Source organism: Phascolarctos cinereus, unplaced genomic scaffold (assembly GCF_003287225.1).
Source record: "Phascolarctos cinereus isolate Bilbo 61053 unplaced genomic scaffold, phaCin_HiC Scaffold_4;HRSCAF=312, whole genome shotgun sequence".
NCBI lineage: Eukaryota > Metazoa > Chordata > Mammalia > Diprotodontia > Phascolarctidae > Phascolarctos > Phascolarctos cinereus.
Genome location: NW_027555847.1, coordinates 721175995 through 721306318, shown reverse-complemented (window position 1 = coordinate 721306318; position 130324 = coordinate 721175995). Strand labels below are relative to the sequence as shown.

Here is a 130324-nt window from a genome sequence, read left to right as displayed (position 1 = left end):
CTCCGATCATAAGTGTCAGATTTGAGCCCTAGTCCTCAGACTCCACTGCTATTGAAGACGTGTCCTCCCTTGCCAAGGAGGTTATAAGAAACTGTAGAAAGGTGCCCCCTGCTCTCATCCCCCTCCCTTGCAGGCAGCTCTGCCAGCTTTCCCTTGGCTTTCTCCCCCTGGCCCCAGAGCCTGAGAGCAGATCTCAGTCTGAGAGAGCAGACTGGGGCTGCCTCGTCTGGTTTTTATTTCTGGTCCCAAGCACAGCCCAACCATTGATCAGCAAACCTGAGAGATGGATGTCCTGGTGATCACCTCCCTCACTCGAGAGATCTCAGGCTCCTAAGTGAGTTTCAGCTACCTGGCAGGAGGCGTTTCCTGCCAGGACATCTGAGGGGAGAAGGCTACCAGTGACAACATCATTCAGAACCTGAAGGAATGAAGAGCTGTCCCTGACTGACCAAGAGATCTGAATCTTATGAATTGTCGAGAAGGCACAGACCTGATGGGAAAGGGTGTGAAGTGCTGCAGGGCCGAATCTCCCCCCCAGGAGACTCTAATGGGTATGCATGATGGATACACTTGGGAGTCTTTGGGGGTTTAATTATGTCTTTTGTGGTCAAGGAAATATAGAGCCGGCTGTCCCCGATGCTTACTTGGTAGGTCCGTTGAATACCTGTTCTAGAGGAGACCCTGATAGTGCTTTCAGGAGAGACCCCATGTAGGAGTCATACCTAAACTGAGTTTAAGACAATTTCTCTGCTCAAGGTTAGGGGAAGAATAAGCCAGAGGGCATGAGAAAACCCCGACTCTCTTTGGGGTTCAAATATTCCCTTAGGACTGAATCCAGTCTATGCGAATCCATAGAGTTCACCCCCATGTCAAGGGTCACAACATGAACATGAACATGAACCTCGCCTGCAGGGATGGTCCCATCCTTGAGATGTGATGGAAAGAATGTTGGCGGGAGCCAGGATGTGGCTGTTCTGAGGAATGGGTGAAGGATGGAGCTGCTTCCATGGGGCAACTTGGAAGGAAGCTTGGAAGGACCCAGAGTCACTTAATGCCTGAGGCACAGGCTGAAAGACAAAGCTTTTCCATTTCTTGAGATAACACAAAGGAAAGAAAGCATACTATTTCTCTGGTACTTTGAAGTTGACCAATTATACTCCTTTCAACAACCCTACGTGGGAGATATTGAAGCTGTGACTCAGACATTCACAAGTAAAGGATGAGGGAGGTGTGACTAGGCAACAGTTTGGACGAAGAAGATTTGGGGGGGTTTAGTGGACCACAGAGTCGACGTGAATCAATAGTACAACCTGGCAGCCCAAAAAAGCTACATTAAGAATGATGGTGCCAAGGATGAAGAAACAGATGGTTCTGCTGTGCCATGCTGTGATGACCTGCATCTGGAGTGCATTCGGTTCTGGGTGCCAATGTTTAGGAAAGATGTGACTAAGCTGGTGAGTACACAGAGCAGGATGACCAGGATACGGGGAAGAGCCTGGAGTCTGTGCCACCAGAAAGAGCACTTGGAGGAGAGGGACATGTTTTGCCTGGAGGAGAGAAGACCCATGGAAGATTGGATAGAAGGTCTGCCATGAGTCAGCTTGGATCCCCGAGTGAGGGGCCAGGATCAGCAGGGGATAGTGGGGGGTTTCCAGCCTCAGAGTTCAGCTGTCTGCAAGGAAAGGCTTTATGAGAACAATGGACTGCCTTGGCAATCGATCCATTGACGTACACTTATTAAGCACCTTCTGTGTGCTAGGTGCTGAGGGCACAGAAGCAAAATGATGCCATCTCTCTCCTGAAGGAGATGACATTCAGTCTGTGGAGGGAGTACTGGGCTCTCTCTCGCTGGGAGGCTTTGAGGGGAACCTCAGGGGGGATGTATTAGGGAAGTTCTTGGGGAATGTGTGGTCACATATGGCTTGGAGTGGGGACACCAGCAATGCTGAGACTGTAGAACTAATAAGGATTGGTGCCAGGATTCATGGCCCAGCCTCCTGATTCCTTGTTTTGGGCTCTTTCCATGACACCAGCTCTTTCCTGCCAACCCGTCCACTTCCCATTACATAAAGGCAGCTGGGTGGCACCATAGTGTCTGCCAGAGTTCTGGGCCTGGAGTCTGGAGGTCCTGAGTTCAAATCTGGCCTCAGACACTTCCTAGGTGTATTCCCTAGACAAGTCACTTAAACTCTTGAGTTTTCTCATATGTAAAATGGGGAGAATAATAGTTTCTACCTCCCAGAGCTGTTGTGAAGAGGAAACGAGAGAAGATTTGTAAAGTGCTATGTACATGCCAGCTATAATTGTTATTATCATTCATGGGTGTGCATTGTTCTGGAGCAGCATAGATGGTTTCATTAGGTCAGCCCGTGGCTGAGAGGCCAGTGGTGACCCCTCTTCACACACCCACACACACCCACACCCACACACACATGCACACACACACCTCAGACCCCCTGGTCCCCAGAAGTCAGACACACAGCTGCATTGGCAGCACGCCTTCATGTAACTCCCTCTAGCTTCATAAGCCCTCCCAGTCCTGCTCTGTTTAAATAACCTGGCTTCAGTGGAAAGAGCTTTGAAGTCCAAGGACCTGGGTTCGAATCTCACCTCTGAGGCTTACTGCCAATCCTCTCTGGCCTTGGCCTCTGGATCCTTTCCATGTCTTCCGTATAATCCTCTGCGGGACATTGAGCAAGTCAGTTAATCTCATTGGTGTTTGTAAGTGAGGCTTTGGGCTGGAAGGCCTCTCAGGCCCCTTGCAGCCCCGGAGCTGTGAATTAGGAGCTAGAAAAGACCTTCCAGGTGTGTGAGTCCAACCCCCCATTTCACAGATGAGAAAGTGAAGGCTGAGGGAAGTTAGATCGCAGGATGACCCTGGAAGCCAGGCAGACCCAGTGATGGACCTGCAACACTCCTGACATGTTCCTGGGAGATGCCCCTGCAAGGCTGGGTCTGTGTCCCATAGCTCTTCGCTTCTCCAGGGCTGAGCACAGAACATGGCACACACCAGACACCCAACATATGTTGATGGAAGAGCAGACTGGGTATTCGTGCCCTCCTGCATCTGGCTGACTCTGTTCTAGGCTGGCAGGGGTGGCTTTTGGTATGGTAGGTGGCTTCCTCTTCCCCAGCCTGCCAAGGAACAGCCGGGAGCCCATGCTCATGTAGGAAGTAAGTGTCAGAGCCAGGATTTGAAGCTCTTGGGACTCCAAATCCAGTACTCTTTTAGTACAAAGCTGCCCCAAGAAAATAAGGAAGGACTCAGAAGCCCCCCCTGCCCTCTGTACCCAGGTAGCAGGTGGCCTCCTGGGTCTGAAGGGCAGAATCACATCCTTCACTGGGCTATCAGCCCCATCAGCCCCAAGGTCTGATGCTTATCAGAGATGATAGCCTCTCAGGGAAGGCTGGGTTTGAAAAATGAAGCAGAGGAAGGAAAAGCAAACAGAAGCCGGCTCGGTTGAGGGCTGAGAACATGAAAATAAACACGAGGAATGGGCCGGGCACACAGAGATGGAGAGCCTGGATTAAATTCAAAGAGGAGACCAGCGTTTATGCAATGAAAGCATCTGGCCTGAAACGAATGCTGCCTCGGGGGAGCAGATGTTGCCATTTGCATTGCTCACAGAACTGGGATGGGCTTGGCTTGTTCTGCTCTGGCTGGGACGTGCTGCAGCTGGCAGCAGGGTCATTACAGTAACCCAGCATGGCCCCAGGAACCCACGGCTCCCCCCCCCCCCGGAATGCTCCTCACTTCACAGGGGAGAGGAAGCTGCCTTCCGAGCCTGCAGCCATCCCTGCCAGCCTGGGACAGCAGGGGCACGGATGTTCAGGGCGGTTTTCTGTCAGTGTCTATCGTCGGCCTGGTATGTGCCACAGTCTGTGCTCAGTCCTGGGGGAGAAATGAAGAACTATGAAACACTGTCCCTGCCTTTCACAGGCGCCTCCCAGGGACATGTCAGGAGTGTCACTGGTCCATCACCAGGGTCATCCTCCAATCCAACAAACACAGCACTTAGATGGTCAGAACTGACTGCATCATAGATTATATTAGAAGGCCAAAGCTAGAGGTGACCTTAGAACATAAAACATTAATATGAGAAATGGATTGGGTTTAGAACATAGAACCTGGAATGTCAGAGCTGGAAGAGACCTTAGAATATAGACCATATCATATTAGAAGTGGGAGGACCTTAGCACATAAAATAATAGAATGTCAGAGCTGGGAGGGGCCTCAGGGCAGGGATGTCAGAACTGGGGAGGACCTTAGAACAGAGAAGTTGGAATGTCAGAGCTGTGAAGGGCCTTCAACATAGAACATCCACGCTGGAAGGAACTTAGAACACAGATCCTTGAATGTCAGAACTGGAGGGGAACATAGTAATAAATCTCATCAAATTTCTCATTTTCCAGAGGAGGGTGTGAGGAGGAGGAGGAGGGGAGCACCACCTTGCTTGGGATATTGCAGTGAGCTAATAATGGTAGAGTTGAGGCCAGGCCAGGGCTTGTTCACATCGAAGCCTGACACTCTAAGGGTCAAAGGAAGCCTGCGAGGTCCATGAGGGGCATGTCAGAGGACATGGATAAAAAGCATGCATTAATTGGCTGAGAAGTGTGTGTTTGCAGGGAAGTTTGGCCTCAAGGACACCCAAGGAAGAAATGAGCCTGGGCAAAGTGAACCTTGCCAGAGTAATCTAGCATTTGTGTAGATTTGAGCTATGTAAATATAAAATATAAATATATACAACAGATATTTACATAACTTTAGGATTTGCAAAACACTTCATGAACATCTCATTTGATCCCCACAGCAAACACTGGGAACTGTAGGTGCTATTATTATCCCTATTTTACAGATTAGGAAACTAAGGCAGGTGGCAAGTAAGGGACTTATCCAGGGTCACACAACTAGTAAGTGCCAAAGAAGGATCTGAACTCAGGTCTTCCCAACAGCAGGTCTAGTGCTCTATCCACTGCACTATCTGACTTCTTCTTTTTATTGTTCAGTCATTTCACTCATTTCTGATTCTTTGTGACCCCATTTGGGGTTTTCTTGGCAAAGAAACTGGAGTGATTTGCCATTTCCTTCTGCAGCCTAGCTACCAGTTAGGTTTGAAGGCATGAACCTAATCTTTAATGACCCCCATGTTGATTTGAAAGGAGGTCTTTAGTGGAGTACAGCAGGGATCCTGTCTTGGCTCTGTGCCATCCAACATTTTTATTTATGATTTGCATGTGGACACGGAAAGCGTGGTTGGCCCATTTGCATATGTCACAAAACTGGGGTGATAGCTAATACCCTGAATGGTATAACTAGAATTCAAAAAAGATTGTAGTAAGCTAGAACGTTAGGCTGGACAGAATAAGTATAAATGTAAACTAATGTACTCGGGCTCAAACAATCATCTTTACGAGTATGGTATTGGAGAAGTGTGGCTAAACAATGGTTGGATGGAAAGTATCTGAAGGTATGAGTGGGTTTAAGCTCCCTATGACTCAAACTCCAGTGCATCTAGACTTCATTAAGAGAGACGTAAGTTCTAGTCCTGCTCTCAACAGGCCACATCCTCAGCACTGTGTTCAGTTCCAAGTTTTAAGGAGGATTTTTTTCAAGTTGAAGAGCACCCAGAGGAGAACAATGAGGATGGTGAAGAGCCTCAAAGCCATATTATATGAGGGTCAGTTGAAAGGAACAGAGATGTTTCTCCAGAGAAGAGAAGGTTCAGGTCTTCAAGTATCTGAAGGGCTGCTATATAGAAAGGAGATTGGATTTGTTCTAGTGGGTTCTGCTGTCCTAGAGGGCAGATATGGGAGCAATGAATGGGGTAGCCAATGTAGGTTTGACCTAAGAAAAGGCATCCTACCAGTGTGAGCTATCCCAAAGTGGAATGAGCTGCTTTGGGAGGTGCCTTGGAGGTCTTCAAGCCGAGCTGGATGATGACACGTTGGCTATGATGAGGAATCATTGTCTGAGTGTGAGTTGGGTTAGATAGTGCCTGCCATCCCTTCCGACTCTCAGGTTCATGCTTTTGTGATTTCCATCCCCATCACATCTTTGGGTGATGCTTGACTCATGCCCAGAGGGACTGAGCTGGTGTTGGTGCTGGTGCTGGAGCCAGCCACCCAGAGTGGGGAACTGGAACAGCACCAAATGCTGACATCCCCAATTACTCAAGTGCCTGTGTCCCCAGGGCTTGGGGGAAGGGGCAACACTACTGGCAGGGAGTGGGCAAGTGGGAGGGAGGCAGGGGGCAGTATAGTCTTCTTTCTGGGCCTCCTCCAAAGTCACTCATCCCATCACCCACCATCAGCCACCACCCTCTACCCTCCAATCCAGATGGCAGAACTTGAGGCACAGCTCACATCAGCATAGGACAAGTTCTTAGGAGAAAGTTTTGCTCATTCCTTCCTCCAAACCAAGAGGACACACTGTTGGGGTCCTCTAGGAGCCAAAGGGGAGGACAGAACTTGGGGCACCATTTTCAGTTTCTTTTCCCCAGTTACACCATGGAAAGGTCCAGTGGGAAGAACACTGCATTCAGAGCCTGGGGTTAGACCGGCTTTAGAATTCCATTTCTGTCACTTGGTACCATGTGATTTGGGGTGTCACTTCAGTTCTTGGTGTTGATTTTCCCCCTCTGTAAAATGGAGAAGGGGTAGACTAACTAGATGGCCTCTCCCTACTCTGAACGAAAGGATCTCTTGTAAGGCAGTGAAGAGCCATACAATACAGGGATCTGGAGTCAAGTCCTGGCTCTGCTCCTTACCAACTAACATCTGTGGCCTTAGGCAAATCACTTTGCCTCTCTTGGATTGTTTCCCCCTCTGTAAACCAAGGGGGAGGAGTATTGAACCAGCTGGCCTCTGAGGCCCCTTGCAGATCTGGAACCAAGGTCCTATGAACTTTGTGACTTAAAAAACAGACCCTTGTCCATACTTCAACTATTAGGAATAGTCCACCCCTTTTCATTTTACAGAGGGGGAAACTGAGGCCCAGAGAGGGATCATAGATTTAGAATCTGAAGATGCCTTAGAGATCATATAGTCCAACTCTTCTATTTTATAGACAGGGGAACTGAGGCTCAAAGAGAGGCAGAAAGTGGAGGAGCAGGGTTTGGAACCCAGAGCCTCTGAGTTCAAATCCAGTGTTCTTTTCAGTGTGTTGGATTTTCTCTAAAGGACTTGCCCATGGTGACTGCTAAGACAGTAGAGAGCTGGGATTCAAACCTAGGTCCTCTGACCCCAAATCCAGGCTTTCATTGTGCCAGGCTGTTCTATGTCATGGGCGATGGTTTAATAATTGATGGATTGATTGTTTATTACAGTACTCAGGAAATCAATCACACATTAGCGAGCAAATACTGTCAGATGATAAGGGAATATAGGGGCAAAGAACCACACTAGCCAGTGAAAGTCAGCATGGGGCAGAGCTGCCGGTGGGGAAGGGGTGGGGGAAAGGAATAGGGCACCCTGATGGTTTTGATGAATGTTATTTTGGAACATTACCACTTGTGAAGTTTCCAGGAAGTGAAGAGTTAAATATTGACACTGGGGCAGAACCCAAGTGATCCTCTTCCGCAGCACCTTGACACCCACTCTCTACCCCCATCCCATTGAAGGTCAGGGTCTTAGACCAATGTAAGACACAGAGAGGGGTTAAAATTTCTCCTCTCCTCACCTCCCACCCTCCTCCTCTGATGTGACCCCCCCTCCCCCAAAGAAGATGGTGTAGGGACAAAGTTCTGGATTTGGAGGCAGGAAGACTTGGTTTTCAATCCCACCTCAGATCCTTTTTTTTTTTCAATTTAAAAAATTTAAAAAAAATTTTTTTATTCCACCTCAGATACTTACTAGCAATGTGACCCCTGGCAACTACAAAACCACTTGGAATTTCAGGTCCGCCATCTGCAAAATGGATATTATCAATACACGTACCTCTCAGAGATGTTGTAGGGAAAGACAGATCATTTATTTAAAACATCTTGTGAATCTCTATGTGCTGTACAAATGAGCCAGGATCCTTTTTTTTTTCCTAGATCTCAGGTTTCTGGGTGCTGGGGACCATTTTTGGTCTAAATTTCCTATCTCCCTTCACCCCAGCACAGGCCTCTACTCATGGCATCCAATAAAATTTGGTTCAATTCAGTGAGGATTAATTAAAAACCTATTATCTAGATGTGGTCAGAGCACCGTGTGTTTTATGGAGGCCAGCCTGCACTTTTCCAGGTGCATGGAGGCCATTTTGTTTCCTCATTGCAAGAGGCATGAAAGGCCCAGCCTGGGAGGCAGTGGGGTTGGAGCTTCCTTGCTTCAGGCTGCCCTCAGGAGAATATTTTTCTGGCCATTTACCACGCTGATTTTGCAGAAGTAGTTGAGTGCTTTTTTTTACACTTGTATCATTTTAAGTTGAATTTTTTAATTCTTAAATTAGTGGAATTATTTTTAATTGGCTCCTTTGCTCTACTTGTATTTCTTGCCTTTTACACCTGGAATCTCCTTTGGTCTCATTGTGCAATGTTTGGTGCAATGATCAGAGGTTTGTTTGGTTTGATTTTTCCAATGGTTTCATGATTCAATTCCTTTTGTAAGTGAAGGAAGGGGGTTGTGGAAGAAAGATAGCCCTGGGAGATGGGGTGGGTAGAAGAACATTCTTCTACCCCCAGTGGCAAATGATGTATTTAAAATATATGGGGAACCTTCCTTTTTTGAATAAAGTGAACATTTTTACTGGTCCCTTGGGATTAGTATGATGCATGTTTGAAGACAGCAGGAATACTCCCCTGGCTCTTGTTAATCTGTGGAAAAGTTGTATCATCAATATAAGGAAAGTAAGAATCAATTGTCCCTGTGTATACACAGGGAGAGACACTGAGTGACTTATCTTCAAAAAATGTGAAGGTAGAGGAATCTTTAGTGGATTTGTTGATGGCCCAGTTGAAAATGTCGGTGTTAATGGGTGCAGAGACTTAATAGCCTCTGGGTGGGAGGCTTATCCTCTGACCTTGAGCCTTAGGGTCATGGCCATTAGGGTCACAAGACAGAAGAAAAGACTTGAGCAAGACCTGATAGCTCTGCTGGAGCATCTTGGGGGCTGTCTCATGAAAGAAGAACTAACTTGTCATGCTGGGCTCTGGGAGGCAGAACCAGGATCAGTGGAGGGAATGTGAACTCTTTGAGGTCAAGGATTGCTTCATCTTCATCTTTGTTTGTGAGACATTTGCACATAGTAGTAGTAGGAATTTAAGAAATGCTTATTAAGTCAATGAATGGGAAGAGAGAAAATTTTGACTAAAATCATGAAAAGCTTTCTAATGTAGTGAGAGTCCCCCACCCCTGATAGCCTTCAAGCAGGAGCATGTAGTAGATGGGACTCCAGGACCAAGTAGGGGGTTGTACTCCACAAAGTCTGAGCCTCTGATTCCACCAAGCTAATAAGGACCTTGGTATTTTGTCCTGGGGGCAAGAAGAAGCCATAGAAGATGTTTTGAGCAGGAGAGTGACTTGGTTTCACTTTTGAATTAGGAGGAAAGATAGCTATTTATTGAATTGGATCAAGGCAGGAATCATCCCTTCCCTGAGGACATCACACCCAAAAAAAGAGGTGATGGAAACTTTAAACAAAATGGGTGAGGGTGATGACTTAGGGTGCCAGACTTACAGAACACCTGCTGGGACCTTGTATTTAAAAGCACCCAGTGAAATAGGTTTCTTTAGGGGAAGACTTCCTTTCATGCAGGCATACCCAGCAGCTGCCACATACTCTCTCTATAGTCAGGGTTCTGTGGCACTCTGTTTCTTCCTGTTATCTCTCACAAGGGCAACTTTGTGCATCCCTCCCTTTCCCTGACATCCCCTCTCCAATCTCTGGTGAGTTCATCGCTGGTAACTATAGACCGTGGACCCACAGAGGAGAGGACATGCATGGATGACCCACTCTGCATCGATTTATGTTAAAATAATGAAACTCTTTAGTTAATGGATTTGGTATAGTTAATGCATCGTGATGGTCAGATTTTTCCATACCTGCTCATTTGCAACAACTCACAGTTATATTAAGGGCTCACAACCCAATAACCCCGTGAGGCAGGTAGTATAGATGTTAGTGTCCCCATTTGACATGTGGATTATGAAACCTAGGAGGGGAAAGACTTGCCCAGGGTTGCAGGGCTGAAAAGGAGCAAAACCTGGACTTGGATCCAGGTCTCCTGACTCTTCGTCCAGGACCAGCTCTGGTCCTGATGTAGATGTAGAAATCTGGTCCTGATTTTTGATGTAGAAATACCACATCAGGCTGCTGTGTACTTAATGGAAGTGCTGACTGCTGATCTGACCTTCCCATCATTAGAAAAGGCTCAAATGGCCCTGGCTGTTACTTGTTTTCAGTGGGATTAAGCCCCATTTACCTGCAATGTGGGCTGGAAAAAAAACAACAGGTGACCGCTTCAGAACCATGGATAGCAACAGACTATCTTTTTGGCATGGTAGTACCAAAGGAAGAATCCTGGAATTTAAATGAGCAGGAACCTTAGTGGCCACTATTCTAATCCACACTTGATCAGGAATCTTCTCTACAACATGCACCGTGAGTGGTTGGTCAGTCTTTGTTTGCAGACTTTCAGCAAGGGAAGCCTGCCACTTACTGAGATAGCCCATTCACATTAAGCCATATCTGCCTCAAGACCACTCCCTCTGCCATTGTTCCTAGCTTTGCCCTTTGTGGCCCAAAGGATAATTCCTCTTCCATAGGAAAGCCTGACAGCCCTCCAGATACCCGAAAACAACCATCAAGTGTCCCATGTCTTATCTCATTTAAGTGAAACAGGCTTGTCTAGTGTGCTCCTGATACGACATGATCTGGACCCTCCCTGCTCCCATTCCCACAATTCTAATCACTCTCATCTGGACACTCCCCAAATCATCAATGTCCTTCTTAAAATGTGATACTCAGAAGTGAACACATTAATCTAGGCGTGGCATGACCAGGGAAGAACACAGCAGGATTATTGGGAATGCTATGCATCTCTCTTAATGCAGTGCAACCCAAGATTACATCTTTGCTCCGTGAGGGATCCAGAACATCTATCTTGGAGGATCCTTTTTTTTTTTTCCTTAGATGTGACAATGGCATTCTCAGTGGCTGGGGTTTGGTGATGATGTGACATCCTCTTGGGTCTGACATGAAGGTTATAATCAGCCTGTAAGCTATGATTACATTGGTGTGGACACTTCTTCCGCCAATGCAGGTAACAATCCCCTGTCTTCAGTAGATAACTTCATGTGATTCTGTAGCAAAAAAACCTCCCTGACCCCAGCTTGATGATGTGCATCTAACCTTGGCCAGGCCATTTCTCAGACCATAAATGTTACAAGGCTTGTACTCAAAGCCTTTCTGACTTGGTAGGACCTACAAGAGCTTAGGCTCTGCTGGCATAGCCTTCAAGCCACGGTTATATTTAGGCTTTGGTGAGCCATCAGGGTCAGAATGGAAATGAGGAGTGGCAAGAGAGAGCTAATGCTGGTATCTGGAGGCTGTCATGTGGAAGAGGGATTGGATTTGTTCTGCTTGGTCCCAAAGGGCAGAACCAGGCCTTGTGGGCAGAGGTTGCAAAGAGGCAAATTCAGGCTGCCTCAAAGTGAAATGGGCCACCTCTGGAGGTAGTGGTCTCTCCCTTGAAGGAAGTCCTCAGACAAACAGTGGAAGACCACTTGTTGAACCTGGTATAGGGCTTCATAGAATGATTAATAGAGCCTTGGAGCTAGAGTCAAGAAGACTTGAGTTCAAATCCTGTCTCAGACATTTACAAAGCTCTGTGACTCTGAAGTCCTTTAGAATCTCTCAGCCCGGGTTTCTTCACCTATAAAATGGAAGATAATAACTATATTACCTGTTTTTCAGGGTTGTTGGGAAGATTAAGTGGGATCATGAATGTAACACACCTTGCAAACCTCAGTGCACTCTGTAGATGTCAGTTATTATTAGAGGGGATTCTTGTTCACGTATGACTTGGACCAGATGATCTTTACTGTCCCTTCCTACACTGAGATCCTGTGATTCTATGACTTTAGTGGATAATTTTCTTTACATTTATTCTCTTTATGTTCTTTATATACTTCTAAATATACCTTGTTCTCCCCCCTCCCCCACCTATCATAATGCATTATATCCCCAGTGCTGAGAGCAGTGCCTGGCACGTGGTAGACCCTTAATAAATGTTTGCTCGGTGATTGATAAGACTAATGTAATGTGGATGGACTGGAATATAGGGGCCATGCCTTGGAGCATGTGGAGACAGATATTCTCTGTCTGATTCTAGTCCATCACATGGAAACTTTGGAGAGCCTACTTCTAGCCATTTGTGACTGAAAGGTTTGCCTCTATGATGGCAGAATCTCCTAATTGGCTCAATGAGTTGGAAGAGCTGATGACTAAGGGCTTACAATGAATATTCTGAAGAGTTCTTTAATTGACTACTGAGCTGGAACCCAGTGGCTATACAGCAGGTGTGGCCAGCCTCACTACCTCCCTTCTCTTTGGCCTCAAATCCCAAGGACTTCTTCCTCACTTGCATGCAGCCTATGGTGTAAGGCTACCACTGGCTGCAGACATGTTCCACTGTGGGATACTCATTTGCCTAAGATCAGGAAAAAAACACAGGCAAAGTCAGCCATCTGCTCATAGCTGCTTTGAGATATGTGGATGTCAGGGTAGCTACACCTTCACCCACCCAAGTCACAGGACCAGTGTGCTAAGCTGTTCTCACCCTTTAAGGCTGAAAGCAAGAGAGAGGAACAGAGAGGCTGGTAACCCCTTTGTACATCTTCTGAGCACCAGCTCAGCAAGAAACTGATCATCATCTCCCATTATAAGTCCACCCATCATTAGGATTTCCAGCTCGATAGCCAATTGGGAGACTTTTTCATCACACTGTGCAAGCTCCTCAGTCACACATGGCCAAGAGTCGTCTTTCCTCCACTGCTTAGAATTTCCTTGTGGTGAATTGGAATCCTAGAACATCTGCATGGGCTCTGAAAAATAGTCCCTGCAAGTCAGTCCATCAACATCATGCCCATAATTTCCATTTATCTTATGCTCTAGTATATGGTATGCTCTTCTCAACCCCCATGAGCTAGGTGATATAAGAGGTAGGTGCTTAATAAATGCCTGTCGAGCAGCGACAAAAAATGAAAACTGTGCACAATATAATTGTAAGGACCAAGTGTGCTCCAAAAAAGATACAGGAAAAAATGCCTCACTCCTTTCTTTGTGAGGAAGGGTATGTGTGTGTGTGTGTGTGTGTGTGTGTGTGTGTGAGACTTTGGAGGTGGAACACAGCTTTTGAAGAGTAGTTTATTTTCCCCACACAATTACGTATCAAGAAAATTTTTAGCATTCATTTTTACAAGATTTTGAATTCCAAATTTTTCTCTCTCTCTTCCTCCCTCTTCTCAAAATGGTAGGCATTTGATATAGTTTATACACATGCTATCATGTAAAACATATTTCCATATTCCTCATGATTGTGGAAGAAGAAACATCAAAAGGAAAAAAAAACCACAAGAAAGAATAAAAAGTGAAAAAAACATGCTTCAATCTGCATTCAGAGTCCACCAGTTCTGTATCTGCATGTGGACAGCACTTTCCTTCATGAGTATTTTGTACCTCTCTTGGATCATTGTGTTGCTGAGAAAAGCTGAATCACTCATAGTTGATTGTCTTTCCATTGCTGAAACTGTGTACGGTGTTTTCCTGGTTCCGCTCTTTTCACTTTGCATCAATTTGTACAAGTTTTTCCAGGTTTTTCTGAAATGTGCCTGTTCATCATTTTGTATTGCACAATAGCATTCCATTACATTGGAACACAGCTTTTGGATTTGATGAATTTAGTTTTGTTGAATGTTGTGAGAAATCAATATTTCTTTCTTGTATTTAATAACTGATTATTGAATCAGGACCAAGGTTTTCCCCCTTTTCTACTCCCTCATCCAGAAACCAACCAGTGTGGGAAATCTCTCTTAAAGGTTTACCCAAGCCAAAATCTAATCAGACAGTAAAAGAAATTCTAACTCCTTTGTCCTTGTTAGCATAGCCATTTACACTAAATAAAAGGAAACACTACCTTCTTTGTCAGTGAGCCAGTCAATAAACATTTCTTAAGTGTCTACTATGTGCTATCTGGGCAGCAGGATAAGATACTAGACACTGAGGTCTTCTCTTGAACTAAACGGCCAAGCATTCAAACTCTTCTTCAGAGAGTGCAACTATGATGGGCTGGCTATGTTGTTTGAATGCCAAACTTACACTTGCCTAAAAGACTCTTATGGAGAACTCATACAGGGCAAGTGTTCACATGGTAGTCAGAAGAAGTGATACAAGGACAATCTCAAGGTCTCTTAAGAACTTTGGAATTGATTGTGTGACATGGGAGACACTGGCACAGGACCGCCCAGCATGGCATGCCCTCATCAGAGGAGGTGCTGTGCTCTATGAGCAAAGCAGAATTGAAGTAGTTCAAAAGAAATGCAGGATGTGCAAATGTAGAGAAGCCGCTCCAAATGTTCACATGGACTATTTGTGCTCCATCTGTGGTAGAGCATTCTGAGCTCATACTGATCTGATTAGGCACAGCCTGATGCATTGTACCTTTTTTTTTTTTTAAGGCAATTGGGGTTAAGTGACTTGCCCAGGGTCACACTGCCGGTAAGTGTCAAGTGTTTGGTCTGAGGCCGGATTTGAACTCAGGTCCACCTGACTTCAGGGCTGGTGCTCTATCCACTGCGCCACCTAGCTGCCCCTTGATGCATTGTACCTTGACTCTAACAGAGTGATGATTTTTGGTCCTCTTCAAGAATGAAGGACAAGCAACCAATCTGGGCAGTGAGGTGCACAGTCCACAGAGCACTGGCCCTGGAGTCAGGAAGATTCATCTTCATGAGTTCAAGTCCAGCCTCAGACACTTACTGGACACTTACCCGTTTTCCTCAATTTTCTCATCATGTAAAATGAGCCAGAGAAGGAAATTACAAACCACTCCAGGATCTTTGCCAAGAAAACCCCAAATGGGGTCATGAAGAGTTGGACAAGATTGAACAACATGTACTTCATCAGATAGAATAAAGAGGACCACTTCTTTGAACCATTGAAGTGCTCTTTTCTTATTCTTTCTTTCCTTGTTTTCCTTTTGTAGTCATAAAGTGGGAGGAAAGGAGATATGGGAGGAGACAGATGCTTTAAGCTGTTGCTTCAGTAGCAATGCCTTATCGCAGAGTAAGAAACGGTAAATACAGGACAAAATGGGATCCATTATGTTGATTCTCAACACAATATTCTTAGCACTTAAAAAATCATGTTTCCATGGTCCTCTGAACATCCAGGAGAGGATCACCAGGTAAAAAAGATGTGGTCCATAAGGACCATTTGAGAAGCTTGGGACATCTGCTCAAGAAAGGAGAGGGATGGGGTCCCTGCTTCAAAGCATAGAGAATTGCTTTTTTTTTCCTGCTGAACCAAAGACTGAACAACAATTCTGTGGGTGGCAGGTTTGTACAATAGAGGCAGGAGGCAGGTACACCTGTGGGCTTCCCTTGGCTCTTTTGTTCTTGCCTTCGGGCTTATTTACATACCAACCAGAAGCATTATGGGAGTTGAGGGCAGATGGATAACCCCAACTTCCAAAGATCCTCCTGTGTTTTGATGAGTAGTCCTCACAAGGGTCTTTGGAGAAACAGACTGATAATCCGAAATTTGACAGGAGTAAGAAGGACTATCCCAACACCAAGAGAGATGATTGGCCTGGGCCTGGACTCTGAGTTAAAGCTGCATTGTCAGGAAAAAAAATAGACTTACTTTTAGCCTGAGGCTTCTGGCTTTTGTTGGCTGTCTGCCTCAATATGACCTTTGTGGCTTTAGAGGTCATGAGCACTGAAAAAGCTCTTAAAGAGTAGAGACTTCTTGGCACCTCTGTTCTAACAGGAAGCCTGGAAGGGGATGCATAGAGGGAGAACCAGCCTGTGATGGCAGAAAAGTGAATGTAGCAGCCCACAAACTCACCAGTAGAGACTGGAAATACAAGCTTAAGTAGCAGTTCAGCGATACCATGGAGAGGGCGTGTCCTCACCACTGCTGAGTGGTACCTTCTGACAGAGTTTATCTCATGTGTGTGTGTGAAAATAATAAGAGCTGACATTTATATAGCACTTACTACATGCCAGGCACCATGCTAAGTACTTCACTGACAGCTCTGTGAGGTAGGTACTGTCATCATCCCTGTTTTTACAGATGAGGAAACTGAGGCAAGCAGAGTTAAATGACTTGCCCAAGGTCACACAGATAGTGTTAGAGGCAGAGTTTGAACTCAGGTCTTCCTGACTCCATGTCTCCATTGTGCTGTTGCTGGCTATGCCTCATAGCAGGGCTGGGAATCCAGCCCAGGTCCTCTGAATATAAACTCAGGTACCATCCCCCTACACCACATTGCCTTACATCCAGTCCAACTCCATCATGCTTCCATTTTATAAATAGGAAAACTGAGGCCCAGAATGTACAGGCTGTAACTTTACCATGTAATGGTGGAGAGAGGGATGGAGGAGGTTCTTTCTGGCAGTTGGCCTTGGACAAGGGAGGGAGAAACTCGTGTATGGTGGAACAGACCTGGATTTGGAGTCTGAGGAGCTGTGTTCAAATCCTGGCCTTGTTTACTAGTTTCCTCATGTAAAATGAGGAGGTAGGGCTGGCTGACCTAAATCCTATGATCCCATAGACACATTCCTCAAGGCTCCGTCTTGGGCCTGCTTTTCCCTTGGTGAACTCGTGTGCACCCACTACCTCTACCATGGACAGCTCCAAAAGCCTGGCTTTGTTTGTGCTGACCTCTCTCTTGAGCCCCCATCCTTGTGTCTCAAACTGCCCCTAGGACATTACTACCTGAACATCTTATCTACCAACACCTCTACTTAACCAGGCCAAAATGTACCTCGCCCCAGCCCACATCCGCTCCTCCTCCTCTTCAGTGTTTTTTTTTTTTCTATCAATGTCAATGTTAATATCATCCTCTCAGGCCATCCAGGCTTTAAACCCCGATGCTATCTTTGAATAGATGAGCCGAGGGCAAATGTAGCACATATAGAATTAGAAGATCCAGATTCAAATTTTAGGTCTAACTCTCACTTCTACAATCTTGGAACAAATCCTTTGCCCTTTCTGACCCTCAGTCTCCTCCTCTGTAACAAAAAGATGTTAGCTGATCTCTGAGGTTCCTTTCAGTTATTGCTATTATGAGTTCTGTCACTTCCCCCATGTCCAGTCACATCTGCCACCACAACGTGTCTCATACTTGTTCCCTCTTCTCCATTTGCATCATCTCTGCCCTAGTTCAGAGCCGCATCACTCCTCCTCTGACCACTGCAATAGCCTCCTAAGTGGCTTCCCTGCTCCCAGATTAATTGTGAATGAAAAAAGCATTTATTAAGTGCTTACTGTGTGTCAGTACCTGTGCTAAGTACTGGGGGTACAAATGCAAAAGCCTGCCCTGGAGGAGCTTACTTTCTAATAGGGGGAGGGGAAGTTTGGGTCTGAGAAGTTGCAGAGGTGATGAGTGGAGCCAAAGGGTGATTGGCCCAGACTTTCCAGGGATGCATTCCAAATTCCCTAGGTAGGCATTCAAGATTCTCCACAATCTTTCCCACTCGAACTGACACTACCATCCTTTGTGGGCTCTCTGTTTCAGCCAGTCTGGGAGCCTTAGCATTTCATCGACCTGGCCTATGCTTCTCCATCTCTGTGCTGTCATTCAGGTTGTTTCTACCCTGAAAATGACACTCATCCTCTCCCCATAGCTGTATATTAAAACCCTTTCCTTCAAGGCCCATCAGAGGTGCTACCTCCTGAGATATCCTCTTCTCTTCATCTTCCCAGGTTTTGTTTACATCCCTTTTCCCTACAAGGAACCAATCTTGGTTTATTTTGCCTGTTATCTGTGTGCACGTCTTATCTTTCCTCCTAGGCAACCAGGCAGCTGGAGGGCAGGAAGTGGGCAGGGTAATGAATGCTCTGGTTAATATGGCACTTTGAGACTGACAACAGCAGCCTTGGGAGGCAGATGGTAAAAAGATTTGTTGTTCAGTCGTTCAGTCCTGGCTGGCTCTTTGTGACCCCATGGTCACATTAGCACTCTGATGCTCTCTATAGAGTTTTCCTGGCAAAGATACTGGAGTGGTTTGCCATTTCCTTCTCCAGTGGCAAAAAAGATTATCCCTCTTTAGAGGAGGTGGGTCCATCTTCCACCACCATGCCTTTGAACTGGCTGTGCCTCCCACCAGGCTGGTCCTTCTTCCTCCACTCTCCCTTCTGGCATATTCAGCTTCCTTTGTAGCACAGCTTGGGTGGCACCTTCCAAGTGGAGTCTTCCCTAACCACCCCCACTCCATTTGTTCTTGTTCTTCGTGTGTTTGTTGCCCATTTGCTGGAATGATGGCTGTATTCGCTACCCTCATTGAATGGAAGCTCCTTGAGGGTAGTGACTGTTTTTTGTTTTAATCTTTTTACCCACAGTGCCTGGTGGTTAATAAATGTGTGTTGTTGATCTAATTAAATTAGGAGGCAGCAAGGTCCCTCAGGAAGAGCGCTGAATTTGGAGTCAGGGAACTTGAGTCCTACTCTTGGTTCTGTTATTTATTAGTTCTGTGACTTTGGGCAAGTCATGTGATTTGAGACTCAGTTTCCTTATCTGTAAAGTGAGACTAATGGTCCTTGCAGTGTCTATCCCACAAGATATTGTGGGCAAAGAGCCAACAAGGAAATGGCTGTCAAAAGCATTGTTATTCTAAAGGGCTATAAGAAAGAGAATTATTTCTGCAAAAAAACCTCCCTTTCTCTTCTCTCTTTTGTACACAAGAGGGTGTCAGTGACCTTCTTTCCTGATGAGCAATGCTGGGCCTCAGCTTCCTGCTTCTTGAACTTCTTGCAAAATTTGGAAAGAAAGGAAGAGAGGGAAGGAGCTACTAGAGGCAGGCAGACAACATAATTAACTGAGGCTGGGTGATGGAGCTGATGACAGAGCCTGCTTAGGAACTGTCTTGCTAACAAACAGTAAATAGCCTCACGGTGGAACAACCACCCCATGAAACCAAGAAGGGTCATTCAGTAGATGAACACAGAATTCAGGAACTGCCTGTAAGATGACACCAGCTGAAAAAACAGTGACCTCCATCATCCTGAAACTGGAGGACACGGACATTCAGATGCCCATAGCCCCCGAGGTGGGGGTGGGAGGTCATTCCACCACTTTAAGAGATTTCTCTAAATGGTGTTGATTAGGGATTCTTGCAGATCTGCCACTTTAAGAGGTAGGAGGGGGCAGAGCCCTGCTTGGCTAGCACAGACCTCTGTTCATACCAGACTGAAGTCAAGAGTCCTTTGGGGGGAGAAAATGGAGTTATTATTTAGCCCAGGGAGCCAGGGGACCTGATAGCTGCCTCCAGGTGTTTGAAAGGCTAAGACAGAGAAAAGGGATGAGACTTTTTATGCTCTGAAGAAGAACCAAGAGCTGTGGGTGGAGTTTGCCAAGAAGCAAATTTAGTTTTGATAGCAGGAAAAGAGCAGAAGAATTAGAAATGGCTGTGAGTGGGAGGGGCTGCCCTGGAGCTGGGGGGTTTCCTATTACCTGAGGCCTTCAGACTGAGGTTGGATGACCCTGTGGGGATGTGGGAGAGGGGAGTCTGTTCAGAACCAATCTGGACTAGGCCTCTGAGGGCCCTTCCAGCCTTAGAATCCTTCGGTTCTGATTGCAAATGCAGGTCTATTGCAGCAACATTTCCTTCAACTGCTCTGTGGCCCCATCTTCATCTTGCTTCCATCTTTTCTGACCTGGCCAAAACTGTTGTTTCCTCCTAGTCCTGGCCCCTCTGTTCTCAGACCATGCCTCCAGCATTCTTGCCTCCATCTCCTATGCCTCTTCTTCTGTTGCTGGGAAACTCTTCCCTTCTCGCCTGGATTCTCATTTTGGCCACAGGGGTAATAAAAACAAGGGGTTTTTTAGGTGTGGACTCCTCAGAAGGCTTCTTATAACTGCCCCCATCTGCCTCAGATCCCTGGAGCAGCTGAGACATTAACAATTCCCCGTCTGTGTGACCCAGGGCAGGTCACTTAATCCCAACTGCCAAAACCAAGCCAGAACCCCAAACCACCAAACAATTCAGTGTGGTCCCCCTCCCAGCATCCTCACACACTGTGCTTCCTCAGGCCCTCATTGTGGGGCCATGGCCAGTGAGTAAATCACACTCACGTGTGCACACACACACACACACACACACACACACACACACGTTTTTAGTAGCAAATAGTGAGTAGCTCTGAATGAGCAAATGTAAATGGGTTCTGATGACACTATCTTTCCCTCTAGCCCACCCCTCTTCTGGAGTTCCCTTTTTCTGTAGAGGGTTACCCCCTCACTCCAGCCTCCTGTATTGGGAGCCTCAGTCTCATCTGCCACTCTTTACTCTCACCTTACACAGGACCACAGATGTAGGGCTGGAAGGGATCCTAGAGGTCAGTTAATCCATCCCCCCTCATTTTCCAGATGTGGAAACTGAGGCACCATGAGATTAAATGGCTTAACCCAGAGTCACACAGCAAATTGTCTAAGTCAGGTCTTCCTGACTCCAGGTCCAATGCTCTAACTCCTACTCCACCTCACACCCGTGTCCTAGCATCTGCCATATCTTGACATTTCTTCTTTTGCATCTTTCCCATCCATTATCTTCTCTTTACTCACACAAACTGCCCTTTTCCCCCCCTTTTGCCTGGTTCTCTCCTAAAAAAACCAGCCCCCACTCAGCTGTCAAAGAGATTTTCCTAAACCATAGGTCTGACCTTGTCTCACCATTCAGTGTGCCTCCCTGTTGCCTCTGGGATCCAGTATTGACATCTAGGTGGCACAGTGGATAGAGTGCTGGACTTGAAGTCAGTAAGACCTGAGTTCAAATCCAGCCTCAGACATTTATTAGCTTGTGACCCTGGGCAAGTCATACAGCCTCTGCCTCAGTTTCCTCCTCTCTAAAATGAAAATAATAGTAGCACTTACCTTCCAGAGCTGTTTTGAAGATCAAATGAGATAATATTTGTAAAGCACTTAGTTAGCATAGTACCTGGCCCATAGTAGGGGCTTAACAAATGTTGATGGATTAGTTGAGTATGTCATTTCCTCCATTCGAAGGTAAAGTGCTTGAGGTTAAAGACTGTCACTCTAATCTTTGTATCCCAGCCACAACGTCTTTAAGAGACTGCTCTGTGCAGACAGGGAGCCTCTCTCTAGTCTGACTCCTCTCTCCTCTCCTTCTTTCCCCTCTATCTTTCGGTTTGGAGCTGGGTCATCTAGCCTGCTGTGTAGACAAATGACTACCTGGGCCCAGTAGGTTCAGTGCACAATTTATCCTATTGCCCATTTCCCAAAAGATCCCAAGGAGCACTGCTTCTTTTTTAAAAACACTATTTTATTTTCCACACAATTACATGTAAAAATAATTTAAAATATTCTTTCTTTTTGTTTTGAGTTCTAAATTCTGTCCTTCCCTCCTTCCCCTTCCCTTTTCTTCAGACAGTAAGCAACCTGATGTAGATTATACATGTGCAATCACATAACACTTTTCCATATTAGTCATTCTGTGCAAGAAAACTCAAACAGAAAAAAAGAAAGTGAAAAATACTATGTTTTGGTCTGCATTCAGACTCCACCAGTTCTTTCTCTAGAGGTGGATAGCATTTTTCATCATGAATCCTTTGGGACTGTCTTGGATCATTGTATTGCTGAGAAGATCTAAGTCATTCACAGTTCTTCATCATATAATATTGCCCTTTCTGCACACAACATTCTCCTGCTTCTGCTCACTTTACTTTGTAGAGTTCATGTATGTCTTTCCAATTTTTCTGAAATTATCCTGGGAGCATTGCTTCTAACAGCTTTAGTAGAGATATGGCAGATGTTGCCTTTAATGCCATCAGGTCTCAAATGACATGATTGGATTAAACCAGGGCTTCTTCACCTGGTGTCTGTGAACTGGTTTTTAAGTGACAGTTTGATAACTGTATTTCAGTATCCATAATAGGAGGTCTAGCGCCTTCCTAGATCACTTTCAATGGAGACACCTATGGGGAAGATGCTGGAGGACTGGAGTAAGCATCATTGGGAAAAGACTTGTCCATTGGCTATTTAGCCAGAACCATCCATTTCTTGAAAACAATCTGACTGAGCACAACTGGGGCATGTCCTGTATTTGAGTCTGAGAATGATGGATACCTCCACTTGTAATCAGTGACACTATGTGGTAAAGAAGAGGGTCTGAGGGTCTCCCACCTTCCTGGTCCCCCTTTAGGCCATGTGGCCCTAAGAAATGGGCCTGAGGGGCTGGCCTTTTCTTTCACCTTTTTCTGTCCTAGGCACAGGTAGGGGAGTGTCAAGCCCAGGAACTCAGGCCATGGAGATCCAGGAGTCCAGGAATCCAGCACAGATGTTGCATCAGTAAAGCCCTGGGGAGTGAGGAGCTGGGGACAAGTCCAGGGGGGACTTTGGACTTGAACTTGAAAGAACTAAGCTTTACAGGAACTGAGCTAAGCTGTGAGCTTAATCCTCCACCCTCCAGAGGCTGAGTTGATATGTGTATGTGTGTGGGAATTATGCTCCCTCAGGTATTGAGTAAAATGTTTGTAAATGTGTTCTTGCTATATCTTTGAAGTAAACAACACTTTGCAGAAGTTAATCTGATGATAAGTGGTTACATGGAACTAGGCTGCTAATCATTAGGCCTTTAAGATGGGTGGACATGACCTGTGGGGGCTCAAGCCAGTGGTAGAGAAGAGAAAATCTGTAAGGCCCACAGGATACCCAGGACCTCTGTGGGGGCTGTAAAATGTAATGGATTTCCTCCTCACACAGCTCAGAGTCAAGCCCATGGTACTATTATTAGTTTCCTTTGTTGTCCTATGTATTTAATTTTAAACATTTAAAAATGTTGTTTTGGGAAGGGTCTATGGGTTTCATCAGAATTCCAAAGGGTCCAGGAAACAAAACTGGTTGAGAATCCCCAGATGAAATCATTGTTAGGGCACCTGCAGTCTTCTACCTTCTGCTCTCCCTCCAGATTGCCTATTCTAAAGGCCTTCTCAGCTCCCAGGGTCCCCCTCCCACCCTGTGATGACACTCTATACTTCCGATAATGAAGCAAGGAAATATGCAGGAGTGAAATGGAAATTGTATCAGGAGCAGTGAGGTGAGCCTTGGGGAAGGTGATTTAGGGACATTAGGAGGTGGAGTGTTTGCTGGGGACAGAACTGAATGTGGAGAAGGCAGAAGCTGCCAGGGGAGAGTGGATTAAGGACTTCTTCCAAGAAGCATAAGGAATCTCAGGGAAGCTAGAGCTGTGGTCCAGGGGAGGTGGCGTATGCTCTCCAGACTCAGGCAGCTGCGGGCAAGGGCAGAGGGTGGAGGGCAGCAGATGATGGCTTCTGGAATGGGGGGAGAGGAAGAGGGAGAAGTGATGCTGCCAGGCAGCCAACTCCAGGCCTGCCCAGGTTGTCTTGGTAACAGCAGTTGGAGGAGTGCTTATGGCTTCCAGCTACTGTCAATGAACTGAAGTTATGCCCAACAAGGCTTTCTTTAGCGACAGCTGCTTGGGCTGCCTCCTTCCTCCTGTGGCTCAAGCCTAGTTGATGGTACACCTTTTCTTTGCAAATTATTATATATTTTTTTTTATCATATCATTCCTCACCTCCAGAAGAATGTAAGCTCCTTTAGGGAAGGAGCTAAATTGTAGGAAGAATTGAGAAGGCCCAAGCACATTTGATTGGGGGTGAAGGGGTTGGCAGGCTTCTGAGAGGACAAGGACCAGAGTCCATGTATAGGATTACTATGCATGGGGATGGGGTGCTATCAGCATGATTAGGGGGTGAGGAGGTTGGCAGGCTTATGAGAGGACAAGGACCAGAATCCATGTGACTAGGCATGGGGATGGGTTTCTATCAGCATCATTAGGAGATGAGGGGGTTGGTAGGCATCTGAGAGGACAAGGACCAAAGACCATGTGTAGGATGATAAGGTATGGGGATGGGGTGCTATCAGCATCATTAGGGGGTGAGGGGGTTGGCAGGCTTCTGGAAGGACAGGGACCAGAGTCCATCTACACTGGCACACAACAGCAACACTAGAGGGAACAAGCACATAGTTGAGATCATAGCTCTACCTAAGGATATTTTAATGTTCCTAACACCTAGCACATTGCCCTGATACATAGCACAGAACTAGGTGATTGAATGTGTGACTTCAGTGATACCGGGAACTCTCAGAAGAGGAAACTCCCTCTGCCAGTGCATATCAGCACTTACTCTGAAAACAGAGAGGCTAGGGCACTGAGAGCTTAGAAGTGCCACCAGTGGAAATCAGAAGCAAGGCTTGAGCTCAGGTCTTTCTTGCCGAGTGTGGCAACATGCCACACTGCTTCACAGCGTGAGGATAACGTTCTGATGGAGGGGAGGGACTGTTTCATTCTTTGTATCCTTAGTGCCTGGCAGAGGGCACACAGGAGGTCCTTAATAATGGACCATTTGATCAATTGGTCTGACTCCAAGCATGTTTCCTAATGAGACATCAGCACACCCTTTGTGTATGCCAAACAGCACTGACTGCCACCCTTCAGCTGGCTAGGAGGTGCCAGACCCTGAGTGGGCCAGGTGCATTCCTGGCAGGTGTTTGCTTATAGCTGAAATTCCAACACCTGGCTCCCATTTCGATTCTGTTTCTAAGAGTGAATGTCTTTGGTAATGACCTCCATCTTGTGGGCCAGAAAAGCAGAGAGAGGACCCCCAAATCTGTCTGGCTGTCAGTTTTTCTATAAGTTGACAAAAACAGCCCAAGCCATGTTCCTACAGCCCACAGTCACAATAATGATACAGCAGGAGGCTGGGGCAGTGGAACAGAGATGGAGGTCGTAGTCTTGGAATCACAGCATCTCAGAGCTGGAAAGGACTTCCAAGGCCATCTAGAGCAGACCTCTCATTTTATATATGAGGAAATTGAGGCTTGTGGGGGATAAGGCTCCTGTCTCAGTCCTAATTGGAGGTTAGGACCATTCTCAAGTTTGTGTCAGGGCTGGGTGGCCCTGACATGCTGGTTGTCAGCTCTTTGGAAAGTTTTCATTTTATTATTATGAGCTTCATAACTATCCACAAATATGAACATTTGCTGTGAAACAGGACTGCTTACAAAATCATGATCTTCACTACATAACCATTGGGTTTTGGGGGCATATTTAAACTTTAACGTGGTAGTTTCAGCATTGCTCTATTCATTCATGTTCCCTTGTGACCTTTCTTCTGTTCTCTTCTTTGTGTTTCAAAAACACTTGATACTCCTTTCCTTTTTTCCTTCCCTTTAAAGTGTCACTTCCCTATCATATCACTTCCCTAAAAATAAATGCCATCCCTTATAACATAAGTGTAACTAAGCAAACCAAATCAACACATTGGCTGTATCTGAAAATGCCTCATTCTACGCCATTGACTCTCTTCCAAAAAGTGGGCAGCATGCTTCATTATCTGGTGGAGTCATCATTGATCATTGCATTGATTCTAGTTCTTCAATATTTCCCAGTCATTTTTACCTTGACAATGTTGTAGTTATGGCATAAATTGTCCTACTTCCACCAACTTTCTTTTGCATCAGTTCATGTCAGTTCTCCTACTTTTCTCTGACTCCATCCTATTCACTATTTCTTAAGGTACAATATTTTTTTCTTGCATTCATATGCCATACTTTGTTCAGCCATTCCCTAATTGATGGGCACTCCCTTTGTTTCCAGTTCTTTGCTACAGCAAATAGTTCATATGGCTCCTTTCTTTATTTCATTCTGAAGGGCATAAGTAGAACCTCAGGATTGTTTTAATTTGCATTTCTCTAATTATTAGTGATGTAGATTTTAAAAATGTGGCTGCTGAGAGCTTGGACTTTTTTTTTTTGAGAACTTCTTCATATCTTCTGACCATTTATTTATTGGGGGAATGCCTGTTGCTTTCCTATATTTGAATAAATTCCCTATAAAGCTTGGGTATTAGATCTTTATCATCGAAGTTTGCTGCAAAATTTTCTCCAGTTTACTGTTTCATTTCTGATTTTAACTACATTGATTTTGCTTGTGCGAAAACTTGTGAATTTATGTTATTGGATTTACATTTATACAAATGTATATGAATGTATCTAAACATTCAACAATTATATTAATATAATATACCATACAGCAATTAATATAATGTTAATATATTATACATTTATATAAATAAATGCATTTATGTAAGTGGGAATATACATTTATATAAATAAATACATGTTTTTATTTATACATTTATATAAATAAATAATTTGTGTTGTTGAAATTTTTCACCCTATCTTTTTGTGAGACTCTCTATCCGTTGTTGTTTGGTAGGGATATACTTTCCCTATTCTTACTTGCAAAGATATTTTCTTCCTTGCTTTCCAAACTTGTTTATGATTATGTTTATGATATCTAGGGCATGTGTGCATTTGGGTATGTTTGGAGCTTGTTGTAGTATATGGTGTAAGGAGCTGGTCTATAGCTAATTTCTACGAGATCGCTTAATAGCAATTTTTGTCAAATAATTAATTCTTACCCTAATAGTTGAGTACTTGGGAGAAAATGCTACTAGTAGCAAACCACTACGTTCAATTTCATCTGGGTCTTATGTATCTAATCTGTTCTGTTACTCAATGTTAAAAAATACCCAGTTCCAAATAGTTTTTATGATTATTGCTTTGTAGTATAGTTTGAAATCTGGTGTGCTAGCCCCCTTTCCTTCCCATTTTTTTCATTATTTCATTGAGATTCTTGGCTTTCAGTATCTCCAGATGAATTTGTTACTTTTTCTAGCTATGTGATGCAATAATTTGATAGTTTGACTGGTATGGCACTGAATAAATAAATTAGATAGTATCATCATTTTGACTACATTGGCCTAGTCCTTCCATGATCAATTAATGTCTCCAATTATGCAGATCTGTATTTCTATAAAGAGTGTATTCACAAGTTCCTGTATGTGCTTGTTTTATGTTTTATATTTTATGTTTTACTTATAGTGCTATTTTATTTATATTATTATATTATTAATATTTTATACATTCTGCAGTTATTTTGAATGGAATTTCTATCTATCTTTTTTTGCTGGATTTTGTTGACAGTGTACAGAAAGGCTGATGATTTTTGTGGATTTATTTTACATCCTGAAACTTCACTGAAATTCTTTAATGATTTTGATTAATTTTAATTGACTCCATAAGGTTCTCTAAGTAGACAGCATCATATGTGCTAAAGGTGAACATTTTTTCCTCTCTGTACACATTCCCTCAATTTATTATTTTTTTGTCTTGTTCCTATAACTGGTACTTCCAATGCTACATTAAATCATAGTGATGACAACAGATACTCTTGCCTTACCCTTGGTCATATTAGAAATGCATTTAGTTTGTCTCTGTTAATATGATTCCTGTTTTTGGTTTTTAGAATGAAACTATTTACCATATTAGGAAAAGTCCATTTATTCTCATACATTTTAGTGATGTTGTTTTGAACAGAAATGGGAGTTAAGTTTTGTCAAAAGTTTTCTGGCCTACTCTTTGCTGAGGGAGATTGTGATTTCTGCCTTGAGAGGGTCAGAAAAGGGCCATGGCTGGATGCTTACTCTTTCCCTCACCTATCTCCAAGAGGGGTATCTGGTTAGAATTATAACGCTTAGCTCCCTTAAACATTGCTGGTCTAGGGGTACAGTAGTTCAGAACAAAAGCTGCTTCACTAGTCACTATCCCTGAGGCGGAAGAATGGCCCCAAGTTTACAACTGCTGGTTGGGCCCCTTCACACCAAATGCTAGTTATACAAAAGACTATGACAAATAGCAAATAATGAGTAAACTCATTTATCTGAATAAAACAGATTAGAATATGCTAGAAAATACATGACAGAGTGAGCTCTTTAGGTGGGAGAGATAGTGATTTCACCCAGGGGGAAATTCTCTCTTTAAAGTCTCTAGGAAGGCAAGCTAGAGATCAAAGACGTATTGAGAAGTCAGCTTCCACTATATGCCTGCAGCTTCCACAGTCTTTATCTCCCCACACATCTCTACTGAACCATGCCTGTCTCTCTCAAAAATCCTTTGCACCAATTTTGCCCCTCACACAGGCATGCAGCATCATGTCAGTATTATCTTTACCAGTTAGGAGTCATATACACGGCACACCAAATATCCTAGGCTGGTTGGAAGTCATGTTACATAAGTACTGATATATTTATTCACTTTCTGTGGCATTATGGCATGTGGAATTATGCCTTTAAGCATAATGCAGTCTCCCTGTTTACCTCTTTTAACTAAGTCTTTTTTTTTTCATTGTTGTCCTTTTTGAGATCAAGATCGCTATTCCTAGTTTTGGAGTTTACCTGATGTACAATGGAGTTGGCTGGAAGTGCTTGTTTTTAACACTGTGCAAATCTTTTCATTTCAAGGGTTTTTCTTGAAACATATTATTGGATTGTGCTTTCTAGTGCATTTTGCCCTCTTTTTTCCTCTTCTGTTTCATGGGTGAATTCATCTCATTTACTTTCACAGGATGTATTTCCCTCCAGCCTTTCCTCTTAATCTTTTTCCTGTCTTTGCTCCCACTTCACTCTTTACAAAGAAGGTGGTGAGAGATGAGTATGCTCAGCACTAATGATTTATACTTGATGCTATCTGCTTTTCTTCCTCTTTTCTCTCTTCTCTTCACCTTACTCAGCCCCCAATAATAGATTTTTACCCTTTTGCTTTCATTTTAATGCTGTCCTCATGGCTCACCTTATGAGGTTGAAGTTTGTTTTGCTTATGACAAATCCCTTCCTGTGTCTACTTTCTCTCTCATTCCTGCCTCTTCTTTTCTCAGTTACCTCTTCTCCCCTCTACTTAAATGTATTTCTTAAAACCAAAATGTATTTCCATACCAAATACTTCCTGTGCATGTTCTACTCTCCTTTGCCAAGTTTGGATGAAATAGAGGTCCAAGGCACAAGATCCAGCAAGTGATTTAGTGGTAAGAGGAAGGTTGGAATTCTAGGCTTGGAGACCCAACTCTGGATCCTGAGGTGGGGCTCAGGCGAAGACACAAACAGCCAGGATCAGGATGGCCTTGGCATTCACCAAACTCCTTCACAAGGGCTTTGCAGTTGTGTTCATCAGCTTCTTCTGAGGGCAGCCTCCTTCCCCTTGATTAGCTTGGGGTCTTTCTTTGATGCCAGCCCACAGAATGCAGTCCAGAACCTCTTGAAACACCTTGGTGATTTCTTAGGATCATCTGGGAAGAAAGGGGAGATAGCAAGCAGTCAGGAAACGTGCTCATAATGGGCATTTCTACAGAGTACTTCAAGTTGGCAAAGGGCTTAAACAGTTACAAAGAAGGACCCTGAGTATTCCTGAGGACAGGTCTGTCTCAGTAGATGGGAAGTTGAGATTCCACATATCTCAGGTGACTTGCCAAAAAAGTCAACTTATTGCTAATCTGAGAACCAAAAGGAGCTGGACACACACAGACAAATGAACAGTTAGCCAGAGATCACCTTCTTCCACCCAATCTCTAGCAACTTCTTGTCTGTACTGCTTAGGATTCTGGTCAATGTACTCCTCTTAGCTGTCAGAGAAGCCAGCACAGACAGTACAGCTTTCGAGAGGGCTGAGGGCACAAGTTAGCTATGTGACCATGGCAATGTGCACTTGCAGCTGCTCAGATCACACTCAACTCTAGACCAAGTGACACCTCCTCCAGGAAGCATACTTTGATTTCTCCTAGCTCTGACATGTCATATCTTAAAGACCTTCCAACTGTTTATTATGTCCCAAGTCTCCCTTTGGCTTTGATGCTCTCCGTCCTAAGGGCCCTCACAGGTCTGACACTCTATGTTCTATATTCTATGCTCTTAAGATTTTCCCTGGCTTTGACATTTTACAGTTGTCTAGCAGACAAGAAGGAGGAGTTGTGCTGAGAACCTCACAGGAGGAAGATGTTAAGACTGCAGCTAAGCCTGAAGAACTGGGTGGTTTGGGCTCATTTGCCTAGCCAAGAAGTCCCTTTGTAGTAAGGAGATAGTGGTGGGAGTTGGCTCTGGGTTGGAGTGGTTGAAGAGCTGGAACTGAAGTCTGCTCTGGCACCTCAGACACAAGAGGAGTGGGGCACAGATGCATGAGGAAAGAAGAGAAAGCCAAAGAAGGCAGCCAGAGAGGTTTAGAATCAGTCCTCTGATATATGGTGGTAGATTGAAACTCCTTTTGGTTGCGTGTGACTGACTCTACTTTCTAAGCATGTTCCTTTATCCTGCCATAAATATTTTAGTGAACTCCTTTGACTTTTCATAAACATCTCAACCACCAGAGCTGTCCCCAGAGTAGCAGTGGGCTGCCTTTGGTGGGGAGGGGCTCTCCCTTATTGGAAGTCTCTGAGTAGAGGCTGGGTGATCCTTTGTTGAGGGTAATGTAAAGGGGATTTTTGGTCGGAGCCAGATTACAATAGATGGCCCTGAAGCCTCTCCAAACCCTAGGAATCTATGAGAAAGGGTTCTAATTCTTGCCAGAGATCACCCAAAGCACTGCTCATGACACTCTAGGGTGGGCAGTGCCAAAGTCTCAGAGGGGCACTAAGCATTGGGCATAAGCTCTATCACCAACTTCAGAGAGTCAATGTTGGTGCAGCTCCTGCTGATGCCACGGTGTTTCTTACATGGTGAAGGCATGATATAGGTGATTTCATCTGGGGAGACAGCTGGAGAGAACCCCTGTCAGTCAGGGTCCTGTACTGTTTCAAGTGCTAATTAGCTAATGTGACCCTAATTCTGAGCTAATCTCCACTGGTGCAGCCTGGCTGGGAGGGAAGAGGGCTAGGGCTGCAGCTGCTGAGTGTCTCTGCCTTAATGGGTGGTGGGTGATGGGCTTCACTCAGGGCTGAGGCATTCTGCTCAACAACTGCCCAACAAAAGTAACCCCTTTGAGACATGTTTGGCTAGAGTGCTGGGCAAACAGAGCCAGCAGGGTGCAGAAAAAACTTTTTTGACTTTCCCATACTTTTGATTGGTAGAGTATGGGCTTCTCCCAAGAGGCTTTGATTCTTTTTTTTTTTGGCAATTGGGGTTAAGTGACTTGCCTAGGGTCACACAGCTAGTAAATGTCAAGTGTTTGGTCTGAGCCCGGATTTGAACTCAGGTCCTCCTGACTTCAGGGCCGGTGCTCTATCCACTGCAGAAACTAGCTGCACCTGAGGCTTTGATTCTTAAAAACATCATCCCCCCCCACGTACATATGGTGATCTATATATATATATATATATATAAATAAAGATATTTATATATAAAGATATTTATATATATATAAATATAAAGATATTTACATATATATAAATGTTTATATATACTTATGTCTTTTCTCCTTACATATTACAAACATTTCTGGAAAAAAAGCAATACAAATACCTCCTGTCCCAGACTGAACCTTCTCCTGTAACAAAGGAGAGCAATAGGTCTGGAAACATCCTTTAGAATTACTACCGCCTGATAATGTATATACAATCTTCATGAGCAGACCCCCACTTCTTATGCTGGAGGGACGCACGTTTCCTCCGTGTTTTCCAGGCCTGCAATGGGGGTTCTCTTTGTGCCTGTTTTTCATTCACTCGAGAGCTCAGCTTCATATTAGTAATATTTGATCATGCAGAGCAGGGGCGGTATGTTATTGGCTGGTCAGTCAAAGGACTTGTCTCTAATTCTGCTTGTGTGACCTTGGGTAAGTCATTTAAAATCTGTGGCCCTCATTTTCCACTATAGAACTCCATGAGAAAGGGCTCTAATTCTTGTCAGAGATCACCCAAATTGCTACTCATGACACTGTAGGGTGGGCAGTGCCAAAGTCTCAGAGGGGCACTGAAAGGAGACAATTGGAGTAGATGTTTCGTTCTGTCTTAGACTTCTTTAGGGTATATGAGCAGTCAATGGGATTGCTGAATCAAAGGGATTCAACATTTTAATCAGTGACTTGGATAAAGGCACATAGGACATGCACAGTGAATTTGAGAATGACACTGAACTGGAGGGATGGCTGACACATTGGGTGACAGAGTCAGGGTCTGAAAGAGTCTCCCCCCCTTATTTTAAAACATATGTTTATTTTATTAAATATTTCCCAATTATATGTAAAACTTTTAACAATAATTAAAAAAAATTTGAATTCTAAATTCTCTCTCCCTCTTGAGAAAGGAAGCAAGTTGATATAGATTTTATATGTGCAGTCACGCAAAACATATTTCCATATTAGCCATGTTGCAAAAGAAAACACAAAATAAAATGAAAAGAGTTTTAAAAAGTGCTTCAATCTGCACCCAGAGGTCACCAGTTCTCTCAAAATGAAGGACAAGCAACAGCAGCAGCAGCAAAGTCTCTGGATATACAAAGACCTTTTCACCCTGGGTCCTCCAGAGTTGTCTTGACTCATTGTCTTGATCAGAATAGCTACATCATTCACAGTTGATCATCATATAATATTGCTATTATTGGCCCCACTGAAACAGGTTTGTTTCTACAAAAGCGATTGCATTTTTACTGTCAACTGGACCGGAACTGGCCTCTACCCTGTGGGTATCCAGAGTCAAACAGCAAGCTAGACACAGGAGAGTCAAGACAAAACAGAAGTTTAATTAATTTCAGGGTAAGGAAAACGATGTATGTATATGGAAGACCTCCCTCTTAAGAAGGAGGGCTTAACATACTGGGCTAAAGGCAGGTCTTATATACGTCCTGCACTGGACCATGACATAATCATTTTTAGGTCTTGAGTTGCTGTTCCCATAAGCTGTGTGGGAGCAGTATTGTCTCAAGTCTTGGGGGTCATACCCACCCTGTGGGGCATAGAACCAGAGTTCTGGGATGTGAACAGGAGTGCAGTACCTGTAAGTGACAAGGAACATGGATTGTGAATGTGTGATGGATGGCCCTTGGAAATGGGAAGCTCAATCCCTCCATGAACACCTGGTGCTAATCCAAATGATACACTTTGTCAGAGGGTGATATCTTCCTAAGCACAAAAGATTATTGTTACGCCAAGCTCAGGACACAGCCTGCTGGGCCTTAGCTCTGGGAAATGGTATCCAAAATATTTTGACATCACATTCTAGAAATTGTCTAACTTGTTTTTTATTATCTCCGTCACCCCTTATTTGGCTATAATTTCTCCCCATAGCCACAGTTGGTGAAGGATGGTACTTATCATGTACCCCAAATCTTGGGTCCCTATAAGCCTATCAAATTGATCAGGAACTACCCTGATCAACCCTCCTTATGTATGATTCTGAGTGAAAAGGTTTCCCTTCTATAGCGCTGTCATTTCTTTCTCTTCTTCCCTGCCCTATACAGATCCTGCATCAGACACTTTTTTATATGACCCTGAGCAAGTCACTTCACCCTGTTTGCCTCAGTTTCCTTATCTGCAAAATGGGCTGGAGAAGGAAATGGCAAACCACTTGAGCATCTCTGCCAAGAAAACCCCAAATGGGGTCACAGAGAATCAGACACAACTGAAACAATGCTAAACAGCATTGTTGGTTCAGAAGTTCAGGGCTGAGGTGGAGGGACCAGCCAGGGACTGGCATAAAGATTCCTAGCTCAATGTTGGTGAATGCAGATCACTCATCTTTAAATTTGTGGAATTACAGGATTTATAGAAATGGAGCTGGAAAGGGGCTTTGAGATCAAGACTAATCTCTCCATTGTACTAAGTAGGGAACTCAGGACCAGAGAGGGGAGGCGACTTTCCTAAGGACACACAGATATTGTGTGGCAGAACTGAGATTTGAATCGAGATCTTCTGACTTCAAATTCTATTCTCTTTCCACTATGCCATGATTCCAAGGCATTCATCTCGCTAGTGGCTTCTTTGAACTTAAATCATTTGTGTCACAGCTTTTCAAAAGCTTTTGAGCAGAAAAGAAGTCTGACTTCAAGGCAGGGAAGGGAAATTAAGATATACATTCATGGGAACGCAAAGGGTATTTGCTGAAAATATAAATAGATTAGAGGATTTTAGATGAGTTGATGTACGATTGATACATCTTTTCTCATTGAGGCAACCTGTGGATGCTTGGGGGCATATTCTAAATCTCATTAGGTTAATGTCCTCAAGGATGATCATGAAATCCTCACAAACCAACTTTGTTGCCCTGATCAGAGCCAGACTCCTAGCCTGAATGACTCTGATAGTGTGGGTGTTGCTGTGACACTTTTTTGTTGTTGTCTTTGTTCTTTACTGTGTGACCTTGGACAAGTCTCTTTCCCTTTGTGGACCTCAGTTTGTTCCTCTATAAAATGAAGGTACCCGATTTGAGACACTCTTCTCTCAAACACCTCTTCTAGCTTTAAATGTATGATCCTATGAAATCTGAACTATACGTGAAAACACAAACGAATACATGAGTTTGTGTGTTGAGGGCAAGAGAAAAGAAGAGAAAGAAGGTGAAAGAGGAGAGAGAGGGAGATAGAAAAGGGAGAAGGAGAGAGAGAAAAGAAGAGGAGAGGGATAGGGGAAAGACAGAAACAGACACAGAGAGGAAGGAACAAAGGAAAGAAAATTGGAATTCTGGATCTGTTGATGATATGTCAAATTAGTTACTAGAAATTTTTCAAAAGAGGAATGGGCGATTGAAGGAGTTGGCATACTCCTGTCAATGGAGGTCTTCTAGCCAAAGCTAGATAATGTCCGGCAAGTAATTTAACCTCTCTGGGTTTCAGTTTCCTCCTTAATCAAATGTAGATATTCACATTTGCACTGTTTCCCCTCTAAGGTTCTGGGAACATTTGAAAGAGGATGGATGGGAAACTCATTTCCTCTATATAGCTATATTATAGCCTCCTAGACAGCTACCTTTACACCCACACCTGCAAAACTTTCATTTAAGGAGGGGGCTCAGCACAGACATCTCATTTCCCATCTGGCTGCCCTCCTTTGGGACTTTGGGGAGAAGTCAGAGGGACTACCTACCCACCCTTTCACCTTCCTTTTGTATGTCTTACCCCATTAGATTGTAAGCTGCTTGAGGTCAGGGAGGGCAGTTAGATGACCCAGTGGATGGAGCACTGAGCTTGGAATTAGGAATACTCATCTTCATGAGTTCAAATCTGGCCTCCGATATTTACTAGCTATGTGACCCTGGGCAAGTCACTTAGCCCTGTTTGCCTCAGTTTCCTCATCTGTAAAATGAGATAGATAAGGAAATGGCAAACTACCCCAGTATCCTTACCAAGAAAATCCCAAATGAGTTGGACACAACCAAAATGACTCAACAACATAAAATGAGAGCAGGGACTGTCCTTCTGTTTTGGTATTTGTATCCTCATGCTTAGCACAGTGTCTGGAACCTGGTAGGTGCTTAATAAATGTTTATTGACTGGAGGACATGTCCTCTGTTGACCACCTGTCCCAGAATATCATTTTAGGAAAGCCTGAACTATGCTTCACTTACTCCTTCCTCTCCATCTACCTCCTCTACAGCCTTCTTACCATCTTTCCTGTACCATTTTCTTCCTTCCAGTTCTAGAACCAATAACCATGATCAAGTCAACTGTCATTGTTCTTGGATGAGGTGTGTCAATCTATTCCCCTATGGTCCCGCTCCCTGTAGAAAGTGTGGTTGGGAATGTTGCTTCTGCATATCAGTCATCAGGGTGTGGAAAAGTCCCCAAACCCCCTTGATGAGTAGCTGCTGGGGTATTGACAGCTGTAGGCTGTTGACAAGGAAATGTGGGGAGTGGGAAATGTAATTAGGGGCACAGACTCACGTGGGGAAATTAGGCACTCTGGATAGGCTGTAAACCCTGCATTACCCAGCCAATGGGGAAACAGGGGAGGGAACTGCCATTTGGTCCTAGGAATGAAAGGCTGTACTCTCATGCCTCAAGGGTGTGCCCACACATGAGACACCTGGCTTTGCTAGGCTGTTAATAAAAAGGTTTTTTTTCCTGGTTCACCAGTGGCTTCATGGAACTTTTGTTGCTAACATCATTGTTTCCCTCTCTGGCCAATACTTCTTAATGCATGTCATTTCCCCTCATTAAGATGTAAGCTTCTTGAGGACAGGGCCATTTTTGCTTTTCTTTCCATTTGCAACCCCAACCCTTTACACAGTGCTTAGTAAGTTTACTAAGTGCTTATAAATGATTTTTCTTTCATTTGTTCACCGTCATTTTAGAAACCAAAGGCATAATGGAAAGATACTCAATTTGGAGTCTGAGGTTTTGGCTTTGGATTTTAGCTTTGCCACTTAATTCAGTTCGATGACTATTAAGTATAACCTTGACTTCTCTGGGCATGCCCAGGTCTAACATGGAGATGCTCTGAGGGGCACCTTTTGAGCATGCTCAGTTTACCTACCATGGAACCCACTAGAGCCTCTACCGCCTGTGTGGAGGAGTCTTCTTTGGCTGGAAGACAACCATTTACTCTCTCTCTCTTTTTTTTTTTGGCAAAGCAATGAGGTGAAGTGACTTGCCCAGGGTCACACAGCTAGTAAGTGTCAAGTGTCTGAAGCCAAATTTGAATTTAGGTTGTCCTGAATCCCAGGTTGGTACTTTATCCACTGGGCCATCTAGCTGCCCCCTAAAGACTTTTTTTTTTTTGCTTTTTGGTGAGGCAATGGAATGAAGTGACTTGCCCAGGGTCATACAGCTAGTAAATGTTATGTGTCTGAGACCAGATTTGAACTCAGGTCCTCCTGAGGCCAAGGCTGGAGCTCTATCCACTGTGACACCTAGCTGCCTCTGAACCATTTGCTCTCTTTTTGGACATCCTTTTCTGCTGTGCTCTTTTCAATGACTCTTTTCTGCTGAGCCCAGTATGGACATTGGGAACTGGACCAGTGAGAAGAAAAGGATTTATCTTCTTCTGCTTACCTCTTTTGTATCCCAGCTCTGAGAAGTGGGTCTGGTGGTGTTTGTTTCTGCTCTGTGTTGTTTGTCCTCATCAGTTTCAGGTACGATAGGTGATCTCTGAAGGACCCAGGAGTTCCAGCCATAGCACAGCTACAGCTAGGATTGTAGGTGAGTGGTGCAGCCAGCCAACCCAACCTGGAAGCCCTGAAACTCAAGCCCTGGTGGTGGTGATAGGGGAGTATTTAGACTTGGAACTGGGATTGTGCTCTATGGGAACAGAGCTAAGCTATGAACTAATTCTCTTTTTTTAAAAAAAACTCTTTTTTTTCCCAATTCATGTAAAAACAATTTTAACATTCTTTTTAAAAAATTCTGAGTTCCAAATTCTCTTCCTCCCTGAGATGGTAAGCAATTTGATATAGAACCTAATCCTCTTGACCTCCCCAGAGACAGAGGCAGTGCAAGGAAAGAAGAGGATTATGGCTCCTTTGTGTTGGGGGAGTAGGTTTGCGTATTTATGATTAAAACTTCTGAAATAAATATTCCCTTGTAAAAGCATCTATTCAATGTCAGGCATTGCATTAGGCTGGAGAATACAATGACAGAGATGCAGTAATTCCTGTCCTCAAGGAGTTTACTCTAAGGGGATACCCCATGCACCCAAGTGAGTAAATATAAAGTATTTACAGAGATTTCAAGTGGTGATGAGACCTAAAATCAGGAGAATGAGGAAAGGCCTCCTGGGGTGGTCCTTGAGCTGAGCCTTGAAGAAATCCAAGACTTCTAAGAGGTGGAGATGAGTGGGGAGAGCATTGCATAATAAGGGATGTCCTCTACCTTCCACCTTGGTGATCTTGGGCAAGTCCCCTAAGCTCTCTGAGTTTGCTAGCCTGTAAATAAAGGGGTTGAACTGTATGGTGGACTGAGAACTGGTCTGGGAGTCAGAGGACCTGGGTTCAAATTCCACTTCCATCTCTTACTAGTCATGTGATCTTGGACAAATCACTTTCCGGGTCTCAGTATCCTCATCAGCAAAATGAGAGGGCTGGGCTAGAGGATCTCACTCTTCCTACTATAGAGAGAGGTTAAGTGATCCTTAAGTCCCTATCATTGTATAGACCTTTTGGAGAGTAGAAGCCAACATTAGCAAGATCCTATAGCTGGAGCATCCCTATCACCAGGTCAGTTTCTCACCTGGGCAGCTAGGTGGCACCATAGTGGATAGAGTGCTGGATAGGGCCTGGAGTCAGGCCCTGGAGTCAGAAAGACTCCATGAGTTCAAATCTGGCCTCAGACACTTACTAGCTGTGTGACCCAGGGCAAGTCACTTAACCCTGTTTGCTTGAGTTTCCTCATCTATAAAATGAGCTGGAGAAGGAAATGACAAACCATTCCCATACCTTTGCCAAGAAAACCCCAAATGAAAAACTGAAAAACAGTTAGACAACAACTTCTTACCTGGTCTATGAACCAGTACCAAATGGAAACGAGGTTCATTCCAATGAGCATTCCTAGCCATGGGAGTTCACCAGTGATGGGATCCTGGAAGAAGTGGAAAGAGCCTGCTTTGGGCACGTAGCATTCTGGGCTCAGGGTTATACTTTCATCTGTGACAACAGATGGGATGGCTTTCATGTACTTCTCAGCGAAGGCATCATATCCTCCCACTTCTGCAAAGGCTGAAAAAGATCAGGAAAAAAGTTACCTCTGAGTCACCCGAGGTGAGCTGTCCTCAGACCATGATGACATGTTAATAATGTACATGAATGTCATCAACACTCCTAGTGACCTAAGCATCATCTTTTTCACCCCTCACCCCGTCCTTCCCGCCTCTGGTCCCCTTCTAGGTCATCCTCTTTCCCACCTCAAATTATTCTGTATCCCATTTACTTGTTGACACATTACTTACCTCAGGAGAGTGTAAGTTCCCAGAGGTCAGGGCAATCTCTAATCGGTTTTTGAATCGCTAGTGCCTAGTAAAGTGTTGTAAAAACTTAATAATGTTTGTGAAATCAAGTTGGATGGCAACAGTCCTCCTCTTTGGTCTTCCTCTGCTGTCTCATTATCCAGTTGAGTCCCCCAGGACTCCCAAAGGTGGTGATATGCAGAATGTAGGTTCTTGCAGGTCCTGCTTAGGTAGAAAGGTTTCCGCAGAGGCTCAACATCTGACTAAGGACCAGCCTGGCTAAGGGAAGAGAGGTTCACTACCAGGTTATAGGACTGGATATTTTTTGGGCAGGGTATGTGTTTATGCTTAGAATTTCATGGGGGTATACCCATCACCAAAGAAGATGATAAGAATTCCACACCATGGTGGTTTAGCTACTTGGGGGTAGGGCTAAAAAATTTTATCTTTGTATCATCAGTGTCTAGAATAGTGGTACCTAGTAGGCGCTTGATAAATGCTTGCCAATTCATTGATGTGTTTTTGTGGATCCAAAATTCATTACCTTGTGGTCCATTTGGCTTAGCCAGGCTGGTGCTTGAATCATCCTCTCATTGGACTCACATGTGAAGACTTTCCAATTTAGGTGAGAGTTTTTTTTTTCTTGGAGAACCTTCAGGAATCCAGGGCCACCTCCATGTAATAATGAAACATCAGAAGAGTAAACTCACATACCAAGAGAATCAAAAGTGGTTTCCCCAGAGTTGCTGAAGGAGGATTGTACCGGTGCTGTAGTTTTTCTGAGTTGCACCACAAAAGCAGTCTAGACTCACTGCTAAAATACATTGGATAAATTTAGTAAAATGAGGACAGAATGCAAATGGCTATGGTAACCAGAGACATATGGCCCCCATCTGCCAGTTCTCCTACTCCTTGCCCCAAGGCAAGGACTGAACTGAATGGGAAGGCAGGCATTCTTCCCCTAGAGCCATTTGGTTGACTGCCTCAACTCCATGAAGTTTATGGGCATTATCTGCAGCGTCCTGCTTAGTTTCTGTCTCTGTTCCAGCCAGGTGGTGGTTGTACCTACAAGAAGGAGGGCAATGCTGCTGAGCATGATGTGCACCTGGTGGTGTCAACCATTCTCTCTTCACTAAGGCAGAGAAGTGTGTGATAAACTATAGAATGGTTTCCATGGAAATGGTTCAAATAAACATTTCCTGGCAAAAAGGATAAATTTTGGTTCCCTGGGAAAAATAAGTCTTATTCTTGACTACCTCATCTTTCAAGAATGGTAAAGGTGGTTTTGTACCCTGAATTTACTGAAAAACTTTGATCCAAATGCCACTAGTTTCTGTCTAGGTATCAGCCTTGGAGTTGATGTGAATCAGAGATGGGAATGCCAATTCAGGGAAATGGGGATCCTTGACTGAAGAGCCAGAAGGATTTCCCAGGTCATCTAAGTCTAACCCCCTCATTATACAGAGGAAGAAACAGACCCAGAACAGTGAAGAGGCTTGGCCACACAGGCAGTAAGGAGCAGATTTGAACCTAGGTCCCAGACTCAAAATCCTGCCAGCCTACTTTCCACTACACCCTATTGGCAGCAAGTAAATCATAAGCCCAGAGTGGGAAGAGGGCAGGAGGTCTCACTAAATGACATCTTAATGTCATTTACCACATTTAACTCCCATTTCTATAGGTCTTTCCTCATAGCACCCCTGGAACACAAGGAGTGTAAGCATTAACATCCCCATAATAGAGATGAGAAACTAAGGCTCTGAGATAGATAATGAGATCATAAATCCAGGGCTAGAAGGACTTTTAGGGGTCATCTAGTCCAGTCCCTTCATTTTACAGATAAGGACCCTGAGGCAAAGAGAGTGAAAGTGGCTTGGCCAGAATTACAGAGTTAAATGCCATAGCTAGGATTTAAATCCAGGGCCAGTGCCCTCTCTACTAGACCACACTGCTCTCCATGATAAAGTGGATTCTTCCTCTCCTCCCTCGAGCCCTTCACTGCTGAAATTACAGATTTCCAGAGAGCAGGAATAGAAACCCTAGAGGAGATGGACAGATGGACAAAACCAGGAAGAGGCTCCCTGGCTCCTGGATCTCATCCAATGCCTCCCACTGCTCCAGGTCCACCCTCCATTCCCCAGGGAGGTCTCTGGCCTCGCCTGGCTGTACTTGCCATAGCCAGAGGATGAAAGAGCTGACTAGCATAATGACTGTCTGCAGAGTGTCAATGTAAACCACAGAGGCCAAGCCACCTACTGAGGATGAGGAGAGAAATCAGAACATTGGATTCCAGTAGAAGGAACACAGTGCAGTAACATAGAAACCATTTGCTTTAATGTTGTGTCTCCTTCCTGGCTTTCTTCCAGGGTTTAGGCCCACCCACCTCAGAGAATCCTTTGGTTCTGTTCCCACCTGATTCTCTTCTGCTGATCTACCCAGGCTCTGACCCAATACTCTGCCATAATGGCCAGGAATCAGGTATGATATGGTATAGTAGATGTAACAGTGACCATGAAGTCTAGAGAGACCTGGGTTCAAATCCTGCCTTTGGCCTTTACTAAGTTAAGTGACTAGGAAAGTCACTTAACCTCTGTCTGCCTCAGTTTCCTCAACTGTATAGTGAGGATAATAATGGCACCTACCTCCCTGGGTTGTGAAAATCCAATGAGATAATATTTATTAAAAGTGCTACAGAAATGCATATTTCCCCCCTCCCACTTAACCTCTTTGATTATCAGTTTGCTAATCTATAAAATGGGGATAACAACAATAATAATACATAATGGCATGGGGCTGAATTTGGAAGTCAGAGGACTTGGGGTCAAAATCTGGCTCTGTCACTTAAGTCAATCACTAAGCAGTTATTAAGCATCTATTATTGCTAAGTTCCTGTAAGGCCTTGGACAAGTAACCTGGGCCTTAATTTCCTGCTTTACAAAAGGAGGGAGTCACATGAGTCCCTTTGTGGCCCAAAATCTGTTATCCTACCTGTGGTAGCCAGCTCACCTAGTGTTGTTGTGAGGCTCGAAGAAGTCAGTTATTAGTATCCATAGGATTTCAAGCTTCAAGGGACCATCTGCTCCAATGCCCTAATTTAACAGAGGAAGATTGTTGTGTTTGTACTTTATCCTCGAAAAAGACTATGACATCAGAGAGATGATGACTTGACTTGCAATTGATTTTGATTTGAGTGAGGGAGAGCTATGCAAGGCCACCAGCCTCACTTTCTCCTTCAGAGCCATCTGGGTCCAGTGGCCAGATATTCATCAGGATAACTGGAGATGGCCCAGGATGCAATGGGAGACCCTGGCCCTTTTAAGCTAAGGTCTTTTCAGGTTCTCACTTTGAGTGAGGTAACCACAGAGGAAGAAGTTGAGGTCTAGAATAGGGCAGTGACCCATGCAATACTACCTAGGTGTCAGAGCTAGGATTCAGCCCCAAGCCTTTTAAATCTAGTCACATGCTCTCTGCATGATGCCACCTCACCTGCTCCATTTGCCCATTTGCATTGACCCTGGAATTCAGAGTGTGTTTGTAGGGGGTGCTTTGGGTTCCCTTGCAGATTATTCAGGTGCTGCTTTGGACTCAGGATCCTTAACTCCCTCCACTGAGTGGCCACTGAGTCCAAACTATAACCCTGAAGAATTCCCACTGTATTGTCCTTGATGAACTTTCATCCAGCTTCTGCATGGAGGCTTCCAGTGAGGGGAGGGCCCTGCCTCCCAACTTATCCCCTCTGACCTCGGGGCATCTCTCATTGTTGGCAAGTTCTTCTTTCCACAGTACTTTGACTCTTTGGAACTTCCCCTCCTGCACCTACCCAGTGCTTTTTCTACTGCTCCAACCTGCCTTATAGAAAATAAACACAATTCTAAAGAGACTAGGTGTGTTAGAGGGCAGCAAGTCAACTAGAAAAGCTCCAGTGGTGGCCTGAGCCCTAAGGAATCATGCAAAGCTGTGAGGAACCCTGTGATAACCAAAAGAATAGTGATGGTCATATAAAGATACAACACAAGGGTCAGCTTGATAAATATGGCTCCTGAGAACATGTCTCTCTGAGAATGAGAGAAGGCTTCAGGATGGAAGAGGGGGAAGGCTCAAAGCTGCTGAAGGGCTAATGATGAATGGAGATAGAAACCATCTGGAGTTAGAGCCCTGGATAATAAAGCAGGAGATCTGAGTCTTGTTCTGACTGTGCCCTTTATTGCTATGCAACCTTGGGTAAATCTCTCTCCCCTCTCTGGGCTTCACTATATACGGCCCTCATCTATATAATGAAAAGGTTGGACCAAGATGATGGAAAAATAACATAGTACAGGGGAAAGAGATTTAGATTCAGAGTCAGAAGATCTTATTTTGAATCCCAACTCTTTTCATTTCTATCTGTGTCATTTTGGGCAAGTCTCTTACCCTTTGTAACCCTTGATTACTCATCTGTGAAATGAGGGATTCAATTCAATGATCTTTAAAAGTTCTCTCTGTTCTAATTTTCCATGAACACTGTAACACTTTCATGAACTGTGATTTTGCTGGGGGTAGTCCCCCTATAATTACAGATTACATCCCATCTGTGCCTCTGTAGATAATCTTTGACGGTTTCTATAGCCAAAAATATTTATGTCCCACTGGCTAATATGGCGATGAGTGTTCTCCTCCTCTTCCTTACCTAACTGGTGTGCAGTCTGTCACTGGCCAAACTCTAAGCCCTCACTTCCAGATATTCCCCCCAGGGCTCATGCACTATGCTGACCCAGCCTTAGAGAATTCCTAACATGATGGCATGTCAGAATAGGAAAGTTCATAGGTTCATAGATTGTTAGAGTTGGAAGGGACCTAGTCCAAAGTCTTCATTTCACAGAAGAGAAAGAGAAGCTTAGAGAAGTTGCAATTTGCTCAAAGTCACATATCTAAGGAAGCTCAAAGACATGCCATTGGACTCCAAATCCAGTATTCTTTCCCTGACACCATGCTGCCCCTTATTTTAGTGGCCATGAGACCTATAAATGCTCTGTTTTAAATGATAAATGTCACCTGAGGGGCAGAAAACCTATGGCTGCCTCCATCCTGGCCTTCCCAAGTAAGAGAGAAATGCACAGAGAATTTGAAAACACAGTCTCTACCTAGACACCCTGACTGTGGAGCATTGAGACAACAAGGGGCAGAGTAGCATGGTAGAGAGAGCCATAAAGCCCTGGGTTCAAGTTCAGGCTGAATACACACACACACACACACACACACACACACACACACACACGTGTGTGTATGTATGTATGTATGTATGTATTTATGTGTGTATGTATGTATACTGGCTGTATGACCCTGGGCACTTAAAGCATATAATGTCTCAGTGCTCTCAGGCAACTTTCTAAGGCTATGCCTTATAAATGAATTGCTGATCTGCATTGGGGGAGGGAATTTCCACACTGGAAGTTCCCTATCACAGGTATGGGTCCACTTTCCCTCCAGAAGAAAGAGATGTGAAATATCTAAGTAGATAATGTCTGAAGGGTTTGTCAATAAATGACAGACAGCACATGCCACATGTGGCAGGGCCAGGGTTGCCTGGGCTCCTTTCATATTCTTCTATTAAATAGGAATCTGGCCAAATCTTAACTAGCTTGAGTTTATGATCCTTTGGTTGCTCCTTCTTGTCACTGCCCTTTGAAATGTTCATTAGCTGATAAAGCATATGAAGAGTTCTCTTTCTGTCCTGGCAATAACATCACTTTCATTTTCAACTCAGACTGTTGGAGTAGAAAAAAAAATAAAAACAAACCCTCAGAGATGCTCAAGTTCGGTGTCCACACCTACTTCTTCTTCTTCTTGTTTGTTTCTTGTAATCTATTGTCAGTCATGTCAAATTCTCCATGACCCCATTTGGGATTTTCTTGGCACATTTACTGGAATAGTTTGCCATTTTACAGATGAGGAAACTGAAAAAAAAACCAGGTTAAGTGACTTGTCCAGGGTTACACAGTTAACAAGTATCTGAGGCCAGATTTGGACTCAGGAAGATGAGTCTAACTGATTCAAAGCCCAGTGCTTTATCTACTGATCCACCTAAACTGAGTTCCCAAGAGGTGAATGGAGTTGCCCAAGGTCACACATCTAATTAGTGACAGGGCCAGGGGCACATGATACCTAGCAAGTATTTGAATGTGGAGGAAAGATCAGACTTGTTCTCTTTGGCCCCAGGAGCAGTGGGGTGGAGGAGGGGAAGTTCCAAAGGGTCAAAGTTTGGCTCTGTGGAAAGAAGAACTTGCCAACAATGAGAGATGCCCCGAGGTCAGAAGGGATAAGTTGGGAGGCAGGGCCCTCCCCTCACTGGAAGCCTCCATGCAGAAGCTGGATGAAAGTTCATCAAGGATAATACAGTGGGGATTCTTCAGGGTTATAGTTTGGACTCAATGGCCACTCAGTGGAGGGAGTTAAGGATCTTGAGTCCAAAGCAGCACCTGAATAATCTGCAAGGGAACCCAAAGCACCCCGTACAAACACACACTGAATTCCAGGGTCAATGCAAATGGGCAAATGGAGCAGGTGAGGTGGCATCATGCAGAGAGCATGTGACTAGATTTAAAAGGCTTGGGGCTGAATCCTAGCTCTGACACCTAGGTAGTATTGCATGGGTCACTGCCCTATTCTAGACCTCAACTTCTTCCTCTGTTAATTAGGGCATTGGACCACCAGAAGGTCTTTTGAAGCTTGAAATCCTATGGATACTAATTACTGACTTGTTTGAGTCTCACAACAACCCTGCATGAGCTGGCCACCACAGGCAGGACAACAGATTTTGAGACACAAGGGAACTCATGGGTCATTAAGTCCAATTCCCTCAGTTTGTAAAGGACAAAACTAAGACCCGGCTTACCTGTCTAAGCAGTACCTCCTTTCTTACATTAAACCCCTTCTTTCTATTAGGCTTACGTGGCCAGGCCACCAATATTGTTAAGATACCCAACAATAACTCTCACCTTTCTAACACCAGGCTTTTTGTATCTGCTACTGGTCCTGAAATCCAATTCAACAAACATTTGCTAAGCTCCTCCTCTGTGCCAGGATCTGTGCTAATGCAGTAGGGATATAGAGAGCAAAAGGAGTCAGCTCCCATTCTCAAGGAACTTATATTCTACCAAGATGGTAGATGGTAAGATGGAGGTAAGAGGTAAGATGTATTCAATGAGATACTCATGGCCACACATGAGAACAGAGAAAGGACAAAGAAGCAGATTTGAATCCTCCAAACCTCTTCATGGTCACCATCTGCACAGATAAAGGCAGGAGTTACTCTGCATTCACAGGGCATCATGGAGACTCTGGGCAGTAGTATTTGAGGAGTGGAAGTGTTTTTGAAGATCGAGTTCAGCTCATTTCATTCCACTGAAGCTTGAGTGGGAAGGCACCATCACAACATAGGATCTAGATTCAGTGACTTTGGGCATGTCACTTGGCTTCCTCATCTGCAAAATGAATATAACAATTTTTACAATTCCCTCTCTTCCAAAGTATATCATAGAGTTGTTATAAAGAAAAAAGATTCCAGAACCTTAATTCATTATATAACTGTGAGTAAATATCCTTGGAGGTATAGAGAACAGAGAATCAATACCATGGGAGTTTAGTAGGGAAAAGAATTCTATAGGCTTTGGGAGTCAGAGAAGAGGGTGGGACTTCAGCTGGGCTTTGAAGGATAGGTAAGAGGAGGTAAAATATTTGGGCCCTCAGCAACCCAGGAAAGACCTGACCATAGGCCACCCTCTGGGGTATAGTCCAGAGAGAGACTAACATGAATCCAGATATACTAGAAACTAATTGAGAGATATGGATCAATGAGGGTAGGCATCTGTGTAACCAGCCCTCAAAAACACTACTATGTTACAGAATCTCAGATTCCCCAGAGGACAGCTAAGACAATTCCTACCTTCACTATTCAATAATAAGAGCTAATATCTATATTGCCATTAAGGTTTATAAAGCACTTTAATGTTACCTCATTGTATCTTCACAACAAACCCATGAAGTAGGTGTTACTGTTATCCTCATTTTACAGATGAGGAAAAAGAGGCTGAGAGAAGCTAGGATTGCACAAATAGTAAGGGCATCTGAAGCAGGATTCAAATGGAGGTATTCTTGAATTCTAGTCCAGCACTTTTCTCACTATGCTATCTAGATGATTCTTTAGAGTTGGATCCAGGGGCCACATTCCATCCCATTCCTGTTCTGTGTCTTTGAACAAGCCATATGTCCTTCCTGGGATGCCTTCCCTCTCCATCTCTAACTTCCTTCAAAGTTCAGCTCAAGGACTACTTCTTGTCTAATCTCTTGCCCCCATGAACATTATGAGTGCTACCTTAAATTACTGTAATTATTTTGGTGTCTTTTTATGTATGCATGATGTTTCGCACAGTAGAATGTAAACTCTTTGAGGGCAGGGGCTAATTTTATTTTGTTTCCATATGTCTAGCACCTAGAACAGTGTTTAGAAAATAGTAGGTGCTTAATAAATACATGTTGTATGAATGAGAAGATTGGAAACTAAGGTCCCACATAACTTGAATAGTCTATAATCTAATCAATGTTAGTACCTAGGACAGCTCCCTGTAGGTCCAGCCCTGAGGGAGCTTTATGGGACAGAGGAGAGGATTAGTTGGAATTGGTGGGGTGGAAAGGAAGTTCAAGGGAGATGAATGCATTATTTAAACTCTCAGAGTTGTAAGGGGCCTCAGAAGCATCTGGCCCAACCCAGATCTGACCAAGAATCCTCTCTAACATCTCATTCAGCCTCTCCTTGAAGCCCTAAGGTGATGGCAAGCCCACTACCTCTGGAAACAGCTCATCCCACTTATGGATAATTCTAATTATTAAGTATTTTTTCTATATTCTGGAGGGCAAAGGAGATAGGATTACAACCAAGAATCATCTACCCAGCAAAACTGGGTATAATCCTTCAGGGGAAAAAATGGTCATTCAGTGAAATAGAGGACTTTCAAGCATTCCTGATGAAAAGACCAGAGCTAAACAGAAAATTTGACTTTCAAATACAGGACTCCAGTGGAACATGAAGAGGTAAACAGGAAACAGAAATCATAAGAGACTTATTAAGATTGAACTGTTTACATTCCTGCATGGAAAGATGATATTTGTAACTCATGAGAAATTTGTCAGTATTAGGGTAGTTGAAGGAAAAAAGTTGTATGTATGTCTATGTAGATAGATAGAGGGCACAGGGTGAGTTGAAGATTAAGGGGTCATATCTGGAGAATAAAATTAAGGGATGAGAGAGGATGATACTTGGAGAAGAAAAGGAGAGGTAGAATGGGGTAAATTATCTCACAAAAAAAAACAGAAAAAAAAGAATTTTTTCTTACATCAAATCTAAACCATTCTCTTCAAAGTGTCTGTGAAGAAAATGGTCTTGAAGGAGCCACTGCATAGAGGGTCCCTGTGCTTCCAGATGTTAGAGTGAGAAGACACAGCCTTCCAAAGAAGCTCATGGGCAATTTTACTGAGGTTGCATCTGGCCACAGGGCCAGCCCTGGTTTGTCTGAATGGAAGCCTGAATGGGCTGTGTCCCTCCACTGCCCCCCCTTACACACACACACACACACACACACACACACACACACACACACACACACACAGAGTATCTTTCCTATAAGCATCCATCTACTTCCCTAGCAGAGAACAGCAGGAAGCAGGTGTTTCCATCTTTGGATCCCCACAGGCTTCCATGAATTGAGCTCTCCTGAAACTTTAGGGTCACCTCTGTGCCCTGCCTTACCCTGCCCTACTCCACAGACGGATCTGGCCCTTGTCAAGCTTGTACCAGGATATAAGGCAACCCAATTCATGGTCCAGAGACTGTCAGACATGGGGCATTTAGGTGCCCCCAGGCCTCAACAGTGCAAAGATGCTGGCTCAGCTAGAGTCTAACCTGGGTAGACCACCTGTCCTGAGCCTCTTCTCTTGTCTATACTATTTCCCTTGGTGACCTCATCAGCTCCTCTCAGTTCCATTATCATCTCTATGTAGATGATTCTTAGATCTATTTATCCATCCCTAGTCTCTTTCCTGAGCTGTAGGCCTGCATCACTAACTGCTTTTTGAATATCTTAAGCTAGACTCCACGCTGCCTCCCAGGAGATAGTGATTTCTCCTGCACAGGGGGTCTTTAAACAAAGACTAGACGGCCAATGGGTGTGTTATAGACAGGCTCCTTGCTCAGATATAGTTTGGATCTGGAAGCTACATAGGATGTGTCAGAAGTTTTAGTACAATTTTAAGTTAAATGATAAATGAAATCAGTAAATCATAATAAAATCAGTGAGGTAAATCATAATGAAATCACTGAATAAATGAAATCACTAAATCATCATGAAATCAGTAAATCATAAATAAAAGCTGCCCAGATCTATTAGAACCAGAGGGCAAAGTGAAAAATAGAAAGAATTCACCAAGTATTTTGAGCTGCAATAGATGGGGGTTACTCTGATCTGGTGTCCTTACTAAGTCTGGTGCCAATATGGTGTGTCCTCTGTGAGGGCAAGAGAAAGGCAGGTCTGACTGCTATAAAGAGGAAACAAACTGGCCTAGGTCAGATACAAGGCAAGTCCAAGCTTCCATGCCAATCAGCAGAGGGATCAGGCCTGTGAGTGGCTGCTTCACTCAGAAGGGGGTTGAATACACACAAACATGAAATATTTGGCATCAAAAAGCATCCAAGTCAGCAGGGAAATAGAAGGAAGCAGGGGTCCATCAAGAGGGAGAATGATACTGAGTAGCAAAGCCAATTTCCTGATCCAAAAGGTGGGATTAAAAAGAAATAAAAAACAAAGAACTGAAAACTAAGGAAGGAGTGACCCTCTGTTATAGAATGGCTGATCATATAGTGCCTAAGAATGCAGTGGAATAGTATTCACTGTTAGAAATGATAAAAGAGATTATTTCAGAGAATTCTAGGAAGTATGAAATGGAGGCAGAGTAAAACAAGCAGAACCTGCAGAACAATTAATGCAAGATTCATAAAGAAAAACAACTTTGAAAGGCTTCAGAATTGCGATCAATACAACGATTAATTATGCCTCCAGAGGACCTTTGATGAAACATGTTACCCAGATCCTGCTGGAGAGATGATGGACTAGAAGAGCAGAAAGAGACATACATTTTTGGACATGAACGTGATGTGGATTCATTTTATTTGACTGTTTATTGGTTACAAGTTTTCTCTGCCTATATCCCACTCCCCATTTTTAATTTGATGAAGAAGGGAGAGGAGAGGTATTGGTGGTGAAAAATAGGAGGAAAAGAAAAAAGAGGAGAATCATCAACATATTTTTATTTTTTATTTTTTGTTAATTTTGATTTATCAACAATCACTTCCATATGTTTTTGTGTTTAAAATTTTTCTCCCCCTTCCTCCCCACCACCTCCCCAAGATGGCGCACAATCTGATATAGGCTATACATTTACATTCCTATTTAACATATTTTCACATTAGTGATGTTGTAAGTAAAAAATTAATACCAATAGGAGGAACCATCAGAAAGAGGCAACAAAACTCAACAGAAGAGAAAAAAAAGATAGCAATTCAACTTCCACAGTTCTTTCTCTGGATGTGAATAGCATTTTCCATCATGAGGCCTCTGGAGATTTCTTAGATTCTTGTATTGCTGAGAAAGGTTAAGTTTATCAATATTAGTCATCGCACAACATGGTTGTTATTGTGTACAACATTCTCTTGGTTCTGCTCACTTCACTCAGCATCAGACCATACAAGTCTTTACAGGTTTTTTTGAAGTCAGCCTGTTCATCATTTTTTTTTTACCTTGAAAGCTGAAAGGTGTTTATTGCTTTCTCATGAGAAAGGACACACCCCGTGTTGCTTAAGATGGCGCCAGCAAGGGAGTGTGTGTGTGTGCTGGCTGTAAGAAGCAAAGTTTTATAGCGCTAATGCATGCCCCCTCTCACTCTCTTACCTCTTTCCCCCATTGGCTGGGTACTCAAGGCTTACAATCTAAATGCGGCAGCTAATACCCAATAGAAGCAAACATGCCCATATTTGTGAACTAGATGTATGTGCGTGCCAGGAAGTGGGAGCAACCAGGAACTGCCTGTGCTGACATGGATTTTTGAGAAAGGTGAAACAATTCAGGGCTTAGCCCTGAGAAAACTGCTTTAGGCCATCTCTCACAATCCCCCCCATCCTTTTATCATTACTTTGCAGTTTCCTCACAACACTGCTGATATGCTTCTATTAGGCTCTCCTCATTATGGTCTTCAGGTTCAATTCTATCCACAGTCTTTAGAGGAACCCACCCCCGAGCTTCCATCACCATGGTTTTGATCTCCCTGCTGACACATGTAGCATCTTTTGTACTGAGTTTCATACTATTCGGGTGATTATTTGCATCATACAAGGCAAGCAGACAGGAAGGAGTATTATCCCACTTATAGCAATAGGTAAGAACCATAGTACTTGTTTCCATCAGGAGCCCCATTTAAACGCTGAGATTTTCCCATGCCCATTCGTCCTTATGGGCATCACCTGGCCTATACAGTTTATCTTCAACAAACTTCCCCCCGGCTGAAAGAACTGGGCTGAATTCCTTCAGATAGGCCCCTTGTTTTGTGATCTTGGATTCCCAGCACCCCCAAACCTCCAAACCTCATCTTAACCATTATGATAAATTAAAGGATCCTGACTTATACAGGAATATACTAGTAACAGATGTCAAGACTGAGTAGTTAATTCTGAAATTCTAGGCCAAATAACTCAATCTTATGCTCTCATCTTACTATAATATCCTCAGACACTCCTGCATCAATCTATTTTACTATTTATTTTTTAAAATAGATTCAATATTTATGCTCACAAAACTTATGACTATAGGAATTTGCCATGAAAGAACTAAAGTAAGGGAACAATTCTTCCCTAGATTCATGTCAGTTCCAGGCAGAAGTCATATAACGACCAACTGCATTGAGCCAGGTTTAAAGTCTGCCAGGTGCCATAGTGGAGAAATTGAGTCAGGAGAACCCTACCTCAGCCATGCAGAGAAGTCGTTCTCCCGACCTTCCCATAAGAACACCCCCTTGCAACTCATAGATGCAGCTCACAAACCTCTTTGCAGGTTGCTGACATCATGGGTCAGTAGCTCAATCAGTTCCTTGTTAACCATACCTGGAGTTGGACTCAAAATAATAGTTCACTAACAGTTCCCAAGGTCTTAGATAACAAATTCCCCTTATCAGTGTTTTGGGTGTGACTATAGTTCACATTAATTAGGGAACATTTCCAAAGTGAGCTCTAAGTAGTTTGAATAACTTCTTTCTGGTTCCTAATAGCATCCTGAATAAAATCAAACTTCCTTTAAGATCATAAGTTCTTGCTCTACATAGATTTGCCTCTCTGTTTCTCAAGCTTATTTATCCCACTCTAACCATCCTTAATCTGAAAGAATGAGACACTTTCAGGACTCAAATCTTATATAGTAATTTTAGTTCTTGCTAGGCCATGGAATGAATTTAGACCCAAACAGTAAGATCTTTCCTACTTACAGCTTATTACAGAAATTTAGATGCTTTAGTATTAATCACTAGCCTTTGATCTCTGACACTGCTCCCACTGAGACTGTTTCTTTAAAAGCACCCAATTAAGTCCAGTCCAAGGACACAACAAACCCAGGGATGAAACTCTAAGTTCATAGTAGGTTTGGACATAATTTTCTTGCAAAGAGAAATTTAGTAGGCCCTTTAAAAGAATATCAAATATTTTATCAAAACTTTTTTTCCTCCATAAAAGTATCTCCCTTTCTCAAAAACAGCTTATGATTTCCTAATTACCATAAAATTCCGAGTTACCTAAATTCTCTAGTCAAAAGGTGTCTATATGAGAATTATGAGATTTCACAAAATCTCTTTTTTTTGGCATAATTACCAAGTTTCTTTTCACACACACAAAATACTTTTACCAGTGCTTGACTTAAACAATAACTCCAAATAGCTTAGTTAGCAATTTTAAACTTCCTAAGTGAAAGCCAGATAATCCCAGCTAAAACTTTTCTTTAAACCTAGGCAAAACTTGGAAGTTCTCCTTTCTTAAATTACAATACTTAAAAGGAAATGTTACAAAAGAGGACCATATAGAATGCCCCAACAGCCCCAATTTATTCCTTTTTCTCTTTTCTCTGAAGGCACAATTAATTTAATAACATTCTAGATTATAAAAGAAATTGCCCTTCCAGGAACATAACTAATACAATTGCTTACCAGATTGCATCATATAAGAAAATTCAGAAATATGTAAGCAGTATATTAAAAAACTTAAAACAAACCCAATAAAAAAGTCTCTCTTTCTTTCTGAACCCTTTTGCCAGGTCCAACAGTCTCCTGGGGCCACTCCCACCCCTATCTATGCTAGCCCGGATTTCTGGATGGGAGGGGAAATGGCCAGGGGCCATAGGGAGGTAAGACAATGGAGGGGAGATTGGGTGTGGCCACAAAGAAAGGCCAGTTGATAGGATTATAGCTGCAGGGGAATGCCCGAGATTTGGCCATGTGGGAAAGTCAAGGGTTTTTCCTTTCTGGGGCCCAGATCCCAACCCCATCATTCCCCCCTCAAACAAATGGGAGCCAAATTCTTTTGGAGTAAGTGGTGAAGGTCTCGGCTTCTGAAACTGCTTCTTGCTACAAGGGGTGTAGAGCTTTCCCTGCCTCGAGGGGGTCCCAAAGAGGAGGTTGACTGGAACTGAGCACAGGCTGCATCCAGGGAATGATATGGGGACATTGGCTGATACTTGCTGTTTGCTACCAACTGTAGGTGAATGGCCCATAGTCTGGAAGACACAAATCTGACAGAAAAAAAACAAAACAAAACTGCAGGGCCCAGATATAAAGCAGGGGCTAGATTTAGGGCCCAACTTTGACAGGATAAAGCATCCTTAGCTCTGTTTGCATTCAGTTTTCCAACCATGCAGTATCAAATCTACCTTCAGATATTGATTTAATGCAGACAACTACACCAAAATTTGAACTCAAAAGAAAATTAGTTATAGCCCCAAGAGCCTTTTACCTCAAACAGCAAGTTTCACTGGTCACAGCTTAAAGCCAGATACAGTTAATTTTACTCTCATAGAGTGGCAATAAGCAATCACTAGTTTTGGGTCCTTGTTTTCCTTCTGAGGAAATTGGATACTGTCTTACCCTAATCATGCCAGGAACTCTTAGTATATTTTTTTTTTTTACATGAGGGATATCTACCCTGCCTCATCTGTCCCTTCTTACTCTCCTCTACCCTGGCCACATACACTTTTTGGGCTGTTTCCAGCGACTCTTCTAAAGGCTTGTTCTGCCAATTCTCCAACTTTTGCAGCTTTTTATTAACATCTGACCAGGAGATAGTCACAAAATATACCCTCAATAAACTTTGCACAGTGGGATCATCAGGTTATAACCCCCAAAACTCCCTCATGTTCTCCTTCAGCCTGTCTAGAATGGCGGAAGGAGTTTCCTCTTCTTCCTGCTTGATCCCCATCACCTCATTCATGTTGTGGCTTTTAGGGACGGCTTTTCTAATTCCCTGTATTATCATCTCTTGTAATTTCCTCATGTTCTTTCTATGGGCCAGGTTGTTATGGTCCCAATTTGGGTCTACAAGGGGGAACTTCTTTTCTCTCCTCGGTTCCCCTTGTGCTATCGGGTGGCCAGCATCCCAGGCCTTCATCGTTGCCCTCCGAATCTGATCTCGTTCTTCCCCTGTGAATGAAATATCTAATCACATACCCAGTTCCTCCTTGAGCTAAAGGAACCTCTCTTAATGGGAACTCCCTGGTGGTGCTAGAAGCAGGTAGTGGAAAGTTCTCTTACTCTTTGAGTAACTGCTTTAGTTCTCGGTGGAGAGGGGGGTGCAGTGCCCAGGCTTCCCTCAGATCAATCGGGTCCTTCCAGGGAGAAGCTAATCTTGGTGTCCTTGCCTGCCAACCCCCATATCCCAAGAAGGACTGTTTTGAATGGGCAGTTGCTCCTTTTCACACAGTAAGCACTTAACAATCCTAGGTTTTAATATTAAAACAGTAACTTCAAATAACTTAGTTAACAATCATAACTTCAGTCAAATTGTTTTTGCTATAAGCCCCTCTTTAATTACAGGTTAAGGTGGAAATATCTGGTTTTCTAAATGGACAGGGTTAGCAGGTCTGACAAAGAAATATACGCAATTTTTCCACTGTCCTTTACTTTCTTTTAGTTTACTTTAATAGCATCCAAATTATGAAAAGCTACCAACATAACAATACAAAAGTTTACCAATTTGAAACAATACTAGAGATTTAAAACTTGAAACAGACACGTTACCAATCAGGTGGCTCAATCCTGTTGACTGTATTTCCAAATTTAGAAAATTGGGCATCTCTTCAACATTTGCATTGTCACATCTAATTAAGGAACTAATAACAACAGTTATTAACATTTTTAGTGTTTGCCCTCTGCTAGGTATTGTGTTAGGCACCTTCCAATCATAACAAATTTCAGATCCATACATTTTCCTAATTTACCTTAGTGCCAAACAGTGTAACATCACATTTCATTTAAAATATTACCAGAATAAATTAAATTACCTTTTGGTTGTGTTCTGGTACACAAAATATTTTCTCTTTTATGTGAGGCATTAAAGGTTAAGTGCTACTCAATCTGCCTTTCTTTTTCATCTGAGGGAGAAAAGGTTTCCCCCCCCTTTTTTTTCTTGTCTTTCCCTCCACATTCAAAACTTGGCCAGAGTTACAATGGAGAGAGAGAGAGAGAGAGAGAGAGAGAGAGAGAGAGAGAGAGAGAGAGAGAGAGAGAGAGAGAGAGAGAGAGAGAGAGAGAGAGAGAGAGAGGGAGAGAGGGAGGGAGGGAGGGAGGGAGGGAGGGGAGGGAGAGAGAGAGAGAGAGAGAGAGAGAGAGAGAGAGAGAGAGAGGGAGAGAGAGAGAATTGCTTTTTCATTTCCAAAAGTTTCCAAACCTTTCTACTCATAAACTTTCTTTCCTTCCTTCTACCTACTAATCCCTCTGATGGATTTTGATTGTGTTCATCATTTTTTATAGCACAATAGTATTCCATTACATTCATATACCACAACTTGCTCAGCCATTCCCCAACTGATGGTCATCCTTCCAATTTCCAATTCTTTGCCGCCACAAAAAGAGCTGCTATGAATATTTTTGTACATGTGGGTCCTTTTCCCATTTGTATGACCTCTTTGGGATATAGCCATGGAAGTGCTATTGCTGGGTCAAAGGGTATGCACGTTTTATGGCCCTTTGGGCAGAGTTCCAAATTGTTCTCATAAATGATTGTATCATTTCACAACTCCACCAACAATGCATTAGTGTTCCAATTTTCCCACATCTTCTCCGACATTCGTTATTTTCCTGTTTTGTCATGTTGGCCAATCTGATAGGCATGATGTGGTACCTCAAAGTTGTTTTGATTTGCATTTCTCTAATCAATAATGATTTAGAACATTTTTTCATATGACTACAGATGGCTTTAATTTCTTCATCTGAGAACTGTCTGTTCATATCCTTTGACCATTTATCAATTGGGGAATGGCTTATATTCTTATGAATTTGTCTTAATTCTCTATATGTTTAAGGAATGAGGCCCTTATCAGAAAGACTGGTTGTAAAATTTTTTTCCAAATTTTCTACCTTCCTTCTAATCTTAGCCATCAACACATTTTTAAAAGTACATGGAAGAGATCAGAAGGGAATTCAGAAAGAAATGGAGACAAGCAGGATAGTTTTGAAAGTGTTAAATTTATCACATACTTTTTAAAAAGGTCGATAGTATATAATAGAGATTCTCATTTTCATGTGCTGTGGTCTTTTGTGCTATACTGTGTACAGAAATACTCATTTTGTGCTTGTTAAATTTGGAATAGAATAATTTAAATAATAAAATACCAATCGAGGCAAGAGAATGCCATTGAATATCTTGAGATAATACACGCATATGGCATGAATAGAAGGCAATCCAGGAGAGAAGTGACTAGCAACAGAGGGGACCAGGGAAGACCTCTTATAGAAGGTAGGCACTGACTGAGCTTTGGAAATGACCAGAGATAGTTGGTAATGTGGGACAGTATGGAGTTCCAGAAGGGAGAAACCAGAAGCCAGAGCAGGAATCACAGACTGAGAAAGTGCTGTTGAAGTTGAAGGTCTAGGAGGTGTGAGGCTCTGGGACAGATGGAAGGACAGGAAGTTATTCTGTCTTCAGAGAAAAGAATTTCAAAATTCTTGATGTTAGAAGTGAAGCACTTGTGGATGATGGTGAGATCCCCCCTCCCCCCATTACAGTGGAACACTACTTGTGTGACCTTAGATAAATCACTTAACCTTCATTGATTTTAGTTTCTTAATCTGTAAAATGAGGGCTTGAGGGTGGAGCTAAGATGGTGGAGTAAAAGCAGTGATTTGCTTGAGCTCTCTCCCAAACCCCTCCAAATACCTGTAAAAATGGCTCTAAACGAATTCTAGAGCAGCAGAATGCACAAAAATAAAGAGTGAAGCAAATTTCCAGCCCAAGACTACCTGGATGATTAATTGGAAAGGTCTTTTGCACAGGCTGGGAGAGGAGTGCAGTTCAGTGTGGGCCACGCAGGCTGCACAGGCAAAGACCAGGCCTCAGCGAACCTGGAGCAGTCCTCAGGGGATTGAATCAAGGGGAGCTGTGGCAGTTTCCAGACTTCTTGACCCACAAGCACCAAAGACAACTTAGAAGGTCAGTAGGATAGGTCTGTCTGACCATGGTAGGAGAGGAGCTAGGTCTGGCCCCAGTCCAGCACAGTTCTGGAGTGGCAACTTCTTCCAGAGCTCCCAGCACACAGACGGAAGGGGATCAAGGGACTGATCAGAGGAGGATTGCAGGGATCTCTTTGCTGGTGCTGAGGCAAGATTCTCTTGCTCTGCCCATGTTTGGATCTGGGTCACAGCTCTGGGTGGTGGTCCTGGGGTGAGGAGGAGTGCTGGTGTGGTGGAACTTGTGGTGGCAGTAGAAAGTGAATCCTCCTCACAGTTCCAAGGCAGAAAAGAGTGCTTGTGGTCACTCATAATAGACAGAACACAGGCCAGGAAAGGAATAAACACTTCACCCTTGATCGTACTACTTTGGAAGAACTGAAAATTTACAGGTCCCTAGAAGTATCTCTGAAAACAGCTGCACAAACCCCCTGAAGCTTGGGACAGTACATTCTTCACACTGAAAGCAGACCTCTACCTTAACAAAGAGTTTAAAACTCAAGTAATTGGCTAGGATCATGAACAACCAGAACAAAAAAGTCAGACCATAGAATCCTACTTTGGTGACAAAGAAGATCAAAACATACAACCAGAAGAAGACTACAAGGTCCAAGCTTCTACATCCAAAGCCTCCAAGAAAAATATGAATCAGTCTCAGTCCATGGAAGAGCACAAAAAGGATTTTGAGAAGTAAGTAAGAGAAGTAGAGGAAAAACTGGGAAGAGAAATGAGAGTGATGCAAGAAAATCATGAAAAACAAGTCAACAGCTTGCTAAAGGAGACCCCAAAAATAGTGAAGAAAATAACACCTTAAAAATAGACTAACCCAAATGTCAAAAGAGGTCCAAAAAGCCAAAAGAGGAGAAGAATGCCTTAAAAAGAAGAATTGGCCAAATGGAAAAGGAAGTCCAAAAGCTCACTGAAGAAAATAATTCCTTAAAAATTAGGATGGAGCAAAATGGAAGCTAATGACTTCATGAGAAACCAAGACAGTGTAAAACAAAACCAAAAGAAGGAAAAAATAGAAGAAAATGTAAAATATCTCATTGGAAAAACAACTGACCTGGAAAATAGATCCAGGAGAGAGAATTTAAAAATTATTGGACTGCCTGAAAGCCATGATCATAGCCAAGAGCCTAGACATTATCTTTCAAGAAATTGTCAAGGAAAACTGCCCTGATACCCAGAGGGTAAAATAGAAATTTAAAGAATCCACTGATCTCCTCCTGAAAGAGATCCTAAAAGGAAAACTCCTAGGAATATTGTAGCCAAATCCCAAAGTTCCCAGGTCAAGGAGAAAATATTGCAAGCAGTCAGAAAGAAAAAATTCCAGGTATTGTGAAAACACAATCAGGATAACACAAGATTTAACAGCTTCTACATTAAGGGACTGGAAGGCTTGGAATACAATATTCTGGAGGTCAAAGGAGATAGGATTACAGCCAAGAATCACCTACCCAGCAAAACTAAGTCTAATCCTTCAGGGGGAAAAATGGAAATTCAGTGAATTAGAGGACTTTCAAGCATTCTTGATGAAAAGACCAGGGCTGAATAGAAAATTTGACTTTCAAATACAAGACTCAAGAGAAGCATGAAAAGGTAAACAGGAAAGAGAAATCATAAGGGATTTACTGAAGTTGAACTGTTTACATTCCTGCACAAAAAGATGATATTTGTAACTCATGAGACCATGTAACTCATGTCAGTATTGGAGTAGTTGGAGGGAAAAAATTCATGTATAGATAGATGATAGATAGATAGATAGATAGATAGATAGATAGATAGATAGATGTCACAAGGTGAATTGAAAATGAAGGGGTGATATCTGGAGAATAAAATTAAGGAGTGAGAGGCCGAAACTGGGAGAAGGAGAAAGGGAGAGTAAAATGGGATAAATTATCTAAAATAAAACAGACAAGAAAAAGCTTATACAGTGGAGGGGAAGTGGGGGAAGGTGAGAGGGAATGAGTGAATCTTATTCTTATTGGATTTGGTTTAAGGAGAGAATAACACACACTCAATTGGGTGTGGAAATCTATGTTACCATACAGGAAAATAGGGAGGAAGGGGATAAGAGAGCAGGAGGATGATAGAAGGGAGGGCAGATTGGGGGAGGAGTTAATCAGAAGCAAACACTTCTGAGGAGGGACAGGGTTAAAAGAAAGAATAGAATAAGTGGGGGGTGGGATAGGATAGTTAGTTTTTCACAACATGACTACTATGAAAGTGTTTTGTATAACTACACATGTATAACATGTATAAAAATAAAAAATGAGGAACTTGAACTTTATATGTCTCTGAGCTCTGTCCTACATAGAGTGGAGCAGCAGGTCGTGGAAGTGGAGAAGGTTGGTGATCAAGCTGTCCAGCCTGCTCAAAGGGCCATCAGCATGCATATTAAAATCTCCAAGTATACAGGCAAAATTGAGGGGGAGACGAAGACCTTGAACCAGGTGCTGGATTTCTAGGGTTCAGTATGCAACTGCTGACCAGATCCTGAATGAGGGTGGATTTATTGTGTAAACTCCAAAGAGGAGAGAAAGTTGAGTCTGGTGGCAGAGGGAGGGTCTGGAAGGGCTGATTAGGAGTAAGGAGCATTCCTACTGCTGAGTGCAGAAGAAAAAGTGCCTCTAAACCTGGAAAGAATGACAGGGATGTAGGCTCTCCTGATGGGGGTGTGGGGAGAGGAAAGACCAGGTCTCTGTGAAGGCCAGAAGATGGGGGGAGTGTAAAAGAAAGAGGTTTGTATTAGGGGGAGTTTGTAAATAATAGAATGGTGGGGGGTGGGAGAAGTCTAGAGGGCAAGATGGAAATAACTTGGGAGTGATGTGCCTGAAGTGGATGGGAACAAAAGAGGAGAGGAGTTTTTTACTGGCTCAGGAAGGTGGAGGGGGTGGGGTGCATCTGTATCATGTGAATGAAAAGAGGAAAGCATCATTTGTGAGCCCCAGAATGGTGAGTAGCTAGTATGTTCTGCCTGGAGCTTCCACTGTCAAGCACGCTGTGAAAAGAGGAGCCTAGATTTAGAGTGGTAAGACCTTAGTGGCCATTTAAGTCCAACCTTCTCATTTGGCAGATGAGGAGATGGTGGCGCAGACAGAAGAAACTAGGCAGTTAGGTGGTGCAGTGGATAGAATGCTGGACTTATCAAAAAGGAGGACATGAGTTCAAATCCAGCCTTCAGCTGTCATATAACCATGGGCAAGTCACTTAGTCTCTATCTCCCTCTTTGGGTGGCCATATTTCATGAGATAGAACAGGTATCCTGTTCCTCACTTTACAGATGAGGAAACAGATGCAGGGAGGAGGAAACATAGATAATGACCATTGGCTCCACCACAAATCCACCACTTCTCTTCATCTATTACTGATTAGTGCTCCCCCCTCCCTTCTCTCACCCCTGGCATCTCCCTGGGCACAACCTGGAGCCTCACGAGCCAGGATCCTCAGACCGTAGCCTAGGTTACCTTCTCCACACTTTTATCTCATGAGATTGACCAAGGACCTCTGTCTACAATACCACCAAGTGAACCATCCAAACTTGCTTGAAGACCCTCAGTTCACCCCCTTCTTTGGGGTAGGCCATTCCATTTTGAGATGGCACCAGTTGTTAGGATGGTTGTCTTAAAATTAGGCACCACTGCTCCTGGTTCTGCCCCCCTGGGATCAGGCAGAACAAGTTTAGTCCTTGGTACTTTGCAAACCTTCCAATGCTCTATAAATGGGAGCTAGAGAGTCAGTGAGGCTAGAGAGCAAGACAGACCTGGGTTCAAGTTCTCCCTCTGACACATACTGGCTATGTGACCTTGGATGAGTTAGTTAACATTTCAGTGCCCTACAAAGAAAATTGAGGGAATGCCCATCAACTGGGGAATGACTGAACAAGTTGTGATATACGAATGTAATGGAATACTACTGTGCTATAAGAAATGATGAGCAGGAAGACTTCAGAAAAACCTGGAAAGACTTGTACGGTCTCATGCTGAGTGAAGTGAGCAGAACCAGGAGAACACCATACACAATAACGACATTGTGTGATGATAAGCTTTGACAGACTTAGCTCTTTGTAACCTGGACCCTTCCTACCTTTTGAATCTTCCTACACCTTAGTACAGAAATATCTGTAAAGTGCTGTACAAACCTTAAAATGCTATAGACATGCTAGTTATTATTATAAATATTAATAGTATTATTTACAACATGCTACACTGTTCTATTTGAGGTTTCTCACAAAAGACATTGCATGTCTCATATCCATGATGTCCCCTATATTTTAAGCCTCTGCTCCATCACCATAGCCTTTTAGTTTCACCATCTTCCTTCAAGATTCAGCTCGAATTCCACCTTCTGCATGAGGACTTTCCTGGTCCTTCCTGTAAACTCTCCCTTGAAAGATTACCTCCTATTTGAATTGTATTTATCATGAATGTATCATTTTCCCCATGATTATGTCCTCCATTAGAATGTAAGCTACATGAGGGCAGGGACTTTTTTTTGCCTGTCTTTGTATCCTCAGCACTTAGTACAATACCTGGCATCTAGGAAGTATTTAATGAAAATTTGTTGACTGATTTACTCGCCAATCACCCTAAGACAGCTAGAAAAAGATCGTATAGGCCAACAAGAATGAAGAAGACAAATAGATTGCATAGAGCACGCAATGAACCAGTCAAAAATGTACAGATATATGTTTGGAATAAGCAGGCATCATTTCAGCAAGCAATAGGAAATAACAGGGAGGAGAAAGTGAGACTGGTGACATTGCACAGCCCTCCTTCATTTAAATCAAAGTTAATTGCAAGTCATGTCATCATCTCCCTGATGTCATGGTCCCCTTCAAGAACGAAGGCCAAACACAAATAGTAATTGTTTCTCTTTTGGCCAGGAGTCCTGAGGGTCTTCCCCTCCCAGTTTGATTTTTTTTAAAGGGCCATCCCTTGACTCACTTCTTAAAGAGGCCTATTCACTGAATGGGCATTACGTCACTCAAAGTGAGAACCTGAAAAGACTTTAGCTTAAAAGGGCTAAGGTCTCCCATTGTATCCTGGGCCATCTTCAGTCATACTGATGGCCACTGGACCCAGATGGCTCTGGAGGAGAAAGTGAGGCTGGTGACCTTGCACAGCCCTCACTCACTCAAATCAAAGTCAATTGTAAGTCATGTCATCATCTCCCTGATGTCATGGTCCTCTTCTAGAATGAAGGACAAACATACACACACACAAAAGGAAATAACGTGCTGGTAACAGGTATGTATCATTGGAATTGGTTAATAGAAACAGAAGTGGCTGTCCTCCATGTGGAACCTATCAAATAACTAATATTTGAGAGTGGAATCCAAAGGCTATTGATGGCCCACATCTAAGTGAAATCAGCCAGTAATGAATCAACAAAGAGGCTACACCGCCCACTTATATAGTGTTTTCATTTTGAAAAATTCTGAACACAACAAACAGCCCCAAATAAATATTTTCATATATAAAAAAGAATGGAAAAAGAGAATTATGTAACCATGAATCTCTTTTACGTAGAGTTTTTTTTTAAATAAACTTATACAATGAATGTAACAAATGACCCTAAAAGGAAAATGATGACTACTGAAGATGCTGTGGAACACTGATGTACTGTTGGTGTAGGTGTGAAGCAGGACCTCAGAGTCATTTTAATTTGCATTTCTCTAATTATTAGTGATTTAGAACCTTTTTTCAAATGAGTTGTTGATAGCTTGAGTTTCTTCCTTTGATATTTGCTGGTTTATATCCTTTGGCCATCTAGCTTTTGCAGAATTGCTATCAACCTCATATATTTGAACATTTTCTTATAATTTGTGTTATCACGTTTTTAAAAAAAGAAAAAAAATGACTGCAGTGATTTCCCCCAGTTAGCTATTTCCTTTCTTGTTTTAACTGAATTAATTTTGATTATGCAAAAACCTTTTCAATTTTAGGTAATCAGATTTGCCTATTTTGACTTCTGGGTTTTATGGAGTGACTTTTTATGTTTATGCCATGTATCCACATAGAATTTACTCTAGTATATGGTATAAGATGTTGGTCCAAACCTAATTTCTGCCAATCTGCTTTCCAATTTTCCCAATGGGTTTTTTTTTAATTGAATTTTTACTCTAGTAATCGGGGTCTTTAGGTTTATCAAACATATTCTACTGTGTTTGCTTTTGCATGTTGTGTACTTAACCTGTTTCATTGATGGAACTTTCTATTTTTTAATCAGTACCAACTTGTTTTGATTACTAATGCTTAATAATATAGCTTGATATCTGGTACTGGTAGGTCCCTTTCTCACTTAAAACATTTTTTTTTCATTTTTTCCTTTGAGAATCCTGACCTTTTGTGACTCTACATGAGTTTTTTGTTATTATTTTTTCTATTTCTCTAAATTAATCTTTTGATAACTTGCTTGCTTTGACTCTAATTATGTAATATTTTCATTTTTATCATATTTTTATGGCACATGAGCATAAATGTTTCCATATTATTATATATTATATGTGTAATATAGAAACATTATATATAAATGTAAATAAATTTCTCTTCCTACCATTTCTTTTAGCATTTTATTGCTAACATAAGAAAAATTGATGATTTGTATGAGTTAATTATATACACTCATGCTTTGCTAAAATCATCATTTCAATTAATTTTTAGTTGACTCTCTAGGTTGTCTAAGTAGATGGTAGGTCAATAAGCAACACTTTTGTTTGCTTTTTTTTTTGCCTATTCTTATTCCATCAATTTCTTTTTTTTATCTTATTATTATAGTTAACATTTCTACCACTATCTCTAACAATAGTGATGATAATGGGCATTCTTGCTTTGCTCATGATGTTATTGGAAAGACTTCTAGTTCATTTCCATTACATTAAATTCACACTGGCTTTTGATTTTAGGTAGATACTCTTTACCATATTAAGGAAAGATCCAAAAATGGATGTTATGTTTTGTGAGAAGCTTCTTCTGGTCACATTGATGCAATCATGTAATTTTATTGTTCTGTTATTAATTTGGTTTATTATGTTTATAGTTTTAAAAATATTGAAACAATCCTACAATCCTGGTATAAGTCCAACCTGGGCATAGCACATAATCTTTTTGATATGTTGCTAGCCCCTTTGATAATATTAGTTTAATTTATTTCAATATTTATTAGAGATATTGGTTTAATTTTTTCCCATTTTTTTCTCACTGACTTAAAGCCATATTTGCATTATAGAAAAAGTTTAGTAGGATCCCCTATCTTTTGTATTTTTGCAAACAGTTTTTATAATATTGGAGTGTATTGTTCTTTGAATATTTGAAGAAATAACTTGTGTTTACATTTGATCCTGGATTTTTTTTTACTTTCATTTACTACTTGTTCAGTTTCTTTTTCTGAGATTCAATTATTTGAATTCTCTATTTTTTTGTTCTATTAATTTGGGTTTTTAATTTTTTGTAAGAATTCATTTATTTTTATTTAAGTCATCAGTTTTGTTGACCTATAATGGACCTCCTTGCTGTTTCTCAGACAACACTTCATATCCCCAGTATTCATGTTGACTGCCTGTACCCTATGCCTGAGATATTTTTCTCCCCATCTCTGTCTTCTGGATTCCTCAGTTCCCTTTGAGTCTCTACTAAAATCCTACCTTCAGCAAGAAGTCTTTCCAGGTCCCTCTCAATGTTAATGCCTTCCTTGTGAGGTTGCATCCATTTTACCCAACTTACTTGTATATAGTTGTCTGAATGTGTCTCCTCCATTAGACTTTGAGCTCCTCAAGGATGAGGACTGTATTTGCCTTTCTTTGTATCTCCAGCATTTAGCATGTGCTTGGCACATAGTAAATGCACATAGTAAAATTTTGTTGACTGACAGAAACTGATATCTCCAGTTATTCAGGTTCTCTTAATTGCCACGCCTAATGGCCTCTTCTTGATCTCAATCTTCCTTGACTTCTCTGCAGCATTTGACACTATTAGTCACCCTTTCTTCCTGGATAATCTCTCCTGTCCAGGTTTTCATGACCCTGTTCTCTTGATTCTCCTCTGACTGATCCAACCCTTTCTCAATTTACTTTGCTGATTCTTCATCCGTGTTACTTTCACAGTGTATGGACATTCCTCAAGACTCTGAGACCTTTTCTCTGCCCCTCTGTACTATCTCACTTGATGATCTCATCAGATCCCATGGGTTTAATTATCATCTCTATGCTCATGATTCCTAGACCTCTTTATCCAGTCATAGTCTCTCTCTTGAACAAATGTTGCATGTCAACAACTGTTTTGGGATAACTCAAACTGGATGTCCAATAGCCATCTTGAACACATCCATAAAAGAATTCATTATATTTCCACTCATCTCTTCCCTTCTTCCAAACTTCTGTTATTCTTTCAAAGGCGCTACCATCTCCCAATAACATGGGCTTGCAACCTTGGCATCATTCTTTATTTCTCTGACCCTGTAGACCAATCAATACCTCTCTTTCTTCAGTCATTTCAGTTGTGTCTGACTCTTCGTGACCCCATTTGAGGTTTTCTTGGCAAAGTACTGGAGTGGCTTGCCATTTCCTTCTCTGACTCAATTTACAGATGAGGAAAGTGGGGCCAACAGGGTTAAGCGATTTGCCCGGGAGAACACACCTAGTAAGAGTCTGAGCCCATATTTGAACTCAAGTCTTCCTTACTTTAGGTCAGTACTTTCTCCACTGTGCCACCTAGCTGCCAAATACTTCTCTTACACATCCCTTTTTCTCATTCAAACAGCCACCACTCTAGTTCAGATTCTTATCACCTCACACCTGGCCCTTGCAATGGCTGCTGGTGGGTCTGTCTGCCTCAAGTCTCTCCCTGCTCCAATCTATTGTCCACTTAATTGCAAAATGATTTTCCTAAAGTGCTGATCTGACTATATTACCCCCCCCAACAACCTCTAGTGACTCCCTGTTACCTTCAGTATCACATATAAAGTCCTTTGCTTGGCATTTAAGGCCCTTCACTACTTGGCTCCTTCCTAACTTTTCCAGTCTTCTTAAATTCTGCTCCCCTCAGTGAATTTCATGATTCAGCAGTACTGGCCCACTTGCTATTCCTTGCACATGATACACCATTTTCACTCTACCTTTGTACTGGCTCTTCCCCATGATTGGAATGCTCCCCCTCCCTACTTCAAACTCTTAGAATTCCTGGCTTCCTTTAAAACTTAGTTCAACATCACCTCCTACAGGAGGCTTTCCCTGATTCCCCTTCACTCTCCTAGCCCCAGTTTCTGATGCCACTCCTTCTAAGATCACCTTCCATGAATTCTGTATTTATTTTGTATGTTGTATGAAGTTGATGATGACCCAAAGGACAGCAGAAGGACATACTGTGAGTATGAGGAGGCTGCAGCTTACAATTCATGATTAATTATGTGCAAGATGTCATCAATGATATGAATGATTGGAAAAGGAAGTTTCAGGGAAAGGAATGATGCCCAAGGGCACATGTGGAATGGTGAAGGCTCAGGGGATGGAAAGTCTCTAGCACCTTGAACCTATGGGCCTTCGATGGAGGATTTATAGGAGGATATGGAGAAGAACAGCATGACACACATTAGATGCTTAATAAATACTTGTTGCTTGATTGATGAGAACACCTGAATGGACTGTGATAAGCTTCAGTGGTAAGAGCATGGAGATGGAGAAGGTCCATCTAAATATCAAAAAGTATCATAGGATTTAGTGGATGTTAGGTTTATTTGAGGTAACAATTTTCATAGCATCACAGATCCTGTGTTTACAACATGGGGAGGGAGCTCCCCCACCTTAATACGAGGGCTGATTTTTTCATGGAACTTCATAACTCAATGCTTCTTATTTGTTCTAACACATTACTCTTCCTGGGTCTCAGAGAAGTGAGCTAGGTTCAATAAGTGAGGGTGGCCAAGAGGCAGATTTAGACTTGATATGAGGCAAAAATCTTCCTCCTTTTACAGTTGACTGAGAGGTTGCTTTGATCAGTAGAGAATTTCCCATCACTGGATGTCATGAAGTATAAGACAGATGAGTCAGGAAGGGTGTAGAGGGGATTCTTGATCAGGGATGAGCCATACTCTCTGAGAGTCCATTCCATGAAACCCTTTTAATACACATTCTTTCTCTATGTCTGTGTCTCTGTGTACATTTTCCCTCTCCCTTCCTCCCTGCTCCTTTTCCCTCTCTTCCTTTCTATCCTCCTCCTCCTCCTCCTCCTCCTCCTCCTTTTTCTTCCTTTTTATTCTCTCTCAACATAGATATCTGTATCTATATCTATCTATTTATGAGGTTAGGAAGAGGCAAGGGGCTTGGGAAGAGGAATTACTGTTAGGACTACAGATGTTTGAAAATGGAGGTAGGGATGGAAGAGCACAGAAAATGTGTGAGAAAATAGAATGGAATTTCCAGTTCAGGATTGGTCACAATATTTAACCCCAGTTGAGTGGCTGACCAGTGAGATGAGTCCTGGTCATAGAGCTGGTCCTGTGATCTGTTTTCTCTCAATTACCATGTTAAGATGAATGAATGCCAAGGGGGTTATTAATGCTACAATGGGAAGCTCTGAGACTCTTCAATTGCAAAGATACCCTTGTAGAACAGACATTTCTGGACCCAAAGAGTTTGGTGACTTTCATGTGGGTCCCATTCTGGTCTCTGTTCTAAGCTTGGCATGTTTTCTTTTCTTTGTTCCCAGGAAAACAATATTCTCCCTCAAAGCTGTCATGGTCTGTGTGTACTATGCTGCGTAGGAATTCATATCAACTTGCATCCTCAGCAACAAGATGGTAAGTGACCTGGGATGATTTCATGTTCAGTCCAGTCTCTCTTTAGATGTTTGCCAGAGTTAAAATATTCTGAAGTCCCACTTTTACCCAGAAATAGACATAGTAGTTTAAAAAAAACCACAACCACCCCTCCCCAGCTATGAAATTACTTTGTAAGAATTTGAGATCAATGGGTCCTGTTCAAGAGTTTAGGGACCCCAAGATTAGCACATTTGTCCATCTATCTCACAAGCTTTCAATTATGCTTGATTGTGAGCCTTCCACAGCCCAGTGAGAGGCTAAGAAGGAAGAGAAAGGTTGGTAGTCCAAGTTTGGATGGCCCTGCTCTGAAGCCCCAGGCAAGACTCAGGCAAAATAACTATGGTAGAAGACGCCCATAGCCAGGACCAGGATGGTGTTGATATTCACCACATTCCTCCACAAGGGTTCTTCTGATGTGTCTGTGAGCTGCTTCTGCAGGGCAGCCTTCTCTTCCTCGGTCAGCTTGGGGCCTTTCTTTGTCTCCAGCTCACAGAATGCATTCCAGGCCCTCTTGAAGAACCCTTGTGATTCCACTGGGCCATCTGGAGGAAAGGGAAGAGAGGAAGCAGTGAGGAAATGGGCTCATAATGGGCATTTTTACAGCACATCTCGAGTTGGCAAAGGGCTTTACCAGGACGTTATTTGAGTCTCACAAAAGTGCTGGGAGGTGGGCAATACAGCTATAATTGTACCCATTTTGCACATGAGGAATCTGAACTCAGAGAGTTAAAGTGACTTCTCTGTGGTCACACAGGAACAGGTCTGGGAGTCAGGATTCAAACTCGGCTCTCTCTGACTCCAAGAACAGCATGCTAGCCAGTGTACCCTGCAATAATGAGCTGTAACAATGACTGGGAGGAAGCTGCTTTTCTGGCAAGTGATCGGACCCCAACAAAACCAATAGCTGTTCCCTGACATTACCAAAGGCAGCAACTGGAGGAAATGAGCCTGAAGGGAAAGACACCTCCAGGCTAACTCTGGACCTCAGCAATGTCAGGACTCTGGTCAAAGTTTGGGCCACCAGAGAAGAGGTTTCTACCTTAGCACCAGAAGGAAACAGGGGCTTCCATTTTCAAGGTGGCCTTGAACAGATGCAGAAGGGGTCCTGAGTCCTTCTAAGGACAGATTGGTCTCTTATTGCTGGGAAGCTGTCTCAGCCAGTTTGTCAAAAAGAAAACTCCTTGCTGGAAGGCAGGACTTCTGAGAGCTCAGGGGAGCTGGGTACACAGAGAGACAAGTGGACAATTAAATATCACCTTCTTCTCCCTGGTCTCCAGCTTCCTCTTGTCCATACTGCTCAGGGGTCAGGTCGACGAGTTCTTCCTGGCTATTGCGGAGAGCCCAGCAAAGGCGATACAGCTGTCCAGAGAGCACAGGTAGGATTTAGCCACATGACCATGGGAATGAGCACCTCTCCCCACCAGAGATGTTAGAATTAATCTCAGATCAAGTTCTGTCTGCCTGCAGAAAGTTTGCCTTCATTCTTCCCCAGCTCTATGTCCTAGGGGCCTTTCAGATCTATCACATTATGTTCTAAATTCCCTTCTTGTTTTGACATTCTACATTCTAAGAACCCTCTAAGAACTCACATTCCATGTTCTAAGGTCCCTCCCAACTCTATCACTCTATGTTCTAAATTCTCTTCTAGGTCTGACATTCTGTTTTCTAAAAGCCCTCCAAGAGCTCACATTCTGTGTTCTAACAGCTCTCCCAGATTTGACATTTCCTGTACTAAGGCCTATCCCAGCTGTGACATTCTCTCTTCTATGGTCCCTCCCACTGCTGGCATTTCCTGTTCTGAGTTTCCCCCTCAGTTATAATATTTTGCGTTCTAAGAATCCTCCAAGAACTCACATTCTGTGTTCTAAGGACTCTCCCAGATTTTACATTCCTTGTTCTAAGGGTCATTCCAGCTGTCACTTTCCATGTTTAAGGGTCTCTGTTTTAAGGTTTTCTCTCAGCTCTGACATTCTACATCCTAAGACTCCTTCCAGTTTTGATGTGTTATGCTCTATGAGATTTTTCCTGACTTTGAGACTCAGTTTACCTTTTTGCAATTTCTCTCTTGGTTTTGCCCTCTGGGGCCACATAAAACAAGTCTTATTCATCTTTTGTGGTCATCCTTAAACTCTTGAGGACATCTACAACATCTCTTTTCTACCTCTCCCCCAAGTAGTCTCTCTTCCACCTCTATATTCTCAGTCTTTTCAACATATCCACATTTGGGACATGAACTTCAAGCCCTCTGGCACCCAGTTCATTTCCCCTTGGATGGTCTGTACTTTATCCACATACTTTTAAAATTGGGTCTCCCATCACTGAACACAGTACTCCAGGAGGAGTCCCATATACTTTGCTTCTTCAGTGAAGTCCAAGAAAATCCCAGCTTTCTTGGCAGCTGGATCAAGCTGATGCCCCATAGAAGGCTTTCAGTCCACTAACCCGACCCCCCAAAAAAAACACTTTTTCAGAGCAACTACTATTAGGTCATGCCTCCCTAATATTATCTTTGTAAAGTTGGTCTCTTAGAACCTAAGTGTGGAACTTCACACTTATCTCTATTACGTTTTATCTCATAGTCCAATTGTGGCATACCGGGGTTTGAAATGCCCCCTCTCTCTGACTGTGGAATTATATAACTCAGTCTCCCTGATCCAGGATTTGTAGCTGAGGTAGAAGCCAGGGAAAGGGCATGATTTCATGATGAGTAAAGGCAAACTCATACTTACATGTATGTCAGGAATAGGTTTTGTCACCAGAGAGATACCGAGTATAATCAAGACTGTCAACATGAAGAGAAAGATGCTGAAATAGGAGTAATGCCATCCACAGATGATGTTGGGACATGGGCTGGGGGCCATGCAAGTGCCTGTCCCATAGGCAAACTCAGCAAACATATGAATTAGGCCAATTGCAAGTCCAAAAATTAGTCCCCAGAAAGCTCCCTGACAAAGAGAGTCAAGGAAAGTGTCTTCGGGTGCTTTCAGCACAAGGGACAACAAACCACACAAAATGCATCTTGTGGGATGGAAGAATTATTGAAAACCAAAATGACAACAACAGCAACAAAAAATAACACAAAGCTTTCGTATATGATTCTAAGAATGTCAGAATTAGAAGGGAAATGAATCCAACCTTGTTTATTGTTCAGATGAAAAAGCCAACTCCCAGATAACTGAAATAATTTGCCCACAAGAAGCCTGACTCCTAACTCAGGGCTTTTTCTACCACACATTTATAATGGTTGATTATTAGTATTATTTCTTATGTACTACTATTCTACTATTATGTACTATTAGTACTATTGCTATGAAAAATTTGAATTTGGGGACGTCCATCAATGTGGGAGGAAGTGGCATTTTGGGTTCCCCAGGCAGTCAATTAGAGTCTTACCACCTCTACACACCAACTCTCCCCATTCTGACTCACCTGCTCATTAGCTCTCTTGCAGAAGATGGCAAGCAGGAACACAGCTGCAATGGGGACCCAAGGTAGCTTGCTATAGATGAATATACTGGAAGTTCACATTTTGACTTGCCTGGATTATTGGGATCCAAGCAATGCTGAGGGCAATCAGGACCATGATGAACAACCTATAAGCATATTTCTATCAATAGGATATTGAGCTATAACTAGGGTGAATAAGTTGGGGGTTTTCCCATGGTGGGGGTGGCACTTATTTCCCAGGAGGATTCTTCTTCCTTCCCATGAGACCACAGGCCTTGTTTTGTGAAGTCCTCCAATAGCGCCTGACATCATTGGGATTAGAAAAGGGAAAGTAGGCTTTGGGATAGGGTAGGGAGGTGGCATTACTCATTGTTGTTACTGCTATCGATCCTTCATTCTAGAAGAGGCCCAATTACATCACAAGGGTGATGTCGTGATTTGTGCTCAAATTGGATTTAAGTCAGGCAGAGTTGAACAAAGTTGTCAATCTCACTCTGCCCTCTACAGTCATGTAAGTCCAGTGACAAGACAAAAGGCAGAACAACTGATGACACCTGAGATGCAGGGATTGGCATTTCCAAATTAAGGTTTTTCCAAGGCCTCAGTTTGTGTGAGGCCACACCATTTGACGATAAAGGGCTAGGCAAGAATTGAGACAAAAGATGGCCTAATTTTCCACCAAAACAATCAGTCTGGGAGAGAGCTTTCATTGAATGACCAATAATATTACTGGTGGTGAGGATTAAGGAAATAAGGGGAAGGGATGAAGATGAGTTTCCCCTTCTCCACACAGTCAAGCTATTTTCCTGGGGGCTGCCTGACTTCCTCCCAAATACCTATGAGGCTTCATGTTGAATTCTCTGGATAATGGTTTAAAAAAAACCTCTTGTTCTCTTGTCAATCATGCTCTGAACCTGAGAGTTATTATTAATTTCTCCCTCTTCCTTTCCCCCCCACATTTAATCCATCACCACTCCAATCAATTCTCTTCCCCTACTGTTCTTGCAACTTATTCATCATAAGCTAAAAGGGCATAGAACTGGAAAAAATCTCAGAAGTCATCTCAACTGAGCCTTCCTTTTTTGGGGGAAGGAAACAATGCCAAGAGATTTGGCCAGCAAGTGGAAGAAGCAAGATTCAAACTGAGGCTCTCTGACTCCAGAGCTGTTTTTCCCACTGCACCACATTGCCTCCCCAGCATCTTTTCTTCCCATACAACTCAGGCAGCCAGCAGTTTGGCTTAGGGGCAGGAGCTCTGGACTCTGAGCCCAAAGATCTGGGTTTTATTGCTGTTGTGATACTTCCTGGCTGGGTAACCCTGGGCAATTGGCTTGCCTTCTCTGCATCTTGATTTCTGCATCCATAAAGTGGAGATAACAATGCTTCCTCCACCTATTCATGGGTTTGTTGTGAGAAAAAAATTGTAAACCTCAAGAGGAAGGGGAGCTGCTCCAAGCAAGCTCGTTGAAAGTATAGAGAAATCTCCTGGGCAGGAAGGGGCATTACACTTGCTCTTCTTTCTGGAACACATTCCTCAAGTTTTTTTCCCCCCCTTTTCATTGTTCTTATACATTCAAGTCATTGATTTCTCCATCTTTTATTCTCATAACCAGGTGAGACAATTCATAAAGTGTTGAGCCTGGGTTCAGCAAAACCTAACTAAGTTCATATCCAGCCTCAGACCCTTACTTGCTGTGTGTCCCTGAGCAAGTCCTTAATGGAGTCTGCATCAGTTTAGAGTGCCAGGACTGCAGTCAGGAAGACTCATCTTTATGGGTTCACATCTAGCCTCAGATACTTACTGGGCATGTGACACTGGGCAAGTCACTTAACCCTGTTTGTCCCAGTTTTCTGGCTGTCAAATGAAGTGGAGGAGATGGCAAACCACTGTAGTATCTCTGCCAAGAAAACCCCAACAACTACAAGAAGTAGTGTTGCTGGGTCGCAGATACACACAGTTTTATAGCCCTTTGACCATAGTTCTAATTTTTTCTCCAGAATAGTTGAACTCAACCAATAATACATTTGTATGCCTATTTTTCCACACCCCCTCCAACATTTATTATTTTCTTTTTCTACTATGTTAGGCAATCTGATAAGTGTGAGGTGATACCTCAGAGTTCTTTTAATTTGCATTTCTCTAATCAATAGTGATTTAGGGCATTTTTATGTGATATTGAAAGCTTTGATTACCTTCTGAAAACTATCTTTTCATTTCCTTTGAGCATTTATCAATTGGGGAATGGCTCTTATTTTTTATAAATTTGGCTCATACCTTATGCATTTGAGAAATTAGGCTCTTTAGCAGAAAAACTTGTAAATCTCTCCCCCCTCCCCAGCCAGTTTCTTACTTTCCTACTAATTCTGGCCGCATTGGTTTTGTTTGTAGAAAGTATTTTTTAATTTCATGTAATCAAAATTTTCCATTTTACTTCCCATAATCTTCCTTTTCTCTTTTCTGGATTTTTGCATTTATCAAATACTACATTCCTATGGTCATTTACTAATGTGTATTATGTACATAATTTATTCCACTGATCCACCACTCTGTTAGCAAGTACCAACATATTTTTAATGATAACTACTTTGTAATATAATTTGAAATCTGGTACTGCTAGGCCAGCTTTTTTTTTTCACTTTTTTTTTCATTAATTCCCTTGATATTCTTGACCTTTTGCTCTTCTTGATGAATTTTTATTATTTTTTTTTCTGGCTCTACAAAACAATTCTGTGGTAGTTTGATTGGTATTGCACTGAATAAGTAAGTTAACATAGGTGGAATTGTCATTTGTATTATATTGACTCAGCCTATTCATGAGTTTAGCTCTGATTTTATTTGTGTGAAAAAATGTTTTGTAATTGTGTTCCTATAGTCCCTGGGTTTGTCTTGGCAGGTAGACTCCCAAGTATTTTAGATTATTTGCAATGACTTTAAATAGAATTTCCCCCTTTATCTCTACTACTGTATTTTCTTGATTATAGATAGAAATGCTGGTGTTTTATATGGATTTATTTTATATTCTGCAACTTAGCTGAAGTTAATTATTTCAACTAGTGTTTAGGTGGTTCTCTAGGGTTTTCTAAGTATACCATCATATCATATATGGTGAATGATAGTTTTTCTTCATTGCCTATTATTATTCCTTCAATTTATTTTTTTGTCTTATTGCTATAGCTAGAATTTCTAATATAATATTAAATAATAGTGGTGATAATGAACATCTTTGCTTCACTCCTTATTTTATTGAGAAGGCCACTAGCTTATCCCCAAGGGAAGGGATTTTTAGAAAATACTTTACTAGCTCATAAGGGAGCATTTTAAAAGCATTTTGAAAAATCCAAATATATAGAGTCCATAAAAAAATACATTTGGGAATTTATGACCAAACAAGAGATAGAGAGCATTATGAAATGCCAAATGGATAATTTTGATTATATTAAATTGAAAAGCTTTTGCACAAACACAGCCAATGCAATGAAGATTATGAGGGAAGCAGGAAACTGGGAAAGTCTCTGATAAGGGCCTCATTTCTAAAATATATGGAGAACTAAGTCAAATTTATAAGAATTTACAAGTCATTCCCCAATGGATAAATGGTCAAAGGATATAAACAGGCAGTTTTCAGATAAAGAAATTAAAGCTGTCTATAATCGTATAAAAATGCTCTAAATCACTATTGATTAGAGAAATGCAAGTCAAAACAACTCTGCGGTACAATATCACAGTTATCAAATTGGCTAACATGACAAAACAGGAAAATTATAAATGTTGGAGAAGATGTGGGGAAATTGGAACACTAATTTATTGTTGGTAGTTGTGAATTGATCCAACCATTTTGGAGAACAATTTGGAACTATGCCTAAAGGGCTATAAAAATGTGCATATCCTTTGACCCAGTAATACCACTTCTAGGGCTGTGTCCCAAAGAGATCATAAAAATGGGAAAAGGACCCACATGTATAAAAATATGTATAGCAGCTCTCTCTGTGCTGGCAAAGAATTGGAAATGGAGGGGATGCCCATCAATTGGGGAATGGCTGAACAAGTTGTGGTATATGCCATGTAACGGAATGCTATTGTGCTATAAGAAATGATGAGCAAATGGATTTCAGAAAAACCTGGAAACACTTGTATGGACTGTTGCTGAGTGAAGTGAAAAGAACCAGGAGAAAGTTGTACACAGTAACAGGCACATTGTGCAATGACTAACTTTGATAGACTTATCCCTTCCCAGCAATGCAAGGATCTAAGACAACTCCAAAAGACTCATAATGGAAAATGTTATCCATATCCAAAGAAATAACTATGGAGTTTGAATACAGATTGAAGCATACTATTTGCTCTCTCTCTCTTTTTTTGTTTCTTCTTTCTTGTGGTTCCTCCCATTCATTCTCATTCTTCTTTACAACATGACTAATGTGAAAATATGTTTAATAAGAATGTATATGCAGTCTATATAGGATTGCATGCCATCTTCAGGAGGGAGGTGAGGAGGGAGGGGGAGAAAAATTTAAAATTCAAAAGCTTATGGAAGTGATTGTTGAAAACTGAAAATAAATTAATTAATAAAAAAGGATAAAGGCAAAAAAATACATTTGGGATCAGGAGACCTGAGTTCCAAAACTGTGTAACTTTGGCCAAGTTATCCTACCAGTTTAGGCATCAGCTTCCCCATCTATAAGATGAGAGGTTGGACTTGAAAATCTCAAACTTGCTCTACCACAGCTCTGAAATGCTTTGGTCTATGATCCAAATTCCCTGTTTCTGTTAAGGCTCCACCATCCATGGGGTCTCAACGCTTGCAATCTCAGGTTCATCTTTGATTCTTCCCTCCCCATTGATTTCCACACAATCAGTTGTCAGGTCTTGCTGCTTCTACAATATTATTCACATTCATTTTTTTAAAATTATTTTCCACCAATTACATATAAAGGCAATTTTTGTTATTAATTTTAAAATTTTTGAGTTCCAAAATTTTCTCTCTCTTCCTTACCTCCTTCCTCCTTCTGAAATGGCAAGCAATTTGATCTAGGTTATACATGCACAATCAGGTAAACCATATTTCCTTATTAGTCATGTATTCATTTCCTGCTGAGACTACCACCAGACTAGCTTGACCCCATTCCCTTTCAGTTTTTTTTGGTTTTTTGTTTTTGTTTCTGTTTTTTGGCTAGCAATGGGGTTAAGTGACTTGCCCAGGGTCACACAGCTAGTAAGTGTTATGTGTCTGAAGCCAGACTTGAGCTCAGCTCCTCCTGAATTCAGGGTCGGTGTCTATCCACTGCGCCACCTAGCTGCCCCCTGACCCCATTCCCTTTCATTTTGGACTATGGCAATAGCCTTCTATTTGGTCTCCCTGCCTCAAAGTCTCTCCCCACTCCAAACTATACTCCAAACAGCAGCCAAACCAACATTCCCAAAGCTCAGATCTGACCATTGCACTCCCTCCTACTAATAGAAGTCTTCACTAGCTGCCTCTGGCTTCTGGGATCCAATATAAAATTTTCACTCTGGCATTTTTAAAGCCCTCTACAATCTGCCTTCCACCTACTTTTCATAATTTCCCCTTGCACACCTTCTATTTGGATCAAACTGGCTGGCTAGGTACTCTGTACACATTACATTTTATGCCCAGTCTCTATGCCTTTGTATTACTGGTCCACCTGCACTTTGTAGAATCCCCAGCTTCCTTCAAAGTCCAGCTTAGATGCACCTTCCTCCATGAAGGGTTACTTGATTTCCCCCTGAAATAACTTTTTAAAATACTTTTTATTTCCTTGTCTGGGTATATAGTGTACCCCTCCAGCAGAACAGAAGATCTTTGAGGGCAAGAACTGTTTTTTTTTTTAATTTTTGTTTTCTATCTGCTAGAACCCAGAAGAGTAGCTTGCATATATTAGGTGCTTAATATGTGTACATTGAATTTTGACTGGAATCTGTTATTATTTGCATTTGTAGGGCTAAGAAATCTTATGCTATGCTTTCTATAATTCAGCTGTGCATGAGAAACACGGCTTCCTAGGTCTTGCTAGCCTACTTCTTCTACCCAGAAGGATGTCCATTCTGTTTACTTCTGTACCACTTATAACATAGACAGGTTTTAGGGAAGAAAATTTCAGCACATCCTGGCCAAGATGTTCACAGGGCTATGTCAGCTAGGTGAAGCAGTGGACAGGGTGCTAGGCTTAGATTCAGGAAGACCTCAATTCTAATCCTTCTTCAGACACTGGCTGGCCATGGCAAAACACATATGCTCTGTCAGATTGAATTTCCTCATCTGTCAAGTGAGAATGTTAATAGCACCTACTTTATAGGGTTGTTATGAAGATCAAATGAAATAATCATGTAGATCCATTTACAAACCTCAAAGTGCTGTATAAATACTAATTATTATCATTAGCTGTTACCTTCCCACTAGTAGGAGCTCTCTCTCCGATGCTCGCTTTCGATTTTGGTATAGATGTCAATGGTGAACAGAGTGCTGGCACTATTGAAGACGGAGGTGAGGGAGCTTATGAGTGATGCCAACATGGCTGACAACATCAGTGCCCGAAGTCCTTGAACAATAACCAAAAAAAGAGGAAATTGTCTTCTTGTGCACTTAGGAGCCAATGTCCATGGTTTTATACTATCCTTCCATAGTTTCTGAACCTTTGAGAACAATCCAAGCACAGAATGTCAGAGCTGGTAGAGTCTTAAATCAGAGAGTGGCAGAGCTAAGATAGACCTTAGAAAGAGAATGTCAGACCTGGAAGAGACCTTAGAATATAGAATGTCAGGATTGGAAGGGACCATAGCATATAGAAGATCAGAGCTGGCAAAATAAGGGCTGCCCCATACTCAATTTGCATTTGCTACCTCGAGTGCCTGGGTAGTTAGGGCAGTGGATAGACTGCTGGGCCTAGAGTCAGGAAAACTCATCTTCCTGAGTTGAAATCTGGCCTCAGACACTTAGTAACTGTGTTACCTGGGATAAGTCACTGAACCCTATTTACCTCAGTTTCCTCAACTATAAAATGAGCTTGAGAAATGGAAACCCACTCCAGTATCTCTGCCAATAAAACATATTGGGGTCATGAAGAGTCAGACACTATTGGTAAATGACAAAATACACACACATCTTGACTGTTTATACATTTGGGGAAACATTTATATAAGCCATACTTGTATTTTATTTTGAGATATCCTGGAATACTTTCAGATGAGAATAATTTGAAATGACTCAAGAGGCTGGGAAGTTTTTAGACACAGCAGACATCTGGATTTTAATGCTAGCCCTTCTAACTTACTAGCTGTGTGAGACTAGAAAACTTCCTTCACATATCTGAACCTTGGCCATGTCCTCTGTAAAATAGGATTTATTATGCCAAATCATGCTTATGCTACTTGCTTCACAGGATAATTGGGAAGAAACAATTTTGTAGACTTCAGAGTCTTGGAGAAATGGGACACATGATTATAATGAAGTCATTGCCTATCTCTGAGCTTCACTCCTTATCTGGTCAATAAGGGCTTGGACTGAGTGATCTCTAAGGTCCTTTATATACTCCAGAAATCTATACAATCTGAGCTCCATTAGCTTTGTTATTAGCCAGGCAATCATGGTCAGCTCTCGGGGGTCATCCTTGACATCATGTCAGGGGAATAGCATGGTTGACCTTTAGTCCTCTGTTAAATGAGTTTATGGGGATGCTGATGTTTTTTCTACTTTTTCAGATAAGTTAAGTGTACCAGACCTTCTGATTCACCTGATGGCTCATTGGATCATAGACTGAGACCTGGAAGAGATCTCAGAGGCCATCTGGTTCAACTACCTCATTTTACAGAGAAGGAAACTGAGACAGATAGAGGTTAAATGACTTGCCCAAGGTATTACAGCTAGTCAGTGCCTGCAAGTTTTGAACCTAAGTCTTGGGTTCAAGTGTCCTTGAAAGTAAGGGAGAATAACTTATCCTCAATGAAACAAGCTAAAATTCATCTGGAGGAGGCCAAGAAGGATAGTGAGGGGTAGGGGAGAGGACATGATAGCTGTGCTCATGTATTAGAAGGCCAATCATAAAGGAGAGGGATTAGTCTTATTAAGCTTGACCCCAGGAGGCAGAACCAGGAGCCGTGGGTGGAAGTTACAAGAAGGCAGAATTAGGCTTTGTGATGATAACTTTGATGCCCCCTACTCAAATTAACCCACATTTACGCAGTTCATTATGATTTGATGAGTATCAGTGCTTATATTAGTGATTTAAACAGAATAGAGTTGTTTAAGTTAGTTACATATGTTAATGCTGTTGTGATAAGAATTATGAATAATTCATCCACTACGTGCTGATGATTATTTATTATTTGTATTTATCAGAGAGATTTATACTGTTAGTTGGAAATGGAATAAGAATGTAATTTCTTTACTACCTCCCCCCCAACCACTCTGTAATATGGCATAACAAAGTTCATTTGCTGATAATATATACCTCTCCCTTACGAAGCACTGCTGTCACTCCCTTGTGACCTTTGCTTCAAACCCACAACTTCCTTGGACCCTCAGATACCAGTGTATAAACACTAACATCTTATGACTTGAGGAAGGCCTTGAGATGTAATTGAAAGGGTCTTATGACCTTTGCTGAGATGACCTGCAGTTGATGACCTGTGAAAGGTCTCATGACCTGAGAAAGTTGTGTTGACAAGTGGTTATGATTGATGGACATGTTCCTTAGCCAAGCATAAGATTTCCCCACTTCTTGAATTGACCAATCAATGAATTGCAATGTTCTCCTTCTAATTTTAGTGCTCTCCAAGTATATAAAAGTAGCTTGCACACAAGAGGAGGGGACCCTGATCATGTGGAAGATCTTGGGCCCACTTAATTAGGGACCACCATTATCCCTAATAAATTGAATATGCCTGGAATTCATTCCTAAAGGTTATTTGTTACTAACTGGAGTTTTGTGGCCCATAGTTTGATGTTAGGAAAACATCCTAACAATTGGCTTTAACCCAATGTGGAACGGGCTGCCATTGGAAGTTGTTTTTTTTTTTTTTTAGCAGATACTGGGTGACCCATTGTTGGGTATAATGTAGAGAGGGTTCTTAAGGCCAGATTGGAATAGATGATTCCTGAGGTCCTTCCCCACCTTGAGATTCAGTGAGGATACTAAAATACTTGCCAGAGACCACTCAAATCTCTGCTCATGACACCCTATGGTGGGAGACACCTAACTATTGGGCATGAGCTCTACCACCAGCTTTGGGTAGGCTATATTGCTGCAGCCTGTACTGGTGCCACAGTATTTCTCACATTCTGAAGGCATGACACAGGCTACTTCATCTGTGGAAAGAGACAGAGAGATTTCCAGTCAACCAGGGTCCAAGAGGTGAGGAGAGCTCAGCCCACTGGTGTAGTAGCTGGAAAGGGAGCTTCTGAGTTTCTGCCTTGGCAGTGGCTAATGGACTTCACCTGGGGCCAAGATTCTGCCTGGCAGCTCCCATGTAGATATGCCCCGCCTTGAGACAAGTGCCCAATTTGAGAGCTGGCTTAACATCTAGTAGGGCACAAAAACCCATCCCCCTGTTTCCCACTTTTTCATTGAACTTTCCCAATATATCTTGACTCTTAAAAACATTCTGAAAAGCACATTTCATTGTTATCCTTGTTATACCCCTTCAAGACAGCACTTATTTTTGTCTTTGTATTCCCAGAACCATCACAGTACCGGGCACATATGTAGGCACTAAATAAACGCTCATCATTTGATCGATTACATCACAATCATTTCTGAGGATTTAAAAAGAATCTTCTGCCCCTGCCACAAGGTTGAACGTAGAACAACAAATCCAGCAACATCCGATGAAGTGACTTCATCTGATAATGTATACAACATTCTTTATTTAGATCCAGCTTTTTTCATCTTTTGGAAAGTGTCCTTCGGCAGTCTGATGGCACCTTTGACTACTTATTAACAAGTTTTTAAGTGTATAAAATAAATCAACATTTTCAGGATTAAAAAGGAAAATGATCAGACTGAAAGAGAGCTACCAAAAGAGGTATTTTTATGTTCACAAACCCCCAAGTTAAGAACCCTTGATTAATCAATCAATCAGTCCATCAACATTTATTAGGTGCCCATTATATGTCAGCCACTATATGAAGCACTTGGAGTACAAAAAGAGGCAGAATACATTCTGTCCTTAAGGAGCTTACAGCCTAATGGGGAGAGACAACATGCAAACAAATAGATACAAAGAAAATCAAATAGGAAATAAATAATGGAAAGCACTAGAATTAAGGGCTATTGAGGAAGGCTTCCTGTAGAAGGTGGAACTTTAGGTGAGACTTAAAGGAAGTCAGGAAGCTCAGTAGGTTGAGTTCCAGGCATGAAGGAACAGCCAGAGAGAATGAACAGAGCCAAGAGATGGAGGATCTCGTTCATGGAATAGCCAGGTGGCCAGGGTCAGTGGATCGAAGAGTACATGAAGGGGAATTAGGTGTAAGAAGACTGGACAGGGAGGAGGGGGGAGGTTATGAAGGTCTTTGAATGCCAAACAGAGCATTTGTATTTGATCCTGGAGGCCAGAGGGAGCTACTGGATTTTATTGAGTAAGGGGGTGACAGAGTTGGAACTGAGGCTTAGGAAAATCATTTTGTGGATGGATTGGAATGGGGAGAGATTTCCGGAAAGCAGACCTCCCCAGCAGTTACTGCAATAGTGCAGGCATGAGGTGATGAGGGTCTGCCTTGGGGTAGGGGCAGCATCAGAGGAGAGAAGGGGGTATATTTGAGAAATGTTGCAAAGGTGAAATCAACAGACATTGGCAAGGGGGAAGGTAGTGAGGAATCCAGAATGATCCGTAAGTTGTAAGTTTCAGGGACTGGGAGGAAGGTGTTGCCCTTGGTGGTAATATGGAAGGTAGGAGCAGGGAGGATTTAAGGGGAAAGAGAATGAGCTAAGTTTTAGACATGTTCAGTTTAATATGTTTACTGGATGTCTGGTCTTGGAAGTCTGAATGGCAGTTGGAGCAAATTTTAGACTTCTAATAGCCTTGAAGGAGATATGTCTTATTATCTATTTTCTGGTATTAGGATTTTTTTTCAATTTCATTACTCAGCATTCAACGTCCTATTAGAGATAATTGAATGACCTCTCAAAGTGGGGAGGCAACATAATAAAACAGAATAAACGTGGGGTCTGGATTCAGAGGGTCCAGGGTGGGATTTCAAACAGCAGAGAGAGCTATAACCAGTGAGACTACACTAAAGGTCTGGGACAGCAGTATCGCTACATCACAATGCCAGGAGTAACCCCTTCCTCTATCTGTGGACTGGCACAGTTGATATACTGCTAGTCCTGGACTCAGGAAGACTCGTTGTGATGTTGGGCAAGTCACTTAACCTGTTTGCCTCAGTTACCTCAACTGTAAAATTATTACAAAATAAAAGTACATATATCCCAGGGTTGTGCAGATTGAATGAGATAATATTGGCTTAGTGCAAAACCTGGCACATACTGGCACTCCATAAACGCATATTTACCTCCTTCTCTCCATTCTCTAAATTGTACTCAAAAAAAAAGTCTTGGGAACTTGCAGTTAGGAGTCATGGCACTCCCACAACATGATCTTCAATCAGCTTGAGAGAACGTAGTTGTGCCCCTGAACTCCTCCTAACTAAAGCTGGGAAGTCAGAACTTCAGAAATATGAGAGTAGAAACAACAGGGGTTTTCTGTGCTACTCATCACCAGACTGAAAATTCTATTATCCCAAATATCCTGTTTCACAAGAGTTCCAGGTAATCGAGGTTCCCTCACAGCCTGGAAGTACCATATGGATCTGAACCCAGAACCAGGTCTAGAACCAAAAGGGGCCAACCCCTTCATTACATGCATTAGGAAGTTCAGGCCCAATGACGAGAGTGACTTGCAAGGTGGTAAGTGGCAATCACATGGCTAAGTTACAAGCTTAGACCCAAACCTGGGGCTCATTAACCCCAAGTTTAGTGCTCTACCTCGTTGCTACATCCTCCCAAATGGCAAGTTCCCCTGAATATAGTTCACACCCCAAGATGAGATCTTGAAGGGAAAAGGATTTGCAGAGAAACACACGATAATAGCATTCATTACTGACCACAAAGTAGAGAAGATGTGTGGCCAACATTTGAACCATCACAGCATTTCCTAGAGCCTGAGGGTGAACAAATGGCAGAGAGGACTTACCTGGGTACAGAATGCGGCTGATCATACCGGGCATCACCATAAGGAAGAGGGCCAGCAGCTTCAGATAGCCACACAAGATGCAACCAGCCTTCACTTGGGACATATTCTTCCCTGAGAGGCACCGCTGCACCATCACCTGCCAGGGGAACAGAACTTATGGATGGTGCAGGGCCCCAGGACTCTCTTGCTCAAGTTAACAGGTACTCCTGCCTAGGAGCAGGATGTGACCTGGTTCTCATTTCAAGCAATCGGTAGAAGTACTAGGAAGGTAGCCTTCAGCTCAGTGCAGGAAAGAATGTTATAGAATTAGAGCTGTCTGGCACTCCAGCACTGGAATGGACAGCCTAGGACATAGGTAGTGAGTTCCCCACCTCAGGAGAGATTCAATCAGAAGATGGACAGCCACCTACTGATAATGCTGTGGACAGGCATTTGGACTGTATGACCCCTCAGGAAGTGAGGTTCGTTGTTGTTGTTGTTTATGCTGATCAACACATCGCTTTGAAGCAGAGGGGAGAAATGTTTCATGGCCCAGAAAGCATGATTTTGCTAAGTTGCCTGCCAAGCCTAAGACACAGATTACTCCCACCTTGAAACCCCCTCCTAAATATGTATGCTGCTGTTCTGACCCGGTTCACTACATATTTTGGTTACACAGTCTCAACTGGGCCCTCACTGCTGCTTGGCAATCCTCCTACACTGCCCTTATCAACTCACATTCCCACTCACCACAGTGGCTCTTCCAAAACTTTTCATCACTCCTCAAACTTCCCATGGCCCCTGTTCCTCCAGCCTCTCAGCAAAGAACCTTAATAACTTCATATTTTATAAAATAAAAGTAAGTATTCACTGAGCTCCCTCTTCTCCCCTCTTCTTTGTCTCCTATCACTCAGGTGCCTTCTGCCACTCCTCCTTTAAGCCTGCCTCATAGGCTGCAGTGGCCTTAAAGCTTACCAAGGTAAACTCCTCTACCTGCTCAAGTGACCCCATTTCATCCCATCTCTTCCAATACATTCTCTCCTCTCTCTATCATACCCACTGTTTCAATAATTGATCCCTGTTTATTGCCTCATTTCCTACTGCCTACAAACATGCCTAGGTCTCCTTTATATTGAAAAAAAAACCCTGACTTGATCCTTCCATCCCTACTGCTGTAGAGGACAACACCATGCGCCAAGTCCCTCAGGCTCACATCCTATTCTGTACTCCTCACTTTCTCTCACCCACCATGTCCAAGCTGGTGCCAAGGCCTGTCGATTTCCCCTGTGTAGCATCTCTCAAATTCACCCCCTTCTTTCCTCTGACAGTGCCCCCCCTCTGGTGCAGTCCTTCACTCCCTTACACCTGGACAATCACAGTAGCTGCTGGAGGCTCTGCCCATGTCAAATCTCTCTCCAATCAATCCTCCATTCACCCACTAAAGTGATTTTCCTGAAGTACAGGTGCAACCATGTCACCCCCTACTGAATAAACCCCAGTGGCTCCCCACTGCCTCCAGGATCAAATACAAAATGCTGTCGGGTATTCAAAGCCCTTCATAACTGAGTCCCCTCCTATGTCTTCAGCCTTCTCACCCTGTACATCTCCTCATGTTCTCTTCCATCCAGAGACCCTGGCCTCCTGGCTATCCCACAAAGAAGACCCTCCATCTCTCAGTTCTGGGCATTTTCTCTGCCCATCCCCTATGACTGGAATGTTCTCCCTTCTCTGACTGACCTCCCTGACCTTAAAATACCAACTAAAATCTAACCTTCTACAGGAAGCCTTCCCTAACACCAATAATCACAGGCTTCCAAGATGCCTCTGTTAATAATCTCCAGTTGTCCTGGACATAGCTTGTTTGTGTCTAGTTATTTGCATGTTTTCTGCCCCCATTAGAGCGTGAGCTCCTTGAGGTTGGAGAATTTTTGCCTCTTTTTCTACCATGAATGCTTAGCATAGCTCCTGGCATATAGTAGGTGCATAATAAATGTTTATTGACTAATTGGTTCTAGAGTCAGAGAGTCTGGGTTCAAATCCCATCTCTTAGAACTACTCCATGTGTGACCTCAAAAACATCAGAATGTCTGTGTGTCTCAGTGTTGAATGCTTCCTCATCTGTAAAAGGAAGGTATTGGATTCTATGATCAGTGTGATCCTCTGAGTTTTGCTGCTCATAGGGAGACATAATAAAGGGCACATCATGGTCCAAATGATGGGAGGAGGGAGAGAAGAACAAGGATCTTACCTTTCATGAGTATTTGTGTAGAAAAAGAAGCCTGGATTCAAGATAGGGAAGGGAAATTAGGAAACAATTTTTGGGAACACAGAGTTTTGGCTAAAATACAGTTTATAGAAGGTTTTAGATGAATTAACATATGGTTAATGCATACTGGCTCATTGAGGCAAGCTAGGGATGATTGTGGACACATTCCTAATGTCTTGAGGTTAATGTCCTGAAAGATATCTGTGAAATCATCATAAACCAATTCTTATTGCTTCTAATCAGAGAGACGGTTCACAACTGAATGAGTCTGACCCTGTGGGGAATTATAGTCATGATTCTGTGACAGTTTTTTTGTTGTAGATTGTTAACTGTGCGACAGTGGGCAAGTCCTTTCCCAGCTTTAAATCTGTTTTCCTTCTGCAAAATGAAGAGGATCTCAGTGGTTTGTAAATGCATTAAATGCATGAAATTTGAACTGTAACTCAATAAACAAATGAATAAATGAGAGTGTGTGTGTTAAAGAAGAGACAGAGAAAAGAAAAAGGGGTGTGTGTGTGTGTGTGTGTGTGTGTGTGTAGAAGGGAAGGGAATGGAAGGGAAAGAGGAAAAGAAGGAGAAGAAAGAGAGGAAGGGAGAGAAAAGAATAAAAGGAGGGATAGAGGAAGGGGAAAGTGAGAACGGATGAGGTGGAGGAAGAAACAGGGAGAGAGGAAAAGAAAAACAGAAGTTGAGGAAGTTAAGGAATAGATCTTTGAAACTTGGAATTTGAAACAAAGCTTTGATATGTTATAGAAAACAACATCCTATTTTTTTAAAATCTGGAGAGAAGATATTATGGTGACTAAAATATGGTCAGGTGATGAACGTAAATGTATAAAGCGTTCTTAGTGCTCTGTTACATTCATTTTCTATTTGCTGGCAAAAATATTTAAGATTACTTTTTTGTTTGTGTAAACACTAATTTCTATCCAGCTGTTATGGTTTTTTAACCAGTGTTTCCATTCTCTTAATACTGGCTGACTTTTATTTTGTGCCAGGACCATTATGCATCAAGCAAATAAATTCAAGCAGCCATTTCGGAAAAAAAAAAGAAAATTGGAATTTGAGGTCTGTTAGTGATTGGTCTACTTGTTTCCTAGAAATTAGACCTTTCCAAAAGAGTAGTGGGCTAACTCAGTTGGTAGATAGTGCCCCATCACTGAAGGTCTTCAAGCAAAGACTGGATTGATGGTCAACTCAGCTCTGTTATTCTGTAACTCAACACTTCTGTGGTTCTGGTCCCTCCTTCCTCTGATCTCACTTTGTATTCTGGTCCTACTGGTCTTTTAGTGTCATTGCCACTCTGACATTGGAATGATAATATTTGGGTCCTTGGCTCCACCACTCACTCACTGGCTTGATGATCTTGGGCAAATGATTACCCTTCTGTGGGCTTTAGCTTTCTTCTTTGTAAAATTGTACTGTTCATTCTTCCCCTGACTCCCTCAGAGCATTCTTATGACATTGGATTGAAAGAATGATTGGGAAACACTTTGGAAAGACAAAGGGTCTTTGCACAAACAAGGACATCATCTTTTTCTTAGGTAGCATGAAAAAAGCACTGGTCTTGGAGTCAGATTTGGGTTCAAATTTCTCTTTTTTTAGGAAAGCAAATGGGTTAGGTGACTTGCCCAGCATAACACATTGAGTTCAATGTCACCTCTTCTGCTCAATTTAACTCAGTAAATAATTATGAAATGCCCACTATGTGCCCCTGAGGATAGAGAGTTGGAAATGGATCAGTTCATGTCCTCAAGTAATTTCCATTTTTCTAAAGGATGCACCCGAGTGAGGAAGGACAGAGTACATCCAAAGGAATTTCCAGTGGTAGAGAGTAGTTAACAATGGGAGGGCCAGGGAAGGCCACAAGCAGGGCTTTGAAGGAAGCCAGGGTTTCTAAGAGGCAGGTGAAGCAGGGAGGGCATGAGGCATGTCTCACACACACTATCTATTGGCAAATCCCTAAGGTATCTAAGCCAGTTTCCTTATCTGAAAAATGAAGAAGTTGAACTGTACAGTGGGCCAACCACTGGCTTTGGGGTCAGAGACCTGGGTTTAAATCCTGTCTCTATCATTAGCTATATAGTATTGGGAAAGTCACTTAACCACTCTGAGCCTCAGTTTCCCTATTTGTTAGAGGAAGAGGCTGGGCTAGAAGATCTCTAAGCTTTCTTCCAGCTCTAGGTCTATGATCCCATTCTTTCTATTGTATAGAGAAAAGTGAAGTGGCTCTCACGCCTCTCCTCTCCTGTGGACCTCTCACCTGGTCTGCACACCTGTACCAAAGAGAAACAAGGTTCATTCCAATGAGGGCTCCTGGCCATGGCAGTTCACCAGTGATGGGATCCTGGAAGAGGTGGAAGGCATCTGCTTTGGGCGTGTAGCATTCAGGGTTCAGAGTTACATTTTGTCTGTGATGACAGATGGGATGGATTTCATGTACTCAGTGAAGGCCTCATATCCTCCCACTTCTGCAAAAGCTAAAAAACATCAGAAAAAAAGTTAACTCTGAGTGTCCACTGGGAACCAATAGGCCACATCAGGTGAACCTGTCCTTAGCCCATGATAATTATGTCTATGTATATTAGCATCAACATCCATAGTGTCCCAGACTTATTGTCCTTCCCACTCCTCTCCTGAGCTCATCCAGGTCATCCTGTTTTCCACCTCGAATTATCTCGTATCATGTTCACTTGTAGATACATTATTTTCTTCCAGGAGAATGTAAGCTCCTTGAAGGCAGGGACAATTTCATTTCTATTTTTGTATCCCAAGTAGGCTACCAGATGGCATAGTGGATAGAGTGCCAGCTTTGGATTCAGGAAGACTCATCTTCCTAAGTTCAAATCCAGCCTCAGTCACTTGCTAGCTGGGTGACCCTGGGAAAGTCATGTAACCTGTTTGCATTAGTTCCTAACTTGTAAAATGAGCTGGAGAAAGAAATGGCAAACCACTCCAGTATCTTTGCCAAGAAAAGCCCAAATGGGATCACAGAGAGCTGGACATAACTGAAATGGCTCAACGACAGCAGTGCCTAGTATGGTGCCTGATATGGAGTTACAATAGTCCTTCCCTACGATCTTCCTCTAATGCCTCTTTGTGAAGTGGAGGTCACCCCAGACTGTCAAAGATGATAACAACCAAGAGTGCAAGGTCAGGAAAGTTTTGCTCCTCTAGAAAGCCTTTGAGTGCTGGCTTGGTGATGAGCGATGTGTGCTTGTCATCTAAGAACTTGGACTGAGTTCAGAAAAGTTCATTTCTAGTTGTTTTGCCAGATAATCCTTTTTGTTCGATTGATTTTTTTTTCTTTTGCTCTTGGGGTTGAGTGGGATGGTTGGTTGGTTCATTTTGCTTTAGGAATGTCTAGAAATTGTCTCTTGAGGCATAAAGGAGTCATGATCTCTATCAGTATAGGGAGAAGGGGAAAAGTGGGTTCCACCAATGAAATTAAAGTTCTTTGGAGTACTGGCTAGTTCCCAGCATGGCATTCCTGTTTGTTCTTGCATTAGTTAGCACCACTCATCACACTGTCCCAGTGCTTAGCACAATGCCTGGCAGGTAGTAGGTGCTTAATAAATGTTTATTGACTGAGTGATATAGGTACAGGGATAAAGTTTCATCATAGACCACTGACCTGCTATAGACTTCGTTAGCACAAGACCACTTCCTCAGGACCACCAAGACCCAACAGTACACAGAGCACTATGCAGTCCCACATAGAGCCCCCGCTCATCCAGAAAGTATAGGGGATTAGACAAGTTTTCCCTAAACGATTTTCTAAACTCTAGTCCTGGACAGGGCTTATGTAACTCACAATTACACTTTTATGGGGTACTCTCATACTGCTCCAAAACAGAAATTATGTGCAAAAGATAAAGCAACTTTGTCTGTCTCTACTGGGTAGGACACCAAGAACCCATACCAGGCAAAAACTCAATGAACTGATAATAGAGAAAGCTAATATCTACTCCCATTCCATGCCCACCCAGCACCCCCTCCCTCACCACCTACCAGGCAGCCACACTGCACAACTCCACTCACAGGCTTGTAACAGAACTCAACTCTACACTTTACCACCCTCCTCCATGCTGCCAAAGAGAGCCAAGCTGAAGAAATTTGATCAGGCTGTGATAGCAGCAAGAGGGATCATGGCAGCATCAAGGAGAGGTGCCATAACAGAGCTTCATCAGACAATGGGGCAGGATGTCTTTGTGTGTGTGTGTCTATGTGTATGTTTGTGTTTGTGTGTGTGTGTGTGTGTGTGGTGTGTGTGTGTATTTTGGGGGCAGGGGATTTTGTGGCACTCCATTAAACCTGAGAGAAAGAGCAAAGCATACATCTGGGTCAAATTCTATTTTCCCAAAAGTTGCTTGGGGCAAAGATTAGTGAACTACAAATTATCCAGTGTGATAGGATATTGAGACAGCTTTGAGGGCCAGCTCCCAGAGAAACTGCCATCAAAGGGAAGGGAGTCAAAAAGTGAACAACAGAGGAAAAGAAAATTGAAATAACCAAAATCTCAGGAAGAAAAAAATCAAATTAAGATCTTGAGTAGAATCAGATTGGCCATCAAGGAATATATTAATAACAGAATGGAAAATGGTCTCCAAATCACTGAAGGAGGTTCAGGGGTCTATGAATACACATTACAAGATAAGTGGGAAATGAATCTTCTTTTCTACATGGATACTGGTATGCATTAGTAAGAGTATGACCCAGGTTCCTGGGGGATGTTTGGTTATTCATGATTTGACTTATCTTGATGAAAAGTTATTATTTCTGCTTGCCTTCTACTGAGTAAATGTTATCATGCTGTCACATTTGCCTTGGTGTTTAGGAAACTTTTTATGTTTAAAATTTAATGGTATCATCGTAATTAATTTAGTATAAATCAGAAGTGAAACAAATGGTGCTCAGAAACTATGCTGGCGTATAACAGAGGTCTATACATGTACACACACAAACACACACCAGTGTTACCCCTAGGATGAAGATGGAGAGCTCGAGAGCAGGAAGGAGAGACAGACAGAGACAGAGACAGAGAGAGGCTGGCCACACCTCTGGGGACATTACCGTGACATACTAAAGTGGATGTAGGTGGAGCAAGCAATCCATCACTGGGACAAGTGTATACCTTGGGAGACGTGGGAGTTGAGATCGCACGTGGGCCACATCCTAATCATAGATGTACAACTGGAAGGACCCTCAGAGGTCGACTAGTCCAATCCTGTCATTTTACACAAAAGGACACTGAGGCAGAGTGGAAGTGACTTGTCCAGGATCACCGAGTTAAATGACAAAGCTGGGATTTGAATCTAGGACCAGTGTCCTCTCTATTAGACCACACTGCTCTCCATGATAAAGTAAATTCTTCCTTTCTTCCCTAGAGTCCTTCACTGATGAAATAACATTTCCAGAGAGCAGCAATAGAAAACCCCAAAGGAGACAGATAGACAGAGACAGGAACAGGCTTCCGGGCTCCTGGATCTCATCCAGTGCCTCCCACTGCTCCAGGTCCACCCTCCATTCCTCAGGGAGGTCTCTGGCCTCGTCTGCCTTTACATACCATAGCCAGTGAGGATGAAAGAGCCGACCAGCATAATGACTGTCTGCAGGGCATCAGTATAAATCACAGAGGCCAAGCCACCTGCCGAGGATGAGAAGAGAAATGAGGACATTGGATTCTAGTAGAAGGAGCACAGTGTGGTAACATAGAAACCTTTGCTGCTTTAATGTTGTGTCTCTCTTCTCTCATTGTCCCTGCACTCCTGGCTTTCTGCCATGGCTTGGGCTCACCCACCTCAGAGTGCTGTGGTTCTGTGTTCCCCTGGTTCTCCTCTCTGATCTACCTGGGTCTTGACACAGTTTTCTGTCATAATGGCAAGGAATTATGTGCGATCTGGTATAGTACATGTAGCAGTGACCATGAAGTCTAGAGAGACCTGGGTTCGAATCCTGCCTTTGGCCCTTACTAGCTTTGTGCCACAAGCCATGCCATTTAAACTCTGTGATTCTCAGTTTCCTCACCTATAAATATAAAGATAACAATAACAGTACTATACAGAGAAGGGTGGATTAGGAGTCCAAGAACCTGGGTTCAAATCTATCCTTTGCCAAATCAATCAACCAATTCATCAATAGATATTCATTAAGTACCTACTCTGTACTAAGCACTAACCCATCTGGCAATGGAGAGGTACATTCACCTCTCCAGCCTTTAGTTACTCCTTTGGAAAATGAGAGAGTTGAAACTTAAAACCTCTAAAGTCCCTTCTGGTTCGAAATCTATGGTTTCACCTGTAGCACCCAACTCACCCACATTTGTGTTGAAGCTCAGTAAGACAGTGTGAAGCCCTATGTACCTGTCAGTTGTTGGTATCCATGAGATTTAGAGACACAGAGGAACATCTGGTCCAACCCCCTTACTTAACAAGGGAAAAACTGAGGTCCAGAAAAGTACACTGACCCACCCAAACCCACTCAGGTAGAGGAACTGGGATTTGGAAGCAAGCCCCCTAAATCCATCTACATGCTTTTCGAATGATGCTCCACTGCCTGGACTGATTAGGTTGGTGTGACTGATTGGGTTGACCCAGGTGTTCAGTATATGCATATGTGCATGTGAGTGTGCATGTGTGTGTGTGCGCACTTGCGCACGTGCGTGTGATGATTCTGGGTCCTGTAAAGTGGACATTCACTTGCTGCCTGGACTATACACACCTGACTATTCCCTGCATTCCTCTAAATTCTTGACCCCTTCTCTTTGACCCTCCTCTTCAGCCCACAGATGCCCAGGTCCCAGCAACTAGGTCCTGGGCTGCAGGAAATGAATGGGTACTGTCTCTTTGCAGCATAGACCCATAGGACTGCTACTGGATGATCTTCCAGCTCTATAACTTTTGTTTTGCAGAAACTTTGGCTTGGAGAAGGATCATGACTTGCCCAACATCTCACAAAAGCAGAACCAGCACTCAAACCCAGGCCTCCTGATACTATCCTTTAGGCCACATTCCTTCTTGCTTATTTTAGTAACAGAAACACAAAATCTCAGAGCTGCAATGGTCCTGATTGGCCGCTGAGTCTGGACCATGCCCCCAAAGAATACTTATGATAATATCCATGACAAGTAATTATGCAGTCTTTGCTTGGATGTCTACAGTGATGGGGAACTCACTACCTCTGGAGGCAGCCTGTCCTACCTTGGGGCAGCTCTCACAGTTACAAATTTCTCTCATCCATTCAGACCAAATTTGCCTCTTCACAATATTCACACATTGCTTTGGGTTCTGCCTTGTGGGTCAAAGCAAAACAAACAGATCCAATCCCTCTTCTCCATGATACCCTTTCACATGCTTGAAGTTAGGGATCATGGGCCCCCTAAGGCTTCTCTCCTCCAGTCTAAACATCTCAAGTTTATTCAATTGAGCCTCATGTGGTAGGCACTGTCCTGAGAAACCCAGGGGCCTCGAGGGCAGTGGGTCAGATAGAGAACACCCAGCAGAGGCTGAAGGACTCACCTGCAATAGTGAGGATCCCCGTGATGACCAGTAAGATGAAGATGGCTACGTAAAGATCCATCCTGAGGGCCACGTTGATGAATATGGCTCCTGAGAACATGCTGCCCTGAGAATGAGAAGACACCAGGATCAAGGAGGAGGGAGGCTTGTGGCTTCTGAGGGATTAATGATGACTGAAGGTAGAAATGCTGCAGGTTAGAGACCTGTACTCTGCTTCAGAATCTGGGTCCTGTCCTGGCTACGCCCCTGGATTTACTGTGCAGCCTTGAGGAAGTCTTCTTGCCTCTCTGGCCGTCACTTATCTCATCTATAAAGAGAAAGGGTAGACCAAGATAACGGAGAAGCAGTGTGGTGTTCACCTGGAAAGTGTATCTGATTTGGAATCAGAAGATTTGACCTTGAACCCTGGCTCTCTGACTTACTGCCTGGGTGGGCTTGGCCATTGGCTTCTCCTCTCTGGGTCTCAGTTTTTTTTTTTCCATGAAATGGGGAGGTCAGACTATGGTGACTAAGAAGTTGTGGAGTCCAGAGGACTCCACTGAATTGGGAATCCGAAGCCTTGGGTTTGAATCCTAGTTCTGGGACCTTCCTGTCATGTGCAACGTAAGCAACTCAGACTAAGATGATGGGGAAGCAGTAGGAAAAGTCCTGAGTTTGGAGGAGGAAAGCCTCAGTTTGAATCTGAGCTCTGTCTGTTACCACCTATGTGACCTTGGACAAGTCTCTTACCCTCTAGAAGCCTCAGATTATTAATTTGTGAAATGAAGGAGCTAGATGTGATGATACCACCAGCTCTCATTTTCCGTGAATGATTTAACACTTCCAGAATGTGTGATTTTGTCTGTGGGTGGTCTCTTCACCATTCCGGAATGCAGTCCATCTGTGCCTCAGTAGACAATCTTTGACAGGTTGCTTTGGACAAAAAAAATTTCAATTCTTTTCCAGTGTACTTGGACTCATAGGTCACCTTCCTGATGTGATGGGGATTCAGCAGGAGCATTGACAGAATCCTGAATGGACTGGAAGGGACCCTAGGAGTTTCCCTAGACCAAAGCCTTCATTTCCCAGAGAAAGAAATAGAATCCCTGAGAAGCTGAATGATTTTCTCAAAGTCATACAGCCCAGAAAGCTGAAAGACTCTAAGTCCAGCATTCCTTCCCTGACATCTTAGTGGCCATGAGACCTAGAGATTTTTGTTGTTCAGTTTTTTCAATCATGTCCCACTCTTCATTTGGGGTTTTCTTGGCAAAGATACTGGAGCAATTTGCTATTTCCTTCTCTACCTCATTTTGCAGATGAGGAAACTGAGGTAAACAGGGTCAGTGACTTGCCCAGAGTCACATATCTAGTAAGTGTCTCAGACCAAACTTGAACTCAAGAAGATGTGACTTCCTGACTCCAGGGCCTTGCTCTGTGCACCATGGCACCATCTGACAGCCCCAGACCTATGAATGCTCTGTTCCAGGGCTGGGGAACCTGTGGCCTCAAGGCCACATGCAGCTTTCCAGGTCCTCAAGTGGAGCCCTTTGAATGAATCCAAATTTCACAGAACAAATCCTCTTAATAAAAGCATTTGTTCTGCAAAACTTGGACTCAATCAAAAAGCTGCACCCAAGGACCTAGAAGGCCGCATGTGGCCTCAAGGCTGCAGGTTCCTCACCTCTGCCTGTTCTAAATAGTGAGTAGGACACCCACATAAGAGGGAAATGTGCAGAGAATTAGGGGCTAGAGACTGGATGGACTACATGTGGAACTCTGAGACACTAACAGGCAGAGTAGCATGGTGGTGAGAACCTTGAAGCCCTGGGTTCCACCCCTGTCCCTGTCCCACATGGGCTCTGTATGTCAAACCACTTATCTATTATTGCTTCTAGAGGGAACTGTCAAAGACTTTAAGTCACAGATGAGCTGAATGAATGAATGGAGTTTCCACACCGGAAGTTCCCTACACAAATGTAGACCCCATGTTCCCCTCTTCTCACCAAGAAAAGGAGGTGATATCAAAGCATGAGCAGACATTATTTGAGGACAGCATGATGGTCATGTCATTGAATGAAAAACAACATGTGTCATGAGGAAGGTGGGAGCTGTGGGGATGGCCTGGCTTCCTGACACACCCTGCTATTCCTTGGCTTCTGGCCAAGTCCTGATCCAGCTCAGAAAACTATGATATTGTGACTAGAAGCTCATTACTGGTCCTTCCTGTCCCACCCCCCACTTATCACTGCCTTTTGAAATGTACATTAGCAGCTAAAGCATTTGTAAGAGTTCTCTCTGTCCTGGGAAATAACACGCCTACTTTTGTTTCCCAACTGTGCATGCCTAAACAGAAAGAAAAACAAAGCTCAGAGATCACCAGGTGCCAGTTCCATATTTTACAGAAGAGGAAACTGAGTCTGAGAGAGATGCTATGACAAGTGCCAAGGTCACACAGCCAGTGAATGACAGGGTCAGGAATTCAGGATTTAAGTCTTTGGGCCCCAATCTCAAGGGCTGTGGTACATTGTCTTCATTCAATATGCACTCTCAAATAAACTCCTTTTATTCTGATTACTCTGTGTGACCTTGGATAAGTAACTTTCCCACTCTGGACCTTTTTCCTCATCTGTTAAAGGACAGGACCCAGTGGACTCTTAGGTCCTTGCAGCTCTAGGGTGATTCTGTGAAAAGGTTAGAGTCATGTTGGAATTCGTGGCTTAATTAGTAAACCTGAGGGGATTCCCTTATCACCCAGAGCAGAAAAAAGTGAACAAAAGGTCGGGTCTTTGAGATTAATAGCTATTAAAACCTCTCACCAAAAGCTGAGGCAGGAGTGGACTTCCATAGGTGTGGCTGCCACTCTAACATTGTCAGTAGGGAGCTGCCATTCAAGGCCTCCCATAATCTGGCCTCACCTGCCCATTGACTGTTATCACTCTTCCTCCCCACTATGAACCCTCAGCCCCAGGAAGACCAAGCATGTGCCCAGCCCCAGCTTGCTCTCACCTCCACCTTTCCTCATACTGTTTAGCCCCAAACTGGAAGGGGCTTCAGAAGACCATCTTGTCCTTTGTGCCGAGAGGCACAACTGTGCTCAGAGTGTCCTCCTTTGCTCTCCTCTCTCTCCATACTCAAATCCTACCACCCATGCTAAAGAACTTGTTCCAAGTCTCACCTCTGCCCAGAATTCCAAAGACCAAGAATTCATGGGACCTCAGCAGCCATTGATAAACCAGAGTTCTTAATCTGTAGTCCATGGATGATAGATAGATAGATAGATAGATAGATAGATAGATAGATAGACGGATAGACAGATAGATAAGTGGGTAGATGTATAGATGAGTTTCCTTCATAACCATAAGCATTTCAGGTTACGCATTGCACAAGCTGAGTCTGAGAAGACGTCCTAAGGCTTCACCAAGCTGACCCCCAAGGGGGCCACAGCTCCAAGAAGGTTGACAGCCCCTGCCATACCTGAATGTGAACTCCCCTTTCAATGGACCCTCCATGCACTCCTCTAGGTTCTGCCTGAAGATATTCCATTTCCTTTTGGAATACCTCTAACTGTTCAGCAGTCATTTCCTCTATCACACCAGCATCTGCCTCTCTGTAACTTCCTCCCATTCTTCCTTCTTCTGCCCACTGGGCCAAGCTGAACAAGGCTAATGCTTCTTCTGGCTGTCAAATGAATGTACTCATTATTTCTTCTGATAGAATCTAAGTTCTGTGAGGGAGGGCACTGCTTCATTTCTGTCTCTGTGGCCCGAGTGCCCAGCACCTACCCGGGATGCCTGTGACTGAGGCTATCACTTCCCTACGGTGTCCTGACTCTGCTATTTCTGCCTTCTTACCCTGTAATATTACATTGCTCTTTTGTAAAGCAAGAAGATTGAAATAGATGGCCTCCAAAATCCCTTGAGCTCTGACTAGCTGTGGGACAAAGAGGAAGTCATTTGGCCTCTCTGGACCTCTGTTTCCCCATCTGTAAAATGAGCAGATTGTGCCAGATGGCCTTTCAGCTCTGACATTCTATTAGTCTAGAAATGCCCAGACATGTGGTCTATGCAGTTGTTTGCTCAGTCAAGAAGAGACCTCCGTGCCAAATGAAGTTACTGAGGAGGAGGGATCTGATTTCTTCCACTTGGCTGGAATGAAATGCTAGAGGTTGTAAAGAAGGCCAAATTTTGGGTCAATGTAAGGAAAAGCTTCCTAATAACCAAAGGTGTCCCAAAGTGTAATGGGTTGCCTTGCCTCTCATATTCCCTATCAACAGTTAGCTTAGATGCCACATCTCCCATAAATCTTTTTGATTTTCCCTTCAGAGACATTCCCAGCCCTATGATCTTTTTAACTGTCCTCACACTGCTTATCCTCCTCTGGACACTTTCCAGCTTATTGAAGTCTTTCATAAATTATGGTAATAAGAACTGAACACAGTACCCCAGGTCTAACCAAGGGAAAGGACAGAGAGCCTGCTACCTCCTCAGCCACAGAAACACAGGCTCCTGCAGTTGGAAAGGACCTCAGAGGCTGTCTACTCCAACTTGGACTTACCAATACCTGGCACATAGTAGGCACTTAATAAATGCATGTTGATTGACTCACCTGTACTGACCAAGGATCCCCACTATGACAGCTCCAGCAAGTAGTTATTCAGGTTCTGTTCCAAGACCTCCAGGGACAAAGAACTCATTTTTCTATTCAACTTATTGAACATTTGTTAAGCACCTACCATGTGTTCAGCTCTTGGGATCCAAAAACCAAAATGAAAGAGGTCCCATCTTCAGTCTAGCTGGGGAGGCAGGCCATGAACACAAGCATAATTTGAGTTGGGGACAAACAGGAGATCCAGGCAAAGTATACTGGGAATATTTGAGGGAGAAATCAAGGAAAACTTTGTGAAGGAGGTGACAACTGAGCTAAGCCTTGATAGGGAATCTGAGGGGCAAGGATATCCATTCCACTTTTGGACAGATCTATTAGGATGTTTTTCCTGACATAGCCAAAATCTGTCTCTCTCTTTACAACTTCCGACACTTATTTCCAGTCTAGGAGAGAAAATCAAAACTCTTCTGCTGGACAGTTCATCCTCCAAGAAGCCTTCGTTATTATTTGGGTCTCCCCTTCCAGTCTAGACCGTGTGTTTAGGCATTTACAGACTCATAGACTGTCAGAGCTGAAAGGGACCTTAGTCCTATCTTCCTCACTAGACTGAAAGCTGCCTGAGGGCAAAAGCTGGGTCTTATTATTTGTGGAAACTCCTGACATTCCAACTTTGCCCCCAGTTGTGTGTGGTGCAGTGCTTAGAAACACAAGATAGGATGTCTGAACTAAAAGAGACCTTAGATATAACCTGGACAAACAATTCTCAAACTTTGGTCTCAGGACAATTTGCACTCTTCAAAATTACTGAGAACTTCGCAAACAGCTTTTGTTTATGGGGCTTATGTTTATTGACATTTATCATGCTAACAATGGAAACATCTTGTCATTATGCAGGGAAGAAGAATTTATTCAGTACATATTATAGGGCAAACAAGGGCAGCTAGGTGGCATAGACAGCTGGCCCTGGAATCAGGAGAACTGTATTCAAATTTGGCCTCAGACACTTCCTGGATGTGTCACTTCACCCTGGCTGCCTCAGTTTCCTTATCTATAAAATGAGCTGGAGAAGGAAATGGCAAACCACTTCAGTATCTCTGCCAAGAAAACCCCAAAGGGGTTTACAGACTCCAGGTCTATGCTTTACACTGTGCCATCTAGCTGATTTAATGAAAATAGTTTTGACTTCAAGGACTTCCTTTATGGGTCTTTAGGAACACGCAGGGGTATCCAGACTACACTTTGAGAATTGCTGATCTACTTCAACCTGCTTATTTGACAGGGAGAAACTGAAGTATAAGGAGAAGAAAGGACTGGCCCAAGTTCATACATCTTGCTTTGGAAGTAAGGGCTTATTGGGTTTGGGAAACATGACGCCTTCAGGCTGTGGCTTGGTCATGGGCAGCCTGACATAGCTAGACAGCCAAAGTCTAGACCAGTCATTTTTCTTGAGAAGAGTGAGACATATACATGGCCTGGGAACTTGACATTAGAAACAGATAAAGAAGATAGTTTGCCAGGAATCATAACATTTTTGACCTGGAAGGGTACGTGAGAGACTATTCTGGGAAACCCACATAATGGGTTCGATAAATCCAACAGAGTTCTCCTGGAGCCCTCAGAGGGCAGTGTTGTTTAGTGGGAAGAGCCCTGGAATTTGTGTCTGGGCACATGAATTCAAATCCTAACTGTGTTACTTGCTGCTTGTGTAACTTTGGGCAAGTCTCTGAGCCTTTCTAGTCCTCAGTTTCCCTATTTGTAAAATGGGTAGACTGGGCCAAATGATATCTATGGTACCTTCCAAAATTATATAATTCTATGGTCCCATGATTTTTCCTCCCAAACCAATGGAATCCACTGAAAGACAAAAAGGTGTTGGCCAGCCTACCAAACCACCAGCAGTAATCAGTAGCTCTTCCTCCTTAAATGTGCCAGTTACAGACCCACAGACCCTTGAAAGGGTCAACATACTGTTCACCTGCAGCCAGCTCTACTGTTTTCCTAGCCTCAGTGCTAACACCTCGGTGCTATCTTGGGGGCTGCCCACACTGTGAGAGATCACAGAACCCACCAGGTTCAATTATCCAATCCATCAACAAGTCAGACCCCTGATTTTCTGTTCTAGCACAAAAGACAGCTCCTCCTTCCTCATACTAGCATTCTTCTTTCTATTAAGCTTACATGCCAGACCACATCTTCAAGATAGATAGCTCCCAGCTCTCTTGCACCAGGCTTTCTACATTTGTAGCAGCCCCCAAATTCAATTCAATAAACATTTACCAAGCACATACTCTGTGCCAGGAACTGTGCTAAGCAATGGAGAGAAAGAGACTGAAAGGAGTCAGCACCTTCCCTCAGGGAACTTACATTCTACTAAAATGCAAGGGTAAGATGGACTTACCGAGATACTTGTCACTATACATGAGAACAGGGAAAGGGCAGAGAAAAAGATCTGAATCCTTTTCCCTCCAAACCACCTTATCAAATACTCAGGCACGGTCACCACCTGCCCAGGTAGGAAGAAACAAGAGTCACGCTGCATCACAAAACATCATGGGAACATTAGGATGTGGGATTTGGGGAATAGGGACCTTTCTGAAGCATTGTGCCATTAATCCAGCTAATGTCATTCCCCTGATGCTAGAGTGGGAAGGCACTATCTCAAGATAGGATTTGGAGCCAAGAATCATAGTTGAAATCCTGCCTCTCACGTGACTTTGGGTAAGTAATTTGACCTCGCTGAGCCTCAGTTTCCTCATTTATGAAATTAAGAAGATAAAATAAAACTTCACGTGTAATGCATCTTCCAGTGTTGTTGTAACTAAAGAGATCTGGAAATTTGGAAGCGTTATATAAAGATGAACAAATAGCCTTTCAAGTGTGTGGTGTGGAGAACTGATGATGCAGGATTTGGGTACTCACTCACCCCAGCCTTGATGTAAATGGGGACAAAGATCCAGCCGAGGACCAGCAGCAATAACAAACCCTGCAAGAAGCCCAGAAGAGATCGCATGGGAGTCAGGCTCCTCTTCTCACTGGTCCTGCCCAGCCAACGCGTCCTTCCCCAAGAGCCTGGGCTTCTCCCCTCTATTCACCTGGCACCCACATGGTATGATTTAAAGGGACACTGGGAAATATGGCTGCTGAGAAAGAACTCTCTATCAGCCTTCATCAATGAGGCCAACATGGGCCCCACCTTGAGAAAGTCACTCCTTTGAATATGACATTTTTAATCTTTAAGAGTGAGTCTTTCAGACTCCCCTGGGGCAGCTAGGTGGCACAGTAGATAGAACACTGGGCTTGAAATCAGGAAGATGCATCCTCCTTATGAGTTCAAATCCTGCCTCAGACATTTAATAGACATGTGCCTCAGTTCCATCATTTCTAAAATGAGCTGGAGGAGGAAATGACCAACTATTCCTGTATCTTTGTGAAGAAAACCCTAAATGGGTCATGAAGACCTGGATAGATTTGAAAAATAACTGAACAACAAAGGCTCCTCTATTAAAATGCAAACTATCTCTGCTTAGAGGAACATATTAGACCTTGGTCTAGTCCTTCACTTTCTCTGGGTCTCAGTATGCTGTTCTGTGAAAGGAGAGGATTGGACCAAATTCATAGATTCCCAAAGTGGGCAATATTGCTCCTGGGGGGGGCACTGGAATGATCCAGGGGGGTGGTAGCAGCCTCAGATGCAATTGGGGAGCATTGAATAAAAATAAGGGACTGATGGAAGTATAAGGAAAGAAGAGAAGAGAAGGAATTTTTGAAAAACCATTTGTACGTGTTTCATCTGTTGTGTAACAGGGTTAAAGTCACAGTGATTACATTATTTTAAAAATCAACAAACAAAATGCAAGTTATAACCAATCAGTGGTCAAGTCCACTGACAGGTCTTAAGCAAGTGCTGGTATACAAGTGTGTCACACATTAATGGAAAGTCCTGCATGCATTGGCAGGAATATGTGCATATAATGAATTGAATACAATGCACACTATATGTTTACATGATGCAATATGTTTTCAAATTTTCAATGCAGGAAAAAACACAAATTTAACAAATTATTAAATTTAAAATATATTTTATGTTTTTTTGAAATGACCCAAATTTTTTAAAAAGTTAAAGGGGTAAAGGAAGGAGATTTCCAGGGGGACAGTGAACAATTTTTCATTTGAAAAGGGGTCAGTAGGCCAAATAAGTTTGGGAACCTCTGGACTAGAAGATCTCTAAGGGGGGAGCCGAGATGACAGAGTGAAAAGGTAGCCACTCTCACTCTCCCCTATCAACCTCTGAAAACCCAGAAAATATCATCCCAGAAAAAAACCCTGGAACAGCTGAACTAGAAGAAAGACGAGGAGCAGCAGCGCAGCAGCCCAGCAAACTGGTCTCCCAGTGCCTCAGCAAAAAAGGGAGGTGAAGAAAACAACCTAAAGGCTTCCTATAGCCCCAGCCTTGCTGGTTCCAGCCCAACACCAGGTGAGCTGTCGGAGCCCTGCAGCCTCCAGTTTTGAAGAAATCCTGAAGCCCAGGTGGTGGAACAGGCAAACACCAATACCTGGACCTCCGAGTGCCTCAGGGAGAGTAGGGAGAACCGGTGGAAACCAGCTCAGAAAACCACCAGGTGCCTCCGCACTCTGCCGCGAAGGAATCTCCCAGTGCATTAGCAGAAACAAGGGAGACAACACTGCAGGGGGCCCCAGGCAGATAAACACCCTGCAGCACCCATCTAAAAGGAGCTGAAGAAAGCTAAAGGAAAGGAAACACAGGCAACCTAGAATTGCCTGAAAGTTCCAGCCTTGCTGATTCCAGCCCAACACGAGGTAGGCTGCCAGAAACCTACAGCCTCCAATTGCCAACATAAGAGGCCCCAGCACACAAAGCCAATGATCAAGACCTAGGCTCCCAACACAAGAAGCTTGGGCCAGTGCCCTCTGATTCCCAGCAGGAGAACTCAATCTCTTTAAAGGCCAGGGAGTAAAGAAACACCATGAGTAAAAAGAAATGTGCCATAGATTCATATTATGAGAAGAGTGAAGATCAAGACAGAAATTCTGAGGAGGACAACATCGTCAACAAACCCACATCTGCAACAACAAAAAGGAATATGAACTGGTCTGAAGCCCAAAAAGCCTTCTTAGAAGAGCTCAAGAAGGATTTTAAAAGTCAAATGAGAGAGGTAGAAGAGTCCTTCAAAAATACAATTGGCCAATTGGAAAAAAAAATACACTGAAGAAAACGAGTCCCTAAAAACCACAATTGGCCAATTGAAGAAGGAAGTACAAAAACTAACAGAAGAAAACAATCTGTTAAAAACTAGAATTGGACAAACGGAAACTAATATCTCTATGAGAGAGCAAGAATCAGTCAAACAGAAACAAAAAAATGAAAAAATAGGTGAAAATGTAAAATACCTCATCGGTAAAACAACCGACCTGGAAAATTGATTCAGGAGAGACAATTTAAAAATTATTGGACTACCTGAAAATTATGATGAAAAAAAGAGCCTGGACAGTATCTTTCAGGAAATCATAAAGGAAAACTGCCCTGAAGTCCTAGAACCAGAAGGGAAAATAACCATAGAAAGAATCCACCGGCCACCTCCTGAAAGAGATCCCAAATTGAGAATGCCAAGGAATATAATAGCAGCTGCAAGCAGCCAGAAAGAAACAATTTAAATATCATGGAACCACAGTCAGGATTACGCAGGACCTTGCAGCTTCTACATTAAAAGACTGCAGGGTGTGGGACATGATATTCCATAAGGCAAAGGAGCTTGGAATGCAGCCAAGGATCAATTACCCAGCAAAAATGAACACTAATGCATTGTTGGTGGAATTGTGAAATGATCCAACCATTCTGGAAAACAATTTGGAACTATGCCCAAAGGGCTACAAAAATGTGCATACCCTTTGATCCAGCAACAGCACTTCTAGGGCTATATCCCAAAGACATCAAACAAATGGGAAAAGGACCCACATGTACAAAAATATCCATAGCAGCTCTTTTTGTGGTGGCAAAGAATTGGAAATTGAGAGGATGCCCATCAATTGGGGAATGGCTGAGCAAGTTGTGGTATATGAATGTAATGGAATACTATTGTGCTGTAAGAGATGATGAACAGGCTGACTTCAGAAAAACCTGGAAAGACCTATATGGTCTGATACTGAATGAAGTGAGCAGAACCAAGAGGACTTTGTACATAATAACAGCCACATTATGCAATGACTAAGATTGTTAAACTGAGACTTTCTCAGCATTACGAGGATCTAAGACATCTCCAGAGGCCTCGGGATGGAAAATGCTGTCCACATCCAAAGAAAGTCGAATCGCTCTCACTTACTTTTACCTTCTGTTGAGTTTTGTTTCATCTTTCTGATGGTTCCTCCTATTGGTTTTAATTTTTACTTACAACCTCACTAATGTGAAAATATGTTTAATAGGAATGTAAATGTAAAACTTATATCAGATTGTGCACCATCTTGGGGAGGGTGGTGGGGAGGAAGGGGGAGAAAAATTTTCAGCTCAAAAGCATATGGAAGTGACTGTTAATAAATCAATAAATTAATAAAATTGGGAAAAAATAAAAATTTAAAAGAAAGATCTCTAAGGTCCCTTCCAGGTTGAATAACTTAAGTACAACTTGATGTCATAGACAGAACCCTGGATGTAGAATCAGGAGCCCTGGGTGCACATCCTGCCTGATACTGCCTGGGTGACCTCAGTGAGTCACTTTTTCTCTCTCTGCCTCAGATTCCTTGTCTCTCCCACCATACTAGCTGACTTGCTGCATCTCATGCCCATGTTCCATGTTCCATCTCTCTCCTTTCACAAGTCCTTCTCCATCCCTGGAATGCTCTTCCTCTTCACCTCTGCCTCTGAAGGATGATTCCTAGGATGCTTCATTACTCAGGTCAATGCTACCTCCTGCCCAGTTCCTCCCTCCCCCAGCTGTGATGCCCCCTAAAATTAATTTGTATTTCCTTGTATCTGAGTGTGTTGTTTCCCCCTGTAGAATGTACCCTCTCTGAAGACAGGGGCAGTTTTCATCCTGTTTCTATGTGTACAGCACCTAAACACAGTGCCTGGTACATAGTAGGTGTTTTTGAAAATGCTAGTTGAATAAATAAGATGATTGGAAACTAATGCCATCCAGCTAAAACAGTCTAGAAGTGATCAGATGTCAGCACCTTAGTGTGAGTTAGTTTATCAGATTCTTTCAATAGCGACATTTCCCTGAGATCAGGGTCCAGAGGGAGGTTTATGAGAATGGAAGAGGACATGTGAGTTTGGGGTGGTAGATGCATAGATGACTCAGAATTCTGGGATGTCAAATGAAAGAGACTTCAGAAAACTCTGCCCTAATCCAGACCTGAACAAGAATCACTGCTCCAACATTGCTAGCAAATGGCCCTTTCAGCCTCTACTTAGAGACCTCGGTGGGGGGGGGGAGGGGGGCGTGTTTACTACCTCCCAAGGCAGAATGACCCACTTCTGGACAATTCTCATTATTTGGAAGTTTTTCCTTTTATCAATCCTGTTTCTGACTCTGCAAAGCTGGAAAGGTCCCTTGAGGCCACTGAGTCCAAGCTTTTCATTTTTACAGATGAGGAAACTGAGGCACAGAGAGTAGAAAAGTCTTGCCCACAGTTGTAAATGTTGGCTCATAACATCAGGGATTTGAAGCTGGAAGGCATTTCTGAGTTCATCTAGTGCAATTCTCTCATTTTACAAATGAAGAAACTGAGGCCCAGAAGGATTAAAGCCCAGTGTCACTCCCATAAGCCAAAAGGATGAAGCTCCTCAGACTGAAGCAGCTCTAAGGTAGGGAAGAGAGAACTGGATTTGAAGCCTGATGATCATAGACCCACAGGAAAAACAACAAAAATCCCAACTGAATGTGGTGACATGGCCAACCTTGGTCCCCAAAAACAAATAGGAGAATGAAGAGGTGGGGTACTATGGGTGAGGAACACGGCATACACTGTCAGATTAGCTGATATGTTGTTTGGCTTTGCTGAGCATTTTCTCCTCTTATTCTTAATTATGGGGGTGGGGGAGGATGGCTAGTTCAGGGGAGGAGGGAATGAGGTGAAATATACTGGAAGATGATGATGCTGTAAGAAAAAATATATCGTTTAAAAAAAGAAGGTCATTTTTAAAGAAGAGCTATTAGGAACTTCAGAGGTCACATGGTCCACCTCCCTCCTTTTACAGTAGAAGAAACAGGCCCAGTGTCACACGAAACACCCCACTCCCCAGCTCTAGGCATTTTCACTGGCTTGTCCCCCATGCCAGAAACTCTCTACTTTCTCATCCCCAGCTCTGAGCTTCTGTGACTTCCTCCAAGGCTTAGCTAAAGTCTCACTGTCTCTAGGAGGCTTCCCATGGGCCTCCTCCCTCCCACATTTCCACCACCCTCACTAGCGCCATCCTCTCTGTAATTACCTTCCATCTACTCACTATGTATTTTGGATGGATCTAGTCAGCTACCTGTTATCTCCTCATAATACAATAAGTTCCTTGAAACTTCAGTGATCAGCACAGTGCCTGGGACACAGTAAAGCCCTATTACATGCTTGTTGACTGACTGGCTGAATGGATTCCCTTAGGCTAAGAAGGAACTCTCTGTATGTTGGGGTAGGCTTAAGAGAAAAGCACCAAACACTTTGGCCACATAATGAAAAGATGGGACTCATTGGAAAAGACCTTAATGTTGGAAAAGATTGAAGGCAGAAGAGAAAGGGGACAGCAGAAGATGAGGCGGATAGACAGTGTCATGGAAACAATGAACATGAGCTTGGATAGACTTCAGGAGATTACAGACAATAGCGGACCTGGAGTATTATGAGCATAGGGCATGAAGAGTCAGACATAATGATTGGAGAACACAACAATATCTCTAAAATGGGAATAATAATACTTATACAGCCTATCTCAGAGGGTTGATGAGTCAAAGTGTTTTGTAAGTCTTAATGGTGTTATGAAATTAAAGATTATTGCTATTAAAATAACACCTAATTGAGAGAGAGAGAGAGGGAGAGAGAGAGAGAGAGAGAGAGAGAGAGAGAGAGAGAGAGAGAGAGAGAGAGAGAAAGAGAGGAGAGAGAGGAGAGAGAGAGAGAGAGAGAGAGAGAGAGAGAGAGAGAGAGACAGAGAGAGAGAGAGAGAGAGAGAGAGAGAGAGAGAGAGAGAGAGAGAGAGAGAGAGAGAGAGAGAGAGAGAGAGAGAGGGAGGGAGGGAGACGTGATGGATGCATCACCTACATTTGACTCAAGCACAGCAACTGCAATTCCTGAGGCTGCACCAGTCCCAGCCAGGCCCACAAAACTGGCACTGCCAACGTTACTGGCAAAGAGAGAGGCACCAATCTGGAAATCAAAGGAAGAACATGGTGTTATCAGACTGTGAAATCATCAGAGACTTTTACAGGAATGAGAGATCATAGACTCGAGCACTGGAAGGAACCTTTGGGAATATCTAATCCAACTGCCTCATTTTACAGAGGAGAAAACTGAGGCCCAGAGAGGGGAGGGCTCTTGCCCTAGGACACACAACTAGGCAGTAGCAGAGCTGAGATTCAAGCCCATCTTTTCTTGGGGCTATTAATGATGCCTGATGGTTTGGCTCCTTCTCTTCTACCATAATAGCAGACTCCTTTCTGCAATGGCCAGTCTGCTACCTGCCTCTATTTCTTAGTCTACTAAGCTGTCATATGACTTTTTTATTCATCATCTTACTCAAGTTCCTGAGGGGTGCTGAAAAAATCCTGGACAAATAAATATAATAACACTGAAGAAGGGGCAGAGTAGAGACCTGGAACCCAATGGAATCCTCACTGAGCCTCTCTCTCAACCACATCCCCCTCTTTGCCACCTTTATTCCTCTCCTGGTCACTGGGAAATATTCTTTCTCCTTTTCCCCGCACCTCACTTACATTCTAAACAAGTACAATAAAGAGAAGTGAGTTGAGCTCTGTGTGAGGTCCAAAGGAAACTCAGTCTTTCTCCTCTCTTTTATTTCACATCTGAGCTGGTCTTCCTAAGTTTGCAGCTTGGGAGAGGGCATAGAAAGCCACTGTTCAAATAAATAACAAGGGAATAGAGTGGGAAATACTCACGGGCCACCACACCATGTCCCTGCCAGCCAGGAAGAAGCCTCCCACTGTTGCTCTATTGGTATTTAGCATGGCCTGGGTACAAAGGGATAGAATAGGACAAGATATGAGAGCTGAAGACACAAGAGAGTCAGCACACAGACTACTGAGAGGTGACCCCCCAAAAAAAGCAAAGGGAGATTCTTCTCATCAACATGCAGTCATGTTGTGCTATGAACAAATCTCAGTGTATTTGGTTTGACCAATTACTCCTGTCTGACCTTTCATAACCGTATTTGGGGTTTTCTTGGCAAAGATACTGGAGTGGTTTGCAATTTCCTTTCCCAGATCATTTTACAGATGAGAAAACTGAGGCAAGCAGTGTTAAATGACTTACCCAGGTCCACACAGCTAGTGAGCATCTGTGATCAGATTTGAACTCAGGTCCTTGTGATTCCAGGACCTGCACTCTATCCTAGTATGGCTCCATTCAAAAACCTAGAATCACTGAATCTTAAGTCTCAGAAGGAGTCATTCAGCGCAGCTTCCCTTCCCAACTCTGGTCTCCTTTCTCTTCAAACAGGTTTCAGTTATTTACATTGTTAAAAGGGCTATGGCCTTGAAAGAAGCCCTTTGTTTCTGCCAAAAATTCAGATGATCAAATGTGAAGCTAAATTAAGTAGACTGATTGCCCTTGAGGTTGTCAGAAAGACGTCTGACTTCTACCTGGGTGGCTCAGTCCTTATTACCACTAGAATGAAATAGAAAGTCTTCGGTTTGGAATTTCAAGTATTACAAGAATTGCCCCTTCCTCCATCTTCCCCTCCCCTGTAAAAGCTCTTTTGTACCTCTTTATTTATCTCAAATTAAAGAAGTACAACAGAGCTTTTACAGGGGAGGGGAAGGTGGGGGAAGGGAGCAAGAATGCCCTATTCTAATGGGAATTGGCTTTAAGAGAAAGTAACATACACACTAGGTTGGGTATATAAATCTATCTCACCATACAGAAAAGTAAGAGTGCAAAGGGATAAGAGGGAAGAGCTGATAGAAGGGAGTGAAGATTGTAGAAGGTAAGTCAGAAACAAAACACTTTTGAGAATGGACAGAATGAAAGAGAGGGTAGAATAAATGGGGAAATATGATGGAGAGAAAGACATCGTCATCATAACTAAGAAAGAAATTTTACAGTAGATTTCCTGATAAAGACTTCGTTTCTCAAATATAGAGAACTGAGTCAAATTTATAGAAATAAGAGTCATTCCTCAATTGATAAATGACTGAAGAATATGAACAGGCAGTTTTCAGACAAAGTAATCAAAGCTATCTATAATCATATGAAAAATGTTCTAAATCACTGTTGATTAGAGAAATGTAAATTAAAACAACTCTGAGATTCCACCCACAACTTTCAGACTGACTTACATCACAGGAAAGTAAAATGACAAATGTTGGAGAGAATGTGGGAAAATTGAGACCCTAATGCACCATTGGTGAAGTGATAAAACCATTTTGAAGAACAATTTGGAACTGAGTGTACCCTTTGACCAAGCAATACAACTACTAGGTCTATATCCCAAAGAGATAAAAAAACAAAAAGGAAAAGGACCTGGATGCACATAAATATTTATAGCAGCTCTTATAGTAAAGAATTGAAATGTAAGGGATGTCCATCAATTGGGAAATGGATAACCAAGTTGTATATGATTGTGATGGAATACAATTGTGCTATAAGAAACGATGAGCAGGATGCTCTCAGAAAAACCTGAAAAGATTTACATGATCTGATGCAAAGTAAAATGAGTAGAACCAGGAGAACTTTGTATACAGTAACAGCAATATTACACGATGATCTGCTATGAATAACTTGGCTATTGTCAGCAACACAATGGGCCAAGATTATTCTGAAGAACTTTTAATGAAAAATGCTCTCCCTCTTCAGAGACAGAACTGGAGGAATCTGAATGCAAATCAAGGCATACATTTTCTTTATTTTTCTTGTTTTTTGTCTACATTTTTTTTCACAAGACTAACACGAAACATATTTTGCATGACTGCACATGTATAATGGATATCAAATTGCTTGCCTTCTCAATGAGGGGAATGGAAGAGAAAAGGCAGGGAAGACAATAATTTGGATCACAAAAATTGTTAATCAGTGTTAAAAATTGTTTTTACATGTAATTGGGGGGAAATAAAGTATTAATTTTTTAAAAAAGGAATTGAAAGGGAGGAAAGGGAAGCCAAAGCAGTCAGAGGGCCTGGATAAAATGGAGAGGATGAGAAATAGATTTAGGTGGAGCTATGGATAAAGAGAGATGCATATAGGAGGTGCTGGTCTCACAAAAAGGAATTTCAGAATTGTTCAGAAAGTGGAACACTTGTGTAATCACACCAGTGTGGTCACTATTGTGTGATTTTGGACAAATCATTTAACTTCCCTCACCTTCAGTTTCCTGATGTGTACAATAAGGGGGTTGAACTCTACAGGTCTCTAAGCTTTGTTCCAACCCTCCATCTATGATACTGTGACAGTCTTGTGTGCAGTGGAGGAGCAGGTCATGGGAGCAGAGAAGGCTGGTGACCAGACTGTCCAGGCTATTCAAAGGACCATTAACATGCATGTTGAAGTCCCCAAGTATAAGGGCAGAGGTGGCATTGAAAGGAAAACCTCAAGCTAGATGCTGGACTCGTGGGGGCCAGTTGGTAACTGCAGGTCAGGCTTTGAATGGACAGAATGGATTCCTTGTATAAATGCCAAAGGAGTCAAGGTAGCTGAGAGATGGTGGCAGAGAGAGGGTCTGGAAGTGCTGATAGGGAGCAAGGAGTATTTCCATTCCTCCTCCAGGACCAGTTTCCTGGGAGAAGCAGAGAAGGTTTGTCTACCCCTGGAAGGAATGACAGAGATGCAGGGTCTCTTGAGGTGGGGAAGGGAGGGAGGAGGAGCCAGGTCTCTGTGAAGGCCAGAAGATAGGAGGGCAGCAGGAAGAAGTCTGGGATCAAGGGGAGTTCATGTACAATAGAATGGGAGGAGGGAAGAGACCAAACAGGAGTATGCAAGGGACTTTTGAAGGGGCATGCCTGAGACAGGTGGTGATGAGAGGATGGGAGGGGAGGGGTTTCACCTGAGTGCAGGTAGGTGAGAGGGTGCCTGTATCATGTGAATTAATACAAGGTGGCATAGCAGCTTGAGAGCCATAGAATGAGGATGCAGCACCTTTTGACTGGAGATCCTATCCTCCTGGTATCCATCTGTGGTAGAGATGAGTCAGTTCTGCTCTAATGTGGAAAGAACATTAGATTTGCAATTGGGAGACCTGGGTTAAAATCCTAGCTCTGATCCTTACTATTTACTACTCTGGTCAAGTCACTTCACCTCTTCAGTTTCCTCATCTGTAAAATGAGGGATTTGCAGTAGATGACAGCTCAAGTCCATTCATAAATCTAAGATCCTAAGCAGTTATTCCACCTTCATTTGAAGACTTTCAGTGAGACAGAACCCACCACTTTCTAGGACCAGCCCATCTCACTGGGAAGAGCATGGTTTCTCTTCTTCATTTTACAGAAGAGGAAACTGAGGCCTGAAGGAGAAACTTAGACACCTATGAAGCCCAGTGATTTACAGAAGCCTTGCTAAATAGATGGTATAGAAGATATTATCCCCCATTTCCCCCGAGGAAACTGAGGCTCCAAAAGGGGAAGAGACTTGTAAAAGGTCCCACAGAGTTGCACTCAGAAGATCAGACTGTTGTATAGGTCTTTTAACCCTACCCTGCTGAATACTTAGAGACAAGACCCTTTTTTCTTCTGTTTCTCCTCATTGATCTGGCATATTGAATGCCTTGTCCTGTCCCTTGTTGAGGGAGGGGAGAAGGACAGCTGCCTCTGGAATAAACATGACATTGCCTCAATTTTCCCACCTCCAGTCACACTTGCTAAAACTCCACTGTCAAAGAATAGACAGAATGTTAGATCTGGAAGGGACTTTAGAACAGAGGGTATCCAAATCTGATGAACTCAGAACGTGGAATGTTACAGATAGGAGGGGCATCAGGACATGAGATGTCAGAGGCAGAAGTCTATCCCTTTCATTTTAGAGTTAGGGAAACCTAGGCCCAGAGGGATGAAGGGGCTTGTCCTCCAGGTGATAAGCATTGGAGTGAGAGAGCTCCAAATTCAGTCCCCTTGCCTCTGCCCTGCTATGCCCCTATCTCCCCATTAATCCCCTGCCTTATCCTTTGTTTAGGACCCCACGTACCCATAACCCCACTGCCAGGACCAAAACAAAGTAGATGACAATAACTGAGATGTCTGCCACATTGTTGATGAGGTCTGATGGAGAGGGTGGCACGGGGGTCCCGGCAGAGATACTGGGGCTCACGGTGATGTCCATGGTGGCAGCAGTAGCTTGTGTCCTCTACTCGCTGAGGCAGGCCCTTCCTCACCTACAGAAAGACCGTCCAGTGCTGTCCCGGGGCTCACTGCCTGCCTCTTTATGGCTCCTGGGCCAGGGATCCATCTGTCATCCGTGTTAATGATCAGCCTCAGTCCTCTGAGGGGAGGGCAGAGAAGGAGGGAAGGACAGAAGAGGAGGGCAGAATCCACAGTGGGGAATGGAAGAATGGCAGATCAAGAGTGGGGAGTGCCCAGGGGTCACCGAATGAGTCTTTCCATTCTCTGGGGGTCAGGGGATGAAGAAACAGGGAAGCTTGCCCAATTAGCAGCCCATTAAAGGAAAGGGGTCTGTTTGGAGTGCTGAGGAGGGGAAAGAGAGAGTGCTTCCCAGGAACAGGAGGGAGGGTAAATTAAGTAGCAATTGTGTAGACCGAGGATTGGGCCTTCCAGGCTCCTTCAGCCTCACTACTAGAGGAGTTAAGTTGGGGGATCCAGTGCCCCCAGAATTAAACTCTAACTTGAGCCCCCATGCTGACCAGCCGGAACTCTCCTGACCCGACAGCACCTTGTGCCTCTCCGGACAACAGGATGCCGAATGGAGCTGCATGGGAAGGGGTCCTCAGAACACAGCCTGGCCACTCTCTCCACTCTGTGTGGTACACCAAGTATCGCCTCTAAAACCTCCAGCCTCTGCTTAAAGGTTCTCAGTGAGGCAAAGCCTATCCTCCCACCTCCTTTGGGGGTAGCCCCTTCCTCCTTAAGACAGTGCTCACTAATGTCAGGAAGTTCTTCAAGCCAAAATCGACCTCTTTGCAACTTTACCCCATGGCTCCCGGTGGTGCCTCTCCCTCCCCCAGGGCGGGGCAGAGCAAAGATCATCCCTTCTCCCCAGGGGATCCTTTCAGATACTTCAACACAGCTCTCCCGAGCTTTCTTTGCCATTTCATTCAATAGCTCCTCCAAGGGTCTGGTCTCAAGACCCTTCCTTGGTGCTTCCTCTGGCCATTTTCCAGTTTGTCAGTGCACTTCTGGCAGGTCATTCTTCTTGTGGCCCTTCGCCCTCCTTTGCCAATGCACCTACCAAGTGTATTGTGTATTATCTTTGTCTTTGGGGTGTGTATATTTCCCCCCTAATTAAATGACACGACATAAAGCACTTTGCAAATCTTATAGTGCTATGTAAATTCTGGCTATTAATAAAAAGGACAACAAATATATTTATTATACTGATAATAATTATAAAAATGAGACAATGTGGCTTGATAGCTCAAGTCAAGAAGAGAAATGTCTGGGTTCAAGGTCTGACTCTGATAAACTGACTGTGTGACCTGGGGCTAGTCACTTGACTTGTTAATGCTATAAGCATAATGCCAAGGCGACCATGGTGTAAATGCAAGGGAAAGGCAGGAAGATTGGTCACATCCCAATGTTCTTACGTGGGCTTGTTGCCAACACAACTCTAGCACCCCCTGTCTCTGCCCCCTCTCACTTCTGGCACCTCCTGCATGGACAAGATTCGTTCTCTAAAGTCTTAGAACAAAAAGACCAGGGGCAGGTAAGTGGTGCAGTGGATAGAGCCCTGGCCCTGCAGTCAGGAGGACCTGAGTTCAAATCCGGCCTCAGACCAAACATTTGACACTTACTAGCTGTGTGACCCTAAGCAAGTCACTTAACTCCAACTGCCTAAAAAGAAAAAAAAAAGAACCCAGGTTCCTAAAGGCAAAATTCCCTGATCCCTCTCCCTGAGTACACCCACACCTGCTCCCGCAGATCACCTTGCTATGGGTGCCCTGAGCTGACAGGATCTGCTCTTTGGGGTGGTGGTTAAGGAAGTCAGGTGCCCCTAGATACACTTTTCATTTGAATTGGGGCTGAGTATGAAAGCAAGCAAAGCATAAATGTTCATACAGTGGTCTGAGAACAGAAATACTTTTATTATACATCAGGAATATCTCGTGACAAAAGGGATTCATACTGTATTTTTTCGTTAGCTCCAAGTCACACAGCAACATATTGCCAAGTGGTGCAGGGCGACCATTACAAATAACTCCATTTCTAACCCTAGATCAGTCAAAGTAAGGAATGACTGAAATTTGAAGAGGTAAAAGTTGAAGACCCTGAGACCATTGAAATTCTCCACTCAGTCCAAATTCCAGAAATTTTTACTAAGACTGCAACAAGATAAAAATAGCTCCAAAAACTCCAATGATTTTGAAAAGGAACTGGGCATGGATTATTAGCTAGGTACTTCATCAGTTTACTCTCAGACACTAATGTCTCTCTTAACAAAAGGCATCTCATGTCTGTTACCAAAGGATGAGAACACCAGTGACCTCTACAAATATAGTGCAATCACAACTTTAGGTGCCTTGCAAAGGATCAGAGCTTAGCTTACTTTCCAAAGCAAAAGATGAATACCAAAAAGTTCCAGGGTTATAAAGGATGGCTTGTTAGCTATCTAGTAATCACTGCCCAAGCAGCCTCAAAGCACCATAACATACATAATTGCCTTTGTTGGTGATTGCAAAGCTTTTGACTCAGTTCTGCACTCATTATTCATTCATATATTTTAACATATAAAACAGACCCAAGTATCTTATATCCACATGGGAGACTATTTCCTATTTAAAACATGCTGCCAACACAATCATGTCAAGAACAGTTTATACAGATAAAACATGGTATTTTTTCTGAGGAGACAGGTTTAAGCCCATTGTGGTTCTGTCTACCCTTAAACTATTAGCATCTCTCCTAAGAAGAATTAAGTATAACTTCTTTAAGCTGAAACAAAATGTTATATTAATTACTTGATGTCTGTAAATGACATAAAACTGAATGGGGATAATGAAAAACAAAGGAAACAGCTGCTTCATCTCATGAAATCTTTTTCTTCTGAAATAAAAGCCATTTGGAGTGCAGGAGTGTAAACAATTCAACCTTAATAAGTCTTTTATGATTTCTCTTTCCAGTTTCTCTTTTCATGCTTCTCTTGAGTCTTGTATTTGAAAGTCAAGTTTTCTATTCAGCTCTGATCTTTTCATCAAGAATGCTTGAAAGTCCCATATTTCTCTGAATGACCATTTTTCCCCTTGAAGGGTTGTACTTTTGCTGGGTAGGTGATTCTTGGTTGTAATCCTATTTCCTTTGCCCTCCAGAATATTATATTCAATGCCTTCAGTCCCTTAATACAGAAGCTGCTAAATTTGGTGTTATCCTGATTATGTTTACAAAATACTTGAATTGTTTTTTCTGGGTGCTTGCAATATTTTCTCCTTAACCTGAGGACTCTGGAATTTGGTTACAATATTCCTAGGAGTTTTACTTTGGGGATCTCTTTCAAGAGGTTATCAGAGGATTCTTTCAATTTCTATTTTGCCCTCTGGTTCTAAAATATCAGGGCAGTTTCCCTTAATAATCTCTTGAAAGATGATGTCTAGGCAATTTTTTTTTATCATACTCCAATAATTTTTAAATTATCTCTCCTGGATCTATTTTCCAGGTCAGTTGTTTTTCTAATGAAATATTTCACATTGTTTTCTCTTTTTTCATGTTTTAGGATTTGTTTTAGTGTCTCAATTTTTCATAAAGTCACAAGCTTCCAATTGCTCCATTCTCACTTTTAAGGAAGCATTTTCTTCAGTGAGCTTTTGGACTTCCTTTTCCATTTGGCCAATTTTGCTTTTTAGGGCATTCTTCTCCTCATTGGCTTTTTGGACCTCTTTTGCCATTTGGGTTAGGCTATTTTTAAGGTGTTATTTTCTTCAGTATTTTTGGGGTCTCCTTTAGCAAGCTGTTGACTTGTTTTTCATGATTTTCTTGCATCACTCTCATTTCTCTTCCCAGTTTTTCCTCTACTTCTCTTACTGGCTTCTCAAAATCCTTTTTGTGCTCTTCCATGGACTGAGACTGATTCATATTTTTCTTGGAGGCTTTAGATGTAGGAGCTTTGACTTTGTTGTCTTCTTCAGTTTGTATGTTTTGATCTTCTTTGTTACCAAAGAAAGATTCTATGGTCTGACTTTTTTTTTGGACCTTTGTTTATTCATGATACCAGCCAATTACTTGAGTTTTAAACTCTTTGTCAAGGTAGAGGTCTGCTTCCAGTGTGGAGAATGTACTGTCGAAAGCTTCAGGGATTTTGTGCAACTGTTTTCAGAGATACTTCTAGGGACCTGTAAATTTTCAGTTCTTCCAAGGTGGTATGATAAGGGGAGAGGTGTTTGCCCCTTTCCTGGACTGTGCTCTGGTCTATGAGTGACCACAAGCGCTGTTTTTTACCTTGGAACTGTGAGGTGAAGATTTCCTCTCCACAGCCACTACAAACTCCACCATGCCAGTGCTCCTCCTCACCCCAGGATCACCATCCAGAACTGTGACCCCGATCCAAGCATGGGCAAAGCAAGAGAGTCCTGCACAAGCAGAGGAATCCCTGTAATCCCACTCTGATCAGCTACTTGATTCCCCCTAGGTCTGTGGGATGGAAGCTCTGGAAGCAGTCACCAACCCGGGGGCCAAACTGGGTAACTAGGGCTGGAACCACACTTCTCTCTCTCACCGCAGTCATAGACGGTTCCCACTGACCTTCTAAGTTGTCTTTGGTGTTTATGGGTTGAGAAGTCTGGGAACCACAACAGTTGCCCACGATTCAGTCCTTTGAGGCCTGCTCCAGGTTTGCTGAGGCCTGCGTGCCTCTTCTCCCTGCTCGGTGTGATAGACCTTTCTGATCAACCATCCAGGCTGTCTTGGACTGGAAATTTGTTTCACTCTGTCTTTTTGTGGGTTCTGCTGCTATAGAATTTGTTTAGAGCCGTTTTTATAGGTATTTGGAGAGATTTGGAGGAGAGCTCAAGCAAGTCATTGCTTTTACTCTGCCATCTTGGCTCTGCCCCCCCTTTAATGATCTTCCCAAAAATTTTCCAGGAAACTAAGTCAGGTTCACTGAACTGTTGTTCACAGATTTGATTCTCTTTCCTTTGTTGGAAATTGAACCATTTGTCTTCAAATCTCAGGCCACCTCTCCCATTTTACATGTCTTCTCTGGTTTCACTGAGGCAAGTAGTTGGTGTAGTGGATAGAATGTTAGACCTGTATTCAAATCCTGCCTCAAATGCTTCCTAGCTGTGTAATCCTGCATGATTCATTTTACTTCCATGTGCCTCAGTTTCCTCATTTGTAAAATGAGGATAGTAATAACACTCATTTCACAGGATTGTGAGGATCAAATATGATATCTGTAAAAATATTTTACATATCTTAAAGTGCTGTACAAATTCTAGTTCTTATCAACAATATTATCATTACTGATAGTGGCTCAACAATCATATCTGCTAATTCTTTCAGAACCTGAGGAGGTAGTTCATGTTGGCCAAGGGATTTGAATTCATTAAGGGCAATTTGAATATCATCTCCATGTTGGTTGTTTTTGTTCTGTCATTTCCAGCATAAGATTTGCTCTCCTTCAGACCTGCCTTCTCTGGTATCAGTTACCACCATCCCGTCCACCCCAAGCAATGAAGCAATGGTCCAATCCTTTCTTTGAACCTTCTTTTTTCACAATTTAGCTGAAAAACCCTTCTTGTGGCCCTTAGTCTCCCTGACCAGCTTGAGTTCATCCTGAGAATCAGTACATCTGAAATTCTTTTTAGAGGTCCATGACATATTCTTATATACAGCCTCTGTTACCTGGCCTTCTTTTCATCTTCTATACAATTTGTTTTAAAACCTAAGTTGGTTCATGAATTCCCTGTGCAACCATATCAGTCTCTTCAGACAAACCTCATTTTCCCTCCCCCAACAAATTGTTCTCCTCTGTCTTCAGAATTTCATCCTTAAATATCTTCCATCCTTTCTGGGATAACATTTCCTGAAGCACTTGACCTCACAGTCAATAGTCAATAAACATTTACAAAGTTCCTACTATGTGCCAGGCACTGTGCTAAGTGCTTTCAATTATTATCTCATTTGATCCTCACAACAACCATGCAAGATAGGAGCTACTATTATCTTCACTTAGCTGAGGAGATGGAAGAGAAGAAATCTCCATCAGATCTTACATTTCTTTCCTCTGAAAATGAAATCTGTTTTCCCCAAATGTAAAGTGATTGTCAAGCTCTGTCCAGATGTACTCTCCTTGTCTATCATGAATTCTAGAATGGCTCAGTCACTTCCTCCCAGGGTTTCCATTATTTCTATCTGACAAACTAGTTCTTCCCTATTAGTGAGAATCACATCCGGAATGGAATTTCCCCTTGTTGTTTCCTCCATCATTTTAAGGATGAAGTCACCACTAGGGCAAATCATGAAGTTAGTGGCTGCTCTGCTCTCATCAGATGTCCAGGTCCAGCAGATGTCAGATAATTGAAGTCCTCTGGCATTACTGTATCGTGTCTCTATTGCGAGACTTGTGATCCATTTCCCAAACTCTTCATCTAATTTCTCTTTTTCACTAAACAAAGTCTGTAGCTTCTGTTTTTCTCTCCCTTGACCTCCACCCAAATACTCTCCACCAGTCTTCATTTTAAATATTACCCAAGGATGTTCTCTCTCTCTCTCTCTCTCTCTCTCTCTCTCCTCTCTCTCTCTCTCTCTCTCTCTCTCTCTCTCTCTCTCTCTCTCTCCCTCTCTCTGTCTCTCTCTCTCTCTCTCTCTCTCTCTCTTCTCTTCTCCCTCTCTCTCTCTCTCTCTCCTCCTCTCTCCTTCTCTCTCTCTCTCTCTCTCTCTCTCTCCTCTCTCTTCTCTCTCTCTCTCTCCTCTTCTCTGTCTCTCTCTCTCTGTCTCTCTCTCTCTGTCTCTTCTCTCTCTCTGTCTCTCTCTCTCTCTCTCTCTCTCTCTCTCTCTCTCTCTCTCTCTCTCTCTGCCTCACACACACATGCGCGCATGCACACACACACACACACACACACACACACACACGCACACACACACTTTTCCTATTCTGTTTCTTTTGAATCAAGTCCAAAATCATGGTCCAGTCACAGATTTCATCTTGCCAACTCTCAGCAGTATCTATGAGGTCAAATTTGCCTCTTTGTGATAAGACATCTCCTTTTTCTTATGTGTTGTCTAACCTTTGGCCATTGGTAACATTAATACTCAAAGAGGACGACACCTGGAAGAGTTGTGACGAATGATTTCTACTCAGGCAAGAAATGGACGAAGTGACCTCCTTTCTCTTCTAATTATTCTGTGAAAAAGGTGTGGCAGAGAGAGGTTTGCAGTGCTGGCACTTGGTTTGGAGAGCTATCAAGTTCCTTCACCTTTGGGGCTCAGTTCCCTAGTTGGGGATCTCTGGTTTACACATAAGAGCTAGCATTTGTATATTGCTTTAAGGTTGGTGGAACACTTTGCAATAGCATCCCATTTGGTCCCCACAACAATCCTGTAACATAAGTGCTATTGTTATTCCCATTTTACAGATGGAGAAACAAAGACACTACAAGGGTTAAATGACTTGCCCAGGGTCACACAGATAGCAATTGTTTGAGGCTGGATTTGAACTCATGTCTTCCTGATTCCAGGACCAGTATTCCATCCACTGGGCTATCACACATTTATCTCACAGGTCTAGCTTTTCTTTTTGGATCCAGATTTATGATTTCAATAGAAAAGTCCCTGTGAGGAAGTTCCCTCCACCAGTGCAGATCAATAACTTATCTATAACGTATATTCTTAGAAAGTTGCCTGAGAGGCTAAGTAACTTGGCCAGTGTCATACAACTAGGTATTTCTCAGAGGTAGGCTAGGTCTGTCCTAACTGCAAAGCCAGCCCTCTACTCAAAACACCATGCCACCCAGGGTGCCTCTCTCACCTACACTGGGTCACTGCCCTCCCTGCACCCAGAAATGGGAAGGAGAGGGAAGAGGCAGGCCAGGGATTCTGGAAGGAGACCGTTCTCTGCTTGCCAGGCAGTACTTAGTTATATGGGTGATAGGAACTGCTCACATTTGACAACAAGATGGCAGTGACATTCACCACAGTCCTCCACAAGGACTCTGTCTACTTCTTCTGCAGGGCAGCTCCTCCTCCTTGTTCAGGTTGGGGCCTTTCTTTAGTTGGCTTCAGTCCAAAGAGCACATTGTGAGCCCTCTGGACACTCCCTTGGGATTACTTGGGCTTATCAAGAGGACAAGGAGATAGGCAAGGGGTCAGAAAATATACTAATAAAAGGATAACACGTTAACATTGTCAAGGGTCTTTCTATATATTATCTTCTGTGAGCATCACAACTCTTGTGGGCAGGGTCTATTATTATCTGCACTTCACAGATGAGGAAACAGAGGCAGAGGTTAAATGAATTACTCAGGGTTACAAAGCTAGTAAGTTTCTGAGGCTAGACATAAATTCAGTTCCATTCAGACTCCTAATCCCCTACTCGAGCCATGGCACCATGTAGCTGCCAACATTTTAGATGCAGTCTGACTACGGCAGAGTTCTTGGAAACCTTGCTTCCCTTGATGTAAGAGATAGAAATTATGACAAGAACCCATGAAGACAGCTGAGTACAGACACCTCCAGTGAGCAGGGCTCATGGACAAATGTCTTTATAAAGTAGTTAGAAGATTTTCAATTCTCCACAACCAATTTCCAACAAATCCGACTTTCCCTTTACCCGGGCTGGGTTGTTTATAATGAAAGACTTCTTAATGCTTCTCTTTCCTTACAAGACAACCATAAATAAAGGGAAAAGGAGTCCCACATCTTCCTAAAGACAGATCTACCTCAACAGATGAGAGGTTGGGATGCTACCTGTCTTAGCCAGTTTGCCAAAAAGTCAACTCTTTGCCACAAGGCAGGATTTCTAAGAGTGAAGAAGAGCCAGGTGCACAGGGAGACAAATGGCCAGTGAACCAGAGATCATCTCCTGCTACCCAGCCTCCAACCTCTTCTCCTCTGTACTGCTTAGGATTCTGGTTGTTGCTCTCCTCTTGGCTGTCTCAGAGCAGCCAGCTCAGGCAGTAACATTCATTCTGTGGCCATGGCAGCAGGCATATGGTACTGTTCCAGAGATCACTCTAAGTGCTGACTTCTCCAGGAAGCCTACCCTGCTGTCTACAAGGAGCAGAAGGGGGGAATCTATCTCTCCTCCTTAACTACCCTAAACATTTTCTTGGTCCCTTTCTTGTGACATTTAACATTCAAATTACACTTCTTTCCCACCAAGTATTATCTCCCTTACTCAGGAACAACTTGGTGCAGTGGAAAGAAGGCTGGGTTCAAATTCTAAACTCTGGACCTTACTACTTGTGTGACCTTGGCCAAGTGACTTCACCTCTTAAGAATTAAATTTCCTCATTTTTAAAGTAAGTAGGTGTGGCACAGGAGAAATAGCATCAGCTCAGAAGTCAGAGAGCTGGGTTCTAATCCTGCCTGTAATGCCTATTATCATGTCCCCTAGACCTTAGCCTGTTTCCTCATCTGTAAAATAAGGGAGTTAATCTGGATTGAGATTAGTTACCTGTGAGATGAAATGATGTTCAAGTTATCTTTAAATTCTAAAACCTATAATTCAATGTCCATCCCTGGAGCTCAGGGTCCAGCACTTAGAGGTAAGTCACTGTATCCCCTTCCCCTTGCTGGGGGCAGCAAGTTGTTCGGCAAGAATACTGGACTTGTGTTCAGAGACCTGATCTTCTGAACTTCCCAGGCCCAGCCCCAGAACTTGGCCCTGATTTCTGGTCCTCATGGAGGCCTTGACCCATGCTTCCTTTGGTGGTTTCTGACTTGCTGGTGAGCCCCCACATTCCCAATGGGCATTGCCTCCTCATTGCCCAGGTAAAGAATAATAACAATGATATTATAATAAAAATGGCATCATCCTCTTATTCTCTGCCCTAATCAGAGAATGTCTGTAGTATTGTGCTCAGTTTTGTATACCATGTTTTGTGATGGACAGATAAACTGGGGAGCAGATAGTAATGATGAACAGAAGGAGAAGGACAAAGATAACCAATGAATGGATATATGGATGCATGTGTCATTGGGCGGATAGATAAGGAAGAAGGTGGGTGAATGAACCGACACTGATGATGGTGAGAATGAATAGATAGATAAATATATGATGAAGAAGAGAATGGATGGATGTGGAGGAAAGGTGGATGGGTAGCAGAGTATGATGAGTATGGATAGAAGTGGACATGATAATAAAGATGGATAGATAAATAGATGAGTAGATAGATAAATATGTGGAAAAATGAAGGCGAGAATAAAAAAGAAGGTTAGATGTCAAGGACGATGGATGAATGAATAGATGGTGAAGAGGAGGAGAAGGAAGAAGATAGATAATGAGGATGGATAGATGAGGGGCAAGAAGATGGATGAATGGATGGATGGATGGATAGATAACTCTGCACCATGTACTTCCTCAAAACTGTCATCTGACCTGCTTATGTAACCTAAGAACCTGTGGGACTTCCTATCTGACACAATACTGCATGCTTTAGAATTCTGGACCTTTCCATCTGCCCTGCATTTGTATTTCCAGAGCTCAGTACAGTGCTTGACACATAATAAGGACTTAATAGTGCTGTTTCTGTCATTCATATGTGGCAACAGATGGATAGATGGTGATGGTGATGAAGATGGTTGAGTAGATAAGGATGAAGATTGATGGATGGATGGATGATATTGGTGATACAGAGTGATGAGGAAGAAAAAAAGGAGAATGAATGGTGATGAGGCTAGGAACTTATATTTATAGCGCACTTTTAGCTTTGCAAATCATTTTACATATATTACTTAGGATGGCAGCAGTAAAGGGCTTTAGCTTTATGTCATTTCAAATAGCTTGAAGGAACCAGGGATGTTTAGCCTGGAGAAGAAGAGACTCAGGGGGAACATGAGAGCTGTGTTCAAGTACTTGAAGGACTGGCATGTGGAGAAGAGATTCATATTCTTCCTGCTTGTCCCCAGAGACAGAACCAGAAACAAAGGAGAGACATAGCAAAGAGGGCAATTAAGACTTGATATAAGGAAAAATCTTCCAACTCTGAGTGCTATCCCAATGTGGGACAGGCTGCCTTGGGAGGTGCTGGGCGCCCTTTCCTTGGAGACTCTGAAGCAGAGGCTAGACACATGGATAAGACTCCATCCAGATGACCTCTGATGTCCCTTCAAACTCTGGCAATTATGAGTTACAACATTTCTATTATATTTTAAGGTTTGCAAAAAAACATTTTGTTACACCAGCCCTGTGAGGTCAGAAGAACCCCAGCTCCTCCCACCATGCCACCAAGTCACCTTGGCCCTCGTACCAGGACTGAATTTTGCAACTGTCACATTTCTTAAGCATCTCTATGCCAGATGCTGTGCTAGGCACTGTGGATATAAAAAGGAAATAGTCCCTGCCCTCAAGGAACTTTTATTCTACTGTAAGAAACACAATAGATATGCCAAAGTCACACATGACCCAGGAACACAGCCTCGAGGCTCACCTGGGTCATATGTGATTCTAAGGGCCTGTCCTCAGAAGGTCAGTTTCTTTCCCCTAGGCATTAATGCAAGATCTTCAAAGTAAAGTCTAGGCATAGCTCAAGCCTAGGGTTCCCCCAAATACAAGATCTCTGGTTCTCAAATGAGCACTCAGTGTACTTCATTGGGAATTTAGTATGGAAAAGTCTACTTCACCAGAGCCCACGAACAAATATAGAAACATAAGCACTTGAATATCCTTCCTAGCTCTGACATTCATGCTGTAAGACTCCTATTCATCCCTGACATTCCGTGTTCTGAGGTCCCTCCTAGCTCTGCTATTCTCTGTTCTAAGGCCCCACCCAGAACTGACATTCATGTTCTAAGATTCCTTCTAGCTCTGATATCCATTGTTTTAAGTCCCCTCCCAGCTCTGACATTCCCTCTTTGAAGTCCTCTCCCAGATCTGATGTTCCACAATTCTGTTAGAATTGGCCTTTGAGCACAGCCTGAAATAGGTACTGAAATACAGTTAGTTGTACCTATAGATAAATGTGTTCACATCTATTATTCCCAACAGACAAGAGCCACTCTCTGGTTAATACCCATGAACGACCAGCCATTTCTTTCACAGTGCCTTTGTTGTCCTGTTCTTGCCAACATAACAGTTTGTTTGTTTAACTGATGCCCTGTGTGATTATTGAAGACTTCCATCCTAACAAAATGTCATTGACTGAGCTGGGAAAATTGAGCAAGCCTTGCTTACATTTCGTCTTCTTTCGCGAACGCTGATAATGGGTTTTTCAAGCACCCTTTGGATTTGGTGCTGAAGTCTAATGAGGGCAGTGAAAGAAGTATGCCAGTGAGTGATAACGAAGGGGTCAGACCTTGGGCAATCTACTCATTCAATATTTGACCAGAGGTTTCAATGGCCCTTTGCCATAACAAACACAGTTTGTTTCACACAGTTTATGAACTGGGTTTCAGCTAAATCACAGCATCTCAGGGCTAGAAGAAGCCTCAGAGACAGGCAGTCCTCTAGTCTATTCAAAATCCCTATACTCCATCCCTGAAGAGTGGTCACCCAGCCTGTGCTCAGAGACCTTCAACAAGAGGGTAGGTACCACAGCCACCACCCACCATGGAACAGCTCTTGTTGTTAGGAAGTTTTCCACCAAAATGTGCCTTTTTCTGGCTTGGTCCCAATCTTCCTAGTTCTGTTCTCTGGGGCCAAGCAGAAAAATTCAAATTACTCTTCCCCATGATAGCCTTCCAGCTTAAATAGTATTTAAGTATTTATGTTCCTTCATTGGACTCCCACATGATATTGATTCAAGGCCCTTAACTGTCCTAACTACCCTCTAGACACACTCCAGCTTATCAATGTATTCCCTAAACTGTGTTGCCCAGGACTGTCCTTATGTAGTTTGATTGGGGCAGACCTGACAACATTAAGACATTATGGCTCTATTTATGTAAATCTTAGAAGTGACTTTCCCAAGGCCACTTCCTAGCTGCATGACTTTGGCAAGTCACTTGTCCTTTCTGCATCTCACATTCTCCTCTATGCGATGAGGGGATTGAACCCCATCACGTTTCAGTCCTCAGAAGACTCGCAGCTTTGAATCTTTGATCCTAAGGTCACATTGACTTTTTTGGCTTCCATATCATGTTGTTGACTCACAGGCAGCTTAGCATCCTCTAAAAAGCCCTATAGATTATTTGTGGATTTGGTGAGGTTTAGGGGTGCCAGAACCCCAAAATCACAAGTGGATCCTACCTGAACGAATTCAACCCAAGCCTTCTTTCAGCCAAAGATGGGCTTAAAGCAACATAGAAATGACAGCTATTATTATTAACAAAGATTTTAGAAGGCTTTTTCACCACATTCTGGGAAGAAGTAAACTGTGGTCCACAAGGGACTGTGACTTTCTCATGTTCATACCGATAGTTAATGCTTAAGTTGGGAATTGAACCCAGGCCTTCCTTCATCCAGGTCCAACATTCTATCTATTATGACAAGGTAGTTATGTTCTTACAGTGAAAAAAAACTGAGTCCTAGAGAAAGGTAGGGATTTGCCCAGGATTTCCTTTCCTGGAATGCCCTGCCCTTCCTTCTCTACCTATTCAAGTCTTACACAATCTTGAAAGCCTGTTTCATGTCCCAGATGCTTGAGGAGGCCTTCCCCAATGACTCTAGGCAATGTTGCTCTCTCCCCATCCTGACTCTCCATGTACTCACTGACTGGACCATGGGTTCTGGCCCCTTATCTAAGAGGGGGAACAGTAGGCACATAGGATCATGGACATAGAACCAGAAAAAAAAACATTAAAAGCTATCTAATCCAATCCTATTATTTTATAGATGGGAAAACTGAGGCTTAGAAAGATTAACTGATATGGTCATATAGCTAGTGAATAGACCTTAGGGAGTAGATCACATCTAATTTGGCCTTTTATTATCTTGTCCTGTGCTTAATATCTTTGATATATTGTCCTGTGTTAAATTTACTTGTTAAATTTACTCTCCTTACCTTGCTCCAGTAGAATATATGGGTATTAAGGAAGAGGACTGTCTTCTTTCTCCTCCTTGGAGCTCCAGCAACTACAATAGTTTCTGGAACTCTGTAAGCACTTAATAAATGTTTGTTCAATTGAATTAAGTTAAATGCTTCAGGAATTTAAAAACCTGGCTTCCCAATGAAGCTGAAAGGTTCCCAAGCATGGGGAATTCTCTTATAAGATCATAGGATTTAGAAGTGAAAGCAACTTTAGATATTATTTAGTCAACATTATCCCACATCATTTTACAGAGAGGAAAATTGTGGCTCAGAGAGGGGTAGAGAATTGCCTCTAGTCACACAGCTGTCAATAGGTACACATTCTATTGAGTGTAAGAAGCCTCACGCAAAATGGTAGAAACTGGCTTATAGCCAGGTTGACACAGCAGGAAAGCAAGAGCTTGGATCATGTTTTTTTCTAAATTATAAAGCTCCTGTTTGATCTAAGAAATTTGCTGATGAAAGCAGATGGAAAAGGTAGTGTGCTAAGAATCAGAAAATCATAACATTTCTGAGCTGGAAGGCCCTCTAAGGAGCATCCCGTCAACTCTTTCATCTTCCACTCCACCCTCAGTATAGATCCAAACAGAGACTGGATGGCCACTATGTTGGAGAGAAAAATGTTGCTTTGGGTGTGGGTTGGACTGGGTGGCCTCTGACATCATGGATTTAGAGGTTCTGAGAGTCTGTAGTTCTGATGTGTTACTCTGGTCAGATGCCATCTGGAGGATCATGGTTAGTTCTGATGGTCACATTTTAGGAAGGTCATTAACAAGCTGGGGATCATTCAGTGAAGGACAAAGAGGATGATGAAGACCCTCAAATCAATGCCACATGATGATCAGATGAAGGAATGAGGGATGTTTAATTAGGAGAAAAGAGGTCTTGGGGGCAACATGAGAGTTGTCTTCAAGTATACAAGGAGAATGATGAGAATTGTTCTGCTTGTACTGTTTGTAGCAGCAAAGAATCAGAAACAAATTTGATGCCTATTAATTGAGGAATTGATGAATCAGTTTCACCATCAGAATGTAATGGAAACAGTCTTCCTGACTCCAGCCCACCATCTAACTACCCTACGACCACTGCAACAATGTAAATGGAAAGAAGAAAAAAAGAAACTGTTTCTTATGGAATTATAATGGCAAAGCTTTCTGTGGAAAATGAGAAGATTCACCACCTCCCCTTCTTTGCAGAGAAGGGGGACTAGGAAGCTAGGAGGCACAGTGGAGAGAGCACTAGACCTGGGAGCAGGGAGACCCAAGTTCAAATCCTGCCTCAAGCACTTCCTAGATGTGTGATCCCGGGCAAGTCACTTGACCTTTCTTAACCTCAGTTTCTCCATCTATAAAATGGGGGTAATAATAGCATCTACTTTCCAGGTTGTTATGAGGAGAAAACGTGATATTTGTAACATGCATTACAAGCTGTACAGCACTACAGCAATGCTAGTTCTTGTTATTATACCAAAAGTGACTGTGCTGATTGATTTTACTAAACTGCCTTTTGTTATTTTCTTTCTTTTTTGGTTCTTGTTACAAGGAATGGATGACTAAATAGAGAAGAGGGGAGAGATATATTTGGGAATGAAGACAATCTAAAAACAAAAGCTACCACTACATATGGCTTTATTTTTCAATGATTTCAATTTTACTGGTATTTTTTGTTTTTCGTTGCCTTCCTTCTCAAGCTATCAATACCTACTTTTTTTTAAAGAAATAATTATTCTCCTTGGCCTCAGAGGGCAGAAACAAGAGCTGTGGATGGGTTACAGCAAGACAGATTTAGGCTGGCTGTCGGAGAACTTCTGCAGAATCAAAGCTATCCTGTGGGCTCTAGTGTATTCCATCTTAATGGAGATCTCCAAGCCAAGTAGGGCTGAATAAATGGGCAACGGTACTTAATAAATGGTCAATCCCTTCACCTGATCCTATTTTCAAGGAAAAATAACCATCTGGGGACACATTAAAAAAGGAATTCCGGGTCAAGTGCAGGCTGGACAACACAGCCTCTGGAACCTCTTCCCACACAGTGATTCTACCTCCTGAGCAATCCCTCTATCTAGTATAAGTGCTATCTTAGTGATGCTAGAAGAGATCTCTGCTGCCATCTGCTGGTTACTGTATGTCAGTATTTGTTTTGTCTTTTCTGTGACAATACTACTTAACGTTAGAATAATTTTTTATGTCCATACATAGTGGGTAGCATGTATGGTACTCTAGAAGAATGACCTAGAACAGAACTAGATCATGTGGCTCAATCTCTAGTTGTTGTTGTTTTTATATTTTGCTGCTCTTGTTGTTGTTCAGTCATTCAATCACATCCAACTCTTCCTGACCCCATGGACCATAGCATGCCAGGCCCTTCTATCCTCCACTATCTCTGGAAGTCTGTCTACATTTATGTTCATTGTTTTTCTGACACCACCAAACCATTTCATCATCTGTCATCCCATTTTCCTTTTGTCTTCAATCTTTCCCAGCATAAGGGTCCTTTCCAAAGAGTCCTATCTTCTCATTATGTAGCCAAAATATTTCAACTGCAGTATGTGACCTTCCAGTGAATAGACTGAGTTAATTACTTTAAGTATTGTCTGATTTGACCTTTTACTATCCAAGAAACTCTAAAAAGTCTCCTCAAGGAGCACAATTCAAATTTGACAATTCTGCAGTGCTCAGCTTTCCTAATAATCCAACTCTCACAGCCATACACTGCTACTGGAAAAACCACAGCTTTTACTATATAGACCCTTGTCAGTAAGGTGATGTCTCTGCTTTTTAGGATGCTATCTAGATTTTCCATCACTTTCTTTCTGAGGAACAAGCATCTTTTAATTTCATAGTTGCATTAGCCATCTGCAGTAATCTTTGAGCCCAAAACATAAAATCTGACACTTTGTATTTCTTCTCCCTCTATTTGTCAGAATTTGATGGGCCCAGTTGCCAAGATCTTGGGATTGTTTTATGTTAAGCCGTAAGCTAAAAGCTTTCACACTCTTCTTTTACCCTCATCAAGAGGCTTCTTAATTCCTCTTCACTTTCTTCCATCAGAGTGGTATCATCTGCATATCTGAGATTGTTGATATTTTCCCCACCAACCTTAATTCTGGCTTTTTATTCATCCAGCCTGGCATTTCTCATGATGTGTACTCTGTATACAAGTTAAATAAATAAGGTGACAATATATAGCCTTGCTGCACTTCTTTTCCAATCTTAAATCAATCTATTCCATATTCAGTTCTAACTGTTGCTTCTTTTCCCTCATACAGATTCCTCTGGAGACAAGTAAGATGATCTGGCATTCCCATTTCTTTCAAAACTTGCTACATTTTGTTGTGATACACACAGTCAAAGGCTTTAATGTAGTCAATGAAGAATAAGTACTTTTTTTCTGGAACTCCCTTGCTTT

General features: G+C 42.8%; 1 protein-coding gene across 1 annotated transcript; it reads right to left on the bottom strand.

The window, feature by feature from the left end:
* Positions 1 to 68792: 68792 nt before the first annotated feature.
* Positions 68793 to 112947, bottom strand: LOC110215264 (solute carrier family 5 member 4-like). The gene is given in 19 exon segments (XM_020996603.1): positions 68793 to 69010; positions 69725 to 69827; positions 71198 to 71413; positions 71898 to 71953; positions 71956 to 71994; positions 71997 to 72061; positions 78324 to 78366; positions 78369 to 78473; positions 81131 to 81238; positions 84121 to 84256; positions 88629 to 88777; positions 88780 to 88845; positions 91932 to 92012; positions 93883 to 93988; positions 100865 to 100969; positions 101390 to 101449; positions 107728 to 107832; positions 108582 to 108653; positions 112813 to 112947. Coding segments are annotated over 19 exon segments (1968 nt in total).
* Between the last annotated feature and the right edge of the window lie 17377 nt (positions 112948 to 130324).